Source organism: Peromyscus californicus, unplaced genomic scaffold, assembly GCF_007827085.1.
Source record: "Peromyscus californicus insignis strain IS unplaced genomic scaffold, ASM782708v3 Scaffold_5__1_contigs__length_169319896, whole genome shotgun sequence".
NCBI lineage: Eukaryota > Metazoa > Chordata > Mammalia > Rodentia > Cricetidae > Peromyscus > Peromyscus californicus.
This window is the reverse complement of record NW_026294573.1, coordinates 39,516,492-39,660,670: the sequence shown is the minus strand read 5'-3', so window position 1 is coordinate 39,660,670 and position 144,179 is coordinate 39,516,492. Positions and strand designations below refer to the sequence as shown.

Genomic DNA, 144,179 nt, shown 5'->3' with positions numbered 1-144,179 from the left:
ATTTATGAATTCTAACCTGAAATTGAATCTGCTGTAACCACCTTGAATCAAAAGAAAAAGCAACAACAAAGATGTTTTAACCAGGGCATGCTTACAGGGGTAGACTGTGGTACTTTAGTGTATCTTGTTGATGATTCTGAAGACAGATGAGAAGGTTCTATGGTAAGAGATTATAGTGAGTGAAGGAGGGAGATAAATAAATATTCAATGATTAAGAATTAAGCAGAAATGGACAAATATAAGAATTACACAATTCAAGAAGCTCTGTGTAACTTTGCCAGAAAAAAACATAAATTTATTCAATGGTTTATTATGAAGAACATCAAATATTAAAATCAGTTAAATGTATAAATTAAGGTAACTTTGGGATGAAGTAGCTATTAATAAAGGGATTTTTTTCTGTTGTGTGTTGAGGAGAAACAGGCAGAAGGGGAAGAGGGAGAGGCAGGCAGGATGGGAATAGGGAAAGACTGATTTAAATAAAATAAGTTATGTCCTGTCACTACTACCTTAAGTTCTTGTTTTCCTTACCAGAGAAGTTCACAGTGACTGGCTCAGAGGGGCCAGTCTTGACTCCACTGGGTGGAACCCTGGAACTCAGTTGTCAGTTGTCTCCACCACAAAATGCACAGCACATGGAGATACGCTGGTTCCGGAACCATTATACACAGCCAGTACACCTGTATAGGGGTGGTAAAGACCTGCATGGAGAAACTATCTCTAAGTATGTGGAGAGGACAGAACTCCTGAAAGATGCCATTGGAGAAGGAAAAGTGACCCTCAGGATCCTTAGCGTGACTGTTGATGATGATGGTCCTTACCACTGTGTCTTCAAAGATGGCGATTTTTATGAAGAGCACATAACAGAGGTCAAGGTCACAGGTAGGCATGGATCTTTCTGAGGTTCCTATAAATCCACATTTTCAATCCATCAGGGTTTGAAACAGTGAAATGTTCAATGTTTCTGTGTCTATATTATATTGGTTCATTACTAAGATCAGTTTTACAAACTTTGTTTCTCATTTAGATCAAAAATAAAATTATGGCCATGTACACGTCAAGTCTATCAGTAAATTTTGTTTTAGGTTTATACAAATTGCTATATTTCTAACATATCTATGAAACACTTTTAGGTTTGTTTTATTTTTTCAGCAATTTCTAACAACATGTTAATAAAATGTGATTTTTACCAGTGACTTTAACTTTAAAATAGTTTTCTTTGTGGTAATTTTTATTCCCAATTCTCCTTAAATCAATTCACTGGCTACTTAGTGTGAGGTTAACATTCCTGTATCATCAGTGTCTGCAACTACGTAACATTTAAATTTTTCTTCTCAACCCTGTAAACTGTTATGAATGGCAAAATAATGGCAGGAAAGTGAGTTGAAGTAAAATGAAGTGATTTGTACTTTGAGCATATGTGTTTTGGACTATACATAGTTAATATTTGTGAACCTTATATTTTCTCTCAACCCAATGTTTCTGTGTCTATATTATATTGGTTTATTACTAAGATCAGTTTTACAAATTTTGTTTTTCACTTAGATCAGTTGTGTTGGCACAGGTCTTTAATCCATGTACTTAGGAGGCAGAGGCAGGCAGATCTCCATGAGTTCAAGGCCAGCCTAGTGTACACAGAGTTCTAGGCTAGTCATGTGTATGTAGGGAATTCCAGTCCAGCCAGAACTCCATAGTAAGACCCTGTACGAAAAAGAAAGGGAGGAAGGAAGAATGTAAGTAAGAAAGAATAAAAAGAAAAAAGAACACCACAGCATATATATATATATATATATATATATACACACACACACACACACACACACATATATACATATATATATATATATATATATATATATATATAATAATTTCGATTGATTTAAATTAATTACCTAAAATCAATCATTCTCTTCTGAAATATCACTTGCCCTTTTTAGGGGTTTAATCATCTCATTTAAAAAGTAGGATTGGATCAGACAGCAAATATGTAGAATCTGTTGTATCAGAAAGCTGTTTTAGACAGTTATTTGGGGATTATGTTTAATCACAATTCTTTCTTCTCCACATTTTAGGCAATTCTTATGTCCCAGATAATGTCCTAACACTTTCAAAGACATTAACTTGATCTAAATTAGTATGCACTGTATTTTGAAGACACCAATGTGTTATTTATTCCATATGAAATACACTGTGTGTAAATATCAACTGGACACACAGAATATGAAATTGTAGTTTCAATTAAAGACTCAAAATTGCATATATGATATTGTTGACTTTAACATTTAAAATTGGGACTCAAGGGTGATTAAGTGTTGACCATGGAGAAAACATTTTAAGCCACAGATTTTATGAGGAAATAATATTGATTTTTATTTATTATTATATTTCAATGTCCCAGACTAGTCTTAAATTAATAAGAAGTAAATATTTGTTAGTGAATCAGTAGACAAATGAAACAAGCACCTGTTTTTATGTAACAAGCACCTGGTCATATAGAACATTTTGCTAATGGTGTACTGTGACTGTATATTAAGTTCTTCCCTATTTTTGAAACTCATGCTTCAGGCTTTAGTTATCAGTCAAAATGGAGGAGAGAGTTTTATTTTTCGGTCCTATTCCCCATTTCATTCACTTAAAAATGCTGTTTTATTCCTGTGTTTTCAATCAGCTGTGAACTTGCGGGTACAGATCCACCTGCATCCTCCTAATACCAAAGGTTTAATAGTGGAGTGTCACTCTGGAGGTTGGTTCCCACGGCCTCTCATAGAATGGAGAGATGGCAGAGGAGAGGTCATTCCAGCTGCATCAAAATCTCATTCACAGGATGGAGACAAACTGTTCATTATGAACACAACCCTTCTCGTTAAAGACAGCTCCTCCCAGAAAGTCATTTGCTGCTTTCAGAACCCTCTGACAGGTCAAGAGCAAAGGACAAGTGTTGTCCTATCAGGTAAAGTCTGAGTATTTGTTCTTCAATATCAGCTATTGCAGATAATTTAAAACTAGACAGAATGATTCATTTTCTTGACTTTATTTCAAAAGCACTAATTTATTTTAGTTTTATTCATCATGTTGATTTTATCTTGCTTATTGTCTTTTCCACATTCATTTATTTTACTTTGCCTTCTAGATATTGGAGTTCTATGACAATTTCAAAACTTTCTTTATTTGGGGGGATTTTACACATGTATATAGTGAAATATGATCATGCCCATCTCCCCTTTCAGCTACCCCCTTATCCTTTTCAACACACACATCTCCCAACTGTAGCTGGAGTTTTCTCTCCAGGTCCCGCCAAACCCTGGCAGTCCCTTAGCCCACTTATAAAATAAACATACAGATGCTTATATTATTTAAACTGTTTGGCCATTAGCTCAGGCCTATCATTGTCTAGCTTTTACTCTTACATTCGGCCCATTTCTATTAATCTATACTTTGCTGCATGGCTTGTGGCTCTTAGATTCTTTCTGCCCTCACTTCTGAAATGTTCCCTGAGCCTTAATGATGGTGGGACTAATACAGATGTCATGTTTAGGGACTGAGTACCCAGTTTCTTATTCTTAGAATTTTGAGCATTGGCTACTGCCCATTGCAAAGGAGGCTTCTCTGACCGAGGTTGAGGAGAGTCTAGGTCTATGGGTGTAAACACAATTGTTTAGAAGATAATCAGTCAACACAAATACTGAGAAAAGTAACTATAGCATTTTCTACACTTGTGTTTATGAGTTTCTGAGCCATGGGCTTTTGACCAAGATTGCAATATCAAGGATGAAATTTCCTTCCATGGAGGAGGTGTCAAACAAAATCAGAAAACAGTTACCCCATTATAGTTGTTCCACTATTGCCCCATCTCACTTGGCACCTCAGTATTATAGTATGCAGAGTTCAGCACTAGGCAGGACCATTGGTGTCTTTTCTCCCCAGTCACCTTCATAGATACTTCCAGTACTATACAAGCTAGCTAGCAGGGCAGAAGCTTGATTAATTTGCTGCCTTCCAAATCACACATCATATATTCAGCTTCTCTAAACAAAATTTTTGAAGTGATCCTTGACTTCTTTCTATATGGAAGTAGATATCTTTAAAATATATCTAGAGTCTCATTGTTATTGTAATCTCAAAGCAGAAATTGGATTCTGGGATCCAGTAACCTAGACTCAATCCAGTATTTCAAAGGAAAAACAGTTAAAGATCTTGATGGTGAGTGAACTGAGTTTGACCCAAGGGACTCACATGGTAGAAAGTAAGAATCCACTCACACAGTAGTCCTCTAATCTGATGTGCATGCGTGAGCGCACACACACACACACACACACACACACACACACACACACACACACACAAAATATCACCATCACACACAAATAAATAAATGTATAAGCTGAATAAAATTTAGAGAAGGATGTTGATGGTAACACATGATGTGGAACTTTAAATTTAGTGTAGTCAAAGTGAAAATACAAATCTTATGGCTGTCCTACAGTAGCATCACCATTTGTAAATTATTAGAAGAGAATGAATAAATGAAAGAGTTGAGGGTTCTAAGGAAGACCCCATGGTACTGGTACCAAGAAAATTGTTGCTTTGTAAGGACTGGGAAAAAATCTTCTCATGGTACAGGATGTTTGTCAGACCTATGCTCCTGGAGTTTAATACATATTGAGAGATAAGAGCAACTCATAAAAGATCAGGTCAGAGGAAAAAAATGGAGTCAATGTTGATGACTGCATTCTTCATCATAACTTTTGACCACTATCATCCCTGCCATCTAATTTTAAGACTCCATCACCCATGCTCAGTTGTAGCAATAGGATCCTTGAAATTTCCCATTGCTACTTTTGCGCATAATTAGATAATAATCAACCAATAGGAGGAAAGACTTATTAAAATAGTAATCATGAAACATTACTCTCTGTTCAAGTCCTTGAAAATTCACCCTATCTTTTCCCAGAATAAAATGCCTCACAGTGCTCTGTGTTGAATGTGCCCATTACCTTATATATTCTCATCTCCTATGGGTTTCCATTGTCCACACCAATCTACTCACATGGACTTGGCTGCTTCTCATACAGAGAGACTAACTCCTGCTCTCAGATATTCACTCTGGATGTCTTTTATTCTCAGCATGCTATAAATTCTACTCACTCCCTTATTTCTTTAGCTGTCCTCTGATCCAACTATCAACCATCTTATTAAAGATTACTGAGATAAAAGTCCTAAAAGCGTATGATCTGTCCCTCCACACACCTGAGATTCTGTTATTTTGCCATTTCTTATTCTTTTAGCATTATTCCACTTTAACTCACTGTACAACTCAATTATAATTGGCCTTTACCTACTTTTGTCTACTTTGTTGGTTGCATATACTGATATGTATAAACTGTTTGAAATATTTCATATTATATTATCTTCAAAGAACACCAATTTACATAAGTGTATTGAAATAAAACTCAAAGTGTGCCTTTGTAAACTGCCAAATAATCATGCATTTGTCAATTGTTTATATGTGTTCATGATACCAATGTAAGATTGAGATGAAGGGAGGTATGTTGAAAACTCAAAAGAATTATGTAGGAATAACTCACCTAACACTTTAGAAATTTAGTTTCTTCAAAATATCTCTGCATTTATTTTTCACTCAGTTTCATTTTCTCATTCAATTAAATCTTCAAAAGGAAGTAAAGCTCTGTACTCTAGTTGTGTCAGAAACAGGGAGATACATAATTCCAAGATATAAACAAAGTTTAAACAATCTATTCTCCTTCCATTGTTCATAGCATATTTGTATATGCATATATACATACACACATATACTCTTTCTCACAAACATACATACATATGACATACTATGTGTATAGAAACATATATATCTAAAACATACACACATATATAATGCATTTGCAACAATTGCATATATAAAAAATAAGAAAGAAAATAGGCAGTACTTGTTATTTATTTACAACTTGAGTTAATCATAAAAAGCATATTTTATGAATCACATCTTCCTTAAGAAGTTATGCTGTTTGAAAAACAAGTTTGAAGGCTAAAAGTAGAGCACAGTTGATAGAGCATTTGTCCAGAGTGCACAAAGCCTCTGGGTCCAATCTCTAGCACCACATTCAACAGGCTTGTTGTACCCCAGTAATCCCAGTACTAGGGAGGTAGAGGCAAGAGGGTCAGGAGTTCAAGGTCTTCCATATATGAATTCTGTACTGCACACTGTATGAGAGCTTAGACAAAGGACTGGAAGGTGGAGTGAGGGATGACTTTATCATGGTTACTTGAGACCTGTGTTTGAGTCACAGGCAGAGGAAAGGAGCACTTAGCTTTGCCTCTTCCCTTTCACTGAAGAAGCTCCTGTAAGGGAGTGAGAGGGAATAATTTTACACCAGTCTTACACTAAGTCATACCTGGCTTACCTTTATTCCAGACCTGCCATGCTTTTCATTGGGCCCACAATAACTTTCTCCAAAGTGTATTACATCTAATATGCCAGAGATATGAGATCTTTAATAAGAACACACCTTGCAGGCATCATCATTTGTTATTGGATGAGTCTAAACACTTAATGTTTCCTACATTCTAAGATTTGTGACCATCTATTTCAGATGCATTTTTTTCATGGAATAAGATTTGGAAAACAATTCTGGGTATAATATTACTTGTGATGGTGTTCTCTATAATGGTTTCCAGTTTTCAGCTATATTACAGACGTAAATGTAAGTAGTTTTGAAGGATGAGAGATAAAAAGTGGGAAAGTGGGGAGGGGTGACTAAAGCTGAATGAACATTGATTTCCAAACCTCTACTTTTAGAATGCTCTAATGCCTCGTGTCATCAGTTAGATGTGTGTAGTTAGTTATTCTTTGTTCCTAGATTGTCTTATCTTTCTACTGGAGCTATTGACAATGTTGTTTATAAAACTTGGGGTCCTAGAACCCCAATCATGCTGGAATTACTTTGTCCTATTGTGACAGAAATTCAAACTAACCTAGAGAACTTTTCAAAACTTAACACCATTTTCACAGATTTGTCACTTCATTTCTTCAAGGATCCAAAAACTTTGTCAAGGGTAACAGTGAAGTTCTCAACGGTACATGGTAAAATGATTATAAAGCGGTCACTTGTCACAGCAAAGAGAAAATAGATCAAAGGGATGTGTACTAATTGTAACATCTGGTAATTTACTTATTATAGGAGACAAAGTTTGCATCTGTTCTCAACTATGCTGCACTCAGGAGAGGAGTATAGAAGAATATATATAAATCTGTCTTGGCCTTGAAAGTGCTCTTGAAAAAAAAAGTCTCAAATACAGACCCCTTTTGGAAGAGCACGATTAGGCATCCTAGATCTCCTTCCACATGTAGTTTAGACATCCGCTGAGGAATTCATTCTTAGTGATTTTACACATTTCTGAAGTTCTTGAATTTCTTGTTGACATTGAAAAGTGATATTGTAGTCTGAACTTGCTAGCATACTCCAATAGCTCCTGTTTTCTACCACTGCATCTAAGGGATATAGAGAGGAATGCCTGAAAGTCAGTTAGTCAAGACTGACTCCAGTTTGACTGTCCCTGGGGATACCTTGAAAGTGGTTTGTTGACTCTCATCTCCCTAACACTAAGGTGTGTGCTGCAAATATGATTTTATTCAATGCTAGGGACAGATCCCAGGGATTCGTACATACTTAGCACAGTTGTAGTGATATTGTGTTTCCCAATATATTGTGTACCCTAATAAACTCATCTGGGGTCAGAGAACAGAACAGTCACTAGATATAGAGGCCAGAAAATGGTGGCACACACATCTTTAATCCTAGCATTCCAAAGTCAGAGATCCGTCTGGATCTCTGTGAGTTCAAAGCCACACTGGAGAAAGCCAGGCATGGTGACTCACGCCTTTAATCCCAGGAAGTGATGGCAGAAAGCAGAAAATTATATAAGGCCTGAGGACCAGCAAATAGAGTCTTGTTAAACCTTGAGATTTTATTTCAGCTGAGATCCATTCAGATGAGGACACAGAGGCTTCCAGTTTGAGGAAACAAGATCATCTGAGGAATTGGCAAGGTGAGGTTGGATGTGGCCTGTTCTGTTTCTCTGATCTTTCAGCATTCACCCCAATACCTAGCTCCGGGTTTGTTTTTATTAATAAGACCTTTTAAGATTCGTGCTACACACAGTATTTATCAACTGAGGTACATCTGTACACTGTTACTGCATTCTTTAAGAATGTAAGTTTAAGGATAAATACTTAGAATATACTTAGAGATTATGAAGGCCCAGTTAGTAAAGTACATTTGTAGGTTCTCCTGCAAGATCTATGATTTTGCTAGCCCTGGATGGTTGGCCAGGTTCCTGTATCAGTCACGATTCCTTCTTGTTGAGCAGGTCATAATGTTGGTTACCACTGAAGCATGCATGACAGTGTTGCATCCTTAGAGTTCTCATGCCATATGCACGTATGTGTATGTAACAACAGTTAATGAAAAAGTAGGCCATGAATTTGAAAGAGATCAATGGGGTGGGGGTAATATGGGAAGGTTTAGAGGGAGAAAAGGGAAGAGGGAAATAACAAAGTATATTATCTCAAAAGTTAAAAAAGTGTAGAACTTATTCTGTGTGTCTTACATTCATTGAGCTATCAAGGGTTAACCATGGCTTTTCAGAATCTATTGATTTACAGTCAAACATATTTTTAAATAGAGTTTTACTATAAAAATCTCCTCCCATTATTCAACTGTTTCTCACTGGCACACTTTGAACCCCTAACATTTTACTAACTTTGGTACACAAGGTGTTGAATGGATCATTTCCAAGGGGGTGGTATTAATTTTATAACAAGAATTATCACATCAGACCGATAGACAAGAGGGAGCAAAGTAAAGATTACCCTCTTTCTGCAGGCTTGTCGGTCTCAGTCTGGAACTGTTCCCATCCTATAAAGCCTTCTGCCCCTCCCTCATGCCAGCCCTCTGATTTTCAGTCCTAAGTCATGTTATGTTCTAATAAACACAGGGAGATGACATCAGATTACAGCTCTTGCTTTCTTGATATACTTTTCAAACCTAAGGAATCTCTACACCATAACCAGTGATTATAACTTTGTTTCTCTAGGTAGCACCTGCGCTGCTCCTTGGGTGATGGGCATATTGATAATGATGTTTTCAGGATTGATTGTCATAGGACTCATGGTGTGGTTGTATATGAAAGAAAGAGGTAAGTACCATCAAGTGTATATACAGTAAATATCCTTTTTACCGAATGCCTAGTCACTGGTAAGACATTTGGCTAAAGAAAAGTAATGTTTGTTTGGATTGCAAGACCAACAGGCTCCTGAACTTCTTTACCTGTTTTACATTATTGGTCGCATCTGCCTCAATTTTGTAGGTGTAATGGAAGCTATATAAACAAGGTAAAAATTGAAGATGGGGTAATTCTTTATAGTAATGTGGGATTATAGCCCAAAAGCTGAATGCAGAACTCACAAACTTGAGGTAGATTTTCAGTAATTTTTTTCATTAACTTTCTCTTCTGAGATTTGGACACAGCCTAAAATCAAACTAGAGTTAATACACAAATTCATCAATATATTTGTTATATGAGTGATCCCTCAGAACTTTATAGACAGTGTAAGAATCCAGTCATAAAAGATGGGCAGATAATTTCCTTGGTCAAAATGAAGTTCCCCTTTTTACTTTTTTTTCATTTATTTGATTTGAAGTCTATTTTGTAAAGTATTGGGATAACTTAGCCTCTTCTACACTCATACATCCATAAGGCACAGAGCAGTAGAACCTGAGAAGTGAATCTATCATAATTCTGTAGTACAGCCTTACCATATCTGCTGCAAATTTCCTAATCTTTGCAATTCTCCCCAGTTCCTGTTTCAGATGCACATTTTGAATTGGATACTTTGTGGTTGGAAGATATAAGTGTCATCCTGTGTGCACTGATGGTTTCTGCCACCATGCTCATTTCTTATGTATACTTCAGATTGAGAGGTAAATGGGATGAGAAGTGTGTCAACTCATAGACTGTGTTTCTGTGTGATGTCAAGCTGTCTAAAAGCTGAAATTCCTAATCATAGTCACGTAGTTTTTAAAAAATGTAAAGCGGAAAGCATGTGTGCTCTATAAAGACTTTCAATTTATGGCCTTCTCCAGGCTTCTGGGAAATATAGTTACACAAATGATGGTGCCTCAAATGCTGAGGACAGTCTCAGATCTTACTGCACACTTATAAGAAATGTATCAGGGAAAGGTGGAAAGGCTGCTATAATTCATCCATTCTCTGAACAGTTTGTTTCCACTTCATCTCAAGTATTAAGATGATAATTGAATGCCATAAATTCCTCTATGAGAAGCATGCAAGTTTTTACAAGGAATGGGCCAAGAAAATTCTCAACCCTACACTCATATCTTGGAAACATTCCCTAAATTATGCCCAAAGCTAAATGCCCAGCTTTTATTGTGCAACTTATAGTCTTTATGCAAACAGAAGTGTATATATATATATATATATGTATGTATGTATGTGTGTGTGTATGTAAGCCAAAATAGAAATTTTCGACACCTGTTTTTTTTATCTACCAATAACCTATAACCCTAAAGTATTACATTAAAAATATGCACACTATTAATCAAGTTTTAATTTTTATTGCCAGTGAGCTTTCCCCTCAAATACAATGAAAAGCTGTAGTGAGTTCCTATGGATGATACAGAGAAGTTATTAAGCAAATAGATTCATAGATTAAACTCAAAAGAATGATACACTATATTTTTATTTTTGCATTTTGTGTATAGGATTTTTGTTGAAGTTTCTGATATAGAGTTGGAAAAGCCAAAATGAGAATATTCACCAAGCCTCAGCAGTAATTTCCAAATCTCAGCAGTTGGAATGTAGCAAACACAAGAAACATGTGGTCTTCTGTAATACAAATTAGCATTCCCGTACCCAGCTTCTGCTAAGAAAAGTAACTCCTTCATTATCTTGCAATCAGGAGGATGGGTTAACAATAAAGAGAAGCCACAAGAAATCTATAACCAATATTCTTCAACTCAAGTCACATTTACCTGTTGACTCAATAGATAAACAGGAGAGAGTTAAGGAAGATTTAAGCTGTTCTCAAAATGCAGGAGGAACCAAGATAAGGCCTCTTTTCAGCTACTTGTGATATTAGTGCTATTAATATTGCTTATTTGTATCCATTGAGAACAATGACACAGTTGATTTATCCATTTAAATATTTCATCAATTGATCTTCTTTATCTAGAATTCTATAAAAAGGGAGTTAATGCAATATATTCATTGTTTTCAACTAGAGATTACACAGCGCAATGAACCAAGAACACACTTTACTATTAATTGTTTTCAGTCTATTCTAATGTATCTCTAATGGCTAATATAGAATTTTATTACAAAAAATTAATAATAAAACAAGCAAAAAATTGAAGTTGATAAAAATTCACTTCTAGTTCAAATGCGTTCAATTAGCTTTTAAATTTTGAACATAAAATCATCCAGGAGCAATAATAACCAGGTCAACCTTATTTACAAAAACAGAGCAATATTCCAAAATGTATGTATGTTATGTGTAATTTTTGCCCTCCTGAGGTGTGATAATGCTACATAGCCCAGGCTAGTATGGGACCTACTCTGTAGCCCAAACCAGCTTTTATGTCTTGACAATCCCCCTGCATCAGCCTCCCAAGTCCAGGGATTACAGTCCATGACACCCAGTTCTAGTGTTACTTACTATTTTTTGTTGTTGCTGTTTGTTCTGTTTTTTTTTCTCCCAGTTTTACAAGGTGTGTATTTGAGTATTGGGATAAAATCTTGGGTTTTGTTAGCTTGACTCTCTGTACACTTTCCCTGAAACACTTTGACTCTTCTCCTATGTTGAATGGTTGATTGTTAAAATTCTATAATTCTCACATTTTGGAAATTACAGCTCAAGAGGATATATAAGAGCATATAAGTGTGTATAGAGCATTGTAGAACAGACCCTGGATAATTTCTAATGTTTTTCATATAATCACTGTTTTTATTTTGCAATAACTTTTCCCTTCATTGTTACCTTAGTCCTGAGAAGAGAAAGACAGCAAATATCTTTGGCTGGTTTTCTCAATAAACTATTACACCAGTTTTAAATTTTTTTTTTTGTTTTGTTTTTCGAGACAGGGTTTCTCTGTGTAGCTTTGCGCCTTTCCTGGAACTCACTTGGTAGTCCAGGCTGGCCTCGAACTCACAGAGATCCGCCTGGCTCTGCCTAATTTTTTAAAAATATTTTTAAATATTCTAATCCAGTCCAGCTCTTTTCTAAGATACCCATTTTGCTTGCAGATTTTTCCCAAGAGGAATTTTTTTCCTCATTGATTTTAAACCAGGGAACTCAAGTTAATTAATGACCAAATAAAAGTTGTTATGTTTGCCTTTATAAAATACTTTTGACATCTCATAGGACATCAGTATGTCATCACATGTGTTCCCATTTATACTTACCTTTAGTAATCTGTAAGTTAGCAGTACTTGAAGCAAATATTATTTCTTTGACAGATTACCTACAAAAGTTTAGGGAATAAAAAAAATTGTCAGATTTCTCACTTGGAACTTTGGTTACAGAGCCTGTTGAACCTGAAAATTGCAAGAGAAGGAACAGTTCCACAATTTTGAGTCAAATTTGCAGCAAGCTTTAATTAAATACTGGCTAATGGGCAGTGGTGGTGCATACCTTTAATCGCAGCACTTGGGACGCAGAAGCAGGAGGATCTCTATGTTCATGGCCAGCCTGGTGTACAGAGTAAGTTCCACAGCAGCGGAGGCTACACAGAGAAACTCTGGATTGAAAAACTAAGTAAATAAATAAATAAATAAATAAATAAATAAATAAATAAATAATAAATAAATACTGGCCAGGATGATGGACTGTGGTCAGGTCCATTTCTGGGTTCATAAAAAATGACCAGGAGTCACGTTTTTGCAGAAGCTTAAAAAGGTGAAACTCACAATTCACTGCATTTCCTCTTAGGGGCACACATACATCCTGATATATTTCCTGCCTATGTACCTCTCACTTACTCCAATCAAGCACATCCAGTGCAGTTGGGTCAAATGAATGTTTAGGGAAGTGAAAAGATGTGGCTTATTATTTTCCAAGAACCACAGCCCCCCAATTTCCAGGAATTTATCTGTCCTTGGGCAAGTGGAGCTTACAGGTTAACCTTGGCTCTACAGGTAGAACAAGAGGCTAAGATCCCCACGGAAAATATGGTTATATAAATTTAGACATGCTCTAATGATTGCAGATGATAAAGAAACACTTGGAATTCAGATTTGCATTCTATTGTTAGGTCTTGGGGAAATAATTTTAAATAAAAAGATGGAAATACAGTCAAAACATGAGTCATGGGAATAGTGTAAATGAAAGCAATAATTCACAAGGCAAACAGATGTAATTACCTACAAATAGAAATAATTTCATGTCATTAATGAAACACAGTATTTACATCTAATAAAACATGTTAAATAAACATTATAGTTCAAACAAAGATATTTCCAAGCAATAAATAGAAACATAAATTTAGCATGCTCTCCTGAGTGTATTACAAGAAGAGCAGAATGGAATAAAGATTGTTTAAGACAGGGAAAGACATTAGAGACAAGTTCAGAAATGGGCCCAATGATAGAGTAAAGGAATTAGCTCTGCTTCTTACAGAGCAGAAGAGGGTAACTCCAAGTTAAAATGAGCTGTGCTGTATGTGTGTGTGTGTGTGTGTGTGTGTGTGTGTGTGTGTGTGTGTGTGTGTGTGTGTTATATGTGTGTATGTATGTTATGTATGTGTGTGTGCACGTTTGTGGATATAAGATGTCAATGTCAAGCATCTTCCCCAATTCTTCTCTACCTTATATTTTCAAATAGTCTTTCATGAAATTGAAATTCTCTGATTCAGCCAAATTTGCTACCCAGAAAACCACAGGGATATTCCTATCTCCATATTTTCAGCCACCCTGGACTATACAAGATTAATCCAGTTTAAAAGAGAAACAGACAGGCAGTTGTGGCACACATCTTTAATTCCAGCACTTGGGATCACACAATCTCAGTAAGTACTTGGGAGTCACACACCATTGATCCCAGCACTAGGAAGGTTGAAACAGGAAGTGATATGACTGGACAGAGAAAGGAATATAAGGCAGGAGGAGACACTAGGCCATGTCAGCTGAAAGAGGTATCCATCTGAGGATTCATGGAGCCAGGATTTTCCCTTTTGGCTGAGGACCCAGGGACATTCAGTCAGAGAATTCATGGAGTTGGAGAGGTGAGAAGTGGCTGTGGCTTGTTTCCTCTTATCTATCAGCATTTACCCCAGTATCTGGCTCAGGATTTTTATTATAAGACCATTTAGGATTCATGCAACACATGGGAGTTTCAACCAAAACTAAGCATGAATGAAAATGTCACAAGCAAACCTGTTATTTTGTAGAATAATTAAAATATAAAAAATTAAAACTATACATGATTCCAAAAATATATGAAAAATAAACTAATCTTAGAAGAAGAAAGTAAAGACAAATTATGGGAATAAACAATAAAATAATAAATAAAAATAAGAACCACATAAAAACTTTGTAAAAGTTGCTGTACTGTACATATGCCATCACATGTGCAAAGTTAAGTTGAATAGTAATGAAATAAATGTAAAAAAATAAAATTAAGGTTCAAATTGATGTTTCTTGGATATACTAAATATGTGAAAATATTTTCCTAACTTAATTTGTTGAAATATTTCCAATTTTATTTTTTTTTAAATTAGGATTTATTAATTTTATTCTGTGTGTGAGTGTTTTGCCTGCATGTATGTTTGTGGATCACTCATGCCCTGTGCCCACAGAGGTAAGATGAGGGCATCAGTTACCCTGGATCTGGAGTTGCAGATGGTTGTAATCCACCATGTTGGTGCTGGAAACCAAACCAGCTTCCTCTTCAAGACTAACAAGTGCTCTTGATAGCTGAGCCTCCTCTCCAGCCCTCAGGTTTTTCTTCTGGTGTAACTTGTTATTTTGCTTACACACCAAGATGATGCTTGTGTTTTGCTTGTCTAGCAACTTTGATAGAATATGTCTTATTCTTAACATTTTGGATTTGCATACCCTTGCATATAGAGCCTCAGTCAATGCAAAGATCAATGCTTTGTGTTTTCAACATTATGAAACTGTTCTTGAATTATACGTTTTAGTGTTTATTCTAAATTTTATTTAGTTTCTGCTATAACCAATATTTTATTCTATCTCTTTCCAGTATTTGCTAGCCCCTGCTAGTTGTCCAGTTTATATATTTAGTTCTCTAGGATACATCATCACTGGGTAATGTCAGTCACTTTCTCTAGTTGATTTATTCTAACTGCTTGGTGTCTCTATGGGGGAAATAGATTGATGTGCTGAGCCACACTTAATATCCTCACAGAATCACCTTTCTGTGTAAATATTAATACATACAATACATTTTTACTAAAATTCTAAATTCTTTTCTATATTATTCTAGTTAATTCTTTATCATCTTTCTTGATATCCAACTAAATTTCAATATTATCAAAGAATGTGGCCTGTGTACCATTTATTAAAATTTTGAATTTTCAAATTTTACATGTGAACACTTTGTTTATATTTTATTCATATTTAGAAACAGGGTGAAATTCATATTATAGTATGTTGAAGTTCTAATGTTTGCTCTTATTTAGTATATTATATAGTTTTACCCAATTGTATCAATTTTGTAATGGTTATTTCATGCTATTTTTTCAGCCCATTTTTAAACAAACATTCTCACAAAAGCGAGAAATGGGGAATTAATACGTATAGAATACATTATATATAAATTTAAAATAGTATAACTAAACTCATTATTTTACATGCTAATTGCATGCTGCTAAGATTTTAATTCATAGAGGTTCTGTTAAATACAATGTAATATTGAAGAAGGTTAATGGCTCATTTAAATTTAATGTGCTTTTTAATTTTTTATTATTTTCCTTATTTTGTATTTTATATTGATTAAATTTTTCTAAGTATATATCTTCTTTAACTTGTTCAAAGATTTCACCCAATTTATGTCTTATGTTAAAGATCTACTAAGATATTTGAGAATTTAAAACTAACATTTAAAGCTATGATATTCATCAATATTTTAAAATTTGTTTTGAATAATATAAAAGACTCTTTAATAGGGAGAACAGGGAGGGAGATACCATGATGAATGAAGACCCCAGGGGAATAGGAAGAAGCAGAGTGCTAGAGAGGTCCCCAGAAATCCACAAAGATACCTCCAGTGTAGACTACTGGCAATGGTCGAGAGAGTGCCTGAGATGACCTGCTCTGGTGATCAGATGGCCGAACACCCTGGCTGTCATGACAGAACTCTCATCCAGTGTCTGATGGAAGCAGATGCAGAGATCCATGGCCGATCCCCTGGTGGAGCTCCAGGAGTCCAACTAGTGAGAGAAAGGAGGGATTTATAAGCAAGAGATATTGAGACCATGATTGGAAAAAGCACAGGGACAAATAGCCAAACTAGTGGAAATGCATGAACTGTGAACCAATGACTGAGGAGTCCTCATGGAACTGGACCAGGCCCTCTGGATAAGTGAGACAGTTGATTAGTTTGAACTGTATGGGAGGCCCCCAGGCAGCGGAGCCAGGACCTGTCCTTGGTGCATGGGCTGGCTTTTTGGAGCCTGGGGCCTATACTGGGACATTTTGCTCAGCCTTGGTGTAGGGAGGAGGGGGCTGGACCTGCCTCAGCTGAGTCTACCAGACTGGGCTGACTCCCCAGGGGAGACCTTGCCTTGGAGGAGGTGAGAATGGGGGGTGGATTTGGGTGGAGGGTGGGGGGGTGGGAGGAGGGAGGACAGGGGAATCCATGGCTGATATGTGAAATTAAGTTAATTATAAAATAAAAATATTTAAAATTAAAAAATAATATAAGAGACTCATTAATATACTGACTTTGTCCATCCTGTAATAATTTATGTATAATATTTCTTTTCTGCATTAGCTTCCATTTGATGTTTAATGAATAAAAAGAAATCACAGTGCTATAGTAGCTTTAAAATATTTCTTTTATTAAATATTTCTTATATTTTTGGTTGTGAGCCTAGCCTTTAACGGCTGAGCCATCATGAACTATGAACCAATGGCTGAGGGATCCCCACTGGATCAGGCCCTCCGAATGGGTGAGACAGTTGATTGGCTTGATCTGTTTGGGAGGCATCCAGGCAGTGGGACCAGATCTTGTGCTCATTGCATGAGTTGGCTGTTTGAAACCTGGGGCCTATGCAGGATTGTTTGGCTCGGCCTGGGAGGAGGGGACTAGACCTACCTAGACTGAGTCTACCAGGTTGACCTCAGTCTGTGGGGAAGGCTTTGCCCTGGAGGAGATGGGAATGGGGGGGGTTGGGGGGAAGGTGAGGGGGACGGGAGGGGGGAGAACAAGGGAATCCATGGCTGATATGTAGAACTGAATTGTATTGCAAAATAAATTAAAATAAATTGAAAAAAAAGAGAATAATGCCCCAATAAACCTTATCTACCTTGAAAAAAATATTTCAGGTATATTATCTATACATATATAAAATTGAAATAATTTGAAAATGTATTAGTATGTTCAATATGAATTAAATTACAACTACTCCTGTATGTCTGAATGGTCTGTGTTATCGTTCATGTAATTTTCATTCATTGTCTGGTCTAGTTATTGCAATACTTAGCACATAGTTTCTGAAGTTATTGTGTACCCATATCTATTATAACTCATTTTAAAGCATTTTCTTTTCTTTTAAAAATAATTTAAAGTGTTTTGATTCTTCTTTTTTTACCAACAATAAGAAATAAAGGAGGACAAGCAATAGATGTTGCTAGCCTTTCACCTGCCACGACTTAGAAGTGAAGCCTGTAGAGCCGTGACCACCAGCAGGTGACAAAGATCACCAGGTCAGATGTTCCTAAAGTGTCAAATGCTCAGCATGGAGTGCCTCCACTTTTCTGTTGAGCCCAAGGCCCATCTTTCTGTGCATGTGGTTGAACTCATCTGGAACAGGCCACTGGAATATAAAAATAATTTTCAACTGGGGGAAATTGAGTGGCTGCATTTTTTTTCTGTCAAAAGGCAGTGACTCCAAGTGAAGCTAGCACTGAATTGTCATGAGACCCCTTTGAGTGAACAATGGTGGGGGGGCAGAGACACCACAGAGAGTCCAGAGCTTGATGCACAAATACACAGATGCTCATGGAACCATCCTTCTCTCCTCTCTTCTCCTGAGGCCCATTTATCTCTCAAAATGTGATTTTTCCCTCTTACCAAAAATAGATTTTTTTCTCATATATTATATCCTGATTAGGGATTTTCCTCTCTCTACTTCTCTCAGTTCCTTTCCACCTCCCCTCCCATGCAGATCTACCTCCTTTCTGCCTCCTGCTAGATAACAAACAGGCCTCTATTTGCATTCCTTTGTATTATCATGTGATGGTTTGTGTGTCATTCTATTTCTAGTTTTTTATTAATATGTGTAGTGCTACTGAGATTAGTCTGTCTCTTGTTGTCTATCCCAGAGAAGTTTTTAAAATTTCAGAATTAAAGATACTTGACTTTGAACTTTACCTGAAGTCCAAGATTTCTTCCTTTGTAGATTCACCTCTCTTACTTAAGTAAGCCATACTAATTCCTCCATATACACTTCTCAGCAACTTATTAGCATGTAATTACCACTCTGCTTCTGAGTTTCTGCTTAATAACAAGAGATACCTGCTCATCCAACCTGTTACACAATTATTCACAATAGTGAAGATGTGGAATCAGCCTAGATGTTCAAATGTGTTGGGTATACACAGCAAAGTATTGCTCATGCAAAGCAACAAATTAAATTCTCTCATTTACACCAAATAAGTGACCGCCAAACCAGAAAGACACAAGTTTTTTTGTCATATGTAGAAGTTAAAATAAAAGTAGAAAAAGGACTATATGATTAGATTTCATTTCTAAGAATTTCACTTATATTGAAAATGCAGATAGAATTGTTGTTTGTCTTTTGCTGTTGCTCTGTCTGTATGGTAGGAGAGAGAGAATGATGAAAGAAAAAAGATAGAGAGGAAGGGATAAGAGAGATTACATGGGAGGGTAAGGCTGTAAGACAAATTGCTAAATGGTCTTATAAAGGAAATAACAGGAGCCAGTATTGGAGTGAATGTTGAAAGATCAGAGAAACAGAACAAGCCACATCCAATCTCACTTTGTCAATTCCTCAGCTGATCTTGTTTCCTCAGACTGAAAGCCTCTGAGTCCTCATCTGAATGGATCTCAGCTGTACTGCTGTTAAAACCCCCAAAAGTTTAAAAGCCTAAAAAGCCTCTATTTCCTGGTCCTCATGCCTTATATACCTTTCTGTTTCCTACCATCATTTCCTGGGATTAAAGGTATGAGTCTTTCCCAAGCAAGACATGAGATCTCAAGTGCTGGGATTAAAGGTGTGTGTCACCAATGCCTGGCTGTTTCCAGTGCGGCCTTGAACTCACAGAGATCCATTTGGATCTGGAATGCTACCACTGCCTAACCTCTGTTTCATATAGTGGCTGTTCTTTTCTCTAACCCCCAGATAAGTTTATTGGGGTGCACAATATATCAATCACATTTCCCCTTTTTTGTTTAAAATAAAATAGTTATAACTTATAAGAAAAAGTATATACAGTAACTATATACAATATATACAGTCAAGAATTATACTAACAATGTCTAGTCCATTAACATTTGACAGATTCAGACAAAAAAACCTCCATTATATACATTAACAATGTCCAGTCCATTAACATTTGACAAATCAGACAAAAAATTTCATTACTTATCCTATTTAAAACAAGTAGTTCCCTTTTAAAAGTAGATTCAATAATATACCTTTTTATCTTAAGGCTAAAATTTTCATTCTGTAAAAAGTGGAGGTGTCTGCTTTTATGTTTGCTGTTTTTTCTGTTTGTTTTTGTTTTTGTTTTTCATGTCAGGGTTTCTATGTATTCCTGGCTGTCCTGGAACTTGCTCTACAGACAAGGCTGGCAACTCAGAGATCTGCCTGCCTTTGCATCCCAAGTCCTGGAGTTAAAGGTATAAATCATCACCATCTATATCTGTTTGATATTTTTTAATTATTCAAAATATGGTTCATGTTCATTGTAACAAGTTAAATGAGACATATTATTGAAGATACTTTCTATTTTTCTGCATTTGTTTTGATTTCCATAAGAAAGTGAAAAGTAACAATTTAGTTAGTATCCTCTCACTGTATAATGAAAGTCCATAGACACATACACAAAAAATGTAGCATGTTATACGATTTTGTGGTCACAAGTTGTTTACATTCAACAATAAACAACAGCACAAATCAAACTTTATTTCCTTTAATTTATTTCCATATGAATGTGTTAACAGAGAATAATCCCAAATAAATATGAGAGTAAGGTAATAAAAATTCATCAAAATGATTGCATTAGTTACTTTTCTCAATATTGTGACCAATGTCTGGTAGAAAGAAATTAAGCATGGAGTGTTTATTTGATTCCCAGCTTCAATATGTTCTGTTCACAGATGTTTGGCCCCATGAATTGACCAGAGAACATCATGCTTCCATAAAAAGAGGGGCAAGGGGAGTTTGTTCACATCGTAATGGAAAAATGGAAAGAGAAAGAGGAAGGAGCTGGCAAAAGATATGTCCTTTTACAACATACTCATAGTTGACCTCTTGCTAGGTCAAAACCTAGCCAAACATCTATTACTTACCAAACAGAACCACTGTCTGGGAACCAAGTACAAAACATTTCCTATCTATTGATAACAACTACTGACACACCCTTTCTCTGAAAGGCAACATGGCTTCATATTATCCCACATCAAAAACTATCTTTAAAGTTATGCAATAAAGGCATAAAACAGAAGACTTCAAAATGAGACAAGGAAAAGTTACCCCATAGGGCTCATAAACACTTATCATGAACATAAGTGTGGAATGGTATAAAACAAATTTGCAGTGGTTGCATTAACCACAATCATAAACAAATTTTCTAGCATACTTTCCATGCAAGACTAGAACCCAAAAGAAAGAAAAAAACATAATTTGTTCTCATGCATTTCATATCTGAATGGTCCCTGGTTTTATATATATATATATATATATATATATATATATATATATATATATATATATATATATATATATATACAAAGAGTGATTTAGAATTTAGGATTGGGGCTTTAGTGATGACTTGGCAGTTAAAAGCAGTTGCTAATTTTCTGGAGGATCCAAGTTTAATTTCCAGTGCACATGTCATGTGCTTCACAACTGTCTGTAACTCCAGCTCCAGGAGATTCGGTGCTCTCTTCGGGCTTCCATAGGCATAGTCCTTAGGGTATATTCACACACAGACACAGATAAACATATATACACACAAATAAATTAAATTTTTATAAAAGAACTTAGAATCCAGCACAGTTATAAGTGTGAGAGAGCTTGTGCCTTTCAGTTATTTTAGTGAATCTGAAAATGTCATTTGGTAAAGGATGTATAAATAAAATAAATCCCAGCTGTGGCTTGAATAATCCCATTAGTTCTTTTTTTTAAATTTTTTCAAGACAGGGTTTCTCTGTGTAGTTTTTGTGCCTGTCCTGGATCTTGCTCTATAGACCAGGCTGGCCTCGAACTCACAGAGATCCATCTGGCTCTGCCTCCCGAGTGCTGGAATTAAAGGCACTACCACTTGGCTCCATTAGTTCTTAATAACACACAGAATAAGGCAACTGCACTTGTGAGCTTAGCATTGTATAATGTCATAAGGTGGGCAGTCATATTGGGAGAAAGATTTATTTTGGTTCCATTTTAGAGGTTCAGTGCATGGCTATTTGGCCACATTGCTTTTGTGCCTGTCGACAAGGCAGCACATACCAACAGGACCCCATGGCAGAGAAATCTGCTCATTCATGGAGGCATGAAGCAAAGAAGAAATAGAAAGAGACAGAATTCACACAATCCTCTGAGTAATCATCTACAGAAATAACATCCTTTCATTAGGATGTACCTTCCAAAGGTTTGTCTCCCAACAGTGTTGATGATCAAGCTTTATTATACATGCACTTTTAGGGGACACTTACCCAAGCCATAGAAACCTAAACAACAAATAATTGAACTCAGGGTGAAAATTTTATACTTTCTTTTTATCTTTTGACTTAGTTATCAGAGGTGTACAAAGAAATAATTCTGGCTATGAGAACTCATTACTATGCTACTCACATTTCTTCCTGGCCACAGATATCTGGATGCTTAAGTATGCTTTTTAGGATTATTAGATTCTGCATTCATTTCAAAGCTTATGTGACTAAACAGCAAGAGAGCTCACAGTGAACAATCATTTTGCATTAGAAAACTCAACTGAAGTTCCTAAGCATAATTTATCTTAGGCATGCCCCTGCACCCTTTTGCCAATATTTTTTGATAGGTTTAGAGACTGAAAATTATGTATTATTTGAGAAAATGGAGAACATCCTTTAGGGAAATACATCAAAGGGCTATTAGCATTAGAGTATTCAGTAATTGTAAAATAAAATACTAATAGAACTTTTCAGTATTTAATTCAAATAGCAGCTTTATAATGTAAATGTTAAAGGATAAAACAGGGTTCCAATATCACTATAAAAATTTATCTGAAGTCTGGAGAGTTGGTTCAGTTTTCAGAAGCACTTACTTCTCTTCCAGAGAACCTGAGTCTGAACCCTAGGATTTACCTTGGGTGACACACAACAACCTATGACTTCAACTTCAGGTGATCCCTCTTCTGTCCATATTGAGCATGCAAACACATGTGGCAGTCACACAAATAGACAAAGACAAATAAAAATCATGAAAATTAAAATACTTTGGAAACTATTCTGAGGGAAGACAAAAGACTCAGCAGGTAAAGGTGCTTATTGCTCAACCTGACAAACTGAGTTCAATCCTCAGAATCCACATGAAATAATAGACTCCCAAAGTTGTCCTCTTAACCCCATATCTGTGACATGGCACATGGGCACCCACACACATGTACACATATATACATACAAAATTATGCATATATAACACAGTTTAAAATTTTTTCATAGAATTACCCCACTTTTAAAAGATAGATACTGTATTTTAGGTTTAAGATGCATGTAAGTGGCCATTGTAACTAGACCAAGAACAAACTTGAACCTACATTCACTGAAACCACATATCTTTGAAACATCCCCTAAATAGTACCCAAAGCTAAAAACCATGACTTTGTTGTGCAAATACTCATTTCTGCTGAAAGTGGAAGAGGATATAGAACTTGTAAGCCAAGGCATATAATGATTTAATATGTTACTCTTGGGATCTACCAATCACCTATAACCCTGGTGGTATCTCTTAAAAATATAGATCTGGATCAACCCAATGGATACTCTGTATTACAGGTAAGTTTTTATCCCTAAATGCAATGCAAAAATCACTGTGAGCAATTATGATCAATACAGGGAAATTATTTCTTGTTTAAGATCACTTGTCCTATAGCCCAAGAATGGTCTATTGAATCTTGGCTTTCTTGATTTTTTTCTTCTGAAAACTTCCTGGTGTTGAGCTGCTAGGACAAAGCAAAATGAGAGTACATGTCTAGTCTTTATACATTTATTGCAGGTTGAAAAGCATTGTGTTGTGGTGATATTTTATTTGTGCACCCCAATAAAGCTTATCTGAAGATCAGAGGAAAAAACCATCCACTATATCAAACATAGAAATCAAGCAATGGTAGCACATGCCTTTAATACTAGCATTTGGGTGGCAGAGATCCATCCAGATCTCTGTGAGTTCAAGGCCATACTGAGAACAGAGCCAGGGGTGGTGGCACATGCCTTATATTCCAACACTAGCTAACTATAGAGGTCGGAAGGCCTGTAAGACAGACAGGAAGTGATGTAGCTGGGTGGAGAGAGGAAGTGAGATATAGAACAGAAAGGCATATAGGTGTGGCTATACAGGAAGTAGTTCTTTTTAGCTTTTTCTCTCCTGGTAGGTGCTGAGATCTCTTTGGATTCCTATCTCAGACTGCTACCACACTAGGTAGCTGCCTTGAAACCCTCAGACTTCTACTGTTCTATGCAATCAGCAGATTTGTTGAGTCAATTAAGATATCTTAAAGGGAGAAATTAGTTAAAAGCAAATTTTTCCCACATTAAATAATGGGAAACATTTTTACAATGGAGGGAATTTGGTCTCCATTTGATAACACATTAGGAAGCCTGAAATGGAACAATTAAATGAGAGGATAATTAATGTTGATGAGATTTGCATAATGTCAATTATGAATATTATTTGTTCAATCATTTTTATTTTATCATTAAAAAGGCTGGTCAATTTGAGTGCCAAGATAAAAGTTTTAGAAAAACTTGTTAAAACAAATTGTAGAGACACAGACAGAAGAATTTAAAGGTGAACCTATCTCAGCATTGAATTATATGGTTACAGAGAAACAGCCTAAGACTACCAGACAGCAAACATTAATCTACCCAGTAACATAAAGCTATAGTATCATATGGTATGCATTATCCATTTGTAAAGTGGATGCTAAACTCGTGATCAACTTGTAATAGAATTCTCCCTCAGGACTGGAAATATTTGGTTACAGCAGTCCTAGAGGCTGTGCCACAGTTAGAGTGCAGAACCTGGTGGAAAGAGGAGCAAATATTATAGAACAACAATGTAGGGCTAGAGATAATGAAATTTCCCAAATTCAACTTGTTGGAAAAGGCAATTATGCTGATATACAAAGACAATTTTTATATGATGACCATACCCTAATTCTGTGATGAATGGTAGCCATGAATTCATGATACAGAACTCAAGAAGCAGGGAAGAAAACTGAATCATTTACAAAAGGTATACAGGGCCCAAAAGAAACCTTCACAGATTTCTTACAAAAGGCTATCTTCAGCAGCAAATAGAATGATACCAAAATCAGAAGGTAGACATAATAATTGAATCTCTGTTTTTTGAGAACTCTAATGCAGCATGCAAAAGGGTAATTAGACCGTTAAAGGCAAGATTAGCACCCTTGGAGGATTGGATCAGGCATACAATTAATATTGAATCTCATGACCATGATGATACATGGATAGGAGAGGTAATTTCAAGAGGTTTGAAGAACAATATTAATTTCAGATGCTTTAATTGCAGTAAACAAGACCATCTAAAAATTGACTGTAAACAGGGTGTTCCTAGAAACACTGTTTTTTCAAGGAACAATGGCAATAGAACAACCCTCTCTTCTGGATTATGCAGAAAGTGTGGTAAAGGCAAACATTGAACTTACAAACATAGATCAGCAAAGGACAGACAAGGTAATCCTTTATCTTCACCATTGGGAAATTCCCTGAGGGACCTCTCTCAGGTCCCCATGGCAAATCCAGTTCAGTCCTTTCCTCACAGCTTAGAAGAAACTCCTTCTCAGAGCAATGAAATAAACAAATACCTATTGTAATAAACTATATTGCCCAGGGTGATAGACCAGCTATAGCAGAGAGAAAAGAAAATTCATGAGAAAGCATAAAGCAAAATTTTTGGCAAACTTCTATAAATGAATAAAGACCAAAAATAAAAATACAAATAAATGACTTTCTCATGGAGGGTCTTGTGGACACAGGTGCAGATGTCATGATAATTGTACCAGAATCTTGGCATCCAAATTGGTCTCTTCAGGAGGTAAATGTTCAGCTGTTAATGATTGGAACATTATCTCAAGTGAAACAGAGTGCAATATGTATCAAATGTATAGGGCCAGAAGGACAGAGTGAAAAATTAAAGAGATAAGTGTCCAATATAGCTATGAATTTATGGGCTCATGATTTATTACAACAATGGAATACCCAGATTAACATTCCTTCAACTTCAGAAACAAATCATAAACTAACTCATGTTTCTTAGAAAAATATTAGGAGGTATTATAAAGAAATGTCACCAACCATCTAGATTATACAAGAACAGAGCACAACAGCTGCTGATCTTTCAAACATACCAACAGTTCTACCTTTAAAATGGTTAACAGAAAGCCTGTATGGGTTCAGCAATGGCTTTTAACAATAGAAAAACTACAAGCCTTAGATCAACTGGTACAAAAGCAGTTAAATGCTTAGCATATTGAAGAATAAACCAGCTCTTGGAATTCTGTATTTGTTACTACAAAGAAATCTGGTAAGTGGAGAATGGTAACAGACCTAAGAGCAATGAACAATATAATTCAGCCAATGGGCTCTCTACAATCTGAAATTCCTTTGCATACTTTGTTACTGAAAGAATGGCCTCTTATAGTTATTGATTTAAAAGACAGTTTCTTCACAATATCCTTATAAGCAAAGGACAGAGAAAGATTTATCTTCACTTTGACTACTTGCATTAATTCTCAGCTGGGTAAGAGATATCAATAAAGGGTTCTCCAACAGGGAATGTTAACTAGCTCAACCCTATGCTGATATTTTGTATGATTGATTATGGACTCTTAATGACTTTCAAAGATTATTCAAAGACATTTCCCATCTATGGACTGTTAGGGTTAAACAGTTCCATTTTAAGATACATCAATCAGGTTTGACCACCCAAGACCCCCTGAAAGGTCTCCGATGACACCATGGCCTAGATCATCCAACATCCAGAATGGTTTCAAGGCAACTGGCTCAGAAAATGCAGCCTCACAGACTATGACAGTCAAGACTTAATCATAATTCTTAATTTTCTCAGGATCCCTATTAGACTGCCAGTGCCCTCATCCAACAAAAAGTAACATAAAAAGCTACACACAAATTACCAAAATATTGTTTATAAATATTAATTTTTATTTAAAACAAGTTGATTATAAATACAATCTCTTTCTAAAGAAGAAAAGGGGATCATATAGATATGATAGGATAAAAGGGTAGATTGTTGATCCTACTTTTAAAGAGCAACAACTTGTTTAAAATGTTTTACATTGCTGTGGATTTTGTTTATGGTTGCATTTTGGTTATTTTACCTTCTGGACATTCTCCTACAGGAATATTAATGCAGAGGGAAGATATTGTATTAGAATGGATATTTTTACCAAATAAACCAAATAAAAAATTAAAAACTTATGTGGAAAAAAATCTGACTTGATTTTGAAAGGAAAATTGAGACTTCATCAATTAGCAGGAATAGACCCAGCAGAAATTGTAGTACCTTTAACTAAGGAGGATATTGAAAAATTATGGACAGAAAGTGAACCTTGGCAAAGAGCTTGCAGTAATTTTTTGGAAGAAATTAACAGCAAATATCCCAAAAGTGATAGAATTGATCTTGTAAAGAGAGCTGATTGGATTTTGCCTTGAATTGTATGGGGAAAACCCATATCTGGAGTTTGTATATTTTATACAGATGCAAACAAACAAGGAAAGGCAGGTTACAAATCAGAAAATTTAAGTAAAGTGGTTCAAAGTCCTTATAATTCAGTTCAAAAATCGGAATTGTATGCTATTCTGTTGGTATTAATGGATTTTTCAGAAACTCTCAACATAGTTACTGACTCTCAGTATGCTGAAAGTGTGGTATTACATATTGAAACTGCAGAATTTATCCCTGATGCGTCAAAATTAACTTCACTATTTATTCAGTTACAAGATCCAATCAGGAAGAGGAGTCATCCTTTATATATAACTCACATCTGATCCCATACTGGTCTGCCAGGCCCTCTAGCACAAGGTAATGATGAGATTGATAAATTATTGATAGGAAATGTGCTGGAGGCCTCAGAATTTCATAAAAAAACATCATGTCAATAGTAAAGGTTTAAAAAAGGATTTTTTCCATAACCTGGCAACAAGTCAAAGAAATTGTAAGGAAATGTCCTACTTGTTCCTTTTACAATCAGATGCCATTACCAGCAGGATGTAACCCAAAAGGTACTCAGAGGAATGAAGTCTGGCAGATAGATGTGTTTTACTTTGCAGAATTTGGAAAACTGAAATATGTACACCATACCATCGATACTTATTCAGGATTTCAATGGGCAAGTGATGGCCATCATGAGCATACCTGCACAAATCAAAACTGACAATGCTCCATCATTCTCAAAGAGGTGGTGTGGGGCGGGTGTTTTTTTGGTCTTTTAATGGGTTTTGGGTCTGGGATAATTTTCATTGTTTAGGAGGGTTGGTTACAAGTTGTTGTTAAGGGTGAAGAAGAGGGCTAAGCAAAGGAGATTAGATTTAATGTTATTGTTTTAAAAAAAGAAAAGAAAAAGAAAAAGACAATTACTAATTTTAAATACTTTACATTGGATTTGATTTTTTTATATTGTATACAAATATATATATATATATATATATATATAGATTGATATTGTTAGAAAATGCTATACATATATTTCTAATTTTATTTAAGATATTGTACTTATATCATTCATTTAACAGTGTAAAGGAATTTGCTGATCCTTGAATGTCATTATTACCAATTATTAGGATAAAAAGAAATGAAAGTTAGTAGTTAGACATTACAATAGAACTTGTAGTCACATTAGTTATGTTTTCAAGATTGAGCAGATATATTTTAGATAGACAGGTCATCTTCAAACCCATCAGAGATCTACAGAATATGGCATTTAAAATGTTTTAATAACTTAGAAAAATTTTCTTTTTGTTATGACTATGAGACATGTCGGCTCCTGGCAGTACCAACCTACTTCAGAGAAAATATGGGCATTGAAGAAACTGCATATGGAGTTAACTTTCATTGTGGCAAAAGTTAGCCACTGGACAACAAAGTATCCTCAAATCAACTGCTGACAAAGAGGTCAAAATGGACAGACAGGACACAAAACAAAGGACTACTGATTCTTGCCAAAACAAGTGTAATTGTGGCTTTAACAAAAGGCATCTTCTGAGGCCAGGACAATATGGTACCATCCCTGAAGTGGCCTTTGCAATCCGGAAAAGGTCTCATGACCTTTTCTTTGAAGGCAGCTGAACAGGCAGTGGACCGATGGCTTCTGATGTACAGTGGAACAGCAGCTGAAGCAGTTATTCTTGAAGAGTAACTAAGCTCACACCTCTCAATGGTAGATTGGCATTTAGTAGAGGGATGTGGAGAAGAAGAATGGGATGCAGAGATGAAACCACGCAAATACAGCCAAGAAGAAATGACAGCTGAATTTAAAAAAACATCAACAATTACCAGAATTTAAAATCCTAAATCATGACACGACACTAGTGGAATTCAGGTGTTTCTGGTACATGGACTGCTCTCACCAAATGTGAGGTTGAACTGTTGACCTTGTGTACATCCTACTTCACAAATGAGTCTGTCAGATACGCTAAGCCTATAGGCTGAAGATGATGCCCCAACACTTCGGAGAAACCTCAGGTGACTGCCAGACAGCTGGCTGTTTCTGTCAACTCACATTTTATTTAGAAGCTGCTTGCGTACACTTCCTGTTTTTATTTTTTATTAGGTAATATTATTTCCTTCTTGGGTCTCTGAGGGAGTTGAAGATTAGTAGTTAGAGTTGAAGATTAGATAGTTATAGTTAAATTTAGATAATTATAGTTTTCCTTGTTAAGAATTTTAGAAAAGAAACTCACTAAAGATGTGTAAGCGTATAAATTTGAAAGACATTATAAGATAGTTCTGTTAGTAATATGTTAGGATAGAAAGTGAATCAGGTACATTTTGGACTTACCAAAATAGGATAGATGATGGAATTATTTTTTCTGAATTTGTCAAATGCAAATGGACTAGACATTGTTTAGGTATTTATTGCTTATATATATGGTATATAGTTATTGTACTTTTGTATATAGTTTTTCTTATATTAGTTATAACTTTTTTCTTTTTATTAAAATAGAAAAGGTGAAATATGGTGATATTTTATTTGTACTGAATTGTGATTTTATTTGTATGTTAATAAATAAAGTTACTTGGGGGTCAGAGCTAATAGCAAGCCATAGCAGAAGCCGGGTGGTGGTGGCACACACCTCTAATCCAGATCACATGACAGACAGATCTCTGTGTGTTCAAGGATACCACCAGCATAGAGACACACGCCTTTAATCTCAATACCAACCATAGAAGACCTGGAGGTCTGTATAGACAGGCAGTGATGAGGAGGTCATGTGGTTGGGTTTACAACCAATGAGAAGGCAAAAAGAAAGTTAATAAAAAGACAAATACAAGAGAAGTAGATCTCTTTCTTAGAGGAAGGACAGCATTGGCAGTGAAGGGTAAGAAAGGCGGTTTTAAGTCTCAGTTCTCAGCTACTGCTCTGACCTCTTGGGCTTTTAACTTTGTATTTGGCTCTGTGTTTCTTATTTAATAAGACTGTTCATCTATAATGTGACAGAACATAAGTTAATATAAATCAGTTAATTTCAGTTATAAGAGCTAGTTGGGAACAAGCCTAAGTTAAGGTCAAGCTTTCATACTTAATAATAAGTCTCTGTATCATTATTTGGGAGCTTGCAGTACAAAGAAAGTCCTACTACAGACTGAGGCACCATTATTCAAGTGACTGGGAGAATTAGTAGTTACAATTTCTAGGCTAAAAGATTTCCAGGAATATTACTTAGCAAAGGCAGACTGTCTTTGTGAATCTTCTAGTACAAGGGCAGCTTGTACTAATGGCCTTTGTGATTATTTAAAGATCTGACTCCACAGGACCTTCCTAGCTCCCTGAAATACCAATCTCTATTTCAACCCCAGAATTCATTCTGCTAAACTGTACTTCTTCCATTTGACTATAGGTGTTTAAAATATGCACATGACCTCAATAAAGTTGCTGCATGCAATTCTACATTTCAGAACCCAATTCCCAGAAACCTCAATTAGACAAGTGTAACACAAACCTTAAAAGGTCTTATTCATAAAAACAAACCTGGAGCCAGGTATTGGGGTGAATGCTGAAAGATCAGAGAAACAAAACAAGTCGCATCCAACCTCACCTTGGCAATTTCTCAGCTGATATTGTTTCCTCAGACTGAAAGCCTCTGAGGTCTCATACGAATGGATCTCAGCTGAATAGCTGCAAAAAGCTAAAAGCTTCAAAAGACTCTAGTTCCTGTACTCACACCTTATAGACCTTTCTGCTTCCTGCCATCACTTCCTCGGATTAAAGGCATGTTTCACCATGCCTGGCTGTTTCCAGTGTGGCTTTAAACTCACAGAGTTCCAGATGGAACTCTGCCTCTGGAATGCTAGGATTAAAGGTGTGTGCTACCACTGCCTAAACCTATGTTTAATATAGTGGTTTTTCTGTTCTCTGACACCCAGATAAGTTTATTGGGGTGCACAATATATCAACCACAGACAAGGTTTTATTGTGTGATCTCCAGTATGGAAAACTTACAGTGACTACCCAAAAGGCTATAAATTAGACAAAGGTGACCTAAATAAATTGAATAATCATGGATTTAAAGTCTTGAAATGCGAGAATTGTTGAGACCAAGGTTGGATAAAGCACAGGAACAAATAGCCAAACAAATGGAAACACATGAACTATGAACCAATGGCTGAGGGGTCACCAACTGGATCAGGCCCTCTGAATGGGTGAGATAGTTGATTGGCTTGATCTGTTTGGGAGGCACCCAAGCAGTGGGACCGGGTCCTGTGCTCATTGCATGAGTTGGCTGTTTGAAACCTGGGGCCTATGCAGGGTCGCTTGGCTCGGCCTTGGAGGAGGGGACTGGACCTGCCTGGACTGAGTCTACCAGGTTGATCTCAGTACGTGGGGGAGGCTTTGCCCTGGAGGAGGTGGGAATGGGGGGTAGGCTGGGGGGAAGGTGAGGGGGACCGGAGTGGGGAGAACAAGGGAATCCGTGGCTGATATGTAGAACTGAATTGTACTGCAAAAAAAAAAAAAAAAAAAAAAAAAAAAAAATTAAAAAAATAAAGTCTTGAAATGTAATTTATCTTTTATTTAATATCCCAACAATTAGAAATTTTTAAATAATTCTTAAATTTATGTGGATGAAGAAAGAGACATTGTATGTCTTTGAAAAACTCAATATTCTGGTCCAAGAGTAATCTAGCTTGTTAAATTCCAAGGAGTATGGCAGAAGAAAGCTCTTACATGGTTCTGTTTGGCTATTATGGTAGAATATTGAGGGATGGAGTAGATAATTCTCTTTTTTGTATTGCAAATATAGAGAATTATCAAAAATTATGATTATAGATTTTGTCTTCCATAATTTTCTATCTACATTTTGTGGCCTTCATGGCCTATGGCCTCTAATACAAGATAATCACTAAAATTTTCCTATGGACAGTTTAGAGGAGAGGCTGCACAGGTCTTGACTATGTTCTTCTTATTTTAATTTTTCTTAATCTATTTTATAAGAAAAAAATATCCTGACAATTATTTTCCAAGTGCTTCTCCTGTCCTGAGCCTTTCACTTGACTAAATATAGTAGAGAATTCAGGAAAATAACATAAATAATATCTAGAAGTTTAAAAAATTCAAAAAACCTATGTGAAAAGGTAAATGTTATTTATAATGATAAATTCCAGAGCACATTACTGTTGATACAAGCAAGTACTCCCCTTGGTATTTCCAGCATTAGCATTTTTCTACAGAACATTCTGGTGAAACTGTATGAAGAAATATGCCTTGTCTCAGATATCATCATGAGCCAAAGCAGTCATGTTGGAACAGGCATAGTGAAAACAGTGGAGAGTTTCTGAGTGAGACAGAGTATGCTGCTAGAGAGAGTGAGCTCATGGTCTTTTGTACTGGACAGAATAGCAGTCTTCCTGTTTTCTCTAAAGGGAGACTGATTTGATATTGAGAAGGGAAATTTCATCCTGAAGGAAACTAACTGAAGCTCTGAAGACCAACCCTGATCTAGAGGAGGTGTTGGTGATTCATGGTGTAGAAACTTTGCTGAACAACCTGAAGTCACTGAGAATATTTGAAGGGCCAGGAAAGAAATTCTCTTTAGATTCTCAAGCTCAAGTAAGTGATCTGGGTGTGGACAATGGTTGGAGACAAGGGTATTTCCTGCCTTTGTAAGTCTAAACTTAGAGTTTCACAGCTTGACTATCTTCTCATTACAAAGTGATTATATGTTAGGACTAGAATTCTGAAAAGCAGTGAAGTTCTTCAAAAGAGAGGTTTTACTTTCATATCTCATTATGCTGATAGGGTCCCTTGTGACCTGGGATTCAGGAACAATATCATGTCAACAGTTCCTTCCTCCTTCTTCTTGAAAGCTAGTTCTCTGAGAATTTTACACAATGATCATATTTACTCCCTTCCCCCAACTGCTCCAGGATCCAGTTCATTTTCTGTCACTATTCAACTTGTGTCATTTTCCTTTAAAACAAAACAAAACAAAACAAAACAAAACCCACCAAGTACAATGTGTGCTGCCTTCCACCAGAGTATCTTTAATCAACTGTGTAGGGGCCACACCATGAAAGGGCTTCCAACAGCTATAAATTGCCAGCAGAACATAATATTGTCACTGTTATAGACTTGACAGTCACCAATGTAGGTGTTTCCAGTTTCTAATATTCTACTCCTGAGATTGAAGTTATACAACTAAATAGCCACTAAAAGATCACAACCAGTATTTTATGTTTATTTTACAGTATTTTTATGAAGAGATTTGTTGAGGGATAGCTGACATGCAACAAACTCTGCCACATACTTAAGGGAAATAATTTGTAAAGTTTTAAATATATATATACAGTCATGAAATTGTCACTGTATTTCATTTAATAAGTATTCTCTGACTCCTAAACCTGTCTTTGTGGGCTTTGGGGCCATTCCTTTTTTTTTTCCCTTTCTCTGTCTCCAGAGACTTGCTAATTTACTTTTGTAATTATTAGCATTTTTATAACCATATATTTGTGATCATAACATGTGAATCATCTTTATCTGACTCCTTTAATTCAGCCAAATCCTCTAGATATCAATATCTGACATATATAAAAATGGCTCATTAATTTTTTATTGATTTTATTTTTATTGATGCATATATTATTGGGCTAGCTATAACTTGTTTGTCCATTCTACTGTCAGTCATATTTTGAGTTATTTCCATCAACTTTTAATATACTATTACTACTAGATACAAGTCTTTTTTTACTTTTATTTCTCTTGTTGTTTAAGAATAGTATTTTTAATAAATTAAATTGCTGAGTTAATTGTTTTGAAAGAGTGGGTGGTATTGGAGGGAAATACCAGAATCATAGCAGGCATTTAGTGATTACAACTCCTATTATGTCTCTTTGTTGACTGTAACCTGCTTTTCCAGGTAGTAAGCCAACCAATACCTACCAACATCATGTGTGCAAACCATATGCTGGAACAGTGTTAGAGAAAATTGCTCATACTATTTGTCAGATATGTAGAAGGCATGCCATAGCCTTTAAGCATTTTCACATTGGCTGAATAAAGACCAAGTAGGCCTCACACAGCAGGCTCATGTAGGAAAGTAGCAAGAAGAGAAGAAAATTCTAGAGACAACTTCCTTTTTAATTAAGAATTTTTTTATTCATTCCACATACCAACCACAGATCTCCCCCTCATCCCTCTTCCTGATCCTCACCAGCCTCCTCACCCTGTGAGGACAACTTTCTTAGTGACAATCTAGTTTTATCTATCTAGCCCATGAGATCCAGTTCATTCCTGCATTGCCTAATCAGTCTCAGGAGAGCTTATCCAGGCTGTAGCTCTATCCTGATTTCCCAAGAAACACAATGTATACGTTTTCTATGATTTTGTATTTTATACTTTTATTGGTTCTGTTCCCTCTTTTACAGAGGAAAATGTTGAAATTTTCTAAATTTCAATTGCTTATTTTTCAAAAATTTATGCATTTTGCTTGAATTGTCATACCAAAGAGCCTTTGCCTTGCCACATATTTTGCAGATTTTGTTTTTGAATTATATAAATTCAAATTTATGTCTTTGATACCTTTTGAGATATTAATGCTGGAAAGTTTATAATATGATATTTTTTGCATATGAGTTCCTAACTACTTAGGCACCATATTTTTCAAAAGACAAATTTTCACTTGAATTTCTTCAGTACTAAATAAATTGCTTAGGCTAATGTGCCTCCATTTCTTTGTTAATCTGTTCCCTATGGCAGCCCATTACTCTTTTGCCAATTCCATTATATTTTCATCATTGAAGTTTTGTGTAAATCTTGAACTCTGCATGATCTTTGTATTTCATACTTAGAATTATTTAGATACTGTCTAGCTTTAAAAATTATTCTTTGCCTTTCTATACACATTGCACATAACTTTATGATATATAAAATCTTTTCTCATGTCTTAGATCACTTTAAACTGCTACAATAGAGTACTATAAACTGGGTAATATATGAAGAACAGAAATTTCTGTAAGATGGAAAATCCAAAGTGAAAATACTATCGTCTGTCAAGAACGTTTTTATGATGCTATCTGTGACTGAAAGGTAAAGGGTAAGAGACAGAAAACAATATGGGGATGGGTTTTGTCCTGTTATAAAGATTTCACCCATGATCATAAACCCACTCTCATAATAATGACATTAGTTCATATATATGAGCAAAGTCTCTACGCTCTAATCACCTGTTTAAACTGTTTACACCCTCTCTTCTTAATACTGCACCATGGCAATTAAACACCAACCTAGAAGTGAAAGGAGACATGTAGGTCATAGCACCTGAGAACAAGATTTGCATATACAATTTCAAGCTTATTTTCATTCAACATATAAAATATCCACACAATATGATAGAATTATACCCAATCATATAATTCTAGTATCATCATAAATTGCATTGTTTTAAATTCAAATTCAAAAATCATCATGACTTATATACAGGGATGTAATTTACTTTTGAGTATTAACATAATTTATAAGTTTTCTAGACACATTCTTTCAGATTATTCATGGGCCTAACCATTCATACTGACAGTCACATAGATGTCAATTCAGACAGCTTTCATTCTCAATGTCTTTTCTTCAATTTTATCTTATTTTTGTATATTTTATTTATTTACTTATTTTTGAAAGCCTGAATGGTTTCCCCTCCCTCCTCTTCTCCAAGTCCTTCACCCCACCTCATCCCATCCACTCCACCTTTTCCATTTCTCTTCAGAAAAGGGCAGGCCTCCCATGGATACCAACAGCCAGCCATTGCATATCGAGTTGCAGTGAGACTAGGCACCTCCTCTCCTCTTAAGGCTGGAGGAGGCAACTCAGTAGGAGGAAAGGGTCCCAAAAGTAGGTAACAGAGTCAGAGACAGTGCATGCTGCCACTGTTAGGAGTCCCACAAAAAGACTAAGCTATACAACTCCTGGGGTCTTTTAATACTGGCTAATGCTTTCATGCAATATTGTGTTACAGAATTTAGGCATGATGTTTTGCACATGGACAGCACATCTCTAATTTCTGTCTATACAATATGTTTTAGTGTGCCTTTGCCTATTGCCTTTTTTTAAGTTAAGGTTGCTCCTTTTTGTTTATAGTTTACTGAGAGATATCACCATGAATGAACACTGAGTTCTTTGACTGCTATGTCTCTGCTTACCTGGAAATCTATTTCACATCAGTGTGAGTCATACTCTTTGACTTCAAATGTTAAATCAGCTTGCTGACTTCACTATTCATAATACACAGTATTATTTTAAGATATTGTTTGACTTAATTTGTTAATATTTAGTTTCCAGGTATTATTTTTGTCTTTGTGGGAGATATCACTCTATAATGTTTCTTTTCTTTTAATATAGTTAGTGGTCAACCATAACTCATGAACTGAGTTGTGATATCTCCAAATTATCACACTTTCTGCACATTGTACAGTTGTGTGTCTCCTTGTCAATTACAACTTGCTTCTAGGAAAAGCTTCTATGATGAGAGTTGAGCAGTGCATTGATCTATGGGTATAGCAGTATATCATTAGAAATCATTTAATTGCTGTGTTCATCTGTCAAAATAATAGTATTACGTTTTCTACTAGGCCCATGACATGCCAAGTCTTGGACTCCTGAATACATTGGCAGTGTCAGATATGGGTTCCATCTCATAGAGCAGGCCTGAAATCCAATAAAAAAGTGGTTGGTTATTTCCATAACATTTGTGCTGCTATTGTATTAGTATATTTTACATGCAGGCCACTGTTGTAGGTCATAAAGCATGTAGCTAGGTGATATTGATGATTATTTTTCTCTTCCAGTAGCATTGATAGTAACTTCTAGAACTATAAATGCTAATCAGTAGGAGTGAAGAGTCTACTTGTGCACCAGCTTAATTTCTCCATGTTTGATAACATAAGTAAGTGGTGTCTTCAGCAACAGGGCCTTACTGTCATGTTGTTGGAAGTAATCAATAGCCTTGGTAATAGCCTCTGTTAGGGACGGAGTCTATGGGATACCTTTGACCAATGACTTAACAAGATTAAACCCATTCTCAGCACTGTGAGTTTTATTTCAGAGCATAAGATGTCTGATTGGGGAATTCTCTCCCACTTTTCAAATCTTTTCATATATTTATATATTTTAGAAAACTTCTACAGTAGTAGGTTATCATGTGGCATTTCTGTAACTAGAGTTTTCCTGCCTGGCCCACAGTCTGGACAAATCTCTGACACCCGCCAGTCCCATAGCCACTCAGACCCAACCAAATAAACACAGAGACTTATATTGGTTACAAACTGTATGGCCGTGGCAGGCTTCTTGCTAACTGTTCTTACAGCTTAAATTAATCCATTTCTATTAATCTATACCTTGCCACGTGGCTTGTGGCTTACCGGTACTTTACATCTTCCTTGTCCTGATGGCGGCTGCCAGTGTCTCCCTCACCCAGCTTCCTGTTCTCTCAATTCTCCTCTCTGTTAGTCCCGCCTATACTTCCTGCCTGGTCACTGGTCAATCAGTGATTTATTTATTGACCAATCAGCAACACATTTGACATACAGACCATCCCACAGCACATTTCAAAAGGCCTTTAGTGTTAGTTTACCTCCTTACATTTCCTTCTTTACTCTACCCTTCCAAACTTCTCATTTAATACTCACAGTGACACATTTATCTCTTTATAACACTGTTCTATTTCTCTTCGAAACACATATTTAAAGCTTAAAAGCTAACATACACATTTGAGAAAAAATATGCAATTTTTGTCTTTATGGATCTAGGTTACTTTACTCAAGGTGGGTTTCTAGTTCCATTCATTTATTTACAAATTTCACAATTTTGTTTTTCTTAACAGCTGAAGAATATTCCATTGCCTAAGGTGAAGGGACCAGGAGGCTGACAGGATCTTCCTATATTTTCTATAGTAAGGTATAGTGCACTTTGGGTATGTTCTGTCTTAGTGTTCTATTGCTGTGAAGAGACACCATGATCATGACAACTCTTATAAATGAAAACATTTATTTGGTGCTTGCATACAATTGCAGAATTTTTAGTCCACTGCCATCATGCCAGAGAGCATGGCAGCATTCAGGCTGATATGGTGCTGGAGGAGAAGATAAGAATTCTACATCTGGATCTGTAGGTAGCAAGAAGAAGGAGAGAGTCATTGGGCTTGGAATGGGCCATTTGAAACCTCAAGACCCACATTTAGTGACACACTTCTTTCATAAATGCCACACCTTCTAATACCTATTCTAATTAGAATAAAATAGCATTTGGTTATTGCTTGACTTTGCATTTTCCTAATCATTACTGATATTAGGAGTCTTTCTTTGTACTTATTAATCATTGATATATATTTTCTTCTCAATAAATTTCTATTCATGCATTTTCTCTATTTTAAAAATGGAGTTGTTACATGTCAATTGTTCAGTTCTAGGAGTTACTTATATACTCTATATTATAATTGCTTGTAAAATTAAAACTTGAAAATGTTTACACCATTCCTTGAGTTGTTTTTTTATATTAAGTTTGATGTATTAAAGGCTTTCGTTTTGATTTAAAAAAAGAAATTCAAAAGTGAAATTCACTAAGAAGTTATAAAATGTATAAGTTTGAAAGACATCATAAAATAATTTTCTGTTGGTAATACCAATTAGGATAAAAAGTGAATTAGGTACATTTTGGACTCACTAAAATAGAATAGATAATGGAATATTTTCTCTGAATTTGTCAAATACAAATGAACTAAACATTGTTGATGTATTTATTGCTTGTATATATTGCATATTGTTATTTTACTTATTGTATATAGTTTTTCTTATATTAGTTATAACTTTTTATTATTTTTTATTTTTTTTAGACATAAAAGGGGAAATGTGGTGATATTTTATTTGTGCTGAAATGTGGTAATGTTTTATTTGTATGTTAATAAATAAAGTTTACCTGGAGATAAGATGAAATAGCAAGCCATTAACATAAAAGTCAGGCAGTGATAGTACATGCCCTTAATCCGATCACTTGGCAGGCAGGGTCTCTGTGTTCAAGGTCACACTAGGGAACAGAGACAAATGTGGTAACACACGCCTTTAATCCCAGTACCGACCATAGAGACATGGAGGTTTGTACAGACAGGCATTAACAAGGAAGTGAAGTACCTGGGCTAAGAGCCAATGAGATGGCAGAACAGCAAGGTAATAAAAGCCTAGGTAGACAGGAAGTCGTGGCATTTTGGAAGTTGCAGAGCTAGTAAGGTAAAGTGTTTGGTGGCTCTCACTATTTCCTTGATCTCTAAGGCTTTCAACCCTATATTTGATTACATGTTCTTTATTTAATAAGAACGCTTAGAAATTCATCTACACCTGTTCCTTTTCATTACAGCTGTGCATACAAGTGGCCATTAATAACCATGTAACACAGTTAATACTAGGCTGTCTTGAAATCTCTGATAATGCCATTAACCCAAAACTCTTCAATTTAGACTCAAGCAGATATTTTGGGCAAGAGCAGAAGGCAGCCATATTCTGTGCCAAATATCACAAAAACTGTCTCTAGGCTACTTCCCTTTTCTTTCTTTCCTTTCCCTATTCTTCCCTTCTGAAATTTCATGAGCTGGGCCCCCATAAATCAAACTCCTTCAGCACCAACTTCCATGCTCATACTAGTCTGGCTCATTGAATCATGCTTAATGCTTAAACCAATCCACTGGTTTCCTAATCCAAAGTCCCAAAGTCCACATTCCACCAATAAGCAACATGGGCAGACCTGTCACAGCAATACCCTGCTCCCTGGTACCAACTTCTGTCTTAGTCAGTGTTCAATTGCTGTGAAGAGACATCATGACCATGGCAACTTTTATAAAGGAAAACATTCAATTGGGCCTTGTTTACACTTTCATGAGTTTAGTTCATTTTCATCATGCCTGGGAACATGGCAGCATTCAATCAGACATGGTCCTAGAGACACAGTTGATAGTTCTCTATGTGCATCTGAAGGCACCAAGACAAGAGAGAGCCATTGGTTTTGGAATGGCCTTTTGAAACCTCAAAGCCCATACCCATTGACAATCTTCTTCCAAAAATGTTGCATCTCCTAATCCTTTCAAATAGTGCTGCTCTTTGATGACCAAGCATTCAAATATATGAGTCTATGGGGGCCATTCTTATTCACACTACCACATATGCCTAAGAGTGGTATGCTTGGATGTGTGGAATTCTACTAGAGTGTGGTCAACTTACAAGTGACTACACTCTTAGAGAAAACTATCTCTATCTCACCCAACAGCTAGCAATTTCTACTGTCTGCATAACTAAGGATGGGATTTCATACCCAACTACGATCTATGTACTGAAATTTTGTCTAGCTTGAAATTCCAGAGGTCTTGTACATGCTTTCATAACATCTGAGTTCATATATACAGATGCTCTGCTGTTTGCAGAAAATACAAACATTGTTTTCTTATAGTCATCCATTTTACTCTTTCTGACCCTCTTCCACAATGATTTCTAAGACCTGGGAGGAGGGTTGCTGTATATATGTTATACTTAGGGCTGGGCATTCTGAAATAATTTATTTTCTATGTTTTGGCCAGTTGTGAATCTCTATATTAATCACCATCTACTAAATATAATATCTTCTCTGATTTGGTTGAAATGCATTGATCTACAAAAATAAGGATAAGTCATTAAGATTTGGTTTAATACTGAGCCTATTTAGCAACATAATAGTAATCAATTCTCTTCTAGAGCCTAAGGTCTATCTAGCCATAGGTTCTTGTCCAAAAATGGTGCCAGACATGATTTTTATCTTATGGAGAAGGATTTAAATCCAATCAGAAAGTGGCCAGTTACTCCTATAATGTTCTTGCCAATATTCTAACCATGGGCATGTCTTGCCAGGCCAGTCATTATTGTAGCATGCAGAGTTGATAGCTGGGTATGATAGATTGTGCATGGTGTCTTTCAACACTGTGAAAGCTAGCCAGTAAAAATGAGGTTTCCAAGTCCTCCACAGTTTAATATCTTCATGTTTTATGCCTCAAATACATGATGTCTTCAGCAACAGAGGGTTTTTTGTTTGTTTGCTTGTTTCTGAGAAAGAAAGTTTTAACATCAAGTTCTGGAGATTCACCAATAGACTAGAATGTTTGAGAATCAATAGGATCTCAATGGCCAACAACTCTAAAAGGATTAACCTATTTTTGGGCCTGGGCTTTTAATTTGTTGGCTTGTGCTGTCTAATAAGATAATGTTGGCTTGTTATATTTTAACTATGTTGTTATTCTTGTGTGTTTGTGCATATGGATGTAGGTTTTAACAGTAGTTGGTTTCCATATGATTTTTTGAAGGTTCTTTAAAATTGTTTATTCCTCCCATTATCCTTCTTTGCCTTCCATCCCCCATCTCAATTTAATACCCCCTGCTCTATTGACTTTTGATTTCAATGCATTCTAGTTCTTCTCCCTTGAGTATTCTTTCCCATGGCCCCTTAGTAATTTTCTGACTATTACAGATGTCCCAAATGAAATACAAATACCTAAAAATCCAAAGCCAACATTCAAAAATAAGAGAAAACATGTGATCTTTATTTTCCTAGGTGTGGGTTACCTCACTCAGAATATGTTTCTAGCATCATCTATTTATCTGTGTTTTATTTTTCTTAATAGCTGAATAATATTTCATTGTGTGAACATGCATATTTGAATATGCCACATTTCATTATCTGTTCAGTAGCTGATGAATATCCAGGCAGTTTCCATCTCCTGGCTATTGTGAATAGAGCAGAAATGAAATGGATAATCAAATGTCTCTGAAGGAGGATGTAGAGGCCTTTGAGTACTTTCCCCAGAGTAGTATAGCTGGATCATATGATAGATCTACTTTTAGTTTTTTTGAGGAGCCTCTACACTGATTTACAGATTGATTTCAGTAGTTTTCAATCCCACCAACAGAGAATAGGTGGTCCTTTTCCTGATACCCATGCCAGCATTTGCTGTTGCTTGAGTTTTTGTTTGTTCCTTTGTTTGTTTTTTTTATCTTAGCCATTCTGTCCTGGATGAGATGAAATCTCAAAGTGGTTTAAATTTGCATTTTCTGATAACTAAGAATGCTGAAGACTTTAAAAAACATTTCTCAGCCATTTGCATTTTATCTTTTGAGAACTCTGTTCATATCTGTAGCCGATTTTTAAATTGGGTTGCTCATTTCATTGACTCCTTTTTTTGTGTGTGTTGGGTCTTTATATACTGGTGCTGGGGTTTCTTTTAGGACTGTTAGCTCTCCAATAATGACAGGAGACTTTTTATTAATTATGAAAGCTTAGACTCACCTTGGGCTTGTTAACAATTAGCTCTTATAACTTAAATTAATTTATTTATATTTATTTGCATTCTCCTGTGTGGTTCATTACCTCTCTTCCATAATGTATGTCTGTCTCCCTCCACATCTCACTGGGAAAATCTGCCTTTCCTCATCCCAGAGTTTCTATCTCTGCCCAGAAGTCCTGCCTATACTTTCCTGCCTAGCTATTGGCCATTCATCTCTTTATTCAACCAATCAGAATAAAAAGCAACATGTTTTCACACAGTGTGATCAAATATCTGATAACAATATATTCTAGATAACAATTCTCAACCAGCTACATGGCTGGCAAAGATTCTCTCTCACTTTGTGGACTTCTTTGTTTAATTGCTTTCTTTACAATACAGAGAATTTTAGTTTGATGAGGTCTTGGTTGTCAGCTCTTGGCCTTAATTCCTGGATAAATGAACTCCTACTCAAAAAAATCCCTTCCTACACCTAGATTTTATAAGGTACTTCTTGTGTTTTACTCTATAATTTTCTGTGTTTCAGGTTCACATTGAGGTACTCAGTCCATTTGGAGCTGATTTTTGTGCAGGGTGATAAGTATGACTGTAATAACATGTTTCTACATCTTTCCTCCTTAGCATCATTTGTTGCAGATTCTGCTTTTTATCCAGTGTGTATTCTTGGCATCTTTGTCAAAATCAAATGGCTGTAGTTACATGTACTTATTTGGGGGTTTCTTGTTTTGTTCCATTGTTCTATGCTTCTGTTTTTGTGCCAATATCACGTTGTTTTTATTACTATTGATCTGTCATACAGACTGAAACCTGGTGTGGTAATCCCCAAAGCTTTTTGCTCAGGATTGTTTTGGTTATGTGGGGTCTTTTATGTTTTATGGTGCTATATGAATTTTAGGATTTTTTTCTTCTGTTTCAGTGAAGAACATCACATAGGACTATTTTTTTCTTCTCTACAATGTGCCATGCATTTCTATAAGTCTCAATGACTGGATTTCTGTTTCTCCTTCCTCTGCATTTCAGTGACTTTTTTTTAATGTAAGGACCTTAGATGATTTAGGAGAAACCATAAATTATGATACATCTTCTAATCGGTAATAGAAGAAAAGTTGATTCTTCATGCTTTGTATCCTCATTTCTAATTTAGGGAAAAAAGCAAGTCAAATAATGCTAAGTTTTAATATCTGCCGTCTTGAAGGCTTTTATGTATATGTATATGCATATGCATATATATATATATATAAAATTTAACAATTTGCTTGCAAGTTGTAAGTGTGATTAATCTTATTACAAGTGTATGTGGCATCCTTCAGTGTCTTTCCAAGATTAGTAAATCTTAACTTTTGTTTCTTTATTTTTCCCAAATTTCAATTTAAGAAATTGCTCTTGATGTTTTTTCTTATAGGTTTGAAAAAGTCATTAGTGTGTAATTCATGCAGACCTTTTCTTTTGTAAAGTTATGTCTTTGTTTTCAATTATCACAACATAGTCACAAAACATTTTCACATTTTAAAGTATAAAAGTTATCAGTAAAATAATTAATTAACAAGTTTTAGCACTGTTCCACTGATTAAAAATAATATATACAATTGTTAACAAATGACATTAGTTCATTCACAATTTGATCTCAATATACTTTTTTAATCCCTTGGATTAAAAATATTTTTTTCTTACATTTCATTCACATTTACACATGCATGCTTTTATACTGTTTGTTTTTATTCCCTAAATCCATTAACTTGCTTCAAATATTTTTCTTCCACTCTTTGTTAAATATAACTGCTGGGGGTACTGCTCACTTTGAAAGTTTGGTCAAAAGGTTAAAGGAACCACAGAGTGTGAACTAGAGGGATAAAGGAACTGAGAAGTCTTCCTCTGATCAGAACCATGTATGACATGGACAATCTCTTTTATTTTTCTAACACTGAGATTTATTCTTAATGGAAACTTAAGGTTGTCTCTTTTTAAAATTATGAATCAATTTTGTGTATCTAGACAATCTATACTTCATATCTCATTGTTTCTTACCGTGTTCTATTGTCCTTTTCAGATATAATGAAGTCTGTATACTCCTGTTTTTCTGGGTATCATGTGTGTTTCACTTTCCTGCAAGTGATAACATCAGCATCAACTTCCCGTAAGAACACTTTCTTTTTTTCTTATCCATTGCAATTATGAAAAGGATGCAAAATAGACTTCTACTGTCCAGTTTGTTATTGAAAGAGGTTAACAGAATTATTTCTTTGCAATATCAAGTAAAAAAAGTCAAAAAGTTGTCAGCAACTCTCCTTAGATTCAAGGAATGAAATTTACAGAGTGTACTACTGTCCCACAAGGTACAGAACCAGAAAGGAGCAGAAATCTACCAGGTTGGAATTTCTGAGGAGAGAAGAAAGTTCTGAGAAAATAAGAGGTAAAGCAGAAAAATATAAGCTGAAGCCCCTGAGTTACTAGAGTCACAATGTAGAATGGTTTGAACCAGAACCACCACATAAGCCCCATCATTGGTAGGCACTGGGTGGTGCCTTTTACTTTCTACATTTCTACCAGTTTCTTGTTGTGAGAATGGAGAAATGGAGAAAGTAACCACTCTGAAATAGGTTCACATTAATTAGTTCTGCCATCAAGATGAACTGTTTTCTCACTGCATTACTGTTGAGTTTCATGACCTGACTGAACTGACCTGGGAGAAGGAAGGGTAATACTGAGCTCAAGTCACCTCTTTTTATCTTGTCCCACTTAGGAGACAGAGACATTGAGAACCCCTCAAGAAGGTCACAACTCAAAGGCACAGGCTCACTAAAAGGCTGAATCCAAATCATAAAACTGCAGAATGCTTACTCGTTCTCCCCCACACACATTAGCACTACATCACTAAAACATGACATCTGGGTACATTAACTGTAGTGTATTCGACTTCTAACAAAAATTTCCAAGACACACTGAGAATCAAAGCCAGAATCCATAATGACAGAACAAGTAAAACCACACAGATAATCTGGAATTGTCAGCCTAGAAATTTAATAGGTCATAATTAATATTGTAAATGATCTAAGTGCAAAAATGGAAAATAAGAAAGAACAAATGGATACTATAAGAATATCTAGAAATTCTTATAAAGTAATGAAAGGAAATCTGATAGATACAAAACACCATAGCAGAAATAAGGAATTCTTTTATGAGCTCAAGAGTAGACTGAAGGGAGGAAACTTGAGAAAAAAATGTGACCTTGAGTATTAATCATAGAAATGTATAAAGAGAAGAAAGCCTAAAACAATTGCAGAGAAAATCAAAGAACTCTGAGACACTCTTAAAGATATAGTATGCAGACAATGGTAATACAAGGAGAAAAAAGGCAAAAAGGGAGCGTGGCACACACCATGCAACCATGACTAAAATTCCCCACATATCCAGGAAACTGGGAGAACACCAAACAGGGTAAGAGACAAAGCAAACTGAAAAAAATGCACCTCTGCACATAATAGTCAAAGTATAATGAAAATGGAAGATAAAATTTAAAATACCAGCAGTCACGGGGAGGAATCTGTCCATCCCTGCAAAATAAAAAGATAAAATTACCTTCAATTTTATAGAGACCATACAAGAAAGAAATAGATGAAGTAAAATATTTAATGCATGGAGGGGGAAACCCACACTAACTTAGGATTATATATCACAATAGATTAATTATCTTGCAAATGTAGAGAATAGATAGACATTATCATAGACAAACAAAAACAGAAGAGTCTTTGTGCTTAGTATCTCTGCCTTGAAAGATATGTTCAAGATTTGTCGGAGAGAAGGAAAATGGCAAACACAGTTAATCAAAATTATGTAAACATTAGGGAAGGAAAATGTGATAGTTAAAAAAGCCTTATTTTATTAAATGTTCTAACATAGGATGTGATTTTCAAAACACTAAAAGCATCTTATTTATCAATTATGAATTATGTAGCAAGGGAAAGAATGACAGTGCTAGGTGGAAAGATAGCAATTCCAGTTCTCCCCGTATACACAGTTGCTTTGGAATGCCCTCTTTCAAAAATAAAATAAAAATGATAAAAAAAAACTTGAAAACAATCTGGATGCTACCTCAGTTAGGAAATGGTAAAGTTTTAACTTTAGGAGAAGCTACAAATATAACTAAGCACCTCTTTGTCTACATTTATGTGACTAGAGGCAATAATAATAGATCAGAGCATAGTGCTCCAATCATTGGAAAATGGAGTTGGTTTTGTTCTTCCTAACTCTCAAAGGCTACCCATGCTGCCCTGGAGAACATGAACAACTTCTTATCAATAAATTAAGGGTTGTGAGGGGTAGTTGGTACTGTTGACTATAAATAACAATTATCCAAACCTTCAAATGAAGCTTTAGCTAATTACAAATTGATTTTGAAGTTTCTCCAATGACACACATGTGCTAAAGGGTTGTATAATTGTGAGATTCAATAATTGAGAATTGATGAGACTGGATTCATGATATTATGGCATTATGAGAGGGGAGAGAAGTAGGAGGTGGTGCATAGTTGGAGGAACTGGACAAGTGGAGAACACCATGGAAAGACCCTATCCTTGTCCTTTCTACTCTCTGTGCTTCCTAGCAACAAAAAAGACTGTGCTTCACATTCTCCACATCGACACTGTCTCAGCAGGGCTGAGAAACAGTGGAAAAACATACCATGAAGTGAAGCCTCTGCCACCATGAGTTAATATAGTATCTTCTCATTAAAACTATTTTTCTTAGGTATTTTGTCATAGGTGGTGTCACAGAAACCAATAAAAAGTCTTCAATAGATTCCAGAATTCCAAAATAGTTATGCCAGACCGATTTTTCCATACAGTTCTTTTTATTTTTTTTTAATTTTTTTTTTTTTTTTTTGGTTTTTCGAGACAGGGTTTCTCTGTGTAGCTTTGCGCCTTTCCTGGATCTCACGCTGTAGACCAGGCTGGCCTCGAACTCACAGAGATCCGCCTGCCTCTGCCTCCCGAGTGCTGGGATTAAAGGCGTGCGCCACCACCGCCCGGCTTCCATACAGTTCTTAAGTAATAAGACAGATCATTAGGAATTCCTACTTCACTAGAATCTATTTTAAAGATAAGAATGAGTTAACATTAGTTTTCAAAAAACATTGAAAGATGAAAAGAAATGTAATTAGAGTTGAATATTTAGATGAGCTAGGCCTTGTGGGTAGGATTTGATATGTTCTTCTCAGCACTGAATGGCAGCAAAGTCTTATTAATTTAAGATTTGTTTTCATTTTCAATTTTTCTCCACAGAGAATCTGATGGTGACTACTCCCACTAGACACTTGGTGGTTAGAGTAGGAGACCAGGCTGAGCTCAGCTGCCAGGTGTCCCCACCACGCAGTGTAGAGTATATGGAGGTGCGCTGGTTCAGGAGTGACAATTCCAAACTTGTTTATCAGTATGGAAGTGGCCATGGAGTCAATGGAGAAGCTGCACCTGAATACATGAATCGTACAGAGTTTGTGAAAGAGGCCATTGGGAAGGGCAAAGTGGCCCTCAGAATTCACAATATCAGCATTTCTGATGATGGACTTTACCAATGTTCATTTAATGATAGTGGCTTCAGTGATGTGACCAGCATGAACCTCAGTGTGGCAGGTAAGTTGTTTATGGAATATAGTATACCAGTGTCCTTGTGCCCAACAAACTGAAATACATGGAAATTATCTTGGTGTTATTTTATGGCTTTTTCATATTTCTAGGTTTTAAAATAGCTAACTAGTGATTACAAGTCACATATCTATCTCAAAAATACATATAGACACCACATAGCAATAAATTAGCCTAGCTTGAAAAGAAAGTATGGAAGTCAGTACACTCACGTTATTAGACTGTAGAGCATATGATTGTGACTCCTTTTTTCCCAACCTGACAGTCCAAACTCAGTATAATCACTGTACTTTTATGTCCTCATCATTTCCATCAGCATTTGGATTGAAGATGCAAATCCATGTTGAGAGTCCTGATGATGATGGATTCATTGTGGCGTGCTTGTCAGAAGGGTGGTTCCCACAGCCCCGAATGGAGTGGAGAGGCAGCCAAGGGGAGGTAGTTCCATATTCTTCAATATCACACTCACAGGATGGAGATAGATTTTTCCACATGAAGATGACTCTTATCCTCAGAAACCAGTCTCAGGAAAGTATCACATGCTGTGTTCTTAACCCTCTAACTGGTGAAGAGAAGCAAACAAATCTCATCCTAGCAAGTGAGTACTCTGTCATGAGGGATTAATTGTCAACTTGAAGCACAGAGAATAAAGCAGTGAACTAATCACTGTCAAAGGACTTATTGCATTGCAGAACATCCTTTGCCTATGCCTTTTTATCATTGATACTCATTTTGGTAAGACAGATGCTAAGTGTACAGTATGAGAGGAAAAGTGAACAGTGAAAATTTATAATTAAGCATATCTTAGAGTTCTAGAGACATTTAATGTTATCTCAATAAATGTTTTATACATGAGAAGTTTGACAAGATTCTATCTCAACATAAAAATGGTACTGATCATTTTGAACTTATATTCTGATCTTTGACAAAAATATAACCATACTCCATGGTTTTTTATGAATGCTAAATCATTAGGACACATTGATTACTGTCACGTGGTATTCAGTGCTAGAACTAGCATTTTCAATTCCTTCAAATTCAATACATTGAAATTGTTATGACAGTGAAGTGTATAACAACAACAGAGAGAGAGAGAGAGAGAGAGAGAGAGAGAGAGAGAGAGAGAGAGAGAGAGAACAGCAGTAAGAAAAATGTGTAAGTAAACTGCAGATTGTGTGATTATTTGTTCATTCCTCACTCCTAGAAGACATGATGGATGAATGAAAAAAATATCAGGAAAATGTTGTCATATGTTTAACAAAGCTACCCTGTGTGAACACTCATATGCAGAAATTAAGTTTCTCGTATGAACAGATTGTGTGTAGGTGGGAAGAGAAGGGTTTATACTCTTAGATACTAGTTCATGTTTTTCTACATTAACTAAAAGTACGGGTTTTCTCTCTCTTTTAAAAACTCTGCAGTACATGAGAATTATGGAATTGACTGAAAAGATGTGTTGCTGTGACTAGATAGGGCTCTCTAGCAATGGCTTGTGAATATCATAGTTCACAAGAATAAGTAGGAATCAGAAGTTATGAAGGATGGCACTTGAAAGGCTGAGACAGCATGATGATAGAATTTGAGCTCAGCTTGTGCTACATAATAAGACATGTCTCAAGTAGAAAGTAAGTAAGATACTACAAATATTTTTTAAAGTAGAGATGAAGGGATGTACTCATACACTAAAGAAATGGTGAAAGACAATCTTTGAAAAAAGAATGAATAATTCTAAGGTCATAGAACTGAGTTATGAAAGATGAATTTTCAGTCAATAGAGGGGACTTTTTGGAGTGAGTGAGCATATCTTAGAAAAAAGCTAATAAGCCTCTTGAGTGAAATAGCTGTAAAAACTTCAGGTGCCATATGAACTCACAGTGGCTGGGACTGTATGTGCAAGACACCCATCTTGCTCAAGCCATGCCCAAGCTCAAGCCACACAAAACCCTAATAAAGAGTGAAGGAAGTTCCCCTACCTGAGGAACTGTTGGCAACTGATAGCTGCTGAGAAGGGAGAGTTAACTTCTTTAATGGTGTTATTTGTGGTAGGTCAACCATGTTCTGGTGGAAGGTCCTAAGTCCAGGAGTACATAGGGAACACAAATTGGACTTAAAGAGTTTATTTTGAAAAGGGGGTATAAAATTGTGTGGGTAAAGAGGGATATTAATGTGGGAGAAGTTGGAGGAGCAAATTTTATCTCCACGATGAACTTTAGTGCTCAGACTTTCTCAGTAGTTGACACAAAATCAGGTCTACCAATGTGTAGTCCTGAGCCAGATCCAGGAAGTGGGAGAGGTAGGAAGGAAGAAAAGGAGAAAGGGAGGGGGGAGAGAGGAAGGAGGAAACAAAGGAGAAAAGAAAGGAATGAAGAAAAGAAAGAAAGAAGAAAGGGAGAGGGAGGAAGGAAGAAAGGAAGGGAGGGAGGGAGATGGGGTGGGAGGAAGATAAGGAGACAAGGAGGGAGGGAGGGAGATGGGATTGGAGGAAGATAGGGAGGGAAGAAGGGAGGAAGATGGTTAAGGATAGGAGGAGATGCAGAACCTGAAGGGGAAACCTGCTCTCCTAGCAGCAGCTTCCTGGTCTGGTGTGGCTCTTTGATATGTGTATTTTAAAGATGTTCTCTTCTTTTTTCAGATGCCCTGTTTAATGAGAACTGCATGAAAAAATTAATTTTTGGTTTCTTTACAACATCAATTTTTTTATCTTTATTTTACCTTTTAACTTTTATCTTCAAGATACAAGGTAACTGACCCATGAAGGATAGAATTATTAAGGGATTTTTTCCCTAACTTTATTCTAAAGTCACGTGTAGAGTTTAGTTAAAACTAAATGACATTCATTTCCCACTGCTATGCACAGCTTACTTCTTACTTTACAGATGTTGGATTTATACCTTTCAACTCTGAGATTTCCAAAGCAAATTTGGCTTTAGGGATGAAGGTCACTACCAATATTTCCTGGGCTTTTTCAGATCTACAGTTAATTGCTATATCCATTAAACATTACACAGTGAAACACTAAGAGGAGCACTAACTGAAACACTGAAAATTAAAGGATGTCATTCTTTTTGTAAGAAATATCACCTTCTGTCCCCTCAAACTGATGAGTGATTGATGCATGTGAGTCTTATTCTGGGGTAGATTTAATGTGATCACAAATTCCAGAATACAGTTGTTTGGAGACAATGTGTGTGTATACACATATGGTATAGTGTGTGTGTTTGTGCGTGTGTGTGTGTGTGTGTGTGTGTGTGTGTGTGTGTGTGTATGTGTGTGTGCATGTGGTATATGCACATCTGTGTGTGCAGGTGCTTGGACCTGTGCTTTCACTCTCAAAGACAAGAGATGATCTTTGGATTTCCTACTCTATCTCTATCAATTTTATTCTTTAAGAGAATGTCTTTCACTGAATCTAGAGCTAGGCTGGCAGCAAGAAAGCCCAAATGATCCACATTTTTCTGCCACACATAGTGCTGGAGTTATAGTTGCATATGCAGACACACCTAGCTTTAGGGTTTCTTTTATGTGGATCCTGGGATTAAAACTCAGGTCCTCATGATTGCACAGCAAATGTTTACCTCTGAGCCATCTCTCCAACCCCTCAATTATTTTTAATATTGCAGTTTCTTAAGGCTTAGTCTTGAATAAATTAATATGAAAAAGAGACATTTATATAAATCAATAACTCCTTTAAATTCTTCTCTTTCATTTTATGCAAACTAAATGTATGTACCATACTCTGTTATGATACAGGGATCCAGTAGCTAAAAGAACAATAATTATTTATAAGAACAACCTTTGGGGCTAGAGAGATATTTCAGAAGTTAAGAGCACTGGTTGGTCATCCAGGGGACCTGGGTTCAATTCCCAGCACCCACATGGTGCCTCACAACTGTCTGTAACTCCAGTTCCTGAAGATCTAACACCATTTTCTAGCCAGGATGGGATCATGCATACAAATGATGCACAGACATACATGTAGGCAAAACACTTACACACATAAAATTAAAGAAAGAGAACCGCTCTTTTCCAACTCACAAAACAATATTTATTATTTACTATAGAACAGAGTAAAGCTGCAATATGGAGACACAAGAATTCATAGGCTGAGTTCATAATAAAGCAGAGTGTAGCAACTAGATAACTCGCTAAGAAATCTGAGTCCAAAGTGATAGAAGGCTACAATTTAACATTGATTCAAAAATAATGTGACTCAAAGGAGAAGTTGAAATCTATTCACTCTATTAGTTTATCTAACACATAGACTCCTAATTAATAAATCATATTTAGAGGGTACTTCCTTTTGCCAAGAATTTTGATAATCACTTTATTGAGTTTATCTAAATTATTGCTAAAAGGTAGTTCTGTTACTGTCATCTTATTAGGGATGAGGATATAGTGGATTACACAGATTATAAAGGACATGGCCAAGATGGACCTACAGGTATGTTTGGCTCCAAATTTCATGCCATATTACTATGCTATTACTTTCAGTACTTGGTGTTATTTTAACTTTGGCACAGTGGCTATACCTTAATCTACTGCTATTTCAGCCAGCAATTGCGACTCCACAGTTACCAGCCTGATTCTCTGGCAGTGGCCTGACGGGAATGTTTTTCCTGCAGGCACTGGCTCTGTCGCTGCCGATAAAGATAGCTTTAACTAAATCTCTATAGTTCTATTTATAAATAAGTCTCAAGATTCAAAGGCTAAAATGTAATCATGCTGTCTCTGAGAGGTTGATTAGCAACTACCTAATCTTTTTTCCTTGGTGGTATCTCCCAAAAAGTGCATCCTTCTGTTCCACCAAAACCATCAAACAAGCAAACAAACAAACAAACAAACAAACAAACAATTCTTTCCTACTACTTCCAGTGCATCTCTCTATCTCTCCTGGATGCCCACTGAGGCTCTGTGATCACTTTCTGTCAATTAGTTGCTAACTCAGCCTCCTGACACAAGGTTAATTTTATTTAGTTAATGCAAATACAAACTTGGTGTTCACAGTGTGATCAAATACCCCAACAACTTGGTTTCAAGTTTCTTCTTTTGCATCTTCTATACTATGGAGATCACTTAGTCATTAAAATCGTCTATTGCAAGGTGATTGTGGGAAATTTATTCATTTTTGATATCAGATAATTTTTGCACGATATGTTCAATGGTGATTCTGGAAGCGCGCACACACACACACACACACACACACACACACACACACACACACACACACACACACAAGTTCTGGTTCCCTGCCTTCCAGAGATTAAAAGTCAAAACTGTGCTATCTTGTCTAAAATATATTTCTAGTTGCTTCAAAAATTTTGTTCATCTTTTTCTGGAAGATGACATAAACATTAACTATTCTATCGATAGATATTCAGTAATTTATAGAGAAATACTTGTGTACTGTTTGTTTAGCTTAGGAAGTGAGTCTCTGAGCTGGGTCCTCACAGGTCAAAGGTAAGAGTGTTTATTGACACTGATGAAAGGGCCAGTCATGTCTGTTCTCATAATCTGTGGAGGGAACTCAATCACTTCACTGCAGCTAATGCTGTTCTCATAGCTACTCTTGTCCAAGATTGAATCTGATGAAGATTCCTATGAGCCAAGCTATCTCCAGTCCCTACAGCTACTGATTTTGTGCTAGGTTAGGTAGTTAAGGTCTAAAAAGGAAGTTTCTCTTAGCTCTGGTGGTTTTAGAAATCTAATGGAGATGTCCTAGTCACAAAACAAGCCTGATGCTTCAGTTCTACTTAGAGATGATCATGAATGGGATAACGATGCCTATCTTTTCAGGTGGTTGTCTTTGGGCTGCTGTCTCATATACTCCTAAGCTCCTTTTATTAACTCTAACTCTTTCTGTTCTAGATTGTGAATCTAGATGTAAACCATGTTTCCATAAATTAGACATGATAATGATGGCCTTACAATTCCTGTGTTTCATAGTCTTCTCTATAACAATCCTTCTTAAGTATCTGCAATTGCGGAACAAAGGTAAATAGCATTAATGGTGATAGCATATCTTTAATTCTCTTGTTGTCCTAGATGTATGTCTCTTTGGAATTGTTTAGTTATGTGAAACTTATATCATCCCCAGGAGGATCTAACTAAAATTTCCAGTGTTTTCAGCTTGTTGGGGACCAGATCCTTCTGCTTTGCCACAAGAAGAAAGAAACATAGCTTCAGGAAATATTGTTGAATCAACTCTCATTCACTTTCAATATTTTCTCACTGTTTAATAATAAATATGCATATATGATTGTGGGTCAAAAATTTTAACAGTTTTTATAGTAGAGTCTGTACTGAAAATATATGAAATATGAAGAATTTCTATTTAATTTCAATAACGATATTTCACGTATATGCGATTTCATGAGGCTTTTTAAACTATGGAATCTTTCTATGACTCTATTAAGTATGAAATATGGTAACTATGTAGAAGTAGAGTCTGTGATGAGAAGAATAACACTAAATAAATATGATTTTGATGTTTGACAATATATTATTCTTTAAAAGCTTATAGGGGAAATGTGTATACAGAATTGTTAGCAGAAATCAGTGCAGAGCAAGATTGTGTATTAATATGCACATTTCTTCCAAATCACAAAAGAGAACTTCAGAGTCACAGTGGTCTCCAGAGGAGATTTCTTTCTTCTATTTTTTTTCATTTTCCAACCTCTTGATAAATAGGCTTTGGATCATAGAATCCAAAGACCTGTACACTTCTATGATTCCCATGAAAAATTCTTCCTTAGAATTTATAAAACTGAGAAATCAATTTTCCTATGCTTTTATCACCAAAGGCAAACAATTTGCATTTATATTCACAATCAAATACCCAGAAAGTAAAGCAACTAAGACCAAACTACTGTGAACACCTTTTCAAATATGTAGCCAAAAGTTTCTCTGGATCAATCTCTCCTGCTTGTGGTCCTATAGATACTTATAAAATAATCACCCCGAGCCGGGCGGTGGTGGCGCACGCCTTTAATCCCAGCACTCAGGAGGCAGAGCCAGGCGGATCTCTGTGAGTTCGAGGCCAGCCTGGACTACCAAGTGAGTTCCAGGTAAAGGCGCAAAGCTACACAGAGAAACCCTGTCTCGAAAAACCAAAAAAAAAAAAAAAAATCACCCAGAGGCTTAATATTAATTACAAGTTGTATGACCTATGACTCAGGTTTCTTGCTAGCTAGTTTTACAACTCAACCCATTCCTATCAATCCATGTTTTACCACGTGGCTTCGTGGCGTTACCTGTTCTCTCACATCTTGCTTCTCCTGGCTGCGGCTCACAGCATCTCCCCTGACTCTGCCTTTCTTCTCTTTCTATATCACTTGAATTTCCCATGTGGCTCAATCCTGCCCTGCCATAGGCCAATACAGCTTTATTTATTAACCCATGAGAGAAACACATATTCACAGCATACAGAAAGACATCCCACAACACAAGTAACTTCTTTTTTTTTTTTTTTTATTAATTTATTTTGCAATACAATTCAGTTCTACATATCAGCCACGGATTCCCTTGTTCTCCCCCCTCCCGTCCCCCTCACCTTCCCCCCAACCCCCCCCCCCCCCATTCCCATCTCCTCCAGGGCAAAGCCTTCCCCACAGACTGAGGTCAACCTGGTAGACTCAGTCCAGGTAGGTCTAGTCCCCTCCTCCCAGGCCGAGCCAAACAATCCTGCATAGGCCCAGGTTTCAAACAGCCAACTCATGCAATGAGCACAAGATCTGGTCCCACTGCCTGGATGCCTCCCAAACAGATCAAGCCAATCAACTGTCTCATCCATTCAGAGGGCCTGATTCAGTGGGGACCCCTCAGCCATTGGTTCATAGTTCATGTGTTTCCATTCATTTGGCTATTTGTCCCTGTGCTTTATCCAACCTTGGTCTCAACAATTCTCGCTCATATAAACCCTCCTCATTCTCGCTAATTGGACTCCCAGAGATCCTCCCGGGGCCTAGTCATGGATCTCTGCATCCAGATCCCTCAGTAGTTGGATGAGATTTCTAGCACAACAATTAGGGTGTTTGGCCATCCCATCACCAGAGTAGGTCAGTTCGGGCTGTCTCTCAACCACTGCCAGCAGTCTGTTGTGTGGGTATCTTTGTGGATTTCTGTGGGCCTCTCTAGCACTTTGCTTCTTCCTATTCTCATGTGGTCTTTATTTACCATGGTCTCCTATTCCTTGTTCTCCCTCTCTGTTGTTGATCCAGCTGGGATCTCCCGCTCCCCCAAGCTCTCTTTCCCTCAACCCTCGCCTTTCATTACCGCCACTCATGTCCAGGCTGTTCATGTAGATCTCATTCCATTTCTCTGTCATTGGGTGATCCCTGTGTCTTTCTTGGGGTCCTGTTTTCCAGGTAGCCTCCCTGGTGATGTGAGTAGCAGACAAGTCATCCTTGTTTCATGTCTAGTATCTTGCTATGAGTGAGTACATACCATGTTTGTCTTTCTGAGTCTGGGTTACCTCACTCAGGATGATTTTTTCTAGATCCATCCATTTGTCTGTAAACCTCATGATGCCATTGTTTTTCTCTGCTGAGTAGTATTCCATTGTGTATATGTACCACATTTTGTTTATCCATTCTTCAGTTGAAGGGCATCTGGGTTGTTTCCATGTTCTGGCTATTACAAACAATGCTGATATGAACATAACTGAACAAGTGCTCTTATGGTGTGGTTGAGCATTTCTTGGGTATATGCCCAAGAGTGGTATAGCTGGATCTTGGGGGAGATTGATTCCCAATTTTCTAAGAAAGCGCCATATTGATTTCCAAAGTGGTTGTACAAGCTTGCATTCCCACCAGCAGTGGAGGAGAGTTCCCCTAGCTCCACATCCTCTCCAGCATAAGGTGTCTTCAGTGTTTTTGATCTTAGCCATTCTGACAGGCGTAAGGTGGTATCTCAGAGTTATCCAAACTAACCACAAGTAACTTCTTATTATAACTTCTGAAGATTCTGCAGGAGAAAATGTAGGTGGCAAAGATATGATCTCCTCATATCAGCCATTTCAAGAGCCACCAGTGTTCAATTCCTCTTTATTATAGGAAGTTGGACAGTCTTAATGACTACATAAGTGTAGTCAGCTGTGGTGGATGGATTAATGAGTTGAGCTGGTTCATGTGTTGGTACTCAGATACCTTTATAATCAACTGATCATTGTATCACTTTGCATATTCCTAACATTGAATAAAAAAACCCTTTCTATTGACTTAGGTAAGTGTGAAAGTGTGTGTGCGTGTGTGTGTGTGTGTGTGTGTGTGTGTGTGTGTGTGTGTGTGTGTGCGTTATTACTTTTTATCAGATCTATGGTTCATAAAAAGCTTTTCTGGAATTCTGAAGGTCTTGATGCCTTTACACTCTGTTGATCATTTTTATGTGTTATGCACAGCATTTTAGTTTCCTGCAGTTCTGCTTAATCTTTCTGCTATTTACTGTACCTTTGAGGTCATCTTTAGGAAGTCTTCACCAATCTTTGCTCCTATGTTTTCTTTTAGGAATCTTATCATCCTAGGTCTTAGCTTTACATATTTAATATATTGAGTTGATTTTTGTATAGATTACAAGACAAGGCTTTACTTTCACCTGTTTGGATATCCAGTTGTCCCAGAACTGTATACTTGAGACTCTCTTGCTCCATTGTGTGTTCTTAGTGCCTTGTCCACTTCAATTGAAAGTATATACCTGCATTCAATTCTGTTATCTCTATTTTTTTCCTGTAGGTCTGTTTTAATGCCAGTTAGTTTCATTCTATTTCCATTGCTGTCACTTTGTATTTGGATATTTAAGAAGTGTGATTTTATTTAATTTAAATATCTTAAAACTTGCTATTTGTTTACATAATTCTTTTGGCATTTGGAGTAAAGTCTCATAAATTGATGAAATTTTATGATTGTTTCCTTTAATATGAAGGCTTCATTTCACTACTGGGTATGATTATGACCATAAGACTACAGCCTGTTGTACAACTGTGTTGGAATGTTTTTAGACTCAGATATGGGAATGCACTAGGACTTCTGTCCATGAAGAATATGAATTCTTAATGTTTATTCATTCTAAATAGTGCACTACAGTGCACAAATATGGGTTCTAGGGCTTGTAGAAGAGATCATGTAAATTCCTTCTTTGAAGAAAATCTCCTGAACAGAATCGAGGCTGATACATAATTGAAATCCAGGACAATGGTGAATCCTGAACACTCCTGTAGTGGAGACTGACAGTGTTTATGATGGGTTTACTTTGACCACGATTTCTCTTTCCACTATTTCCTCAATACCTTTTATTGGGGAGCCAGAATGCTCTGTACCTCTCTCTTTGCTGCTATTTTCAGTCTTTGTGTCTTACGGGGTTCATGCTTTTACTTTTTTAGTTCACATGTTCTCTTTTAGCTACTGTAGTACAAATAACCATTTCTTGTTTTATTTCTTAATTTTAGAGGCACTAAGAACTGATTTTCTCTGTTCAGCCTTCTTGGACTGTCTCTTAACATCATCCTCATCGTCATTATTATTATTATTATCATTATTATTATTGATTTTTCAAGACAGGGCTTCTCTGTGTAGCCATTGCTATTCTGGAACTTGCTGTGTAGATCAGGCTGGCCTCGAACTCAGACATCTACCTGTCTCTGCCTCCTAAACATGGAGATTAAAGGCATGTAGTAGCACACTGGACTAACATTGTTTTTGTTTAATACTGGCAATTCTATGATCATAGATATTCCCTGAATGTCATATTCTAAATTGTATATTTGTGTCTCCAGGAATTTTCTCCAGTTGCGTTTATTCACATCCTCTGTATGTACTGCATTCTGTGTTGTAGATTCATGACATAGTCATATTTTTTCCTTAGGTAATATTACCTAGATCTGTAAGTGTTGTTCCCCATTTATTGATTAAAAATGTTAGTCAGGTGCTATGGTTTCTGCATTGTATGAATAGGTATTCTTTTATTTTTGACAGTTTGTATATAGTATGTCCTGGTGACAGCTTCCTTGAACATCACTGGATTTCATTGAACTTTGTGTAGCCTGATGCTCCTATGTTTTCCTAGAGTTGTGAAGTTTTCATTCATTATTTCTTTAAATAATCTCTCTTTTCCTCCCATAATCCCTATTATGTAAAATTTACCTGTCTGATTTTGTCTCCCATGCAATATAGACTTTATTAATTCTTGTTATGTTTTATTTTTCTCCTCTGTTTTGATAATTCCAAATAATCTCTCCCTCCTCATGCCCCCTCTTAGTTTAAGGATTGGTTACTCTGTTTGGTCAAGTTTCTTCTGTTGTTTATGCTCCATGTCGGTTTGTGGTTTCCTTCATTATGCTCTTCAGGCCAGGATTCCTGTTTTTCCCTCTTTTATGACTTCTCTCTACTGAACTTCTCATTTTCTTCACAATCATTTCCCCATGTATCAACGTTCTTTTGTAGTTCACTTGATCACCTTAAAAATTAATGTGAAATATTGTCAGGCAATTCATATGTCCTCATTTCTACGGGTTGTATTACTAGAATTCATTGTGTCCTTTCCATGGTACACTTTTTCTGACAAATACAATAAATTGAATTAAATATAGTGACAAATCTAAATATATTTGCTCATATAATTCTTGTGGTCAGAACCCCGAAATGGGGATCACTAGACTGAACACTGGGTTTTCTGAGAGTCTAGGAAGAATCGAGGTACTTGCCTTAGATAGCTTCTAATTGTATAGATTATACAATCATATTGGTTATTTTTATTTACTTTCTCTCATACAATACATCCTGACCACAGCCTCCCCTCCATCCCCTCTTCTCAGTCTCCCCCACACACCTCCTCTCTCCCCCAGATCCACTGTTCCTCCATTTCCCTTCATAAAAGATTAGACCTTCCAGTGATATCAACCTCACATGGCATAACAAAATACAATAAGACTAAGCATAAACTCTCATACCAAGCCTGGGTAAGGCAACCCAGTAGAAGGAAAAGGGTCCAACGAGCAGACAAAAGAGTCCAAGGCAAGATACCACCACTCCCATTGTTAGAAGGCCCACAAAAACCTCAAGCTAAACTACCACAGAATACATGCAAAGAGCCTAGTACAGACCCATGCAAGCTCTGTGATTGGTGCTCCCATCTCTGTGAGCCTCTTTGAGCTTGCTTACTTGTTTTCCTAGTGCCATTGAACTTCTGACTTCTACAATACTTCATTCCTCCTTTTCTGCAGGCTTATCTGAGCTCCACCTAATGTTTGGCTGTGTATCTCTGTATCTGCTCCCATCAGCTACTGGAGGAAGTCTCTCTGATGATGAATGGGCAAGACACCCCTCTATGAGCATAGCAGAATATCATTAAGAATAATTTCATTGACTTTTTTGTTTTTTGGTCAGTCATGGTTCTATCCTAGTCAGAGCTTCATTTGTGCATTCCCAAATTTTTTAATATTGTTGGATAGTTTCTTGCAACTGTGGTTATAGAGCCCTATTTTCTTGCTAACTGTCATGTGGAGTCTGAGTGAATTACATCATAGGCTTCCCATGAGACTTGGCAAACAATGATGGGTCAGATGTCTTTCCATCTTATATCACTCTGTGTCTTCTTTCTGAATCTAGCTGATGAAAGTCTCTGCTTTTAAGAGTTTATACTATTATATTGTGTTCACTAAAGTAATCTTCTTATTTTAGGGCTTACAGCTTTAATGACATCAGAAGACTCCTTTTTTTCCATTTAATACAACATGTTGCAAATTTTCAAGGAGTGGGTGTGAATATTTTGGAGACCAATTCTGCTTACTACAGTATAGCCTCTAAATATTCATATTTTCTTAAACACAAAATTCATTCTACTCATTCTGAGGTTCCCCACATTTTCATCTATTGCCACATCAAATAGTAGATAATAACAATAGGATATAAAATATCTATTTCATATAGTTGTGAGAACTGGTTGAATCAGTCCATTTAAGCAGCAAAACAATCTCTATAGATTAAATTATTTTTCTCTTCATCTTCCTTCTCCTTCCTTCCTTCCTTCCTTCCTTCCTTCCTTCCTTCCTTCCTTCCTTCCTTCCTTCCATTTCCTTTCCTTTCTTTTTTTGATACAGGATTTTCTCATATAACAGAGGCTGGACTCAATCCTCTTGCCTTGGCCTCCTAAATGCTGATTACAGGCATCTATCACCACATTCATCTCTGAAGAATCTTAAGAGGTAGTAAAATGATATTAAATGATATCATTTAACTTCTCTTTGTCTAGTACACAGCTGTAGATGGAAGTTTCTGTCCTGTCTGGTCTCGCAGACTTTCAGTCCTAAATAAACACACAGAGGCTTACATTAATTATAAACTGTTTGGCCTAATGCTCAGGCTTATAACTAACTAGCTCTTATGCTTGAATTAACTCATAATTATTGTCTATATTTAGCCTCGTGGCTTGGTACCTTTTCTCAGTCCAGGATTTTTATCTTCCTTTCTCTGTGTCTGGTTGGTGACTCCATCTCTGCCTTTTCTCTTCCCAGCCTTCTCCTGATCTGGTCACTCCACCTACACTTCCTGCCTGATTACTGGTCAGTTAGCACTTTATTTAACCAATAGGAGTGACAAATCTTTACAGTGTACAAGAGCATTATCCCACAGAACACAACCTCATTAATTTTCTAATTTTTTTAAACTTTCTTAGTTTCTATTTCAGATCCCCTGTTTTCCATATACAATAGCTGGATGGCAAATATGGCAATTGTGGTAGGTTTTCTGGTGGCAATTTTCACTATTACAACCATCCTATTATCATGGATACATGTAAGAGGTAAGTAAACAAGAAGCATCATTATGTTAAGATCAACACAGACTTTTCTTCTCTTGAAGTTCTTGCTTTATAATTTATTATTAGGCAAGGTTCACTCAGTTTCTCAAGAGAAGAAAAATTAATTCCTAGACTCAATTTTTACTATGTTATACATTATTAGTATTTGAGGTCAAGTTGTAGTTTTTCCTGCTTGAGTTTCTACTTCAAGTGTGCAATCAAAAAAGAAAGATGGCTCAGTGGTTAAGAGTACTGGCTACTCTTCCGGAGGACCTGGGTTTGATTCCCAGCATCCACAAAGCAGCTGATACCTGTCTGTCATGCCAATTTCAGGAGATCTGATGCCTTCTTCTGACCTTCTTAGGTCCCATGTGGTGCACAGACATATATGGAGCCAAACACATACACACAGAATAAAATAAATTTGAGGACATTTTTAAAGTAGTAAGCTTATTTTGTTATCTTACTTATAGCATGCAGAATCCTAATTGTATTGCTCAGATTTTATTACCTCATGCTTCAATAAGTGAACCAGTTTGTTTGTTGACATTTTTAGAATCTTCCAAAATTACAAAGTTTGCCTCTCCAAAGCTATTTGGATGACATTATTTCCTATACCGATCATTTTGTTCCACTGTTATATATTTCATGAATTTAAAATTACCACGACTTAATCTTCTTTGGACATTATTTAACTCTTTCACTATATATGTAAAGAAAGTTCACTGTTTTCCATTTTTATTCAGCCACAAAATATGAGGTAATAGGTATTAGTTAGAAGTGACACTGATTTTATCATCAAAATATTCCTGATATATTGAGATTCAGTGTGTTTTCAGGTATATGTTATTTCCCAATAGTTCTTATATTCAGATGGCAATTCATAGTGTCATATTTAATTTTATTGCTTATCTTACTAGAATATCTTTAAATGAGTATTGAATGACTGATGCACATCATTGAACATTAGAAAAAATTAACAATGTATGAAATCCTGAAGTGTTTGAGCTGATAATTTTACCCATTCTAAATAGTTCCTCATAAGAACAAAAATTAGCCAAAGATTTTAAAATACACTAATACAAGTGAATCTATGAAATCATTTGAGAAATATTTCTTTAAAGTGGGAATAAGGAAAGATACCACTATGAATATGTAGAAAATATGCAAAAGTAAATTATTGAAATGTTAATGTAAAAGTATATTGTAGTTGTAAATTAATGAGTATTTAAATGATAGGATGTGAAATCATAGTTGGGCCTCTGAATCTACATATTATACCACCCTAGATTATACCAATGTAGATCAAAAATATTTTTAAAATATTGTGCTTGACTAGAATAGCAACCAAGCCACAAACTCTTTCACCTATAATCTGTCCTGACTGCAAGATGTGCTAGGGCAATGGCGGCACAGAACTTGAAGGGGTGAGTAACCAATGACTGGTTTAACCAGAGTGCCAAGCCATGAGAGAGAACACATGCCCAACACTGCTTGGATCCCAAGAACCAGAGGCTGGATAGCCCAGAGACCTAGGATAGAGCAAAAATGACTGGCAAATAAAGTTAATGAAATGATTCTTAATGGCAATCTCCTTTACTCATAGGTTGGTGCCGTAATGGGAGTGAGAGGAAGACCCAACACTGAAGATTCTCCTCCCTCCACAGCTCTCAATCCCCTCCCCACTGACCTTCCCTAAATTCTTAGCTCTAGCCAACCAGCATCAAGCCTTCCAGCAAATCAAATTTTTGCTTTAGTATTTCTAGTATCTTGTTAATCACAGGTGATTCTTCAGCCCCCACTAACTAGAACCACAGAATCTTAATTCAAACTAATGGTCCTGGTAGAGTCTTTAATATTCCCCCTGAAATTTCACAAAGCAGGCCTCAATCTTCTGCATTGTTTTTAACATTCTTTCTTCCAAGTTCCGCAGAACACTCCACTTAGCTCTTAAAACTCAATGGTTCTAGTTCAAAGCCCTTCCACAATCCTCCCAAAAACATGGCCTGGTCTGTCACAACAATACCTTACTCCTGATACCAATTTATCTTAGTTAGGCTTTTTATTTCTGTGATAAAACACCATGATGAAAAACCAAATTGGGCTAGAAAGGGTTTATTAGGCTTACACTTCAGTATTGTTGTTCATCACTGAAGGACAGGTACTCAGAGCAGGGTAGGATCCTGGTGGCAGGAGCTGATGCAGAATCCATGGAGGGGAGCTGCTTCCTGGCTTGCTTCCTATTGCATGCTCATCCTAACTTCTTATAAAGCCCAAGACCAACAGCCCAGGGATGGCACTACCCACCATGGGCTGGGCACTCCCCAATTGATCACAAAATGAGAAAATGTCTCACTGATGATCTCAAGGAAGATTTCCTCAGCTGAGGCTCCTTTCTCTAATGACTCTAGCTTGTGTCAAGTTGACACACAAAACTATCCAGTACGCATGCCTTGGTTTACTTTGGGACCTTAGGAGAGTGGGTAGATGTTGCTTATACCCCTCTCTATGAAGAAATTTATGTCAATATTCCACGGCTACCCGTAGGTAACTCTATTCATGACCTAGCCAATGAATATCAATAGTTGGTACTATCACAAAAACAAAGATTATGTTGTTAATGAAGATAAGATAACTAATCTACTTAGTATACTATTCTACTTATTATGGCTTCTGATAAGAGAACTTGAAAGGGAATGATTTATCCTGTTTTCTAACATCTATTTACAGTAAAGAGAAAAAAAATAACATATGAAACAAAACAACAGAGAAGCAACCAACAAAATTTAGACTTATGTTCCAGATTCTTCAATGAGTTTTTCTAAGAAAACAGGTTAAGAGAAAAGTCTACAGTGTAAGACAGAGGCAAAAGAATGTCCACTGTTGTTTAGATTTTAAGTACCTCCAAAAGTCCAAATGGTAAAAGCTTGGTCACCAGTACAGTAATATTAAAGGACAGTGAAATCTTTGAGAAGTGAAGACTAGCAGAGGATCTCTGGGTAATGGGGGCACACACTCAGGAGAAAAATGGGAACTTGCCCCCATCTTATTTCTTTATTTTATTTTCTAAGCATTGTGTGAGTGGTTTCGTTTTGCCATTTACTCTTTCCATGATGTACTGCTTCCTGTCCAGAGTCCTAGAAACAATGGCCCCACCTATATATTTACAGAAAAAAATTAACTAAGGTAGGGAAGTGGGGAGACCTGACCTCAAAGTGGGTGTTGCTTTTGGAGTCTGAAAAATAAATATTGTCACCTACCTGCCTTTGCAAATGTGTCTATGACTGCTGCTGCCACCATCCTCTGATGAGATACTCAAGCATCTTTGGCCTTCAAATGTAGACTAAGTATCAGTAATTTTCCATGGAACTTCCAGAACTTCCACACTGTATTGGAACTGCAAAGACATCCAAATTCATGGATTGAGAAATTAGTGGATTCTTTGCCTCTTTATATCCTGTTGCATAAACCAATTTAATAAATTGTATTTTTATAATGTACACAACTTCTATTGGCTCTATTCTTATTGTATCTTATAGGTTTCATAACAGCCTGTAGTGTTTGGGGTCTTGCCAGGGTTCTGACTCAGCTGGGTTCAGGTCCTGAGATGGGGAAGGGGTGTCAGCATAAAGAAGTGTCTGACCACCAGATGACTTTCACGCAGGGCAGCTCCCAATAGCTCAAACCATCTTTATTCATACTTTAAAAACAAACATATTTTTACACCCAACGTAGAATTAACCTCTGACAAAAACATTTTTTTAAACTTTTAAATCAAAACAACTTTTAAATGAAAAACAATGCTCCATATTTTGTTACTTGGCTAAATATTGAACCAGGTACATCCTGTCCTTACAAAGTTAAAAGGTGATAGACATAGACACACATTCTCAAGAAGAATAATATTATTTAAAACTTAACAAATCATATTTACAGAAACAGGGTTGATTTGTCATAAGCTATGCGCATACAGTTAGCTTGTATTTTTCTGTTTCCTTGTCCTACAAAAGGGTCCTATACACCTAAGCCTCTCTATAAAGGGTAAACTTTGATAAGGTACTTGTCTTTTTTTATAATGCCACACCATTCTTAATGTATTTTTTTTCCAGAATGGGGATTCACAGTTAACATCACCTGTATTGCTTCCTTTTATGTGCCCATTTACTTGATTGTTGCTGATCCTGTTACCACTGGAACAGAACAGTTTCGAGGATCTAGACTCACAGCAAGGATTTTTAGATAAGAAAACTGAGAAGCATCAAATATTTAGGGGAAAATATTTGAGAAATAAAAGTGGAGTTTCAGGAAATGATTACATTTGTCCCATGCATGACTGACAAAGTGAAACTGAAGTCCACCAAGAGAATCATCAACATCATAAGGAAGAAAAGAGCATGCAGGCCACACTATCCCAGCAGTATTCTGTATTGTTCTGAGGTCCTCTGGTTCTTGCCTAGTAAGAGAATGTCTCCAAGGGTCTTGCCTCTCAGAGACTCATTGGACATGCATTCATATGTGTGGAAGTCCACAAAGCTTCCAATTTGTGGTTTGACTCAAGTCAGAGTTTATGTTGCTCTCCAAGGCTGCATAATAGGGTACAAAGGCATGGTTATCAGGTGTCTTATACTTCAAGGCCTAATCACAAGATGCTTTGCCATGGGATGTGTTACCAGGTGTTTTGAAGGGTCTATACTTGTTTGTACATTGTGCATTCGTCTTGAGAAAGGGAGGTCTTTTGCCAATCCCTTTGCTAATATATAAAAACTCTATTAGAAATAAACTCGAGGCTACTGGATATTGACACAGGGCCCTCATGAAGCTATCCTGTGTCCCTGTATTTTTCTTCACTTGTATTTTTAAATATCATTTCTCAATTACTCACTCCCACCTTCAAGGGACCCTTCTATAGGTCAGGGCTGAACCCCAACACTGGTCCTCTAACACATATACTGATCCAAAACTAGGCCACAAGGCTCCTAAAAGGGTCTGTTGAACCCCATTAGCCAACAACTCAAAAAATAGTTACTCTGTACCACTATTGGGCATTTTATTTACCATCATGAAGTATCTAATGAAGAAATGCCCCTTTATTATAGGATAACCCTATTTAAACACACACACACACACATACACACACACACACACACACACACCACACACACCACACACACCACACACATACACACACATATGTATGTGTGTGTGTTTGTATATATACATATATATGTATATATTTTAGAAATTTTCTACAGAGTTGGATATTTAGCTCAGTGATTCTCATGTGTCTTTTTCAAAAGGATTTCAGTATTAGTTATCTCTCCCCATACTCCCTCCTCTACCCTGCCCTTCCATCACCCACTCCATGGAATCCTTCCTGTTCCATTATTATCCCCCTTTATATGGCTATTCTAACTCCTCTCCTTTGAAAGATCTCCACTCTCCCATGGTCATTTACAAATTTCTAGCACTGCAAAACAAACTTATATATCTGCAAAATCAAAGCTCCCATGCACATAAGACAGCAAACATGAAATGTTTATGTTTCTGTGTCTAGATTGCCTCAATAAAGACAATTGTTTACAAATTCATCCATTTCTTCCAACATTCATGATTTTATTTTTCTCATTTTTATTAGCTCTTTGAAGTTTTCCTTGTTTTTTCAAGACAGGGTTTCTCAGTGTAGTGCTGGCTGTCCTGGAACTCACTCTGAAGACCAGGCTGGCCTAGATATCACAGAGATATTCATGCCTCTGCCTTTCAAGTGCTGGGATTAAAGATGTGTACCATCATTGAGGATGTTTCATTCTATATTTTGATCATAATGATTCATTCTCCCTACTCCCCCTTTGCTTCGCACAACTTTGTGTCCTCTGTTTTTGTTTTGTGTTTTTTTTTTTTTTTTTTTTTTTTTTGGTTTTTTGAGACAGGGTTTCTCTGTGTAGTTTTGCGCCTTTCCTGGAACTCGCTTTGTAGACCAGGCTGGCCTCGAACTCACAGAGATCCGCCTGGCTCTGCCTCCCGAGTGCTGGGATTAAAGGCGTGCGCCACCACCGCCCGGCCGTGTTTTTTTTTTTTTTTAACCTACAAAGTCCATATACTCATGGAGGTGTGATCATCCACTGGAACCTGGTATCCTACCAGGAAGTGCACCCTTAAAGAAAACTCCCTCTCTCTTCCAGAGGCTATCAATTGCCATACCTCCTTAACTAGGGGTGAATATTGTGCCTCAGCTTCTCTCTCCATGCTAATATATTTCTGGCTTAAGCTTGTGAAGATCTTATACATATTATCTCAACTGCTATGGATTCTTATGTGCAACTGTCCTACTCTGTCTGAAAAACGTGCTTTTGTGTACTGATAAACCACCCCTGGCACTTACAGTCTTTCTATTTCTTGATTCACAATGAGCCCTAAGCCTTTGGAAGATGGTGTGATATGTATATCTCATTTATGGATGAGCATTCAACAGTCTCTGTGATAATCATCATGTACTATAAAATAGAGGCTTCTATAGCTCTCTTTGAATTTTTGGCTGGGATGTCCAAGAGACTCCCCCAAACAACCTGTTGTTGTTGCCTTTGGTTACTCACCTAAAAGAGGAAGGTAAGTCTCTCTTGCTGAAGATGCCATGCACTTAAGGACCAGGGCCTGGAGACCTGATATTGAACTGACCTGAAAGCTTCCTCCCTGAGGACTACCTTTCATGGCATCAAAAGCCTCCATGAAAGCTTCCTAAGGAGGGAGGAAACTAAGAGTCCTACACAGCTGTGACACCTATAAATCCCATCAATAACCAGCAAACATAACCATAATGGTGCAGTAGGGTACACATATCTTGGTGGTAGTCAATCGCTCTCCAATTGGACTTAAGACATATGCAACAAGAGACAGACCTTTCCTGGTACTAGAAACTTAGCTAACTACTTAGAGCTAGTGATGTCATGGTTATTAGAGGAGAATCTACAAGCACTGATTTAATAAAGCAGCATAATCACTAACAACAATCTCTAAAAATCTGTCCTCATATCTACAGATAAGTTTAGTCTTCATCCATCATCAAGGAAACTTCTCTTGTGGCAGATTGAGACCATTACAAAAAAAACCCCAAAAACAATCAAAATGCAGAGACGTGGAGCTCCAGTCCCAGTGGACACCTACACAACACTCCCACATCTAAGGCTCAAGCAACATTTTGTAGGAGAGAGCAGGACTGCTAAGAGCCAGAATATCATTGAGACTGCATCTCTTAGTAATATCAGGAGCTATACCCATAGAGTCTCACTTGTGTGGATGCTCGTGCTGAACATGTGAGCTGTTCAAAGATGTGAGCAAAACAAAGATGACATTAGTAAACATGCCAAGCTGAGTGGAGAAAATCCCATGAGTCTTCAATAATACACAAAGAACGATGAATAACTGAAGAAAACTGGGAATGGGAAAGATGTTCTTCCCCAGGTAAGTAAATGCCAACTGGTGGTGCAGTGCCAAATTGTCACCCTAGAAACATACATACAGTTAGCATTATACAGATTCAATAGGTTGTGTTTATATATGTATAAACATATAAAAACATTTACATATATGCATGCAATAAGAACTAGTAAAAAATAGGTCACTAATTTGAAGGAGAGTGGAGAGGTGGTATATGGGACATATTGGATAGAGGAAATGGAGGGGAGAAGTGTAATTAAATGTTAACTATGAAATAAAAGATGCAGGGGAAAAGAGTGATGTATAAATTTGTACATGTAATTATGGGTCATTAGGAGTTAGTTTAATAATATATCTCATTAGCAAAGTAATTAGAAAGTTTTTATAGAGTCTATGTCCTATCTAGTTACAGATTATTGGTCCCAATGTCAACACCTGACATTAATGCCACTATTGTACCAGTGGGCATGTATTGCCTGTCAGGTCACTGTTATAGCTCACAGGGTTTACAGCTGGTAAAGATTTGATATTATTTTTATCTTCCATAGAACCTCTCAGCTTGATCTTTTATGTGTTCTGTAACTCAAATGTGTTATGTCTTCAGCTTTAAGGCCTTATTCTTTTTTTATTTTCTCCTTATTTTATTAAGAAATTTTTTTCATTCATTTTACACACCATTCAAGGACCCCCCTCTTCCCTCCTACCACCCCCAGCTTCCCCCTCCCAACCCACTCCCTATTCCCACCCACAAGAAGAGAGGGCCTCCCATGGGGAGGCCCATTCAGTAGAGGCAAGTCCAAGCCCTTCCACCTGCCTCAAGGCTGCACGAGGTATCCCATCATAGGTAGTGGGCTCCAAAAAGCCCACTCATGCACCAGAGATGGATTCTGATCCTACCAACAGGGCCCCCCCAAGTCAGGTAGATCAAGCTACACAACTGTCTTGCCATGCAGAGGGCCTAGTCCAGTCCCATGTAGGCTCCATAGCCATTGATCCAACTTTCATGAGTTCCCTCTAGTTTGGTTTGGACATCCCTGCATGTTTCCCCATCATGATCCTGATGCACTTGCTCATAGAATCCCTCTTCTCTATGTACCCACTCATAAGAGGATACTAGATATGAAACAAAGGATAATCAGGCAACAACCCACAACTCCAGAGAAGCTAACTAACAGGGAGGACCCAAAGAAGGATGCATGGACCGCCCTGAGAAAGGGAAATAGATGAGATCTCCATGAGTAAACTGGGGATGGGGGAAGGGCAATGGAGGGTAAGAGATAGGGGTTGAGAACATAAGGGAATGGTATGATTGGAACAGGGAGGGAGGGGGAAGCAATGAAAGAGATATCATGATATAAAGAGATATCATGGGGATAGAGAAAAATCCAGTGTTGCCCCAGAGATCAGACCGGTGAATACCCTGTCATCACAGAGCTTTTCTCCAATGACTGATGGAAGCAGATGCAAAGATGCACAGCCAGTCGCCAGGCAGAGCTCCAGGAGGCCTTACTCTTAAGTTCTGGAAGATAACCAAGTGCATTGAATGTTTGGGAATTTGTAGGAACTCACTGGCCAACAAATCCAAAAGAGGCAATCCATTCCTGGTACTGGGCGTTGCATTTGTTAGTCTGTGGTGTCTAGTAGGGGTATGGGTATTGTTGCTCCATTATAGGGTAACTCCATGTAAACTCTTTATATATGTTTGTGTATATATTTTAGGAAGCTTCTAGAGTAGTATGCTTCCTTATGGCTATGTGGAGTGGGAAGAAAGGTCAGAATGAAGGATGGAATGCTAGGAGGAATAACTAACAATAAATACAAATTCACTTTTCATAACAGCTGGATAATATTCCATTGTATAAATGTGCCACACTTATTTTACCTTCACCTTATTTTTAATATATTTTTTCTTTTACATACCAACTACAGTCTCCCTTCCCTCCTTTCTTCCCATTCCCTCCATCTATATCCCTTTTATCCCCCCCATTCACACCTCTCTCTCCATTCAGATGGGATAAGGTCTCCCTTGGGAATCAATAAAGCAGGGTATATCAAGTTGCAGCAGAACCAAGCTCCTCCCTACTGCATCAAGGCTGAACAAGGCATCCTACCATAGGGAAGAGGTTTCAAAGAGGCAGCTCATGCATCGGGGACAGGTCCTAACCTATTTCTTGGCTATCATGAATATAATAATGAACTTGAATGAGCAATTATCCCTTTAGTAGGATATCAAGTCTTTTGGGTATATGCCTAAAAGTGGTGCAGCTGAATCTTGTGGCAAATCTCTTTCTAGCTTCTTTAGTAACCTCCACACTGGTTTCTACAGTGCCTGTACTAGTTTCCACTACCACCAGCAGAGAATAAATATTTCCCTTTTCCTCACATTCACATTAATTACCATTTATTCTGCTAATCTTAGTCATTGATTACCTGTAGCAATGAATCTTACGTGAGCACCTATGAAATGTTCCACATTCTTATTGTCATGTTATATTAGTCTTATTGAGTCAGTCATATCATTATTTCATGGGTACAGCTTCCCTGTCATGTACAGGAAACACTCTCTCACAGCAGGTGTCCTGGTCCTTCTACTGTTACTATCATATTAACTACCACAGTCACTTATTCTCTGCATTTTGACTAATTGTGGATCTTCACAGTAGTCATCTGCTACAAAAAGAAGCTTCTTTGATGAGTGATAGGAGCCACACTCATCTGTGGGAATGAGGATAAGTATATACAACACAGAGATTATATTGGTTTTATAAAGTGACTGTACTAGGTTCTCCTCTTGGGTCATTGACTCACTAGGTAGGGGTAGTTGGCTATGTTTATAGTACCTGGCATGAATTTTCTCCTATTTTGATTGGTCCTTAAGTCCAATTAGGTCGCTGTAGTTTACTTCCACGATAAAGATGTCACTATACTCAAGTTAGGTCCATACTTCCCTCTTCCTGCTGCCTGCTGATCCAGACGTATACCTCTCAGCTACCTCTCCAGCACCATGTCTGCCTGGGTGACACCATGCTTCCACCATGATGATAATAGACTAAACCTCTGAACTTTAAGCCAGGCCCAGTAAAAGTGTTCCTTTGTAAGGCTTTCCATAATCATGATGTCTCTTCACAGCAATAGAAACCCTAACTAACCAGGCAGTGGTGGCACCTGCCTTTAATCCCAGCACTAGATAGCCAGAGGCATGCAGATCTCCGTGAGTTTGAAGCCAGCCTGGTCTACAGAGTTAGTTCTAGGACAGCCAAGGAAACATAAGGAAACCCTGTCTCAAACAACAACAACAACAACAGCAACCAGTTTCATGGGGTCCCATTTGTCTGATCTTATGCTGAAGTTACTGGGGTCCTGTTCAAATAGTCCTTTCCTGTGCATACAAACTGAAGCATACTCCATCCTTTCTCCACTAGTAAATACGTGGTATCAGGTCATAAAGTTCAAGTCAGACCAAATCCCTCCATGGAGAAAGATATTTGGTATGAAATTGCCTCCCATAGTTGAGGAGTCATTGACAACTGATAGCTGCTGAGAGAGGGAGAGTCTTCTCTAAGAGTGTAGTCCCTGGTAAGCCAATTGTACTAGGGTGGAAGACTATACATACGAAAATATGGGAATGGCACAAATTGGTCTTGATGGGTGTATTGATTAGATTTTGCAAACTTGACACAAACTAAGACATATCAGGGAAGAGGGAATTCTAACTGTGAGCAAAATCTGTTCATAAGATTGGTTTGTAGACAAGACTGTGGTATTTTCTTGATAATTATTGATGTGAGAGAAACAGAACACTCCATGTTGTGTCAACTCTAGGCATGTGGTAAGAAATCAATCTGAACAAGCCATAAGGATCAAGCCAGGAGACAGTTTTCCCTCCAGGGTTTCTGCTTTAGTTCCTGACTCCAGGTTCCCGCACTGAGTGAGTTCCTGGTTTTGTTTCCATCATTGATGGAATGTGACCTGGATTGTAACTGAAATAAGCTCTTTCCTCCTCATGTTGCTTTGGTCATGGTGTTTTATCACAGCAGCAAAAGTGTTTGTATTTTTAAATAAAGGACATAAAGTTGATTGAGTAGGGAAGGGTAATGATCTGGGAAGAATTGGGGGTGAATATGATCAAACAACTTTGTACAAAAATCTCAAAGAACTAAAAAAATAAATTTTAAATCATTTACATGTGTACCTTTATAATGATTTACATATGCATGATAAATTTACTGTGAGTTATATGACTTACTTGTGGAGGTAATATTACATATTTTCTGAAATATACTTTTATATGTATGTGTGCATACAGTATAAATATATGCAATACTTTATTAAAAATATTTAGGTAAGTTTCTATATGCATTCATAGTCATAGCTAGTCTGTACTTATATATGAATGGCATCTATATTAAACATTAATATACATTTATATATTAAAAACTTGACTGCACATATATAAACATACATATGATTTGTATGTTTCCTAAATTTTCATAACTTCCCTTATTTCTTCCTGAAGTTCACCTCTCCTTTTTCCTTATAATCCTTTGTCCCAGAAGCTATTGCAAATTACCGGTAGTATTTTGAATTGACTACTTTCTTTTGTGTGTTCAAGACAGAGTTGCTCTGACAGCCTGGAAAACTACTGTGTTCCTTTGCTTAACTGGACTAACTGGTCGTTTTTACTTCAAGGTTATTGTTATTTGTTGTTAACTGAATGAAATTTCATGGAATGCTTTATCTGAACTTAAAGCCATTTACTTGTGCTTCTACAGTTCCCTCTCCTTACTAAGTATAGGTCCAGCATACAAAATACAATCACTGTAGCTTTTCATTTGGCACTTGGTATATGACAGATGTGGGTCTGGTTTCGCTTTGCTTCTTCCCTGAGTGAGGTGAGTCTTGCTAGTACTTGAGTAATACCAGATGTAGACACTGAGCTAAACAAAGATTTCTTTTGCAGGTTAATACACCAGCTCTGTAGGAAGTTCCCTGGCAAAGACACCTAAGTATCAGGCTTGCAGAATCATGGGACCAGACTTTCAGGTTAGGAGAGAGGCATTGGTAGCTAGTTTACCCGATCTCCGTCTAAATCTGGCATGCTTGGTGGCTTCAGTAAAATTCTGGAACATTACCAAAAACTCACACGAGTCAACTGATGCTTTTGTAGGGACAATAAAGAGATGACTTGGGATCATCAGGCTCAGGTAAGTAAGGGGATTTAGTAATCTTTTAGGATATGGTTCTGTTTACACAGATAATTTCCCTTCTACTTTTTTCTTCTTCCTTGTGCCCCTTGGAAGGAATACTGTCTGCCTAGAAACAAGTTCCAAAGATTTAGACAGAAGTATATTTAAGGACTAGTAAATCTTGGGGTTCAGAAGAATGGTTAGTACCTGCTGGGGAAGAAAACTCCTAAGTTTTCTTTATGGAATAGTTGAAAATGTCTCTGTTAAACTGAATCTTAGTGGATACTGAGATCAGGTTCTGAAGTGTCGTTTGATCGAGGCTAAAGATAATATATTCTGATGACTATTATTTCTCAGCCACATAAAATGAGGCTTGTGCCCATCCCATGTTCTTCTTAACCAGAATAATTTCTCTATTGTATCTAGTAATAATTAACAAAGTCAGAAAGGGATAGACTATGTAAGATGTCCCTGTTGAGTTTTTACAATATGTCTTTAAAAACTCAATTTCTAAAATAGGCTAGCACAAAAAGACAAGTATTTCATGTTCTTGGTCATACATAGAAATTTAAAAAGTTGATTTCCTAGAAATAGCTACATAAACATTACTGAAACAGTGGAATTAATGGACACGTCAACATAAAATGGGAAATTTTCCAAGGATTCTACATCTATATAAGGAACTACAAACAACTAAGGACTCCTGGGAGGGAGAAGGAGAATTAGACTCTCCCAGAAATGAGCCCCATTATGTTTGTCCAATGCAGAGTGGTCAGCCTTGAAACCATACACACACAAACCAGAAAAAAATAACTCAGTATGCTGTGTTTATATATATTTCTACATATACACACATATATATGTATGTATATATACATTTCTTTATTAATGTTGTTATGATAATAATGTTGTTATTATCGCAATGTAATGATGTTGTTATATACATGTATGCATTTGTAGATATACATGTATGTTCATATGCATATGTGTGTGTATGTGTGTAACAATAATAAAGAAATAGAGGCTATTGGTTTGAGAGTGGTGATGTGAGAGAAGCTGGAGGGAGAGAAGGGTGAGGGAAAGTAATATAATTCTATTTCAAATACAAAATATTTTTTAAAACTTGATATCATAGCAGAGAGCAGAATCATTGTCATTAAAATTTGGAAAGAGGAAGAAGATGGAAAGATACATGTTCTTTTAAAAATATGTGATTTTTTTTCTCTATCTGTTTGGGGAGCCCCTGGCAGTAGGACCAGGACTTATCCCGGGTGCATGAAATGGCTTTTTTGGAACACATTCCCTAGGGTGGGATACCTTGTGCAGCCTCAACACAAGGGGGAGGGGCTTGGTCCTGCCTCAACTTAGTGTGCCAGACTTTATTGACTCCCCAAGGGAGGTCTTACCTCTGAGGAGAGGGAAAGGACTGAGGGATGTGGGAGGTTGGGAGAAGGGGAGGGAGGGGGAACTGGGATTGGTATGTAAAATGAAAATAAAAGCTTTTAAAAATAAATAAATAAATAAAAAGAAGAAAATAAAAACGTATGAAAAGACAATTATCTAGGAGAGATAGTGGGGCAACTGGGATTACCTGCACAAGACTTGAACAGGATTAGTGCCACCATTTCCATTGTGGAAAAGTGAGGAACTCACAAGACCTCATCCCACTCTGAGACTTAATAGGAAGTTAATAATTGCTGGGGAGGGGAAGATACACTTTTTCAGTGGTGTAGCCACTGGTGATCCATGTTCCTGTAAACAGAACTTTACCATGCTCCTGTAAAATATCCTAATTAAACTCAAAGGATTATCCTAAAAATTAAAAAGACATGAAAGTATAAGGGAAAATATTTGGAAAGAGAAAGATTAGTGGGACTAGGAGGGCATAAGAGAGGGCAATGGCAGTGAATACAAAGTACAAACATGTATAAAAATGTCATAATGACATGCATTGTGTATGATAGTATATATTAATAAAATATATAAAAAAGACAGATGGAGAAATGGATCAGTCGTTAAGAGTACTTTTTGCTCTTTCAGAGGACCTAGGTTTAGTTCTGGCATCCATATGCTGGTTCACAAGCATGGTTAACTCCAGTTCTAGGAGATAAAACAACCTCTTCTGACCTCAGTAGGCACCAGGAATACAAATGGTCCATACATATATGCAGGTAAAACACACACACACACACACACACACACACACACACACACACACACACACACACACACGAAATAATTTCAGAAAAAGATTGTGAAACACATTTGACATATATGTATGTCATTTTATTTTATTCATTCAAAATTCAAGAAGGATATATCATAAACATTTAGATTTTTCTTAAAATAAGCTACTTAGTATTTTGGTTTTTGATCCAGGAGTCAAATGTGATAGATTTTTCATATATATCATACACACATCAGGCAAGATATTAGGGTTATAGAGAAATTGGAAATTGAATGGACAGTTAAAATAAATCTAATCTATACTTTCATCTAATATGTTTCATCACAGGTATAATGGGAGCTACAGGAGTACTTCTTGTCACACACTGTGTTGTCTTGTACCTCCTTCAGATAGTGGCACTAAGTTCAGGTATGACTCTCACTTGCCCTAATGAGTCTTAGCAATGTCAAGCATGCCAGCAAAATCAAGGTATGGTACAAAGAACAGAGCATTGAAATCATTGTCCCTAAAGTTTGAGTGTAGCAATGAGTTGAAGACAATCACAAGAGTATCCAGCTTAGAGGAGCAAGTAATTATGCCTAATCAGCAAATAATCTTTACTTGGGTTTATTTCAGCTTCCAGGAAGGAAGTACAATGAAAGAGATAGAATACTTGCCTTGAGGACTGAATTTACAGGACTTACATATCACCTTTACACTGAAGAAATGGTACAAAAGATACAGATTAAAATGCATCAAAGCTAAGAATACAGCGCGGCGGGGGCGGGGGGAGAGGCGAGATGAGGGAAGATGAAATGGGCTAGGATAATGAGATTTGCAGGGACATCTGTGCAAACCACAAATAAGTACAGATTAATTGAAGACATTTAAAAGAAAAGATTTAGACAATGAATGATATAATAGATGTAGAATATTCTAGCAAAATCTGATTTTCAAATGACAAATTTCACTGATGCACATTTACTTGGGTTTCACCTGAATTAGACTCATTCCTGGTACTGAAAGTTTCCTTTGGTGACAAGAGATATCCAGTTGTGGCTTTGTCTCCCCCATTATTGGGTGATTTCATTTGGATTGCCTTCATATATGTATGAAACAACTTTAGTAATCTCCTACTTTTCTGGGTTTCCATATGGCCCCAGAAATGCGCTTCAGTTTTGGCTGTCTCTATATTTCCTTCCATTTCCTTCCTCTTCACTCACCATCCCCTTTTGGTCCTCCAATTACATCCCTGTCCACCCACAGCTACACATTTATTTTCCCTTCTTAGGAAAGTCCATCCCTTCTCACCCCTCAGTTTATACCTAACCTCTGTAGTTATATAGATTGTAGCTTTCTTATTGAAGACTTAAAGCTAAAATCTACATATAAGTCAATTCATACTATATTTATCATTCTTGGTCTGGATTACCTCACTAAGAATGATTTTTCTTTCTAGCTCCATCCATTAACCTGTGAACTTCATTTCACATTTTTAAATGGATGAATAATAATATTCCACTGTATAGATGTACAATATTTTCTTTATCCATTCATCCATTGAAAAACATCTAGGCTCTTTTCAATTTTTAATATAATGAATAAAGGTGCAATTAATATGATTGAGCAAGTGTCTTTGTAGTTAGGATAAAGCATCCTTTGGGTTTATGCTCAAGAGTAGAATAGCTAGATCTTCAGGTAGATCTATTCTCAGCTTTCTGAGAAATGACCACACTGATTTCTTATGTGACTATACAATTTTGAATTCCCACTAGCAGTGGATGGTTGTACCTCTCACTTCACATCTCGCCAGCATGAGCTGTCATTTCTTTTATTGACAAGTGTAACTAAATGGTATAAGATGAAATCTCAAAGTACTTTTAGTTTGCATTTCCACGGTGGCTAATTATGGTGAACATTTCTTTAAGTGTTTTACAGTCATTTCAGTGTTCTCTTTGAGAATTCTCTATTTAGATCTTTACCCCATTTTTGGTTGGGTTATTTATTTTCTTGATGGCTAGATTTTTACATTGTTTATGTATTTTATATATTAGTCCTCTATCAAATGTGTAGCTGGCAAAAATCTTTGTTCAAATGATATTTCCTTTTGCTTGCATAGTTTTTCAGTTTCATGAGGTCCCATTTCTTTGTTGTTCTTAGTCTCTGTGCTAATGGTATTCTATTCAGAAAGTCTTTTTCCTGTGCTGAGTTCAAGACTATTCCTCACTGTCTCTTCTATCAGACTCAATGTATCTGTACTTATGTTAAGATCCTTGATACATTCAGAGTTAAGTTTTGTGCTTAGTGATAAGTATGGATCTATTTTCATTATTTTTACATACAGCCATACAGTTTGACCAGTACCATTTGTTAAAGATGCTGTCTTTTTTTCAATGTGTATTTATGGTTTTTTTCTCATAAAAACAGGTGTCCATAGGTGTGTGAACTACTTATGTCTGAGTCTTCAGTTTGATTCCAATGACAAATGTGTCTGGTTTTGTTTCAATACCACGCTGTTTTTATGACTATATCTCTGCCATACAATTTGGGATGGCGAATGGTGATGCCTCCAGCAGTTCTGTTATTATTCAAGAGTATTTTAAGTATCCTGGGTTTTGTGTTTCCATATGTACCTGAAAATTGTCCTTCAAGATCCATGTCAAGGTGTTTTGGAATTCTGTTGGGTATTTCACTTAATCTATAGGTTGCTTTTGGTAGGATGACCACTTTTACTATGTTAATTCTACCAATCCATGTACATGGGAGATCTTTTCATCTTCTGATATCTTCTTTGGTGTCTTTCTTCAATGTCTTAATATTTTTAATTATATAAGACTTTCATTTGATTGGTTAGAGTTACCACAAGATATTTCATATAATTTGAGGCTACCATGAAAGGTGTTGTTTCCATGATTTCTTTCTCAGTCCATTTGTTATTTGTAAATAACTGCTAATTTTTGTGAGTTAATTTTGGATCCACCTACCTTACTGAAAGTGTTTATCAACTCTAAGGAGTTTCCTGTTTGTATTTTTAAGTTCTCTATGTGTACCATTATATTATCTGAAAAAAGTATTTTAACTCATATCTTCATATTTGTATCTTTATCTGTATTTTTGTCCTTTATTATGTACTGTGGGGAATTTCTTTTCTGGTTCAGTCTATTTTGTGTTCTGTATGCCTTTGTACCTTGATAGCCCTCAGTTTCTTTAGGTTAAGGAAATTTTCTTCTATAATTGTGTTGAAATGTTTTTTGTGCCTTTGACCTGAGTTTCCTTTCCTTCTCTTGCTATTATTCTTTGATTTGATTTTTTCATAATGCCCCAAATTTCATGGATGCTTTGTGCCTGAATTTTATTGGATTCGATATTTTCTTTGACCCAGGGATATAGGGGTAGTTGTCTGTGCTTCAGCCTACCTACTGCCTACTAGAGGTGGTGCTTCAAGGGTGAAGCACAGACAACTACCCCTACATCTCCCCCTGAGCTGGGACAGAGACAGCAGGCTGTGGATGTGTCGCCACTGCACCTTGTAAATCAGGCCATCAGGCTGCTGTGCACAGGATCTCCTGAGGCTTCTTTCCAGAACAACAAGACCATTGCTGAATGCCTTGCAGATGAGCTCATCAGTGTTGCCAAGGGTTCCTCCAACTCCTACACCATCAAGAAGAAAGATGAACTGTAGCGTGTGCCATGTCTAACCACTGATTTCATAGGCTGGCCTCAAACTCCAGATCCTCTTGCCTCTGTCTCCTTCAACAAATCCTACCGGCCTGTACCATCAGAACTGGCTAATGATGAGCATTTAGCACAATTTGAGACTGATCTTATTACACTGTGTTCTAGATGACTCTACCGGAGTCTACCTGCTTTCTACTAGAGGCAGTGTTTCAGAAGTGAAGCACAGACAACTACCCCTACATAGGTTTCCATTTCTTCTATCTTGTCTTCAATGTCTGAGATTCTTTCTTCTATTTCTTGTGTTCTGTTGGTGAGTTTTGCCTCTGAGGTTGTTGTTCAAGTTCCTAAATTTTTCACTTCCAGTTTTTCCTCAGTTTAGATGTTTATTTATTCTATTTCCACTTTCATGTCTTGAAATGTTTTCTTCATTTCATTTCACTGTTTGTGTTTTCATTTATTTCATTAATAGATTTCTTCATTTCTCCATTGAAGAACCTCAACATATTCATAATAGCTATTTTGAAGTTCTTTTCTTGTGTTTCAGCCATATGTCATTTCTCAGGACCTATGTAAGGGTAGTCAGTGGCTCTTTGCTAATTCTCTGATCTCTTCAGCTATTACCCCTGTATTTGGCTCTGTGTTTCTTATTTACTAAGACTGCTTAGAATTTCATCTACATTATGTAGTAGGGTCACTGGGCTCTACTTGAAACGTATTGTCTTTGCTGTTATTTATTGTGTTTTATGCTGGTGACTAGGCATCTGGATTTGGGATGACTGTAACTCTAGATGTGGATATCTGGTTTTGTCTTTGTTCAGTGGGTGTTCCATTCCTTGGTCTCTGTTGCCCTCTCTACTTCTTAGGAGAGAGTGGTGGCTGTGAGTAGGGTTTGGGAATGATTCTGAAATCCCTCCAGATGTGGTAAATAGGGTTCTGATGTAGAAAGTGTTTCTAGGTACTGGGAGCCGACACTAAGGAGTGGAACGGACTAGAAGGGGAGGTTGAAAGGGTCCAGTGGAGTGAGTAAAGTTGGATGTGTTACCAGCCAGGATCAGCACAGAGCTCCCCGCCTTCTGTATCAGGTGTCTTCTACAAAGCTGAAGATAGGACTGGGAGATTGGAATTAGAATTCAGGAGGGAGAGTGAATATATTGCCTACATGATTTCCTTGCCATCATCCCCATTGTGTTTCTAGGTAGTACCTTTGGGAGTTGGCAGTTGAGATAAAAGAATGGTGTAATGGAGGTAGGCTGTAGGAGAAGATCTTCATGATCCACTGGGGATTGGGACAGGGAAGAAGGAATACCATAGTAGGTGGTCTGATACAGAGCTGAGGGTGAGCCTGGGAGATTGGAATTGGAGAAAAGGAGAGAGAGTGAAGATCTCCTCACTGATTCCCTTGCAGGTGGGTTCCAGGTAATTTCTAAGGGATTTGGTGACTGAGACAAATGGATTATTTTTTCTTAGCTTTTAGGTGGGAAACAAAATCTAATATTTATTATACTTCACGTTTATATTAGTGGTTAAAGGTGAATATCTTTCAAAAATGTTACTTTTTATCTGAAGAGTTGATGATGATCTAAATCCTTATTTTCTTTTCATTAGTAGTCATATGTTCCTTGCTTTTTTTATTCATTAAATTTGTTCTCTAACAATTTTGTACATGTCTATAATGTATGCTGGCTACTCAATCCCACCTCTTCTTGTCTTCCTCCTACCCTTGTCAATTCCCCATCTTTCTTACAGGTCACTTTTCCATGTTTGTATTTTATGTTTCAAGTGTTTGTATGTTTTGTCTTGTTTTTGATCTACTGAATTTAATCAGAGTAAGCTCACCAATGTGTACACATCTGAAGATAACACCCTTTCCACCCCAAATCTTTCAATAACCAACAGTTCAGTGGAGGGGAGGTGGGGTAAGAGCTACATGAGTCCTTCCCATACCCATGACCAGCAGTTGACAGGTCTAGTCTTCTATAGGCCCAGAGTAGACAAACTCAGCTGTTGTGTGTCCATGATTGCAATGATTAAGCTGAACCCAGACAATAACATTTCATCACTCTTCTCTTTGTCTTCTAGTTATTACATTTTTTCTATCTCTTCTTCTACAACATTTCCTGAATTTAGGGAGGTAGCTTAGGTACATTGTTTAATGCATTTCTCTCAGATGTTTAGGAATCAATTTGACACCACATCATCAGTTTAGCTAAACAACAGTAGTAAGTTAGTCCTAGGACCCTTGGCCTCTCCATATATTTGGCCAAATTTACAGAGTCAGGCTTGAAATCCCTCCTACAGAGCAGGCCTTGAATGCAACTGGAATTGCCACTTCAGATCACTCCCTTCAGATCACTTAAATACTTTCCCCTCCTTCATTATGTTTTCTTTTTATCTGAGTCCAATTATTGACATCTGCATGCACATGTGTGTGAGACCTTCCACTCTCTGTAGAATGGGCAACCTGCTAACAGCCACACCCTATCAAAAAATGAGTCGCCCTTCCCCAGCAGCCATCACTTGCTAATAAGTTTCTCAGTTAGTGGTGGGGTTTCATGAATTGAAATATTGACTGGCTTGACCTTGTGCAATTTCATGAGTGCAGCAGCCATGCTGTGCCCAGATTATAGCATTTTATAGCACTCCTCCCCATCCTTCAGCTTTTACATCCATTCTTTCTGCTTCTACCATTCCACTATGTTCCCTAACCCTCAAGAGCATTGATATAAATGCACTATTTTGGGTTGATCACTAAACAGTCACTTATTCTCATCATACTTGCCAGTTATAATCTCCTTAATTGAGTGTTGCCCACTGCAAAAATATGCTTCTCTAACCAAAACTGAAAGCAGCATTAACTTATGATTATAAATGTAAAAGTATGTAGTAGCAGTTGACACAATTCCATTTAACAAAACAACGGTAGTAATTTGCCTATGACCTGTGACCCTCCCAGCCATGGACTTTTGACCAAATTTCAGTACCAGGCATTGTTTCTCTCTTGTGGTACAGGCTTCACATATAATAGGAAAATTATTGGTTATGCCCATAAACAATCATGTCATTATTGCACAGGTAGGTACATCTTGCTTGCCTCAGTATTGAGACACACAGAGTCCACTGTTGGGTAAGTCCATTGGTAATTTTTTTCTATAATGACTTCCATAGAAATACCATCACCATGGAAGCTATCCACCTAGGAGAAAGTTTCTAGGTCAGTTCCAGTTTGATTTCTCTTTGCTCTTCAATCAATATGTTTTATGTCTCTAACAATAGGGACTTATCATCTGGCTGTTATAAAAGATGATGACTTTTAAGTTCTAATAAACTTTGGGCTAGAAAGACAGTTCATATATCAGAGCACCTGCTGTTCTTCCAGAGGACCTGTTTCGATTCCCAGCACCAGCAATAGCTCAAAACCATCTGTGAATCCACTTACAAGAGATCTAATGCCTTCACCTAGACTCTATTGACATGAGACATACATATGGTTTATATATATACATGCAGGCAAATACTCATAAAATAAAATAAAACAATACTTTTAAAATTTTTAATAAACTTTTTTCACTTGAGCACTTTCTTCTTATTGAAAAATCTATGAATCAGATGAATAGAATAAGCAAGTAGCCATACTTTTATTTTCTCTAACACAGGTTCCCTTATACTGTTTAGCATCTTGACTTAGTATGGTACATTTATTAGACCTGAACAACTGTGGACAAATTATTACTAATTAAAATTCAATTTTTTATTAGTGTTCACTCATGTTGTACTGTAGTTGGAGAGTTCTCTCAGGCTCCTGCCAAGCCCCAGCAGTCTGACAGCCCACTTATAAAATAAACACACAGACGCTTATATTGCTTACAAAATGTATGGCCATAGCAGGCTTTTTGTTAACTGTTCTTATATCTTAAAGTAACCCATTTCTATAAATCTATACCTTGTCATGTGACTCATAGATTACCAGCATCTTCACATGCTGCTTGTCCTGGTAGCAACTGGCAGTGTCTCTCTGACTCAGCCTTCCACTTCCCAGAATTTTCCTCTCTCCTTGTCCCGCCTATACTTCCTGCCTGGCCACTGGCCAATCAGTGTTTCATTTATACAGAACGGTATCCACAGCATTGTACTACTGAATCTTAATACTTTGTTATATTAATGAGATGAAGATAACATTTGCTCATTGACTTTATGTTGTTTGCCTCAAAATGAGACCCATTAATTCAAAAGCTCATCAATGTCAAATTTATACAAATTTGCTAATTGTTTTCAATATATTACAAGTAAGTTGTTTTTACTCATTTATTAACTTCCTGCTTTGGATGCTGTGTAGGTTGCTCCTAACACATGCTAGACAAAGGCAAGATGAACTCTGTCATTGTGAAATGAACAAATCAAAGACACTGAAACTGCTGACACTCTTCATAGTTCTCTGACCAGGGACTCCCTTCTGTGTTGTTGAGAGGACAGACAGACAGACAGATAGATACACACACACACACACACACACACACACACACACACACACACACACACCTCTCAAACTATGGGAGTTGGTCCTTCTTTCTTTCTGGATGACTGTCCTGGTGTCTTAGCTTTGAGAGCTATCTCCTGTGAAGCTGCTAAAGTGCTTCCCAAACAGAAGAGTTTTGTGTGCTAATTTCACATTGTGGTTTTAACTTTTTCCATGATCAGACCCTAAAATCCTGATATTTATTGTGCATAGGCATAATGTCATATATCTACCATTTCATTATCATGCATAAAATCTTCATCATCCTAAGATTTTTGTAAGCTATACCCATTTGTCCCTCTTTCCCTCCCCCAAGACAAAAGGTTAAAGCTCTTTGTTCTGCATCTGTGCCGCTGTTTTCTAGAATGCAACATAGTTAGTATCATACAAGATGTGTCCATTTTAAACTGATTTTGTTCACTTCCAAAGATTAAAGTTCATTCATGTAACTCATTCCTGTTTAAAAATTATATTTTAAAACAAAATTTAATAAATCTACTTTGGTCATATTTCTCTACCCTTTTCTTTCCAAATTTTCTTTACCCACACAACTTTTTAATCTCTCTCTGTGTGTCTTTCTCTCTGTCTCTGTCTTTCCCTTTTTCACTCTCCCACTTGCTTTCTCTTTTGTTATATTTCTGTATTTCTCTCTCAATCTCTTGCTCTCTCTTTATCTAGAACCATAAACCAAGAAACAAAATGAAAACAAAAAAAGAAACACAAAAACAAAAGATCAAAACAAACAAGCAAAAGACAGATAAGGGAAAAAATTCAATAAAAAGGAAAACAAAAAGGTCCTCCAAATTCCCTTACATCAGTTTTAGATTGACCAATACTCCTGGGCTTGGGCCTGTACTGGAGTGTGGTTACTATACCCAGTGAGATTCCACTGGATAAAACTTATTTTTTCTTTGGTAGTGAATATCGACTGCAGATAGCTTTTGTTAGTGGTGAGATCTCATTCCACTTGCCCCTCTCTGTGCCTGGACTCTATCTGCCTTAAACCTGTGCAGGTTTTGTGTGTGCTGCTGTAGTCTCTGTGAGTTCATGTGAATCAGTCCTCTTGCATCTGAAAGATGTTGTTCCTTGCAGTCATCCATCACTTCTGGCTTTTGCACTCTTCTGCATAGTTCCCTGAACCTTAAGGGAGAGTGGTTTGATGAAGACATCTCATTTAGCATTGAGCATTCCAAAGTCTTTCACTTTCTCTGTATCATTCAACTGTGGGTCTATGTGTTGATTCCCATTTACTGCAAGAAGAAACTCCTCTGATAAGGGTTGAGATAGGCATTGATCTAAGGGTATAACAGTATGTCATTAGGAGTCATTTTATCTCTATATCCCTTTCACAGAATAGTAATATTATGTTTCTCCCTAAGGAACATATCTGTATCAGGTTCTGGCCACTTTAGGAGTGTCAGGTATGGTTTCTGTAGCATGGAATGGGTCTTAAATCCCACCAAAATTGGTTGGTTACTGCTCTAACATTTGTGTCACTGTTGCACAAGTTCTTTTATTAATTTTATAATATTTCATTGTATGAGTGTACCAGAGTTGGATTCTTCACTCACCTATTAAAGGGCATTTTGATTGCTCCATTCTTTTTAGCAACTGAGAATAAAGAAGTTATTTGTATTTGTGTATAAATTTCAATGTATATGTACTTTATAATTCATTTGGATTACATACAGAATCATGATTATGGAAAGAAATTATTATAAGCCCACATTTAGCACTGTTAGAGAGTGTCAAACTGTCTTCCATAGTGTCTGAATAATTCTGCATTGCTGCCAACAATAAATAACAATCATATTTTCTTCATCTTTTCCCATCATTTTGAGTTGTCAATGTTTAAGATTTCAGCTATTCTAGTAACTGGTTGATGGCTTATTGTTGTTTTGATTCACAATATTCTAATGTCACAATATTGAGCTAATTTTCATCTTTATTTACTGTAGAGTCCAGGCTATTCCCTGCTCTACTTTACTCTACATCATGTGAAACAGTAGCTTTCAAGCTGAGTATTGCCCTGAGTGACTCCATTTCACAGTGCAACAGTTTGTTAAATTTTGAATGCACATGCTGAGTCCGAATAACTGTGTTCATTTGTGCAAGTAAAGTATCATTACCAATCTAGTATGAATCATGAGGAACAAAATTACAAATAGCTTAATCATACAAATAAAGAAACTAATATCTATTAAGTTATCAGTGTGGATCAGGAATAGCAGGGCACATGGAAATATTAAAACTATATCATAAAATGCAGGCCTGTTATTGAATACACCAGACCAAGGGAGGTGGTAGTCCTTCATCTGTATCATATAAAAAGTGGAAGATTTAAGACAAAGTGCCTGTCACACTCTCATCTACAATCCTCTTGCATGCATCACAAGACATACTGGCTGTTTATTCCCTGCTGTCCCTGGAGCCTGAGTTTAGCAAAATTTCCACTATATGACATAGTTTACTCATATTGCAATTTTCCCTGACCCAGACTTGCACATTGCCTTGATTTATCTTGAATCAAGCCTGTCTTGAAGTGACTCAACATCTCCAATAGTTCCTTAAAATTGTTTTAAACCATTTGTAGTAACACTTTTTGCTTTAGTATCTATTAAGTAATTAGTAATTAAAATACCTTCAGGATAAACAAAGTGATCTTAAGTCAAGTATGTATATATGCTTGAGGGGGCAGAAGATAGAAGAGGGAAAAACAGAGAGAATGACTTTAACAAAAGGTGTGAGTATGTTTACTCATTTACACTCTTGTCTTTTGGTTTCTCCTTCACAGAAAAATTCATAGTGACTGGATTGACTAGACCAGTCTTGACTCCATTGGGTGGAACTCTGGAAATCAGTTGTCAGTTGTCTCCACCACAACATGCACAGCACATGGAGATTCGCTGGTTCAGGAACCATTATACACAGCCAGTGTACCTGTACAGGGATGGTAAAGACCTGCATGGAGAAACTATCTCCAAGTATGTGGAGAGGACTGAACTCCTGAAAGACCCCATTGGGAAGGGGAAAGTGACCCTCAGGATCTTTAATGTGACTGTTGATGATGATGGGCCATACCGCTGCTTCTTCAAAGATGGTGAATTTTATGAAGAGCACATCACAGAGGTCAAGGTCACAGGTAGACATGGATTCCTATCTGAGACTGTTGTGTACCCATAATTCAAAGCCTATGTAGGGTTGAGTGGTTGGAAAACTATCAGTGCTTGACTCTTTTTGCATGGTTTGGTTAGCAAAATGACTTCTTTACTATTAGTTTTTTATTTGGATGTCATGGAAGATCAAAAATGAAAATTACTACAGTGCAGAGTAGTTCTATTAGTAAATACTTTCTTATTATTCCTATATACATTGTTAGATTTCTAACATATAATCAGCTTCCTTTTAGGTTGTTTTATTACCCTTTCAAATATCTCTATCAACACTTTAGTAATTTTCCAAATGAACTGAATTTTTAAAACATGCTTCTTACTATAAAGTTGGGTGAGTATGGAGGTAGAGAGGACATGGGAGGAATTTCAGGGAAAAAACATGATTAAAAATATTGTGTGAAAATTTTTAATGAAAGAAAAATATTCTTTTTACTAATAATACTTATTTCCATTTCTCTCCAAATCAATGCACTGACTACTTAGTACTTGATTAATTTTCCTAAATCTTTTTCAAAAGATTTAGCTACAATCATCACTATCCTCACATATAATATTATATATGAAATAAAGGCAAATATATAGCATTTATGCTACTTTCCTTACTCTGGATTATTTTGGATGAAAAATAAAAGGAGAGAAGGTTAGGTTTAAAAGAAACTGAAAAAATTCTATAAATGTGTGCACATACATGTAGGACTCTAGACTCAGATGAATAATCTTCATTGGCTGTCAGGTGACACTTCTGTAGTGTAGAGCAGAATTATACAATGTAGCTCATTGCAATGTTTAGTGGTCTAATGTGACAAAAAGCTAATCATTGCCATTTTCAGTAGTCTAATGGGGCAAAAAGCAACTGTGTTAGCACTGATATATAACATTTTTGTTGTTCCAGGGACACTTTACTAGACAGAGCAGCTTTGGTACAGTGCTTTAAATCTCCATTCATTTTCTTTTGCCCTATGCATTAGGCAAGTTTTGGGCCTCATAAAATATGCTGAAAATTTTCATACATGTTCATTTTCTCTAAATTAATATGTACTTTTCACACTATTAATGTATTACCTATTTTATATTAAACATATTTTTAGTATAATTTTTCCTGATTCTTTGGGAATTTCACATCATCCACCTCAATCTCACTCACCACCCAGTCCCTCTGTATTGGCCCTTTACCCTTGTAGCTAGCACCCCACCCCTACCCCTGCAAAGGAAAATTAAAAAAAAAAAGAAATAAAATATTAATTGAAAAAACGATAACAACAAGAAAAGCAAAATGATAACAAACAAATACTTTGCTCCTCCATCTTTCCCACTCTTCCATCATCCCTTCATTGGTTTTAGTGGCAATGGGAGCTACCTTGTGCCACACAGTATATCCTTTTCTCCAAATAGCTTTACTTGCAAATGTTCACAAATTATAAAATTACCTGTGATAGAAATACACAACGATTCAAGTAGAGTTCCACAGTTGTGCTATAATGAAATTCATTTTTATAATCTATTTACAATGGTTCAAAAATAACTAGTGACTATGATGAAAGAAAAAATTAAATTATAAATTCTATAAGGTTCAAAATCTTGATTTTTGTTCACCATAATCCAAAGACGTAGATTTTTTAAATAAATTAATAAACAAGTGAAACAGGCCTTTTCTTAGCTGCCTTACTTTGGACAGATTGCTGACTGTGAACTATAGCCTTTCCATCTGGCTCTTGCCATTTTCACAAGGCAACCAGAAATGTATAGTTTTTATTATTAATGTATCTTTTGAAACTGGGATTAAAGCCAAAAAGAGCTTCTACTTTTCCATCATTTCCTCTTCCATTTATACCTAACAATATTGTTTTCCTCTTTTGTTGTCAACCAGTCACGAGCTCAGACATACAGATTCTTATGCATTCCCCTAATACCAAAGGTGTGATGTTGGAGTGTCATTCAGGAGGTTGGTTCCCACAACCTCATATGGAATGGAGAAACAGCAAAGGAGAAATCATTCCAGCAACATCAAAATCCCATTCACAGGATGGAAACAAATTGTTCAACATGACAATGGCCCTTTTTATTGAAGCCAATTCCCACAGGAATGTCACTTGCTATTTTCAAAACTGTCTAACTCACCAAGAAGAAAGCATAAGTATTGTCCTATCAGGTAAAATGTGTGTTTGTTCTTCAGTGATGGCCAATGGTGCACATATTTGTGTATCACCTCTTCCTTGATTTGGTTCTTAAGGGCTTGCACTCTCTTGGCCTTACTCATCATCTAGTTTGTCGTCTCTCTTACTCTCTCTGATGTGTTTATTTTCTCAGTCTATAGCCTTGAATATTGTAGATTCCTTTTCTGTCACTGTGATAAAACATCATGTTCATAAACAAATTGGAGTGGGAGAAGAGTCTATTTGGATTACATTTCTACATCTTAGTGTTTCATCAAGGGAAGCCAGAGCAGGAGCTCAAAAGAAACTTGGAGGCAGGAACTAAAGTAGAGACTACAGAGGAACACTTTTCACTGGCTTGTTCTCAATGGCTTTCTCTGCTTTCCTATAAAACCCAGGAACACCTGATGAAGGAGGGCACCACCCACCTCCAGGGACCCAGGCCCTACCACATCAATCATCAATCAAGAAAATGCCTGCACTCATGGCCTAAGTCCAATCAGATGGATGGAATTCCTTAATTAGGGTTTCTTCTTCCCAGATGACTCTAGTTTGTGTGAAGTCAACAAAACTAATTGGCATATTGCCATCCAGGATTCCACGGCATAGCTTTTGAGGCCTTTCTCTCTTCTGACTTCCTTTTTTCTCATAGCTTCAAGTAACACCAGAACACTCACTCTTCCTCCCTCCTTCTGCTCTCATCTGAAAACTTATAAGTCAACCCAAAAGTTTAATAAATATAAAATGAGCACAATAAACTAAAGAACTAAACTCATGGTTACTCTAAAGTGTGCTTAATTTAGTGCTCTGAAGTAGCATTACATATTTTCAGTTTATCAGAACTAAATCACTAAAGTCACCTGTGGCTTCCATTTTCTATCACATTCACATATACGTAGAAATAATACTAGGTCTACTGTTAAAATATACCAGAGTCTCATTATTACTGGAGTCCCAAGACAGATGTCTGACTTAGGGTCCCAGACTGTGGTGGTTCCAATAACACAGATTTAGTCACATATCCTAAAAAGAAAAATGTGTGTAAAGCCTGATGATAAAACAAAAAAAAAGACAATTTAATTTCACTCTGGTCACATTTATAGAACAAGTCTAAGGATGTCCTCATAGTGACAATATAGGCAATTCATGTTACAGACATGAACAGACAAAACTAGAGTTGAGAGGTTTTGAACAGCACACTGAATATTCTTCATATAAAGAAGGTTCCTATCTATAAGGGGTTTGGTGAGGGGTGACTCTATATTTGGTATAGACCTGGAATCAAGAATTTAAAATGAAATTAGGAATCCAGCAAGTCAGAAAAGAATGAATCAGAGAGAAAAAATAATCAGATTAATAATTGGATTCTCCTTCATCACTTCTCACCACTATATAAGTCTGAATTATAGATTATGATTTAGAAATAGCATCCTAAAACTCTCCTTTTTTATCTAGTATATGATGGTATATCCTGAACATAGGATGAATTACTTAAAAATATCATCTGTGTTAAATACCCTGAAATTACTCCCTTTTTAGTTATAGATAACTATCTCCCAATTTTTTGAGTTATTTGTTGCCCCTGTTACCTTCATACTCTCACCTCCTAATGTTCTCCTTCTCCATCTCATCTATTTACACATCCATGTAGATGAACTCAGCTTCAGATTTTTCCTCTAGTTGTTTCTTTTTCCAGCATAATGTAAATTCAACTAACTTTCCTTATCTCCTTCAATTCTACATTCAAATCTCACTTCCTCATAAGTATTATCTTGATAACCACCCTGAAGCATACAACCTGCCTGCCTCACTCACCTGGGGGTCACTGTTTCCCTACCAGTTTAACTTTGCTTCCTTTCTTATTAGTCTCATTTTTACCTATTGTGCAACCGTATTGTTATGCTGTTCTAGATCTCTATATCTGTATCATGGCATGATCTTTACCCAATCCATCATAACTGCTTTTCCACACCTGTGTAGGCCTAATATTCCAGGGTGGTATTCTCTTAAATTGTAACAAGCTTCAGATGAGTCACCATTGCTAACTAGGTATGTACAAGCCAAGTTTTCTCAGTGATAAGATTTGTGACTCATGTTTCAGGTGAACTATTTTCATGGAAATGTGTTTGGATGTGGATTATGAGTATGATAGCATCTGTGCTGATAGCCTTCCTTGTGACGTACTGTGTTCAGCAATATCTCATATATGGTAAGTAGGTTTGTGTTGTGGAATGAAAGTAGAAGAAGGGGAAGTAGCTAAAGTTATTTAGTCATTGCTTCCCAAGCCAGTCTGCCAAGGAAATCCTAAACTCTCCAGTCACATATTATGTAGGATCTTACCCACTTCTTGGTCCTATATTCTCTGCTTCTGCTGGTAGAGTTTCTCACAATACTGTTTACAAAAGCTGGTTCTGCCTTTACTTTCATCAAGTTGAAACAACTTTTACCTATGGTGATTGACATCCAAGTTGACCAGTGTAGATGTAACCAACCATCTTATTAAATAAGAAACACAGAGCCTATTCAGAGAAGAAAGCCAAGAGGTCAGAACTAAGAGCCTTACCCTTCCTTCTTCAGCCAAGAGAGCTCTCCAAAAGGGACCTACTTCCTGTGTGTATGTCTTTATATAGTCTAGCTGTTCTGCCTTCTCATTGGTTGTAAACCCAAACACATGACTGCCTCTGTAGAGACTTCCAGGGCTTCTATGGTTGGTATTGAGATTAAAGGCGTGTGTCTCCAATGCTGCCTGTATCCTTGAACACACAGAGATCTACCTAGCTCTGTCTACCAAGTGCTGGGATTAAAAGCATGTGCCATCACCGCCACGCTCTTGCTATGGCTCTAATAGCTCTGACCCCTGGGCAACTTTATTTATTAACATACAATTAAAATCACATTTCAGTACAAGTAAAATACCACCACAGACCAGAGAGATGTAAAGATGTAACTATGTATGCCATTACCCATGCTGAAGTGAGCCATTGAAGTAGTATCCATTTTTTATTATCTGGACTCAAGTAATTAACTGTCTGCCCGTGATCTTGTGAGTAATCCCGAATAAACTCATTTGTTCACTAATCACTTACTCGGAATCTTCATTCTGTCATGAGTGGCCTGTTCAAATGAATAAATTTTTGTTTTTTGTCTACCCAGGAAATGTTGGGGAGGAGTTGCTGCTTAGCATATACAGTGTACAATATAAGGTTGATTTGTCTAATTGTGATCAGTCTGAGGGTAAGACATCTGTGCAGATCAATCTCAATATCAATAACATCACCCATTCCCTCATTCCAGCTGTGGGAAATTACACATTGACATCTTGTCATCTTCCCTTTGTTTCTCTTTTCCTGTCAAATCAAAGACTAGTGTGGAGGATAGCAACATCCTTATGTCTTTTTATATAATCATACCTCTCATGTGAGAAAATTATTTTTGGGCAGACAGATGAGCCTCAGTTTCATGTCTTATCACTCACAGAAAAGGCATGTGACTGCTGACAGAGCTTTCTTATAAAAGAAGTATCTGTCACTTTCAGAGACTACAATATATAGTCCATCAGGCATTTGGGTGCTTCTCAGTAATCAACATGAAGCAGACCCCATTCATCAGTGAAGCATTCCACCTGATGCCATTCAAAGACAGATATCCACACATAAGAACATCCTTCCCAAAAAATACTCTACTCTCAGATATCTCAGTCTTGGTTTCATGATTTATAACTCATCATAGTGAACACACAACTTTCACTACAGAAAAGAAGATCTTTGCTGAGGAGTTCTCCCTCAGAACAAAAAACTTAGAAATCACTATAAAAAATAAAATGATGAGGAAGAAAATTATGAGGTAACAGTGATAGAATATATGCATCAAGTATGATTTTCAATATCAGGGAAAGGAAAGGCAACAAAATTATGATCAGCTGAAATCTGTATGGCTTAAAATTGGGAAGACTTTAGAACACACAAACAAAAACTGAGTTTCTCAGAATCTGGATTGTGAAACTGCAGGATATGAGAGCAGATGGGACCAATATAAGTTTCACAGTACTAGAGAAACAGTAATATAACCATCCATGCTGCATAACATGAGGCAATATAAGGACATCATACTGGATGGATTGACTCTCAGGAGGCACTGGAAACACTCAACAGTCTCAAGACAAGATTCCCTTAAGTATCAAGGATTGATGTAGTCAGAAGTTTTCTTTGGTCCTGCCCAGCCCTGCAGCCCTGCAGCTGTTTATAAAATAATCACTCAGAGGCTTAATGTTATTTAAAAACTGTATGGCCTATGATAGGCCTCTTGCTAGCTAGCCCTTATATCTTAAACCAACCCATTTCTATTAATCTATGTTTTGCCATGTGTTCTGAGGCTTTACCGGTCTACTGGCATGTTGCTCCTTGGGTGGCAGGCTGGTATCTCTCCCACCTCTGCCTTTCTGTTTCTCATCTTTCTCTTGGATTTTCTGCCTAGCTATAATCTGACTTGCCATTGGCCACAGCATCTTCTTTATTAACCAATCATAGCAACACATATTCAAAGAATACAGAAAGACATCCCACAGTACTTCCCATTTTCTGTCTAATCAGAAAGGAAGGTTTTAACTTAAACATAGTAAAATTACATATAATAGAATAGTTATCAAGCAAGAATTATAGTTACAATATCTGGTCCATTTGCATTTGGCAAAATTAAAGAAAATACTCTATCATACAGCCTATATTTGTGAGTCCAAAGTTTCATATCTAATTTGTCTTTTATCATAACCAAGGAAAATTATAATTAAGTCTATCTAGTCTTCAATTACATCATAGACCCCAGAAGGATAGAATATTACCTAAGTAAACAGGAAGAACATTGTAAGCAACTTCCAAAAATCTAGAATAACAGAAACAGTTGGCTGCCTGGACCGTCACCCTAAGTTCCACTGCAAGGTCACAGCATCCATCTTCAGCCAATAGGCCTACAGTCTCTTGCAGACATTTTAGTGAAGCAGGAAATTTTAAGGACTATTCCACCCACTCTGAAAAAGTCCATCAGTCGCTTCTCCCTGTGACCTGTAGAATTTCTGTCAATTTCTTTGACAAAGTGGGAACCTTAAGGACCATGTCACCTGTTTTGGCAAAGTTCAGTGGTCATTTTCCCATGGGTCCTGCATGTCCAGGTTATACAACATACTGTCAAGCAGTCCAGGCAAGAGCAGTTTCTGGCCTCAAATGACTAACTTTTGCCATAAAAAAAGCAAAATCCATATGAAGTTTCTTCAATCCCCATCATCTTCTCTGAAGTAGATTGGTGCTGCCAGGAGCAGATACGTCTCAAATGTCCAGAAAAGTCTAATTTCTTACCACATTTTAAATGCCATATTCTGTAGGACTTTGAAGTATTTGAAGAATACCTACCTAATTATCTGGGACTATGGGGGTCCAGCCCCTCGATAGTCCCCTCCCAGGGTCCGGGAAAAATCTACAACCAGCTGATAATTAATCCTTGATGAAAAGAAATGAATCTATGTACATGAAACTCCTTAGTTCATACACTTTACTATTCTGTGGTAGTACTCTCTCTACACAGCTTCTATTCTGCTCTCATGTCTAGCTCCTTTCTTGCCTGATTTCTCTATATTTATCTACTGTCCCCTCTAGGTTCTATTTTAATTCCTTCATCTAGTTCTGTCCCTTCTAGGTTCTTATCTATCTAGTTCTTTCCCCTATCAGCTCCTCTCCCATTTCCTTCTCTCTCATCTGTCTCTTTCTCATCTTGTTCTTCCCCATCTGGCTCTTCCTCATCTTCCATCTTGTTTCACTAGTCCTCTTTTCTAGCCCTTCAATCTAGTTCTTCTCCATCTCAGTTTGTTCCTCTCAAGTTCTTACCCATCTAGTTCTTCCATTTTCTTTTCTCTTCTCCCTCCTGTGCCCTGGAAGTCCCAGTATATAAAGGGAGGGTCTGAGCTAAATTGTGTAAAGCTATTACTTAATGTCTACCTCTCCTAAGTGGTGTCTCCTTGTGGAATTTATCTTAAGTCAGGAGACTTGCCTGTGGGCTGCTATCATTGCTTGTTCTCAGAAGTTGGGCGCCCCCCTGGGTGGTGTCTCCTTGTGGAATTTAAGTCAGGAGACTTGCAGGTGGGCTGTTATCATTGTTATCCTGGAAGTTGGGCACCCATCTGGGTGGTGTTTCCTGTAGTCCTTGAAAGTGGCTAAGGGAGATAATCTGATTCTAGAGAGCACCTTTCCTGAGGCTGTTCTCCAAATACCTGGAATGTGTATGTCCAGAGAGTAATCAGTCCACACTGTTAGCCCTTCTTAGGGAAGAGTCAATTGGGAAAACTATGAAGGCACACATGATTTTCATAGCAGAATACAGCTGATATATAACAAGCCAAGTAACACCAAAAACTCCTTGGGATTTGGCTTCCTCTGGAGGAATTCTCTGATCCCTCCAGATAGTGACTTTGCCATAACCAACTGAGTTCTTATGATATATTCCTGTGGCCTGCAGCACCTAATTGAAATATATCTATGTATACCTAGAAAACTCAACCAACAAGACTATAAGTTTGATTATCATAGATGACAAATTATTAATCTGTATTTATCAATTATACATTACAATTTTAAATGATTTGCATAAACATAGTACCTTAAACATAAGTAGGAATATATATAGTATAACAAAATTAACTAAATTTATATCAATAAACTAAAATCCACAGCAATGTAAAACATTTTAAACAAGTTGTTGCTCTTTAAAAGTAGATTCAATGATCTGCTCTTTCATCCTATCATATCTATATCCTACATTTCTATATCATATCCTTCTTTCTTTTTTTTAGAAAGAGATTGACTATGACCAACAACAATTTGTAAACAATTCCCAAATAAGGACAAACATCCATAATCCATTTCTTGGGAATTTGGGTGTAGTGTTGAGGCTACTTCCTGATGATTGGGGGTGCTGGCAGTCTTATGAAGACACAAAGAAAATTTTAGGATTATGATCAAGTCCTATGAGGCTGTATTCTCTAAACCAGTTGCCTTGAAGCTGCTCTGGATGCTGGATCATCTGGAGACCTCTCAGAGGGTTTTCACTGATAGAACCATATTAACATGGAAGGAATTCACAGCTTCTCATCTTCTGTGGAAAGAAAAGCAGAACCTCTTTTCCAAAGCAACATATCCTTAGACAAATTTTGAAGCCAAGATACCTTTAAAGTACATATATTGGTTTAACTCAGCAGCCTTTACAATCAAATGTCTTTCAGAAGTTAAAAATCTCAAAGACAATATAATCCAGACTCTCTGTGTTATTTCCATCTTTATGTGGCTTATTATATTACTTTTACTGTCCCTGTAAAGACTTGATTTTTTTAAATTATCTATTTCTTTATATAACTGCATATACTCCTTTTCCTCTCTTCCAAGCCTACATACATTTTTTTTTTGCTTACAAACTGTATGGCTGTGGTAGGCTTCTTGCTAACTGTTCTTATATCTTAAATTAATTCATTTCTATAAATCTATACCTTGCCACATAGCTCGTGGCTTACCGGCATCTTCACATGCTGTTTGTCATGGTGGCGGCTGGCAGTGACTCCTTCTGCCTTCCTGTTCTTTCTTTTCTCCTCTCTGTTAGTCCTGCCTATACTTCCTGCCTAGCCACTGGCCAATCAGTGTTTTATTTATTGACCAATCAGAGCAACACATTTGCCATACAGAACATCCCACAGCACTTCCCCCCCCTTTTTTTTTTTTCAAAAAGGAAGGTTTTAACCGTAACAAAGTAAAATTACATATAATTTGGGAATTTGGGCATAGCTTCTCTTACTACTTCCTGCTGGTGGGGGGTGCTGTATCTTATGGAAACACAAAGAAAATTTTAGGATTATGGAATAGTCCATGAGGCTGAATTGTCTGAGCCAGTTGCCTTCAAACCATTCTGGATGTTGGATCATTTGGGCCATGGTGTCATCGGAGACCTTTCAGGGGGTCTTGGCTGGTCAAACCTGATGTATCTTAATCTGGAACAAATCCATAGCCTTTGGCTTCCTGTCAGAACAAAAGCAGAGTCTCCTTTCCAAAGCAACACATCCTTACATCCAAATTTTGAAGTCAAGATATCTTTAAAATATACATATTGGTTTAACTCAACATCTTTTTACGATCAAATGTTTTTCTGCATTTAAAAATCGCAAAGACAACACAATCCAGATTCTCTGTGTAATATTCATCTTCACATGGCTTATTTTTTATATTAATTTTACTGTCTCTTTAAAGATTTTATTTTTTAAAACTATGTATGTGTTTATATAACTGTATATATCACCTTTTTTGTCTCTTTCAAGCCTATGTATATTTTACACACATCGTAAACTATTACATCTGAATCTGTCTTATTGTGAATCTATTGCTTTAAACTGCAGCATTTGTAAGACTGAAATGGCGCTATGGCTGCTGGCTCCGCCCACCTCAGCTTCCCAACATGGCGGTGGTACGTTTACCACCAGGTCTGAGAGCTATTGTGGGTCTATGCTTTTATCCAAGCAGTGTGTAGCCCAGAAACCCCTTTTTTTGTTTTGTACTAGCAAAGGCTAAATCCACCACGCAGCTTAATGTGCCACTTGCAGAGGCCTCATTCCTGCCATATGGTGGCAGGTCGACTGTGCAGGAACCTGCCAGTAACTCAAACCTGCAGGCTGCCACTCATTTGAGGAGAGACAATTAGGAAGCTGTTTTTAGCTCCGTTTTAGAATCTTTTTTCAGGTTTTAGGTGGAAACTCTTGCCAACTCGTTGGGTGCCATTTGTAGCTAGAGTTTTCCTGCCTTGCCCACAGTCAGGACATGTCTCTCTCACCTGCCAGTCCCACAGCTGCTCAGACCCAACCAAGTAAACACAGAGACTAAGCCTACATACATTTTTATATACACTATAAACCATTTAGAGTTTTATTCCACCTGAATCTGTGTTATTGTGAATCTATAATCCTTCTCTGACAAGGAGAGATTTTATACTGCTAAGCTGCATGGCTAGGACCAACAGCAGGCTTGGCTGTTGACTGCACCCATATCAGCTTCCCAACATGGTGGAGGTATGCCTACCACCAACTCCAGGAAGCAGTTGGTCTATTCCAACAAGCAGCATGCCACTCCTTACATTTTTTTGGAAGTCGCTTGTTTGTACTTCCTGTTTAACTAAGTAATATTATTCCTTCTCAGATCTTTGAGGCAGTTGAAGATTAGATAGTTATAGTTTCCCATGTTAGCAAATTCAGAAAAGAAACTCACTAAAGAGGTTTAAAGTGTATAAGTTTGAAAGACATCAAAAGATAGTTTTTAATTGGTAATACAAGTTAGGATAGAAAGTGAATTAGGTACATTTTGGATTCTCCAAATAGGATAGATAATGGAATATTTTCACTGAATTTCTCAAATACAAATGGAGTAGACATTGTTGGTGTATTTATTGCTTGTATGTATTGTATATAGTTATTGTACTTATTGTATATAGTTTTTCTTATATTAGTTATAACTTTTTTAGTCAACAAAAGAGGAAAAGTGGTGATATTTTATTTGTGCTCTAACAAATAAAGCTTGCCTGGGGATCAGAGGACAAAGCCAGCCACTATAATAGATATAGAGGTCAGGCAGTGGTAGCACCTGCCTTAAATCCTAGCATTTGGTAGGTAGAGATTCATCTGAATCTCTGTGAGTTCAAGGCCACCCTGGGAACAGAGTCAGGTGTGGTGGCACATCCCTTGAATCCTAGCACTAGTTAAACATAGAGGTCTGGAGGTCTATACACATAGACAGGAAGTGATAGAACTAGATGGAAACAGGAAGTGATGTAGCTGGGTAGAGGGAGGAAGTAAGATGGCAGGTCACAGAAAGGTATACAAGGCATAAGTATACCTGAAGTATCTCTCTTGGGTAGATGATTTCCTAGTGGTAAGAACTTGTGGCTGCCTTTTTCTGTTCCTCTGATCTTTCAGGTGTCACCCCAATATCTGGATCCACTTTTTTTTATTAATAAGATCATTTAGCAATTCATGTAACAGATTGGAAGACAATAGAAGAAGGATAGTTATCACCAAGGGAATTTGGCATACAGGAGGTGGTATCAGTGCCCAGTTTAACAGGCTGGTTAGCATCTGATTACAGAAAAACTCAAGGAAAAAGTTAACTCAGCTCTTGGTATGGAACTTCAACAGCTTGGCTGAGCCCCATCGTGGGATGTGATCTTTGTGAGGTAGAAGAGGTTTTGACAGATTTACATGATTTAAATTGGCAATTAAATTGGGTTGTTAACAGGCTAATGCAGTGAATATGTGATAAACACAGGAAGTTGTATACAAAAAAAGTCTGCTATGTTCACTCAAAGTCAAATGTGACAACTGAAATGCTAAGAGAAATTTTTACCAATATGCTATATCCCTGTGAGTATTGAGAAGGCTTAAAAGCCTGAGAAAAAGTTCATTGGAGGCATAGATGATAAAGCAGCATAGGAAAATTATTGAGTTTGACATAGAGAAGGGCAATTATTCTCTGTGTGAATATGTGATGTATGTTTCTCCCATGAAATAAGTAAACTACAAGTGAAGATTTTCATCTACCATCTTTCAATAACCAGATATGGTTGATGAAGAAATGGGGTTATGTTGCTGGTTAAGAGCTAGTCAAAGCCAGGGAGACAGCTGGAGCAGTAGACATAGCAGGCTACATATTACCCTGTTCCTGCTTAAACATGAACCATGATGAGTAGCACAAAATGGCACGGGCTGGTGACCATCTAGAGTAGAAAGATCCACAGGATCACTGCAAAACAGCAACCCAGGATGTGGGGACAAATGGCTTATGAAATATGATTGGATTGTCTAGGGCTAGAGGGGTAGTGTCTCCTATATATGTATTTGTACCAACATTGCTTTTGTAATGAAATAATTGATACAAATGATGGGATATTTTCATGCAGTATTTCATCCCAGCTCATGTTCTCTATGTGTTCTTTTAGCTCACTAGAAGCAATTGGCTCTTGCTTGAAGTGGACAGTAGTGAGCCTTTAAAGAACTTATCTACCCTCTGTAAAAGAAATTTGATTTTTTAAGGCTAATTCACAAATGTCTTATAGACTTGGAAAAGCATCTGTGAAAACAACGGTTAAGGAACTTTTTGCAAGCCCCCATGTGTAAGTAAAAACCAGCAAAAGGACACTTCTAGGAGCCAAAAGGATATATTGTCATAGGAGAACTAACTCTTTAGAAAGCTGCTGGGACCAATGAAGTCCTAAGTCCTCACTAATGGCAAAGGCTATTAATACTGCTGTTGATTGTGTCAAAACTATATGATAACACCTGTTGCTAAAGACACTACACCCTTTGACTATCTAACATAAAAATCAGAAGAGGACATAGATGGAAGCTCCCTCCCTGACTGCTGGATTTCATCGCACCAGACAATGACATGTCAACTACTACTGTTTTGATAAGCAGTTGTGAAGTAACTACCAAATTATATTCTAAATATGAGTGTTTCTACCTATAGAGTACTTCTGCTATTCGAATGTAGAGGAAATTTCTCTTTTGCGTTCCCCATGTAGACTTGTAAGTGGCCAAGCTCCTAAGAATAAGTGACTTTTGTTATAACATAGTAGTCCAAATTTCAGCCATAATGAAAAAATAGTAGACATTTATACAACTTTCTCCAAAGTTCAGAAAATGTCGTAAGAGTTCATCAAAAGAGTATAAAGACTGGAGGAAGGCGTTGAGTATTCTATGGATCTTTCATTCAACTAGAAACATTTTTTTTTTCCTGGAGAGTGAAAGGAGACTCATAACACTTAGGAGGCTAAGGAAATTTAAAAGCATCAGGAAGCTCACACAACTTTCAAATTTCACATTTCTCATCCTCATTATTGCTCACAAAATTAGTAAACAAATTTTGGGGAGAAGATATTTTCAGTGGAAGTTGCTTAGAAGTTAAGCAAAGGGTTCCAGGAAAGCAACTTTTATGACTCACCGTTCATACTGGGAAGGATCCTTTAGTTATACAGTTACCCTTGAGTCAACCATGTTTCTCCAAGTAATCCCAGGAAACTCACTAGTCCATCAAACTGGACTTGGTGCAGTACTTTCTTAGTTCTGTTGTAGATACCGTATCTGGGATTGTTAATTGTCACTTCTCCCTGTGACAAATCATACAGTAATATTCCTCAGAAACCTAAATTAGAACTTTATATGCCCCAGTATTACTGGTACTGGGTGTTTACTCCCAAAGACTCCAAGTCACCATACAACTGATATAATTGTGCATCTCAATTTATTGTAGCACTACTCATAATTGCCAAGTATGAAATCAGTTTTAATGTCTGTGAACAGAGTAGTAGATAAAAATATATGAGAATGTGGAATTCATTCATGCTGGAGTTTTATTCTGTTATAAAGAACAGAATTGTCATTGTGAGAACATAAATGAATGAACCAGGAAACTGATATAATTCAGAAATCATACATATATCACAATTTTCCTCATTTGTGGATTGTAGAGTTTACATAGATACAAGAAACATTTTAAATACATGCAAGGTGAATGGAAAAACAAGATTGTCTGGGGGGATCCTAAATTGAAGCAGAGGCAAAAAGTATGTGTGTGTGTGGGGGGGACAATATGGTCAATGGTTATGATATATCTAAAAGTACACATCTTAAAGAAATTCATTACTAAATGTGATGAACATGTGCCAATAAAATTTAAATTCTCAAACTCATGTACATTTTTTTGCCACAGTTTTCTGCAGTATGTTCATCATGTAAGGATTTGTGTATGAATGTTTCTGTATTTCTCTGAAGTATCTGAGTTTTCTCTTGTAGATTTCTAGCTTCCCTTCTGAACACTGCTATCTGACTAAATCAGCTGCCATGTCCAACCTCTCATTCAAGGGCATAGGGCCACTTATTTGAAAGCCAGAAATTCACAACTCTATGCTAGATAATACCTTGTAGAGATCAATTTTCTCAGAAATTTTTTCCTTATTGAAATTATCCAAGATTTTTACATCTTTATTTGCAAATAAGCATTACAGAGAGAGAAAGAAAATGGAAATGGAGGAAATATTTTGAAACCACAAAAATTCTCCACCAGTGACACACCTCCTCCAACATGACCACACCTCTTAATCTTTCTTGAAAATTCCAGCAACTGAGAACCAATATATATGAATCTATGGGGACCATTCTCATTCAAACCACCACAGAGACTATACCTCTCTAACAGAAGAATGGAAACTACCTATGGTAGTACGTTCTCACATTATGGAAATTGGGATTTCTTCAGCAGTTAAGAGGACTTCAGACCTATCTTCCTTTCAGCCTCTTTCAAACACAGAAAAGATAATGAGGATTCTATTACTCTATCTCTTGCTCTTAATAATGCCTTCTCATGACAAGTGAGATGGAGTAAAGGTTAGCTACTTTCCTGTAGTTCTGCTTAGTCTCAATCCCAAACCTGCCCCACCTTAAAAACAGCTATCCCTTTACTCCTGTCATCTTATATTCTACTTCTGAATCTTTCCCTCTTATATGAATACAAGGAGAAAGCATTAAATAGCCCTTACACTTATACCCTGACATTCCCCTCTATATTGATTTCCACATTATCCTGGGAATAGTTCCTCTTAAAGGGAAGGGGGAAGTGATATAATTATATTATAACCTCAAAAATTAAAAGAAAAAATTTTAAAATGAAACTTTAAAAAATACACACACACACATAACCCACAATAACTCTTGCTTTCTTGATATATTTTTTTCAAATGTAGCATACCTCCATACAAATGTCAAATGATAATAACATTTTTTTTCTTTAGGTAACTGCTCTGAGAGATTTTCTTATTTGTTAAAGGGCTCAGTGCTACTCATGACTTCAGTGCTTGCAATTATGGGAGTAATACTCATTTTACATCTAAAACAAAGAGGTATGTAAGCAAGAGGCTGGTCCCATCCTGTAAAAGTCTTCTTCAAACAGTACATTAAAACATTTACCAAAAGAGGCGTAATTGTTACTTGAATTTGAACTATAGGGTCAATAAACAAGGCCATGAGAACACATGTCAAAACATCTAGATTCCAGAGTTTAAATTTTATATGCTTTAATAGCAGATGCAGCTGTTTATTCCACTCTAAGAGAAAGAATTTCATTCAAATTCACAGTGGATTTTTTTCCTGGAAAAATTCAGCAGTTATCATTACCTAATAAATTGTTCTGATTGCTTTATTCTTTTAGCATAAAGGAGAAAATAATTTAGTATCTTAAACTTTTTATCTTTTTAAATTTTATGTGTATGGTTGTTTTGCCTTCATGCCTAGTGTCCATGGAAGCCAGAACATGATGTGAGATTCCCCAGATGGTTAGTAGCCACTATGGAGATGCTGAAAATTGAACCCAGGTCCCCTGAATGAGCAGTCAGTTCTCTAATTGCTGAGCCATCTAGCTAGTTCCACTATCTTAAACTTTTTGAGTTTGTATCAAACCTGTTAAAAATTCCAGCATTGAATGTGAAATTGGAGCTTCTCATGCTCCAACTCTAACTGAGAAGCTATTAGCAGTTAATGAATGCTGAGCAAGAAAAAGTCAGTCAATTTTTCTTTGGAAGTGTGGCCATTGGTGGTTGCCTCAGTGTATGATCTCACACACTAAATGGACAACATCCATTAAACTCATTGGTTTGCCAAAAAATGAAATGAGGACATGAAGTTGGGAGAAAGATGTGTTGGAAAGGTCAGAGTGGATATGTTGGAGTGGGAGAGTGGAGGAGAATGAGAACAATTAGATAAAGTGATCAAAATATATTGTATCACATATGAACCTTTCTAAAGGCAGATAGTTAAAGAAGGCTTGGAGTTGGGTGGGGTTGAAGACAAGGGGGGAATAGTTGGGAAGGGAAAATTGTAATCAGAATTTATTGTGAGAAAAAATTGTTTTCAATCAAAAATGAACTTTTCAAAGAATAGGTTCAAAATTAAATATAGTCTGAAAAGGAAAATTAATTCAAATAATAGTTGTCATAGTGAAATGCTATACTTGAGCAAAGTTTTGGATATTATGAATTTAAAAACACATGTCCATTGTGAAAAGATACTTTTAAATTCAAATATTTCTTTTAGAGATTGATGCAAAGCAAAAGGCACCCATCTCAAAGTTTGCTACTTTTTCAACAAATTTGTCTGATTTTATAGTGTTCATAAATGTCTTATTTAGGGTTTCTTTTGCTGTGAAGAGACACTATGACCACAGCAACTCTTACAAAGGAAAACATTTAATTGGTGCAGCTCACCTACAGTTCAGAAGTGCAGTCCACTATTATCATGGTGAGATATGGCAGTATACAGGCAGAAGTGGTGCTGGAGAGGTAGCCCAGTGTCCTACATCTTGGTTTGCAGGCAATGGGAAGTAGTTTCTCCCACTGAGAGTCCTTTGAACATATATAAGACCTCAAAGCCCACGTACACAGTGGCATACTTCCTCCAATAAGACCACACCTACTCCAACGAGGCCATACCTCCTAATTGTACCATTGGGGGCATTTTCTTTTAAACCACCACAGTAGACAACTGGAGTCATTCTTTCTTCATCATTGAGTTTAAAATAAAGGGGGGAAATTTAAAAAAATAAGGAAACCATGTTTGAAATGTGTTGTCATCCCTTTTATATTTAAGGTCCTTATGAAATTATGTATGCAAGGCACAGAACGAGATTAAATGATCCTTTATACTGCAGCAGTTCTCACCATCAAAAAACACATATTTCCAATGGGCTTAGGAACTGAGACATGGCTCAGTGGCAAAATTAGTTGTGGAGCAGTGTAGATGGAAGTTTTTCGGTGTCCCAGACCCCCTTGGTCCCAAGTAAACACACAGAGGCTTATATTAATTATAAATGACTTAGTGCATGGCTCAGGCTTATTGTTAGCTAGGTATTACTTATTAAATTAACCCATTTCTATTAATCTATATATTGCCATATGGCCGTGGAATTATTGGTCTGCTGGCATGTTGTTGCTCCTTGGGCAGCTGGATCCTGTCTCTTCTGACTCTGCCTTTCTTCTCCTTGTCCCTCTGCTTGGATTCCCTCCCTGGCTCTATTCTGCCTTGCCATAGGCCATATCAGCTTCTTTATTAACCAATGGTAGCAACACATATTCACAGCATACAGAAAGGCCATCACATAGCACTTCCTATTTGCTGTCTAATCAAAAAGGAGGATTTTTATTTTAACATAGTAAAATTACATATAACAAAACAGTCATCAAGCAAGAATTATAGTTACAATATCTAGTTGATTTATATTTGGCAAAATTAAAGAAAATATCTATCCTATTTTTGTGAGTCTAAATTTTATATCTAATTTACCTTTCATCATAACTAAGGAAAACCATAATTATAACTATCTAGTCTTCAACTCCATCAAAGACTCCAGAAGGATATAATATTATCTGAGTAAACAGAAAGTGCATAGTGAGAAACTTCCAAAATTCTAGAAATGACAGATACATTTGGCTGCCTGGACAGTTACCCAAAGTTCCTCTGCAATGTCGGGTCATCTATCTTCTGCCTACAGGCCTAGAGTCTCAGGCATACTTTCCAGTGAAGCAGGAAATTTGAAGGATTATTCTGCTTAATGTCAAAGTTTGTCAGTTGTTTTGCTTTGTGTACTGCAGAATGTCTGGCAGCTTCTTTTGTGAAGCAAGAACCTGAAGGACCATCTCTCCTCATTTTAACAAAATTCAGTGGTCATCTTCCTTTGGGTCCTGCATGTCCAGTTTATACAACATATTGTCAAGCAGTCCAGGAAAGAGCAGTTTCTTGCCCAAATGGCTAGCCTTCTCTACATTGTGAGCAAACTCCATAACAAGTTTCTTCAATGCCCAACATCCTCTTGAAGTAATTGGTGGTACTAGGAGTAGACATGTCTCACTTTCCAAAAAAGTTTAAGTTCTATTTTAAATGCCATAATTGAAATATATCTTTGTATAGCTAGAAAAATTAACTAACATGGCTATAAGTTTGATTATCATAGATGACTATTAATCTGTGTTTCTTAATGATATAATTTTAAATGAGTTGCATAAGCATAACACCTTCAACAAGAGTAGAAATATACATGAAGTATAACAAAATTGACTTTAAATTTGTGTCAATAAACTAAAATTCATACCAATGTAAAATATGAGATTAACAGTTGTTTTTTGGATTAAAGTAGATTCAACAATCTACCTTTTTCTCATCATTTCTATGTCAAAGCAGCAACAAAAATTGGGTGTTTTGTGAGGGTTTCATTGGAAATATGTGTTGTCCAATGGTTGCAACCCACAGGTTGAGAACTGCTACAGTATAGTAAGCCAGAGTTATAGCCCCAAATCATAATGCAGAATCACAAGGCTGGATTGAACTCTTAGAAGAGTTTTTCATTCATTTATAGCCTTAAAACAATTGAGAGTAAATTGCAAATTGGGCAATATGTTATCTGTATAAATGAGTTTTAGGGCCTTATATACATTCTAATAATCTGGTCATAAAAAGACACTGTATGATTCCACTATTATGAGGCCCTTAAAGTAGTCCAGATCTTATATATAAAAAGTAGAGTGGAGGTTTACAAGAGCTAGAGATAGGAGAAGAGATGGAATTATTGTTTGATGGATATAGAATTCCAATTTAAATCTTAATAAAAGCATTTACAGAGATAAATGATAATAAAAATTGTACAATATAAATATATTTAATTTTACAAAATTATAAAGTAGAAAATTATCAATTTAATAAATTTAAGATCCAGTGCCTTTGCCATAATAAAAAAAATAACTTTTTGTTTTACAAAAGACCCTGCTATAAACATGAAATCTCAAGTCATGGACTTTATAAACAAATTGACAATCGAACAAAATCTATAATACTTTATTTCTTCTTCAACAATATAGCTGGAACAAAGCTTCTCTTCCTTTACATGTTATTTTGACTTCTGTTTGTAGAATTGTAGACCCCAATGGTTTATACCAGACTTAAAGAATAAAAGTGTAGATTGCACATCTGTTCATTTTTTACCTTGATACTTCTGTAAACATGGGCATACAGACATCTCTTCTAGAGCATGTTTTCCATTCTTCTGGGCATATGTACAAAAATAGAGTTTCTGGACCACATGATAATTCTGTTTTTTCTTGAGGATATAACATGCCATGCTCTGAAAATTTGACATTCCCACAACAGTGGACAAGAATGCTCATTTATTTACACACTTGCCAATACTTGTCATTTTATTGTCTTTTTACCAACTCTATCAAACTGTAAGCTTTTTGGGGAGAGTTACACCAGAGGATTCCATCTCTAAGGTTTACTGATGGCTCCAAGACTGACTAAAGCTGTAGCTGGTGCCCAGCGGGTCTTGCTGAGATTCTGAGCATAGTAACACAAAGGTTGGCACCTCAACACAGTGTGCATTTATAACTGAAAAAGACTCCAAATGGCATTAGTGGGAGCCCTTTACACCTTGCCTCAGGCCTCCTTCCTTCTTGAATTTCTTTCTAAGATGGCCCTAAAACTAGAATTCCTCTTTTCCAAATTGGATCAGGAACTTAGGTCGTTTCTTCCCAAACATTTAAACTCTGTTCTAACTTCCATATCTTTTTTTAAAAAGCTTGCCAGGCAAAGATTCTCCTTCCTGTCTTTAGCAGTAGGCCATAAGAACTTCATCTGGGAAAATATCCATTCTACATCTAGGAGGAAAAAAGAGACGTTCTAAAGAACCCAAACTGGCACACCCTGTTGGCTCTGTACTTCTGTCCAATCATATTTCCACAGATCTGCCCATGCTTCATCAAACAGAATCATAAAAATGAATATTCATTCTGAGTCATGGATCTTCATTCTAAAGGCTGCTCTTTCATATAGAAATTAGGTGAAATAAATCTGTTATCCTTTTCTCCTATGAATCTGTCTCTTTTGATTTCCTTTTAGGACTAGCCAGAAACTTGGGGAGGGACAAGGAAACTATTCTCACTTGAAGTTTTTTAGAAGGATGCATTGAATGAATCTCTGTGTCCTACACTGGAGGGTACATGTGCGGGTGGATGGGGAGGAACCAAACTTCCCTCTTCACAAGGATCTAGACTGTCAATGAGTGTGTGGGTCTTGAGCAGATAGTCTGGTGAGGGAGGAAATAGTATAGACATTATCAGGGAAGATGTATAGCAGCTAGGATATGAACACAGAAAGATGAGGATAGAGAGAACATGCTTCCAAGGGAATATAATGTTTGACCATTGTAAGATCTCTTCCATTTCACAGATACTGATCATCTAAGCATTTTCTGTTTTATTATACTCTGTATGGTCCAGAACTCTTGAAGAGCCTCTGCACTAAATAAAACATAAAAACATGATCTATCCATGTGATCTTCAGACAGACTAGTAAGAGCAAGAGCCAGGCTACTTGAGGGAAATGGGTACCTGTCTCCTCTTAACCTCTCCTAGACTTGACACAGACATGCTCATCTCCAAAATCAAGTAGGCCAAATTTCTTCTAGATTGTTGTTGTACATGTGGGAGGCAAGGAGCAACAGGAACCTGAAAAGCAAAGCTATCTTTCATGTGTAATCTAGCCTTGCTCTCAGCTGCAACTGTCCTGACTCTTTCTTTTTTTTCCAGTCACAGTTTCAGATCCTCGTTTTGAATTGGACACTTTGTGGTTAGAAGATATTAGTGTGATCCTGTGTATGCTGATAGGGTTCATCATCAAGCTTGTTTCATTTATTTACTTCAGACTGTAAGGTAAATATGATGGGAATGGTGGAAACTTAGAAAATTTGCTTCATGTGACTGATACTCAGATGTCTAGAAGGTGAACTTTCCACTTCTTGTGTCTTAGTAACTATAAGAAAAGCCTTAAATAGAAACATGGAGGGGGCCGGGCGGTGGTGGTGCATGCCTTTAATCCCAGCACTCGGGAGGCAGAGCCAGGCGGATCTCTGTGAGTTCGAGGCCAGCCTGGGCTACCAAGTGAGTTCCAGGAAAGGCGCAAAGCTACACAGAGAAACCCTGTCTCGAAAAAAAAAAAAAAAAAGAAACATGGAGGGGGAGTTTGGTCCTCTCACCAAAGGGGTCACAACCACAACTCAGAGAGTCAAATAAACATTGTTTTTCTCAGTCCTTTGACACAAAGCATTTGATCCAATTATTGAAATCTTTGTTAAGACCCAGAGGAACAAAATAATCAAAACAACAGTTCTACAACTTTGTAAAATTCAATCCTTGGTTTCCTACACAAGCATCCATAGATGTTAATTAGAAGCACATAGGAGCTAATGTGAAGAGAGCCCATGAAGGGTAAGATAAAATAATTGTCTGTAACATGAATTGCTAAAAGGTTTTGTTAATAAAAACACCAGGCCAGACATTGGGGTGAAAGCTGAAAGATCAGAGGAATAGAACAAACCAACCACAAGTTCTTACCCCTAGGAAGAGAGCTACTTCCTGTACACTCACACCTTATATACCTTTCTGTGCCCTGCCATCTTACTTCCTCTCTCCACACAGCTATATCACTTTCTCTTTCTGCCCAGCTTTATCACTTTTTGTCTGTCTGTACAGACCTCTAGACTTCTATGTTTAACTAGCACTGGGATTAAAGAATGTGTGCCACCAGACCTGGTTCTGGTCCCAGTATAGCCTTGAACTCACAGAGATCCACATGAATCTCTGCCTCCCCAGTGCTAGGATTAAAGGTGTGTGCTACCACTGCCTGACCTCTATGTTTAAAACGGTGGCTGGCTTTGTCCTCTGATCCCCAGGCAAGCTTTATTTGTTAGAGTACAAATAAAATATCACCACATTTCCCCCTTTTTTGTCTAAAAAGAGGTTATAACTAATATAAGAAAAACTATATACAATAAGTACAATAACTATATACAATACATACAGGCAATAAATACATCAACAATGTCTAGTTCATTTGCTTTTGATAAATTCAGAGAAAATACTCCATTATCTATCCTATCTTTGTGAATTCAAAAGATTGTATCTAATTCACCTTCTATCCTAATTTGCATTACCAACTGAAAATTATCTTTTGATGTCTTTCAAACTTAAACACTTTACTCCGTTTTAGCAAGTTTCCTTTCTGAATTTGCTAACATGGAAAACTATAACTATCTAATCTTCAACTCCCTCAGAGACCCAAGAAGGAAATACTATTAACTGAGTAAACTACAAGTACAAACAAGAGACTTCCAAAAAAATGAGAAATGACAGAAACAGCTGGCTGCCTGGACAGTCACCCAAGATTCTTCTGCAATGTTGGGGTATCCATTCTCAGCCTACAGGCATAACATATCTGACAGACTCATCTGTGAAGCAAGATTTTCTAAAGAACCTTCCTACTTTGTTGTGGCAAGGATCGGCAGTCCTTTCTTTTGTATCCTGTTTGTCAATTTTGGACAGCATACTACCAGCAGTCAAGGCAAGGGCATCTTCTTGCCCAGTGGCTAATTTGCTACAAAAAGGTAAATTCCATATGAAATTTCTTCACACCCATCATTTTCTTTGAAGTAGGTTGGTGCTGCTAGCAGCAGACATGTCTCATTGTCATAGAAAAAGAAAATATCTATATTATTAAAACATCTTAAATACCATAATCTGCAGATCTCTGAAATGTTTGGGGATGACCTGTCTATCTAAAATATATCTTTTTGACCTTGAAAACATACCTAATATGACTGCAAGTTTGATTGTACTGACTATTAACTTGCATTTATCGTAATTAGTTGGTAATAATAACTTTCAAGGACTAGCAATTTGCATTACATTGTTAAATGAACTGTAGAGGTAAAATACTTTGAACAAGATTAGAAATATATGTACAATATTTTCTAACAAAATCAATCTCAACTTGTATCAATATACATATTTGTATACAATACACAAAAATCCAATCCAATGCAAAATATTTAAAACTAGTAGTTGCTTTTAAAAGTAGATTCAATAATCTACCTTTTTATCTTATCATATCTATATCCTCTCTTTTTTTTCCAGAGTAGATTCAATAATCTACCCTTTATCCTATCATTTATATATCTTTTTTCAGAGTAGATTTAATAATCTACATCTTGCTGAGTGTTGGTGGCACATGCCTTTAATCCTAGCACTTGGGAGGCAGAGGCAGGCAGATCTCTGTGAGTTCAAGGCCGGCCTGGGCTACAGAGTGAGTTCCAGGAAGGGCACAAAGCTACACAGAAAAAGCCCTGCTTCAAAAAACAAAAAACAAAAAAAAATCTACCTCTTATCTATATCCTCTTTTTTTCCAAACAAGAATCCCCAATCTAATTTCTTTTGTTTAGCTTTTGTCCTGACCTTTATCAATTAACAACTTATAATCAACCATCTTAAACAATGACAGTTATCCATAACCCATTAAATGACCAAAAACCCATCCACCCCACCTCTTGGGAATGTGGCCGTTGTGATCATAAAATTATTTCCTGCTGATTGGGGGCAAAGACATCTGTAGGAGATCCTGAAAACAAAAAAAATTGGGTTTAATTGTCAAGTCCTGGAAGAGGTAACTGTATCATTTGCTGTCCAGTCACTGCATAATGTGAAAATGCAGGGCTTGTCTCAAGCCCTTGCTTGAGTTATCTGTGAGGCTGGATCATCCCATCTAGCTACCTCATAATTGTCCTGAGCAGTTTGTAATCAAAAGCCTATCTTTAGGTGGTGTTTGTCAGCTTAGTGATATTATCATTGTCGTAATAGAATTGTCATTGTGGGGCCCCATTATCTTTTTGGAGACTTCAAAGTTGCTGTTAGGCACAGTCATGGTTCCTTGCAGAAAACTGAAAAGAACTCAAACTCAAAATCATGTACAGGAAGCTAGATGAAGCCTTTTATCTAGGATTAGTGAGTACTCTCTATGACCATTAATATCATGACAAAAGTTTAATATATATATATATATTAAAATTTTTGATATAAAATTGATACCTTAAAAAAGTTTTAAAGAGTCAAAATAGAACCAAAGAATTATGAGATTAGTGGCAATAGAATAGTCCCTTAATTTTGGTTTTTCTTCTGTCCCATATCAGGTGGCTCTTCTGACATGATACAGAGATTTTACATTTACTTTTTAATAAGTATGCTTGGGTTTACAGAAGAAGAGAGCCAAACTCCAACTCCAAAGTCAGCTTTATTTTTTAATTGAACTGGAACTACATAAAAACCATTTGCATCATGTGTCTACAGAAAACATCAGAAACAAACATTTAGGAAGAATTATGAAATTTATTCCTGTTAGATAAGTGATATACCAATAAGCCAATTTACTCATTTTCTTGGGACATTTTTTTCCTGGATGATTTGTCCTTTTTCTTCATATGTCTCATTTGTCCAGTCTTCTTCAGATTCCTTAGATTCATTCTCCTGAAAGACAAATACAATCCCCCCAATCCCAACTTTGGGGAGGTTTCCATTTGGCAAGTTATAGCTGATTAAATGAAAAGCATTTGTTAGTGGTATAAGTTACTTTAAGTTGAATGGTCATACTGATCAATGAACCATCACCTCTTGTAATTAAGAGGCCTCTCTTGTTCAAATTGAATCCTTATCAATTTTGATGGCATCTATAGCTTTTCTTCTCCTGTTGAAAAAAAGCAAAACCCTGTCCTTAACATAATACAGATCCCGATTTCTATTCTGAGGTCAGCACATCTTTAAAGTATAGAAGGTGATTTAATTCTGTAGTGTTTTATATTATCTAGTGTCTTTCCATAGCTGTTGTTCCTTTCTCATTAGCACAGAGAAAATTCAAAGTTAATAGAGCATTATGTAATCTATTTCTGAGAATTGTTGCTACCCCTCTCTGTTTATTTAGCATATCCTTCAGAGTTCAATTTGATCTTTCTATAACTGCTTGGCCTGTATAGTTGTGTGGTATACCTGTAATATGCTTTATATTGTAATAATCAAAAAAAAACTGTTTCATTTTATCAGAGATATATGCTGGAGCATTGTCAATTTTATTTTGTACAGGTGTATTTAGTGATGGCCATAACTTCTAGCAAATGTGTGATTATAGAATCAGCCTTCTTAGAACTCAGAGCAGTCGCCCATTGAAATCCTGTGTAGGTATCAATGGTGTGGTGTACAAATATGGTGATACTTTATTTGTATTAAAATGTTATTTGTATGTTAATAAATAAAGTTGCCCGGGGGTCAGAGCTATTAGCAAGCCATAGGAAAGCAGGGCAGTGGTGGCATATGCTTGTAATTCCAGCACTTGGTAGGCAGAACTGGGTAAGTCTCTGTGTGTTCAGGGATACAGCCATTATTGGATACACATGCCTTTAATCTTAATACCAATCATGGAAAACCTGGAATATCATCATGGCCATGAGATTCAACATTTATCATGTCTCTAATCCAATCTTCCAAGGGTGCAGATCTTGCCTTTAATGGCCTGATTATTCTCTTGCATGTTGCATTCACGTTCTCAAAAGCCAAAGATTCGATTATTATCTGGCTAGCTTCTGAATTCAGGACCATTCTATTTACTGCTGAAGACAGTCTTTGTAAGAAATCTGTGAAGGATTCTTTTGGGCCCTTTGTAACATTTGTGAATGACTCAGTTGTCTTTCCTGCTTCCTCAATTCTGTCCCCTGCATTCAAAGCTGCCATTCAACATAGAATTAGGGTTAGGTTATCATATAAACGTTGTCTTTGTATTTCAGCATATTGGCCTTCTCCAAGAAGCTCATCCTGGGAGATTTCCACATCTCTAGCCCTCCACTGACTATCTATGGTTTTAGCCTTATCTCTGAACCACATTCACCCAGTGCAGCTGTGCTCTGGGTTCCAGGACAGCATTTACCAGCTCTTTCCAGTCCTGAGGAATAATCCTATTACAAGTTGACCCAGGAGTTTAACATTTGCTTTACAAATGGGGAATGCATGCCATAAGATACTATTGCCTCCTTAAACCAATTATTTTGTACATTCACTTGACCAGGTAGCTGCTGTATGGTTACCAGATAAATTAAGTTTGATTGTTTGAAAATAGGCTTTCCTTTCTGTAACCTTATAATCCAATCCTGAAATAATTTCACCCTTAAATTCTTCTGTCTGAATCTGAATTTCTCTATAATTTATTTTGACAGCTTTTTTCTAAATCTTTTATCCTAGCCCTTAAATTGACTATCTTTTTAAATTGTAAAATAAGGATAAATAAAGTAATAATATGCATAATTGGTATAAATGTACATCCCATCAACATTAATCTTCTCATATTATTATTCCATTTTCAGACTGCCTAAAGTTTTTATCAAACAAAGACTAATTACCTTCTATTGTACATATAATAACCATTTTTTAATGTGGAAAAAATTTTGTTTTCTTTTAAGTATTTTTTCCCTTTAAAATATCTGATATCTTAATTGACTTACCAAGTCTGCATAAAACAGTAGAAATCTGAGGGAATTTCAAAACAGCTACCTAGTGTGGTTGCTCAGAGAGACGAGAGAGAGAGAGAGAGTAGCCACACATTCTGGCTAAAAGCTGAAATCCAGCCATGTGCTCCCACTTGAGCCAATTTGGCCTAAGCTCCAGCTACCTTAAGTTCTGACCGTGTGAGTTAGTGATTCAGCCACAAGCAGCTACGGTTGAGTGCATCTCTAACTCATGCAGCCAGACCAGTAGCCCTGGCTGGGCCTAGGGCCTGTAAACTCTGGCTGAGTTGGAGCCAAGCTGGGCTGAGCTGGACTGAGCTGTGCCCATAACCACCAAGGTTTTTAATGAATTCTTGCCCCATGTTGGGTGCCAAACATAGATGTAATTATAAATGGTCTTAATAAATAAGAAACACAGAGCCAAATAAAGAGTTAAAAGCCCAGAGATTGTGCAGTAGCCAAGAGCTAAGACCACCTTGTCTTACCACTTGCTGCTGTCCTTCCCCTGAGAGAGAGAGCTTCTTCCTGTGTCCTGTCTTTTTATTGCCTTTCTGTTCTGCCTTCACATTGGTTCTAAACCCAACCACACGACTTCTTCGTCACTGTCTGTCTATACAGACGTCCAGGTCTCTATGGTTGGTACTGGGATTAAAGACATGTGTTACCATGCTGGCTGTGTCCTTGAACACACAGAGACTTTGCCTACCATGTGATCAGATTAAGGGCATGTGCTACCACTACCAGACTTCTGCTTAATGGCTTGCTCTTAGCTCTGATCCCCAGGCAACTTTATTAACATACCAATAAAATCACATTTCAGCACAAATAAAATATCACCGCAGAGTGGGGATATAAACATGAAATATAAAGTTATGGGGGGGACAAATGAGAATAATGAAAGAGACCACTGAAAACGGACACGTTTTGTGGTCAGGCAAAAACCTGGCACAAGAGAATGTCCCAGGAATCTGCAAGGAAGAGCCCAGCTTAGACTCCTAGTAATAGCAAATACATAAACTGAACTGGTCCTGTTGTTTTTCTCTTAAATTAATAAAATTGCACCACAGTTTTCCTTCTTGTCTGTGTTTAAATTACTTTATTGATGAAACTAAGAACCCAAAGAAGAAAAGCAAGATTCTTTCTATTTTAATAGGCTTAAATCACTTTGGATGTCTATTTTCTTTCTTGGCACTCCTGGAGACCTTTTCTAACTCTGCTTTACTGAATGTCTTTGTAAGAGTTCAAAGAGAGTTAGATATAGTAGGTGGATAAATGAAAAATCTGTGGGATTAATTTAGTCTTGGTAAGTTATAGAAGATGCTTCCTTAAAACAGCTTTCAGTGAAAATCCAGCATTAAAAGTGAGAAATTAGACTTTATCAGGTGGCAAAGCTCAACATGGTAACATGGCACTGTGGTGGAGATGGCTGACAGAGCTCCTCATAGTTGAGGTTAATATCACAGAAAGTATCAAAGGAGAAACAGTAAATGCTAAAAGGAAGCCCTCAGTTAAGGTCTCAATCTTCCCATCTCAACTAACCTAATAAAGATGGTCTCCCACAGGCAAGCCTACATGCTAATCTAATGAACAGTTAGCAAGGCCTATGTGAATTCTAAAATACCCCCCCAATCTGCTTATGGAAGTAAAGAAAGATAGCAATAACCTAAGCCTCTATTTTCCTCTAGTTTTACCAAGCGAAGATTAGATTTATGAGGATGCATGTAGAGAGACAGGAGACTCATCCTTGGAGTTCCCACTCCCACTGCTTCACTTACTTATGGTTTAGGGTCCCAAGTAGAAGCAAAATGAGTCCAGTGAAAAATACCATCATCACAGCCAAGATTATGCATACATCCCACAGCCAATTACTGTACAGTGGGTATGCATTGTCCAAAATAGAAGCTGAAAAAAAAGAGAAAGAAATATTAAGCCCAGTTTAAAATAAGTAAAACAGAGACAGGTAAATATGTATAAATTAAGAAGCCAGATCACAGGTTCTTAGTCAACAAGAAAGAAGAAAGGGAGGCTTTGAGTAGACTTCATTTGGGGGACAAATGTTAGGCCACCAATCCAAGGTTTTATGACATAACTTTACAGTTTTAAGGGTGTCAAAGGTTTTGTGTAGTTTAGTTTGAGCCATGCATATAAATTGTAAGATGTTGTTATTCTTACTCATTTATCCACAGATAGTTGAGAACATCCTCTTGTTTATTTTTATTCTTTGGGTTCAGAGTTGCCAAAGCAAGATGTTGCAGGAAAAGCACAAAGGAAATACATTGGTCTAATGAGCAGTTGGTTAAGCCAACATTGTCTGACATTGCAGCTCAGTAGAACAGCAGATTCTAGCATGCAACATACCAAGAATATGATCGTAACATGTGAGAACTCAAAGTCAATCCATGTAAGTAATAAATGGATAGGTATATTGAAATGAGGTACATGAAATTAAGAATGCAAAGGATAGGTTATTATAATTGTAATTACTACATTTGAGTTTGTGTTAGAAATTCTTAACAAGAGAAGGTGGAAAATACAGTAAGAAGTAGAAATTAGATTAGAAAGCTGAGATCAGTACTCATCCAAAAATATAAAAGAAGAATTAAACAAAAGAGAAAAGGAAACATTTGATGCAATAATAATATTTCAGGCCATAAGGAACATTCTAACAGAGGACATTAATGGTGTCCAACAGATATTTACTATGAAAAACAAAAGTATTCTCACAGAGAGATGTATGTGCACATGTGAATGCACACACACACACACACACACACACACCACAAGTACAGTTTGTGCTGCCTTTGTAATACTGGATGTGTGTCCTTCACTGGAGGGCAGTCAGCATACCAGAAGCCACAGTCTTAAAGAAAATTGACTCTCCCTCTCCCAGAAGTTATCAGCTACCAATACCTCTATAACTAGGGGTGTGACTTCATGCACAACCTGCCTATACATGCTGGAGTTGTCTGGCCCGAGTCTGCACAGGTCTTGTGTGTGTCATCTCAATTGCTATGAGGTCATATGTGTAATTGCCCTGCTGCATATGGAAAACACTGTTTCCTTGTAGTCATCCACCACCTTTTTTCTTATCTTCTGCAGTGATCCATGAGCCTTTGGAGGAAGGCAGGATATAAATAACCAGCGTAGGAATGACCATCCAGATGTCTTTTATGCTCTGCACCTTGAGCTCTGTATTGATTGTCATCTACTATTAATAGGAGAGTCTCTGATGAAGACCAAGTGATGCATAATCTGGGCCCATGCCACACGTGATAGTTATGTACACACTGCATCTTACTTGATATCTGAAGTCCAGTTCTTTTTCATTATGTTTAGTCTCCTGTTTAATATTTCTACTGGGTTATTGCTGAAATTTCAATTACTATGATTGAATCTATATAGATGTTCTACTTGGTCTTTTGAAATATTATCGTATTTTATTATAGTTTTTCATTGTCTGCTCACCTTTTAAGTTCAGTCTTCTATTTTTAAATACAAAAGATATATTTCATATGCTTAATATATATATAAAGGAAGTCCAGACCATCACTGATAATTTTGATAACTTTGACAACTACCCCTCAGTATGCCAGGGGAGAGCCCATCAATTGCCTTTGTCTTCAAGTTTTGCATGGAATTTATACAAATTAATAGTTGCAATCTTGCTAAGGTAAAGTAATTTCTAAATTCGATCCATTTTTGCAAAAATTTTCCTATTTTTTATTTTATGTGTATAAATTCTAGAGGCGAGAAGAGGTCTTCAGAACTCCTAAAATTATAATTATAGTGAGTTTTGGTCTGCCATATAGATGCTGAAGTAGAATCCAGATCCTCTTCAAGAGAAGCAAGTGCTCTTAACCAATGAGCCATCTCTCCAGTCCCTGAATTCTACTCTTCATAGTATTCCATGAGACATACTGTTTTACTTGGTAAATTTGTTTTGTTTTGTTTTTCGAGACAGGGTTTCTCTGTGTAGCTTTGCGCCTTTCCTGGAACTTGCTTTGGATACCAGGCTGGCCTCAAACTCACAGAGATCCACCTGCCTCTGCCTCCCAAGTGCTGGGATTAAAGGCGTGCACCACTACCGCCTGGCCAAATTTTTTACAGACTATTTCAGTGTTCACTACTTTGGGCTCCTCAGATGAATGTGGATATCTCTATTATACTCCTCCTTTATGAGGGTTCTAAGAATTAAAATTAGTCCATTTAATCCTGATGTGGACTTTAAAATCAGGGTATCAGGATCCCAACAAAAACATAAAAGTAAATGGATGGGGGGAGATAGGGAGAATAGATTCATATATATTTATATTTTCTATTATGCAAAATATTGTTCTTACTTTCTTGGTGGCCAAAATAACTTTAAAATTTCATAGCTGTGTAAGTGTTAGATGGATGGGAAGATGTATTTTAATCAGAAATACTGGTTTAGGACATTTAGTGTATTTCATAGTGATAGGTAAATCTAATTATCTTATCAATTAAAAACCAGGCGTCATATAATAGGGTAAAAACCTGACAGATCAGAGAAGCAGGGGAGCAGCCATCAATGACTTCCTACCTCTTCTGTTCCTCTGACCTAAAGGGCCGAGATCCAGTCTCAGCCCTGCCTTACCACTTCCTGTACCTCTCTCTACAGTCCTCCAAACCTCTATAGTTAACTAGTGGCTAACTCCACCCTCTGACTCCAAGCAAGCTTTATTTGTCAGAACTCAAACAAAATATCACATAAGACCATAGTGCTGGAAGTTAATTATACCTTCCATATCTTTATACACTTTTGCTATTTTTCCATTGACTCTGAGAAATTTCCTTTGGGTTCATTTGTTTAGGAGTTGAGGCTTGTTTTTATGATTTGTAGTAAAATAGATGGAATGAGTTTTATTGACAGACATTCTGAAATATATGTTAAATCAGAAGAGGTATATCTATATCTGATGTCTGATTTAATTTTTTCTTATGGATGAGTGTAAATCCCCTATAGTAATTAGAACTTTCAGCTTACTTTAATGTTTTTTTAAATAAAGTACTTCCTCCCAATATCCACAATGAAATGAAAAGTTTTTCTAAATTCTCAGATATTATCCTATATACAGTGTATGTTGCAGTATGTCCATACTTTCAAATACCTTGCAAATACACACTGAATAGGATCCAACATTAGCTTTCAGCAGTCTCAGAAAACGAACATGAAACAAAAAAAAATTGTACTTTTTTCCCATTAATTATCAGAGGGGATCTCTAAACCAAAAGTGTTTTTTAACTATTTATGAATTGTTGGCTGAGTGTAAATGATAGGTAGCATTAAAAATGTGCTTTGTAAAAGAATGCCTATGCATGTGGGACTGAATGGAAGCCAGACCTGGAGAAATAAATCTTTTCATTGCTAAACAAGCAGCAGTAACTATGTGTATGAAAATATAAGCAGCCATGATAGAAGTCTAAAATTTGAGCAAATCATATTTCCAAGGACAGCATGTGAAGCCACTGAGATGTCACTGAAACTCTGCCTGCTACTTCTGCAACAAAGATTACTCAGCTTTGTCTACATAGTTCCAAGATGAGAAGGCACTGGACAAAGGCAAGGTGAAATGACAGATCCCAGTCTAGTTGCACTCACCTCTGCTCCTGAAATTCAAATAGAGAGGGAGGAAGCCAATATACAAAACTAATGGTAGACACTCCCACATAAACTCATAGCAAAGCTTCATTTTATTCGGACCTGGAAAAGAGTCAGTAAGAAGATTTAGGAGGCTAGGACTTTGAGAATGCATTGGAATAGCAAGAGAAATACTGAATATAGGTAGTGTCTTGAAGGTCTCAGAGCTGTATCCATTTGTTCATTTAACCTATGTCAGGGCTAAAGCTTCATAAGCAAGATTTTTAGGACTAGGGTTAGGATTACAGTTGGGAATTTTTAGTGAAGATAGAATTTAGGATTGGGTGAAGCTAAGATTTATGGTCATTTAGGATGAAGACAGAACAGGCTTAAAAACAAAATCAAATAATAAATATCTTCTCACTTTTCTTGTGACTGTGCAGCCTGAAAATATGTCTTGGATGCTGTGGAACCCTGTTAACTACAGCCTTGTCTAAATGCTTAAGTGCCTAAAGGTTGTAGGATATGCAGGTGGAGCCTGTGTCCCTCAGTGGCTCTTCCTCCAATTGATGCAGGTGGAGCCAGTGCCTCCAAGGTTTACTGATCCCCAGGAGTGTGGGGTGTGAGGGTGATTGGAAGGGGAGAATGCTGCTGACAGGCTGCTGTGGGTGTGATGGGTGGAGGCGTGTCAGGGATGTGCCCTAGGTCCTAGGGCCTAGACAGCAGGGCTATCCAGGCCTGAGCTCCAGTCACTCATCTCTTTCTCCAATCTGGTGCCTGACAGTTTTCAGCAATATCTCTAAAAGCTGACAAGTACTTGTGGAAGAGAAAAGGTCTATTATGATTCAAATTCCACAAACACCAAAAGTGAAAGGAAATCACTAATGATGCCTCTGAAGGAATCCCGAGACCTTGAGAGGAATTGTGATGATAGCTTCGTGCTAGCCATGAAGAACCACACAAGGAGGAAGGGTAAGCTTAACCTGAGGATCTCTGAAGACTTTTGAAACCTCCTTTGACAAAGAGTATTGGGATGCACTAAAGTTCTGGGGTAAATAATTTTGTATGCATCACATCTGAGTATTGGGGTTCAAAAAGAAATGGTTTCAGAACTCTTTACCATTTCCTTTTTTTTTTCTCCATCCGAGATAACAAAAAACAAGTATTCCTCTGAGACAATGAAGAACAAATATAATGCTTAAATATATTACAGGACATGGAGGTCTGTTTGACATCAATGACATATACTCTGGTTTGAAGAGGACATCTGAAAGAGAATAGAAGGACTTGGTGTTAGGAACTGGATATACATTTCCAACTAAGAGATTCACATTACAGGCTTAGTCCATAGTTGGCAAATCCAATCACTGAGAATTGTCTGGATCATGAGGGCTCTTACCTTGTCAGTGGATTAATCCACCGATGGACTCATAATTTGATGGGATTTTTTGAAAAAAACAAAAATATTAGTCAATGGGGCTGAGCAGATAAAGTAGGTAGTAAGGGACATGGTTTTGAAGAATAAATATATCTGGCCCCTGTCCTACCTCCAACTTCTCTTTCTTGGCCATCTTGTGAGTTGGTTATTATTTGAAACCGAGATAATCTAGGTACCTAAAGAGAAGGAAGATTAAATACTCAAGGAGTCTGGGGACCCTTGCCACAGTGCCTGGAAAGAAGGCCACTGAAGCAGCTGTGAAGAGAAGGAAGGTCAAATATGGAAACACCAAGGCAGAAGGAAATTCTGAATTGAGCATCATGATGGTCAGAGATCCATTCAAAAATAGGAACTGAGGACTGTTGATTTCTCAGCATCTGGACCTATCTTTCTGCCACATGTGTTTTGTCGCTGGAAAGGAGAGTGAGAAATCCCGGAGATCAGGTGTGGTAGATTGTTTGATTTCTTCAGTCTCTTCTCTGCAATGTGGGTTACTTGAGCAGGGCCTGAGAGTACCAGGACCAGCATGAAGAGTGCTAGATTCACTATATTCTCCCTGTCTAGTTCAGATTCCAGTGCTCTGTTTATGTCTACCAATCCCCAAATATGTGGGTAACACTATTTGACTTGGATGTACCATTTGTGGTTGAGCACTCCACAAACACCTATTCTTTATATTTTGACCAATTGTGAGTTTCTGTGTTAACCAATATCCAATGCAAAAAAAAACTTCCCTGAAATGATCTTAAAGCTACACTAATCTGTGGGCAGAGAGATTCCAATTCAAAAGGCAGTTTGATACTGTGTCCATTCAGAAAAATAATAGTAGTTTCAATTCTGGGGCCCTTATGACTTACAGGTACCAGGTACATATTTCTTCCTGTGGAGCAAACTTTAAATCAAATTAGAAAGTGGTTGGTTACCCATAACATTCATGCTACTATTTTACCTGTCCTGCTGGTTTCTATTGCAATTCACAGGATGCACAGGTGGGTAAGACAATTAATCAAATTTTTCTCCCAAATATTCTTACTTTTTGGAGACATTTGTGACTCTCATTCTAACAGACTATTGAAACAATGTACCCCCAAAGAAATGAGAATTTCTTCTGGAATTTCATTCAGGGAGAAGGAAAAGTTTCTAGTACAAGAGGAAACTTGACTCCCCTACGTAGATATTTCACACAGATCTAGCAACTTGTCAGACTCCCTTGTAGGATAAAACTGAAACCCAAACAATGATGGGTCAGTTGTGGTAGTGGGCTACAACACCTTGACCAGGACATCTTAGCTTTTACCTGGGCCTTAGTTTTAGCCAGAAGGGTCTGCTCTTACTTGCAGGGTTCTTATTAGCATGGAAGAAATTGCACAACTAGAAATTTTGTACCTAGTAGCTCATATTAAATTCCAAAAACTGTACATGGGCCACTCTACATGCTATTTGTTTTGAAGGTTGCAAATTGCACACCAGGAACCCTCACACAAAGAGACTCACCAAAACCGAATGAACATATCTTTGGCTATCAACTAAAACTGTAATCTCACTTTAGGTTCCCGAAGATTGACTTGAGGAATCACTGGGTCTCTTTGCCTCTTTTCCCAATGTTTTTCTCTATTAACTTTGATGTTTTTAGTGGTTCCTTGGCACAGAGTTTGACCCCAGTTTTAGTATCAGGTTCTTCTTCCTTTGACCATATGAGTCTCAAGAACTGAATTAATGTCCAAAGGTTTTCTTTTTTTCTTTTTTTTTTGAGACAGGGTTTCTCTGTGTAGCTTTGGAGCCTTTCCTGGAACTCACTTTGTAGATCAAGCTGGCCTCAAACTCACAGAGATCGGCCTGCCTCTGCCTCCCAAGTGCTGGGATTAAAGGCAGCTGTCCAAAGGTTTTCTAACTGCTTATCCATCTTGCTTCCCTTGCTAACAAGGTAAAATATCATGATCCTTCTTTCATCCAATTCTGTCCTATTATGGGACTAATAACTTCCAAATCTTGTTCTTCCTCTGAGTCCAGTTTTATTACCTAACAGCCTTCATCGACATCGATAGTACAAAGAACAGAATGAAGTGCAGCCTTTAGGCACACATTTCCTTCATCAACAACACTCTTGCATGGATAGTTGCATTTGATAATCCTGCCTCTTTACTTACATGTTGTATTAGAAACTTTTATCACTGTAACAAAATGTTTTTTAAAAGGTTTAAAGGACAAATGCCTTATTTTGGCTCATAATTTCAGATGGTTTCTTCCAAGGTTGCCTTGCTCCTTGGTTTCTGGGCCACTGATAAGACAAACACCATGGAGGATAACATAGGAAGGCGAGAACTGCTAGCTCAGAGTCCATGTACATTGTTCTGAGACAGAGAGCAAAAAAATGGATTTTTTTCACCAATACTGTCTTGTCATGCAAGAGGAGTCACTATCCCATCAAATCCCCTGCAACTGGACTCATGAGAACATACAGGCATATTCACCAGACAGTCATAAGGCTGCCAAGACTTGATAGTGGTTGAAGCTTTATCTTTACTTCTCTTTCCACAATCTGGGATGGGGCTGGAGGCTGTTTCCTGGTCCTCTCTGTGTAATCTTCTTGTTCCTATGCCTTTCATCCCCCCATCATCTCTTGCATGCTTCCTGGTGCTTTATTTTTGTATTTATAATATGTCATTTCCCCTGTTGTCTTGACTCCTATTATCTGCAAAGGCACATACACAAAGATTCTAATCTTCCTTTTATCTCAGAAGTTATATATGCTATTTTCCAGAGGAGACAAAACAATAATTTTAAAGGAGAAATAATATTCAAGGGCACAAATCTAGAAATAGAAATCTAGAAATTTATGTGGAAGTCATATAGCTTTTGAATCCTTAACATACAACCAGAATGGGAGCTCATTTTCAAATTATTTCAGTATCTCCTTTAAGATTTATTTTCTATGTATGAGTGAGAGTGGATGTCTGTGAGTGTGCATGTGCACATGCCTGAAGGAAAATGTGGTGTCCAGAAAAGGGCACTGGATCCCATAGAGCTGGAGTTACAGGTGATTGTGAGCCATCCAGTATGGGTGCTAGGACCCAAACAAGCCCTCAAGGAGAACAAGTGCTCTTAACCTCTGAGACTTCTCTCCAGCCCCAATACCTTTCTTTAAAATATTCCCCATAACATTTAAATATTTTTCTGATTTCCAGAAACTCAAATAGGGAAGCTCGACAGCAGTTTATAGCTTGTAACATAACCTCGCAGTTATTATTTCATTCAATTCTTTCTTAATTTGAATCCTTGTATAAAACAATTCATCTTTGATAGAACTAAGTCATAAGAACTTACCTGAGAGGACAATGCTTCTCTTTTTCTCTTGATTAGTAGTTACATTGTAAATGGAACAAGTAATTGGACCATGTGTTCTGTTCTTCAGAAGAATACTGCTCTTCAAGTACAATAATCCATCCTGAGAGTCAAATTTTGGTGAGTGTGGAATTACATTCCCCTTGCTGTCTCTCCATGTCATCTCAGCAGGTGGGATCAAACTTCCTGAAGTACACTCCACCAGTACCCCTTCTGCATCTGGAACCTGAATGTTAATCTGTATATCTAAGCTCATAGCTAGGAAGAAGAGAAAGATTCAAGAGATGAGAAGTTTGTAGAAGTGCTCACTCTCAATATTATGCTACCTGTGTCCCATATATGGGTAGCCACAATTAGGGCAAAAGCAATACTTCTATGTAAACACAAGCTAGAAAGAAACAAAAACACAATCAGAAAAAAACTGATAAATCAGATTTCATGAAATTTAGTAATTTCTGTACATCATTATGGGCAAAAAGAGAAAGCCACAAACTAGAAGATATCAATAAATTCAAGACAAAATCAAATTTAACTAGGTATTCACATCTCTACACTAGCTACTTTGGCATTTACACCACCACATTTTGAGCATAGACACTGAAACAATTTCTTTAGAAGGTTACACTACTATGCAAATAGCAAATAAACATAATTTTTAAAACAAATTTTTAAAAATAATATATTAATACATTTAGAGCTCTTGCTGTGAAAACTCTAAGTGATGTGGTAATGAAGAATTATGTGAAAACTGAAACAACTTCCTTGCTGAAGACCAACTCCAAAAGTGGATAAACTATAAAATTACTTCCCCAAATAATTAAAAACCCAATAAAATAAGCATTCACTGGATGTTCAAAACAAGGAACCAACTAGGTGCAGAGAGATACTCAATGCATCTGCCTCTATAACATTTACTTATTGTGGGAAGGAACTAGTTATTTTATCCCCTTGAATAATTTAAGGTGGTAATTGATGATCAGAATTCTCAGCCCAAGCGGTTAAAGATGATGTTGGGTCAAACCATCTCATATCAGGATGAGTACAAGAAGAGAGAAAAGAAACAGTGAGCAGTTTGGAGGCCTGTAGGAGCTGGGGGAGCTCTTCAAGGAGGGAGTTTATCATCTGCCTTTGCAGCAACTGTACTACAGAAGGGGATGCTGTGGATTGTGCTCTTGTGAGGCCAAATCAAAGTAGAAGGAAGTTTTCTAGGTACACACAGAGGTGTCAGTACTCTCTAGAAAGCTCAATCAATTCAATAATGTGAAATTAAATTACAAGGGATAATGCAGAGTCCCATGTGACCTGATAGATCAATACTAAAATTTTCATACACACATTTATACATATGTGAAGTTTCATATGTAATAATTTAAATTATAGTATTGAATTTATGTACAATATCTTGAAATAATAATAAATCTTTCATTCTTATTTTAATGGTATATGTTTCTTTAACCTATCTTTCATTATTATTTAAGGTTCAGCATAATAGTTCAGTAGATCTATATAGGAGAACACAGGTAAAGTGATTTTGAGTGATCACAGGACAGAATTCTCCACAAATGTAAAAGTAATAGCAAAATATTCATATAAAGTTACTTAAAACTCATATTTTAAAAGTAATTTGCAAAACATGTACATAATGCATTTGAAAGTATTGAGAAGAATACTTGGATGAATAACTGTTTTCATATACCTATCCCTACATGCATTTCTGTACATATACACACATATATGTGCATATTTGTTTTACATTTGGTTTGTATATGTGTATTTCTATGCATATAATCTCAGGTATTGATATATAAGATGCAAATTATTTTAGCTTCATTTGGGATATTAATTCATAATTTCATAGCTATGTGAAGGATGACATTTCACAATGGATCTATTGGATCTTTTAAAATTTATATCCTCAGGTGAAGTTACTACCCCCTCATCTAACAAATACCCCTTTACAGAAAATGGAGACCATCCCAGAAACTGTGGCTAGACACATGTATAAATCAAAAGATTGTGGGGAGCCCAACCCAGAAGCTACATTTATATTATAGTTTCTGATTCTACAGCTCAGGGAACATAGCAGAAGCAGAAGGTGGAAAGATTGTAAGAGCCAGAATGCCAGGTGGGAATGAGACAGTCTCTCCTAGAGATGGCTAGTAAACAATGGATGGAACAGTGGTAATATCAACAGGCATATTAATGTTGAAGGAGGAAATATTTGAGTGGTCCAACCCCAGACAAAGAAATACAAGCAACTAATGATTGCTGGGAGAAGGTGCCCCTTCATTGGTTGTCCAATGCAGAATGATCAGCCCTGAGACAATATGCATGCAAATAGCAAAAAAAAAAACACTCAACAAATTATATTTATACATTTGTGCATGACAATAATAATTAAAGAAAAAGAAGCTATCAACTTGAGATTAGGGGAAGGACATAAGAGGAACTGGACACAGGATACCTGGGAGTGACTGGAAGGGAGAAAGTGATGCAATTCTCTCTTCATTAAAAACATATTGCAGATAATATTGCTATTGATGACATTATAGTCATGTAATTTCTTTCATTTCTTCTCCCTCCAACCCCGCTCATGCACCCCTTTCTCTCTCTTCAATTTCTGGCCTCTTTTTCTTGAATTGTTGTTACAAACATACCCTTTTTTGTTGTTTTGTTTTGTTTAGTTGTTTTGTTTTTGAGATGGAGTCTCATGATGTCTCATGGAGTCTCTTGATAGGCCTGGAACTCTTGATGTACACCAAGGAGGTCTTTAACTCACAGAGATCACCTGTTTCTGCCTTCCAGCCTTTAGGATTAAAGGCTGCCTCTTCATTTTATTGATAATTTTCTTTGTTAACAAACTATTTAATTTCATAAAGTCCCATTAGCCTATTGTTGGTCTTATTTCCTATGCTACTGTATTGTGAATGCAGAGACTTGTGGATGCTCAAGATACAGTAAATGATAGTTAAGGTCAGGGAAAAATGGGGAGAGGAAGCAGAGAAAATGTAAGAGCCAGGTGATAGAGAAAACTACTACAAAATGCTATCTTAAAGAATGACACAACCATTGCAAACACAATCTCACAGCAGCTTCAGTAGCCTGCAAAGGACCTGCACAAGACTGAGCCTGTCATCATCATTCAGAAAATTACTCATACCCAGGAGTGATGGTTCTATATCGCCATCAACACTAAACTATTGGCTCCTGGTGGATTTTAAGGCAGAGACAGTCATTGACTTCTATTGTTTGAGTCCACCATGCCCTAACAGATAGTCCCAAACTTGTGAGCACACAAATAATCCTGGTTAAAATCAATGGGTTATAAAACAAAGCAAAAAGCATGATTCTGAGGAGGAGACATGTCATTGGGAAAAGAGGAGATGACAACGGTGAAAGGGGAATTAGAGAGGGTTGTGGGGGGAATATGCAGAACGTCTTGTAAGCATGTATGAAATTGTCAAAGAACAAATTTAGTCAATAAAATGGGGAGGATGTCTCTACCTTGGGTGTGTATGGTGATCTGTAAGAGAAGAAAGGCCATGAAGAATCCAGCTAAACACAAAGCTGCAGGCTGCATCATACCTGGGAAATAAAATTATAATCATGGTATCAATATTGGGGCAGTAAGAATCATGACAACACAGAGAAATACAAGAGACCATTCTGAAAATCTGTCTTGTGAGAAAATTCCCTCTGCAAGGAAGTCTTAATGACTGCTGGTAACCCCCTGAGGCAATCTCTTCTAGCATCCTATCTTGTTTTGTACTTGGCTCTATGCCTTCCAGAGATTAACTTCACTGAAGGGAGCATAATTCACCCATAAAGAAGAATGAAATCCTGTCATTTTTAGTAAAATGGATAGAACATTATATTTCACAATACAAGTCAGACACAGAAACCTAATTACATTGTGCATGTGTGGAACCAAAGTCAAACTAGAAAACTACTTCTGAACAAAGTCTGCCTAAGTAGTTCCTTCAGAAAACCAAAGACACACAATCGCCACTTCACATCATATGTAAATATGACCTATATAAATCAATAATATGAATGTGAATGATAAGACTATAGAGATGTTACATTGTCTTATAATGATACATTTAATGAAATTAGGACAAGAACAGATGTATTAAACTATGAGTAAAATAGCAAAAGAAAGTGTTCAGTACAACTCCATTAATGTATTCATTTCTTATTTTTCCTTATTGAGGTGTTACTGACAAATACACACACACACACACACACACACACACACACACACACACACACACACATAGTAATTATGTGCAACACAATGTCCTGATACACCCTGATCTTGTGAAATGATTTCTATAGTCAAATTATTAAGATATCTATCAGCTAAAATACTTACCTTTGTGTGGGTGATAAGAAAATTTAAAATCTACTGTCTTAGAAATTGTCAGGTACTCTATACACTATTATTAAGTACAGTCACTATGCTATGCAATAGATTCCAGAACTTACTCATCCTGATTAGCTGAAAATTTGGCCATATGCTTTGCCCAGTATTGCCCAGCCCACACACTATCACTTAGCATACACTATTCTATATTCCGCCTATATGAGTTCAGCTTTTATACATTATGTGTGTAAGGAAGATCATGTACGTTGCTCTGTGTTGGATTATTCCACTTAGCATAATGTCATCCAGGTTCATTAGTGTATCACAAATCCTGGGATTTTCTGCTTTTGAAAGATAGGACTTTATTTCAGTACACATATATGACATATTCCCTCATTTATCAACCTTCAATGGATGTATAGGTATTTTCCATTTCTTGTCAACTTGTGAACTGATTCATGAACATTGAATGTGGTATCTCAACATATTGATTTTACTTCTTCTGGATCCCAGAATCTCTTGATTTTCAAGCACACACATCCATGTGTTTAGAACCAGCAAAGTTATATGTGGCAGATTATAGTCATGATCTTTTAAAATTATTTTTGTTACTAAGGAAAATTTTGGCTTCTACTCTCCCTGTAAAATACAGCAATTAGCTTACTCTTATTTTAGCTATACTTTAAAACAAAATGATTACATTCTTCATTATTATCAGAATCATATTCTTCATTATTATCAGGCACTCAAAATGATGAACAGTATATATTTGCCATGGTGGTCCTCAGTACACATCTATTTGTTTCTCTTTATTAATTTTAAGCTAATGAAAGTTAATGAGAATATAATATCTGAAGTAATAAAGATCTACAATATATTTTTTGCTTAAGTACTTAAAAATATCAAAGAAATTAAAGGGAAATAAAAACAAAATATCTTGACAGAATAAAATGACTCTGAAGTCAAGAATAAAGAGAAGCATACTGTGCAGAGCATATGACCAAGCAAATGAGCAATGACAATGATGGGCCATTTAAAAACTGTTGTAAAGTTTCTCACATCCTTCACCAAAGAAAGGAGAGGACATATAAATAAAGACAACAATGTAGAAAGAATATTATCTGACTACATGGGGTATCTGAGCATCAATCAGCTCTGTCCCTTTTATTAAACAGTCACTATGAGATGTGCTATGGACAGATGATAGTCAGTAGTGCTTTCTGTGAGAACTCTGGGGAACGAATGCTCCCAGCAGCTTATTTTTCCACTCTGATATGTACATTCCATTTCAAGAGAAAGCTGAGGGCAGCACCCCACCCCTGTGTAGGATTGTTTAAGCTCATCTTTAACATAAGGGTTCCACCAATAATGCTCAAGTAAGTAGAGTTTTAGGTTGACTTGACTCTCCCTGAAAATAAAACATGAAGCAATATTGTTATTTATTGTATGATCTGGGCAATTTAAAATGGCTACAGTGAAGAAATCCCCAAACTTCTCACAATGATATGACATAGAAATCCCCAAAGTTCTCACAATGATATGACATAGGGAAATGCTGTGGACTATGTTCCGAGTCTTTGAAACTGGAATCTAAGGGACCTTACTTATCTTGATAAAAACTTGTCTTAAAAATTATTATAAATATCATTTGTATAAGAAAAAAATCTTTGAAATCTTAGTCTTTAATTCTGGAGACTAAATACTTTATCTGGCACCATGAGAAAATAAAGGTATCAGTGGCACATAAATACTGTAAAATGTAGATGTAACAGTCTTATTAAATAAGAAACACAGAGCCAAATGCAGAGTTAAAAGCCCAAGAGGTCAGAGTAGTAGCTAAGAGCTGATACTAAAAACTCTTTCTTACCCTTCGCTGCCACTGCTGTCCTTCCCCTCCAAAAGAGGCCTAATTCCTGTGTGTCTGTCTTTTTATTGACTTTCTGTTCTGCCTTCTTATTGGTTGTAAACCCAACCACATGAACCTCCTCGTCCCTGCCTGTCCATACAGACCTCTAGGTCTCTATGCTTGGTATTGAGATTAAAGGCATGTGTCTCCATGCTGGTGGTATCCTTGAACACACAGAGATCTGCCTGTCATGTGATCAAGATTAAAGGCATGTGCTACCACTGCCAGACTTCTGCTATGGCTTGCTATTAGCTCTAACCCCCAGGTAACTTTATTTATTAACATGCAAATAAAATCACATTTCAGTACAAATAAAATATTACCATATTCCTCCTTTCTATTTTAATAAAAAGAAAAAAGGAAAAAAGTTATAACTAATATAAGAAAAACTATATACAAAAGTACAATAACTATATATCATATATACAAGCAATAAATACCTAAACAACTTGATTCACTTTCTATCCTAACTTATATTACTAACAGAACTATCTTATAATGTCTTTCAAATTAATACACTTACTCTTTAATGAGTTTATAAAATCTTTAAAGAGACAATAAAGGTAGTATAAAAAATAAGCCACATAAAGATGGATATTACACAGAAAATCTGGATTATGTTGTCCTTGATATTCTTAACTGCAGAAAGACATTTGATTGTATAAGCTGTTGAGTTAAGACAATATGTATATTTTAAAGATACCTTGACTTCAAAATTTGGATCTAAGGATGTGTTGCTTTGGAAAAGGAGGCTCTGCTTTTGTTTCTACAGAAAGCCAGATGATATCGATTTGTTCCAGATTAAGATACATCAGGTTTGACCAGCCAAGACCCCCTGAAAGGTCTCCAGTGACATCATGGCCCAGATTATCCAACATCCAGAACAGTTTCAAGGCAACTAGCTCAGATGACACACCCTCACACGCTACTCCATAATCCTAAAATATTCTTTGTGCACCCATAAGATACAGCGCCCCCATCCAGCAGGAAGTATTAAGAGAAGCTATTCCCAAATTTGCAAATATACCAAGCTGGCTTTGGAGATGGAATTGGCTCACTCCTCTAAACCCAAACATATTGCTTAAAAAAAAAAAGTTGAGAAACTCTTTTGTCCCATATCAGAAGAGCCCTCTGGTGTGAGACAGAGAAAAACCATTATATTTATTTAAATCAGGTTGATTATAAATGCGATCTCTTTTTAAAGAAGAAAAGGGGATGTGATACAGATATGATAGGATAAAAGGGTAGATTATTGAATCTACTTTTAAAGAGCAACTTGTTTAAAAATGTTTTACATTGCTATGGATTTTAGTTTATTGGTACAAATTTAAAGTTAATTTTGTTATACTGTATGTGTATTTTTACTCTTGTTTAAGGTATTATGTTTATACAACTCATTTAAATTGTAATGAAACAATTAGTCTTCTGTGATAGTCAAATTTGTAGTCATGTTAAGTTTTCTAGGTATACATAGATATATTTCAGATAGATAGGTAGGTAGATAGGTAATCTTCAAACACTTCAAAGACCTACAGAATATGGTATTTAAAATGTGTTAAAAATTTAGGCTTTCTGGACAGTGAGACATGTCTGCTCCTGGCAGCACCAGATTTACTTCAGAGAGGAGGATGAACATTGAAGACACTCTATATGGAGTTTATCTTCTTCGCAAAAATAGCCATTTGGGTAAGAAACTGTTCTTGCATGGACTGCTTGCTTGACTGGACATGCAGGATCCATAGGAAGGTGACCACTGAACTTTGCTTGGCAAAATGGTCCTTCAAGTTCCTGCTTCACAGAGGAAACTGCCAGACATTCTACAGGACACAGAGAAAAGTCACTGAGAGACTCTAGACCTGTGGGCTAAAGACAGATGCCCCAACTTTACAAAAGAACTTTGGATGTCTGTCCAGGCTGTCAGCTGTCTCTGTCTACTCTCGCAAGACTCTCGAAAGTTGCTTGCATACATCTCCCATTTCTCAGGTAATATTATATCCTTCTGAGGCCTTTGATGTAGTTGAAGACTAGATAGTTATAATTTTCCTTGGTTATGGTAAAAGGTAAGTTAGATATGAAACCTTAGACTCATGAAAATAAGATAGATAGGATGTCTTCTTTAATTTTGCCAAATACAAATAGACTAGTTATTATAAATAGACTAGATATTGTAACTGTAATTCTTGCTTGGTAATTGTTTTGTTATATGTAATTTTACTACGTGAAAGTTAAAACCTTCCTTTTTGAAAAAAAAGAAAAAGGGGAAGTGCTGTGGATATCATCTGTATAAATAAAATACTGATTGGCCAGTAGCCAGGCAGGAAGTATAGGCGGGACAAGGAGAGAGGAGAATTCTGGGAAGTAGAAGGCTGAGTGAGAGAGACACTGCCAGCCGCTGACATGATAAGCAAGATGTAAGGTACCGGTAAGCCATGAGCCACGTGGCAACTTATAGATTAATAGAAATGGGTTAATTTAATATAAAAGAACTAGATAGCAAGAAGCCTGCCATGGCCATACAGTTTGTAAGCAATATAAGTCTGTGTGTTTATTCGATTGGGTCTGAGCGGCTGCGGGACTGGCAGGTGAGAGGTTTGTCCTGACTGTGGGCCAGGCAGGACTGTAGAAAACTTCAGCTACAGTAAAAGAAAGAGGAAATTAAATAAATTTAGAGAATATGATAGTGTATATAGAAATCAAAAAGAAAACTGCTTAATATAAATGGGCACAAAATAGTATTCTTCCAGCTTCAATAAAATTAAAAATGCATTAGATCTTTTCAGAGTTTAAAGATATTATGTTGGTATAGCTGAGTAAATATATGGTAGTCACAGATAGTATAATACTAATGATTCAATTTACAGACACAAATTACCTTTATATTAAATTATATATTCAATAAAATCCTTATATAATGTTATCAAAATACTTTAACCTTTATTTTTATTTTATATGTATGAATGTTTTGCCTACATGTATGTCTGTGCACCTCATGATTACAGTGTCTTTTGGGGCCAGAATAGGAGGTTGGATTCACTGGGACTGTAGCTACAGATAGTAGTGCTCCACCATGTGTGCTGGGAATTGAACATGGGCTCTCCAGAAGAACAGCAAGTGCTCTTAAACATTAAGCCATCTCTACAGTCCCATGCTCTCAGAATATTAAGAGCAATAGAGCAGATTAATCTCAAAATTATTTGAAAAAAAGGGAGTAAATCTTGACACACACAACACAGATGAAATTTTGGCATACTCTTCCAGAAATAAAGGCGATGTGTCAGAGGGAGGCTGTGGCGTTCAACCAAATAATCACTTTGAAACACTTTAAGTTGCAGCATGAAAAGGTAATATTGGTACTGAGTTATAGTGGAACAATGCCACATATCTCCTTCTAGCCTATAATGAAGCTTCAATTAAACCAAGTAACACTTGAAAAACTGTAAAAATAATTCAGAATGTTTTTAAACACTTTACATAGATATATAGTACATACAGCATATACATATATGTCAGTTTTACATTTTAATATTTTTAAGTTATAAACTAGAAAAGGTTCAGGATATAATGGTTTCAAGATAGGATATTTGGGGGTTTTGAGCATATCTAGAAATGATATAAACATAAAAATAAAGATAATTAAATCAAAAAGAAGGGGAGAGAGATCGCTAAGTTGACTGTGGAACTGGAAACCACCCCTACCTCTAATTCTCTCCCTACTGAAGAGGAAAAAAACACTAATCAGAAGGTTACTAGCCCAGAGAACCACATTAAATATTTAAATAAATTAAAAATGATAAAAAGCCAAACTCAGCAAGCAAGCCTTCAACTGATCTCTGAGTTTGACACCATGGAAGACTTTGAGACCCTGTACAACCTTACTCAGTTGTAAAGTAATTAATTGCCTTACTGTGACTAATGACTTTTTTACTGATAATATGGAGCCTGTGTGGGAAGATGAGATACAAACACAGAGACAAAGTGAGCTTGATCACTTTTGGCTAGACTATGCTATACCTTTTTACAGAATCTTCTGATGACTCTAGTGATGATGTATGTGAAGCTCTTGTTAATGGCAGAGCTAATGGTGATAAGATAGCAATATGGAGTCCTGAGTGTGAAAACAGAGAAGCAGTCACACACATATAAAATGTATAAAAGGAAAGGTTAGGAGTTGCTTCAAAGATAATGGTTAGTTATCAGTTCCAATAAGACACTATGAACTGTGGTTATTATTTATTTATTTATTCATTTATTTTTGGTTTTTTGAGACAAGATTTCTCTGTGTAGTTTTGGTGCCTGTCCTGGATCTCACTCTGTAGACCAGGCTGGCCTCAAACTCAGAGATCCCGCCTGGCTCTGCCTTCTGAGTGCTGGGGTTAGAGGTGCGTGCCACCACCACCCGGCATGTGGTGATATTTTATTTGTACTCTGACAAATAAAGCTTGCCTGGGGATCAGAGGACAAAGCCAGCAACTATTTTAAATATAGATATCATGCAGTGGTAGCACACACCTTTAATCCTATCATTCAGTAGGCAGAGATTCATCTGGATCTCTGAGAGTTCAAAGCCATACTGGAAACAGAGCCAGACATGGTGGCACATACCTTTAATCCCAGTACTAGTTAACAATAGAGGTCTGAAGGTCTGTACAGACAGACAGGAGGTGATCGAGCTGGGCAGAAAGAGGAAGTGATGTAGCTAGGTGGAGAGAGGAAATAAGACGGCAGGCACAGAAAGATATCTAAGGTGTGAGTATACAGGAAGTCCCTCTCTTGGGCTGAGGATTTCCTAATGGTAAGAACTTATGGCTGGCTTGCTGTATTCCTCTGATCTTTCAGCTTTCATCCCAATATCTGGGTCCAGTCTGGTTTTTGTTGTTGTTGTTTGTTTGTTTGTTGTACTAATGAGACTATTTAGCAATTTGTGCTACAATGAAAAGCAGCTCCATCATTAAAAATAGGTTTGCTGTTGAAGAAGACACCCTCTAAGTATCCTCACAGGAGAGTATTCTCACAAGCAATTGAGATTGGGGGCTGAAGCAAAGCCTCATCAGAGTAGAATAACTACACTGAAGTTTGATTCCATGTAAATGTTGCTAAGATGTAAGAGAAATTTCATTCACCTTTGTCTTTTACTTCTGTGTTCATTTTTTTTCTAGAGTGTCCACTATCTCAATAAAAGAATTACAGTATATGTCATCTCTAGAATCCACAAATGTGCTCCTGACATGCTCTCTAACAGCTGATTGGAATTACCATTACAATCACATTTACCTTTCCACAGCACTAAAAAAAAAAAAAAGAATGTATATTTATATTACCTTAGCAGGAAAAAAGATCTGTTTCTGTTCCACTCCATGCAGTAATATATTTTGCTGATATAAGAGCCTCAGTACAGTTTTCTAGGAATCTTCTATTTCTTTTCATATTTTCCTTGCTGTGCTCTTGCTGATGACTGTAGATTTTAATTTGTTTCCCTATTTGATAACATTTAGTGATTGTGATTTCATTTGTTTTGCTTTTCTTTTGGAACATTTTTCTTTATGGAACATTGATGAAAGATCCAGAAATATGACAGAAAGTTGGAATAAACACTGAGTTTGTGCAAAAAATGTACTGGAGAATGAACAAATTTAAAATTACTGACATTTATTCAGCTGACTTTATATTTTAAGACACAAGCATGAAATGGATCATGGAACATATACCTCAAATACACACACAGAGGGAAGATGAGAACATGGAAGGGGAAGGATGTTGAGCTGTAAATTGAATGGGTTAACTCACACATGGAACCATAGAACTTGAAGATTGAGGAAGGAGAATTGCTAAGAGTGTGAGCCCATCCTGGGATACATAGCGAATTCCAAAGCAGTCTGGACTATATAGTAAATGCCTATCTCAATAACAACAAGACAATTTCTTTAAAGAATAAAAATGAAGTCATTCCATACCTGGCCAGAATGGTTAGATGATATAGAAATATAAGACATAGATATGATAGGATAAAAGGGTAGATTATTAAATCTATTTTTAAAGAGCAACAACTTGTTTAAAATGTTTTATGTGATCTTGCTCCGGACGTCCCTTTTGGAACACTCGTGAGTACCCTTCCTTGCCCCAGACCCCATCCCTGGGCACCAGCCACTCCAGGGAAGACCTGCCCAACTCGGCCCCAGGTTCTGGCCACCGGGCAGGTTCCCTGCTAGCCCCACCGGGAAGGATCCCCTTCTCCAAGACCCCTGGCAGACCCTGCAGTCTCCACGCCCTGCCCCCACGCCCATCCGCCTGAGCCCCAAGCCTCTTCCTGAGACTTAGAGGCTGGCCCCCAGCTCCCATCTTGCTCCAGACTTCCCTTTTACAACACTGGTGAGTGCCCGTCCTTGCCCCAGACCCCATCCCTGGGCACCAGCCACTCCAGGGAAGACCTGCCCAACTTGGCCCCAGGTTCTGGCCACCGGACAGGTTCCCTGCTAGCCCCACCGGGAAGGATCCCCTTCTCCAAGACCCCTGGGCAGACCCTGCAGTCTCCACGCCCTGCCACCACGCCCATCCGCCTGAGCCCCAAGCCTCTTCCTGAGACTTAGAGGCCGGCCCCCAGCTCCCATCTTGCTCCGGACTTCCCTTTTGGAACACTGACTTCCCTTTTGGAACACTGGTCTGTCTGAACCAAGTGTGCAGATAAGGCCAAGAACGAACCACAAGGAGATGGGCAGACGTCAAGGCAGAAACATATACAACAAAATGAATAGCAATACAGCATCACCAGGCCCTAGCCCTCCTCCAACACCTAGACCTGAACATCAGAAATTGGAAGAAGCAGAAGAAAACAGCCTTATGAATGACATCATGAAGAAGCTAGAGGCTTGCGTAGAGGAAAAGACAAAAAAATGTGAAGAACGCTGTAAACAACTAGAGGAAAGGGCAAACAAATTAGAAGAAATCAATAAAGTCCTGGAAGAAAACAATAAAATACTGAGAGAAAATCAAGAAAAATCAATGAAACAAATGAAGGAAACAGTCCAAGACCTGAAAAGGGAAATAGAAAAAATGAAGAAGACACAAACAGAGGGAATGCTGGAAATAGAAAATCTGAGAAAACGATTGGGAACTTCAGATGCAAGTATAATCAACAGAATGCAAGAGATGGAAGAGAGGATCTCTAGCGTTGAAGATACAGTAGAAGAAATACATTCATCAGTCAAAGAAAACACTAAAGCCAACAAAGTCATGAACCAAAATGTCCAAGAAATTTGGGACACCATGAAAAGACCAAACCTAAGAATAATAGGGGTCGAAGAAGGAGAAGAATACCAACTCAAGGGCACAGAAAATATATTCAACAAGATCATAGAAGAAAACTTTCCCAACTTAAAGAAGGAAATGCCTATGAAGATACAAGAAGCTTATAGAACACCAAACAGACTAGACCCCCCAAAAAAGTCCCCTCGCCACATAATAGTTAAACAACTAAACGTACAGAATAAAGAAAGAATATTAAGAGCAGCAAAGGAAAAAGGCCAAGTGACATATAAAGGCAAACCCATCAGAATAACACCCGATTTCTCAATGGAGACTTTGAAAGCCAGAAGAACCTGGACAGATGTAATGCAGACACTAAGAGACCATGGATGTCAACCTAGACTAATATACCCAGCAAAACTTTCAATCACCATAGATGGAGTGAACAAGACATTCCATGACAAAGCCAGATTTAAACAATACTTATCCACAAACCCAGCCCTACAGAAAGCACTAGAAGGAAAATTCCAATCTAAGGAAGTCAGATACACCCTCGAAAACACAGGCAACAGATAAAGCCACAGCAGTAAACCCCAACGTATAGAAGTACCCACACATCACCACCAAAAAATAACAGGAATGAACAATCACTGGTCATTAATTTCCCTCAATATCAATGGACTTAATTCACCTATAAAAAGACATAGGTTTACAGAATGGATACGAAAGCAAGACCCATCTTTCTGCTGCATACAAGAAACACATCTCAAATTCAAAGATAGACACTACCTAAAAATAAAAGGCTGGGAAAAGACTTTCCAATCAAACAGTCTTAAGAAACAAGCGGGTGTAGCCATCCTGATATCCAGCAAAATAGACTTCAAACTAAAATCAATCAAAAGAGATCAAGAAGGGCATTACATACTCATCACAGGAAAGATCCACCAAGATGAAATCTCAATTCTGAATATTTATGCCCCAAACACAAGGGCACCCACATATGTAAAAGAAACATTACTAAAGCTTAAATCACATATAAAACCCCACACATTAATAGTGGGAGACCTCAACACCCCACTTTCACCACTGGACAGATCTCCCAAATTGAAACTTAACAGAGAAATAAAGGACTTAACTGATGTCATGACTCAAATGGACTTAATCGATATCTACAGAACATTCCATCCTAACAAAAAAGAATATACCTTCTTCTCAGCACCCCATGGAACCTTCTCTAAAATTGACCACATACTTGGCCACAAAACAAATCTAAGCAGATACAAAACAATTGGAATAACCTCCTGTGTTCTATCAGACCACCATGGTCTAAAGTTGGATTTCAACAACAACAAAAACTACAGAAAACCTGCAATCTCATGGAAACTGAATAATACCCAACTGAATCACCAATGGGTTAAGGAAGAAATAAAGAAAGAAATTAAAGACTTCCTAGAGATCAATGAAAATGAAGACACCACATATCCAAATTTATGGGACACTATGAAAGCAGTACTAAGAGGGAAATTCATAGCACTAAATGCCCACATAAATAAGTTGGAGAAATCTCACACTAGAGGCTTAACAGCATACCTGAAAGCTCTAGAACAAGAAGAAGCAGTCTCCCAGGAAAAATAGACGCCAGGAAATTATCAAAGTGAGAGCTGAAATCAATAAAATAGAAACAAAGAGAACAATACAAAAAAATTAATGAAACAAAGAGTTGGTTCTTTGAGAAAATCAACAAGATAGACAAGCCCTTATCCAAACTAACCAAAAGACAGAGAGAGAGCATCCAAATCAACAAAATCAGAAATGAAAAGGGGGACATAACAACAGACATTGAGGAAATCCAGAGAATCATCAGGTCATACTTCAAAAACCTCTATTCAACAAAACTGGAAAACCTAAAAGAAATGGATAACTTTCTGAATAGGTACCACATACCTAAGTTAAATCAAGACCAGATAAACTATTTAAATAGTCCAATAACCCCTAACGAAATAGAAACAGTCATTAAAAGTCTCCCAACCAAAAAAAGCCCAGGACCAGATGGTTTCAGCGCAGAATTCTACCAGATCTTCAAAGAAGAGTTAATACCAATACTCTCTAAATTGTTCCACACAATAGAAACAGAAGGAACATTACCAAACTCCTTCTACGAGGCTACAATTACCCTAATTCCTAAACCAAACAAGGATACAACAAAGAAAGAGAACTACAGACCGATCTCCCTCATGAACATTGATGCAAAAATACTCAATAAAATACTGGCAAACAGACTCCAAGAACACATCAAAACAATTATCCACCATGATCAAGTAGGATTCATTCCAGGGATGCAAGGGTGGTTCAACATACGAAAGTCCATCAATGTAATACACCATATAAACAAACTCAAAGAAAAAAACCATATGATCATCTCACTGGATGCAGAAAAGGCATTTGACAAAATCTAACACCCCTTCATGATAAAGGTATTGGAGCGATCAGGAATACAGGGAACATACCTAAACATAATAAAGGCAATTTACAGCAAGCCAACAGCCAACATCAAATTAAATGGAGAGAAACTCAAAGCAATTCCACTAAAATCAGGAACGAGGCAAGGCTGTCCACTCTCCCCATACTTATTCAATATAGTACTTGAAGTTCTAGCCAGAGCAATAAGACAACAAGGAGATTAAGGGGATACAAATTGGAAAGGAAGAAGTCGAGCTTTCCCTATTTGCAGATGACATGATAGTATACTTGAGCGACCCCAAAGATTCCACCAAGGAACTGATACAGCTTATAAACACCTTCAGCAACATAGCAGGATACAAGATCAACTCAAAAAAATCAGTAGCCCTCCTATATACAATGGACAAAGAAGCAGAGAAGGAAATCAGAGATACATCACCCTTTACTATAGCCACAAATGACATAAAATACCTTGGGGTAACACTAACCAAGCAAGTGAAGGACCTATATGACAAGAACTTTAAGTCCCTGAAAAAAGAAATTGAAGAAGATGTCAGAAAATGGAAAGATCTCCCATGCTCATGGATAGGCAGGACTAACATAGTAAAAATGGCAATCTTACCAAAAGCAATCTACAGATTCAATGCAAACCCCATCAAAATACCAACACAATTCTTCACAGACCTGGAAAAAACAATACTCAACTTCATATGGAAAAACAAAAAACCCAGGATAGCCAAAGGAATCCTGTACAATAACACAACTTCTGGAGGCATCACGATCCCTGACTTCAAGCTCTACTATAGAGCTACAGTAATAAAAAACAGCTTGGTACTGGCATAAAAACCGACATGTGGACCAATGGAATCGAATTGAAGACCCTGACATTAATCCGCACACCTATGAACATATAATTTTTGACAAAGAAGCCAAAAGTGCACAATGGAAAAAAGAAAGCATCTTCAACAAATGGTGCTGGCAAAACTGGATATCAACATGTAGAAGGCTGCAAATAGATCCATATCTATCACCGTGCACAAAACTTAAGTCCAAGTGGATCAAGGACCTCAACATAAATCCAGCTACTCTGAACCTGCTAGAAGAGAAAGTAGGACGTAGTCTTGAACGCATTGGCATAGGAGACTACTTCCTAAATAGAACACCAGTAGCACAGACTCTGAGACAAACAATCAATCAATGGGACCTCTTGAAACTGAGAAGCTTTTGTAGAGCAAAGGATACGGTCAACAAGGCAAAGCGACAGCCTACAGAATGGGAAAAGATCTTCACCAACCCCACATCTGACAGAGGACTGATATCCAGAATATATAAGGAATTCAAGAAATTAGACATCAAAATGCCCAACAGTCCAATTAAGAAATGGGCTATAGAACTAAACAGAGAATTCTCAACAGAGGAAACTCAAATGGCCGAAAGACATTTAAGGAACTGCTCAACATCCCTAATCATCAGGGAAATGCAAATCAAAACAACTCTGAGATACCACCTTACGCCTGTCAGAATGGCTAAGATCAAAAACACTGAAGACACCTTATGCTGGAGAGGATGTGGAGCTAGGGGAACTCTCCTCCACTGCTGGTGGGAATGCAAGCTTGTACAACCACTTTGGAAATCAATATGGCGCTTTCTTAGAAAATTGGGAATCAATCTCCCCCAAGATCCAGCTATACCACTCTTGGGCATATACCCAAGAAATGCTCAACCACACCATAAGAGCACTTGTTCAGTTATGTTCATATCAGCATTGTTTGTAATAGCCAGAACATGGAAACAACCCAGATGCCCTTCAACTGAAGAATGGATAAACAAAATGTGGTACATATACACAATGGAATACTACTCAGCAGAGAAAAA

General features: G+C 37.0%; 4 protein-coding genes and 1 pseudogene across 4 annotated transcripts in view; 4 read left to right on the top strand and 1 right to left on the bottom strand.

The window, feature by feature from the left end:
* Positions 1–10,030, top strand: part of LOC128096972 (selection and upkeep of intraepithelial T-cells protein 1-like) — a 16,134-nt gene extending 6,104 nt beyond the window's left edge. Inside the window, exons 2-7 of the mRNA XM_052717189.1 lie at positions 535–882; positions 2,669–2,950; positions 6,609–6,713; positions 7,200–7,214; positions 9,112–9,213; positions 9,876–10,030. Of these exons, the coding sequence (XP_052573149.1) occupies positions 535–882; positions 2,669–2,950; positions 6,609–6,713; positions 7,200–7,214; positions 9,112–9,213; positions 9,876–10,030 (1,007 nt within the window). The remainder of the gene's footprint in view (positions 1–534; positions 883–2,668; positions 2,951–6,608; positions 6,714–7,199; positions 7,215–9,111; positions 9,214–9,875) is intronic.
* A 34,776-nt stretch (positions 10,031–44,806) lies between these two features.
* LOC128096971 (selection and upkeep of intraepithelial T-cells protein 7-like) lies at positions 44,807–49,014 on the top strand. Its single transcript, XM_052717187.1, has 3 exons — positions 44,807–44,877; positions 48,029–48,378; positions 48,707–49,014. Exons 1-3 carry the CDS (start codon positions 44,807–44,809, stop codon positions 49,012–49,014), a joined length of 729 nt encoding a protein of 242 aa, XP_052573147.1.
* A 25,772-nt stretch (positions 49,015–74,786) lies between these two features.
* Positions 74,787–110,290, top strand: LOC128096970 (selection and upkeep of intraepithelial T-cells protein 2-like). Its single transcript, XM_052717186.1, has 8 exons — positions 74,787–74,810; positions 80,390–80,637; positions 86,069–86,100; positions 87,945–88,292; positions 90,191–90,472; positions 92,578–92,685; positions 104,334–104,441; positions 110,169–110,290. The coding sequence occupies exons 1-8, from the start codon at positions 74,787–74,789 to the stop codon at positions 110,288–110,290; spliced, it is 1,272 nt and encodes a 423-aa protein (XP_052573146.1).
* A 7,435-nt stretch (positions 110,291–117,725) lies between these two features.
* On the bottom strand, positions 117,726–129,916 carry LOC128096969 (selection and upkeep of intraepithelial T-cells protein 10-like). Its single transcript, XM_052717185.1, has 5 exons — positions 129,838–129,916; positions 126,316–126,591; positions 122,667–122,820; positions 121,575–121,708; positions 117,726–117,856 (listed from the first exon to the last, which is right to left on the bottom strand). The coding sequence occupies exons 1-5, from the start codon at positions 129,914–129,916 to the stop codon at positions 117,726–117,728; spliced, it is 774 nt and encodes a 257-aa protein (XP_052573145.1).
* A 5,958-nt stretch (positions 129,917–135,874) lies between these two features.
* On the top strand, positions 135,875–136,811 carry LOC128096968 (eukaryotic translation initiation factor 4E-like; annotated as a pseudogene).
* Positions 136,812–144,179: the final 7,368 nt, after the last annotated feature.

Bases quoted from the DNA above. Each gene is read 5' to 3' on its own strand.
- LOC128096970 (XM_052717186.1), top strand. From the start codon at position 74,787: ATGACTTGGGATCATCAGGCTCAG. The intron at 80,638-86,068 runs GTAGCGTGTGCC...TTTCTTTGGTAG, and splicing joins ATCAAGAAGAAAGATGAACT to TGAATATCGACTGCAGATAG. The intron at 104,442-110,168 runs GTATGTAAGCAA...TTTTTTTTCCAG, and splicing joins TTTACATCTAAAACAAAGAG to TCACAGTTTCAGATCCTCGT.
- LOC128096971 (XM_052717187.1), top strand. From the start codon at position 44,807: ATGAAGTCTGTATACTCCTGTTTTTCTGGGTATCATGTGTGTTTCACT. The intron at 44,878-48,028 runs ATCAACTTCCCG...ATTTTTCTCCAC, and splicing joins CTGCAAGTGATAACATCAGC to AGAGAATCTGATGGTGACTA. The intron at 48,379-48,706 runs GTAAGTTGTTTA...CATTTCCATCAG, and splicing joins CATGAACCTCAGTGTGGCAG to CATTTGGATTGAAGATGCAA.
- LOC128096969 (XM_052717185.1), bottom strand. From the start codon at position 129,916: ATGATGCAGCCTGCAGCTTTGTGTTTAGCTGGATTCTTCATGGCCTTT. The intron at 126,592-129,837 runs GTAGAGACATCC...TCTTCTTCCTAG, and splicing joins GATCACCATACACACCCAAG to CTATGAGCTTAGATATACAG. The intron at 117,857-121,574 runs GTGAGTGCAACT...CTTTTTTTTCAG, and splicing joins TTTGAATTTCAGGAGCAGAG to CTTCTATTTTGGACAATGCA.